This window comes from Gouania willdenowi, chromosome 6, assembly GCF_900634775.1.
Source record: "Gouania willdenowi chromosome 6, fGouWil2.1, whole genome shotgun sequence".
NCBI lineage: Eukaryota > Metazoa > Chordata > Actinopteri > Blenniiformes > Gobiesocidae > Gouania > Gouania willdenowi.
Window position 1 is genome coordinate 12,446,249 of NC_041049.1, and position 109,825 is coordinate 12,556,073.

General features: G+C 36.5%; 4 protein-coding genes across 6 annotated transcripts in view; 3 read left to right on the top strand and 1 right to left on the bottom strand.

Moving 5' to 3' along the window:
- Positions 1–9,029, top strand: part of wnt5b (wingless-type MMTV integration site family, member 5b) — a 122,478-nt gene extending 113,449 nt beyond the window's left edge. For both annotated transcript variants that reach the window (XM_028448393.1, XM_028448394.1), the window contains 2 exons: positions 5,972–6,130; positions 8,555–9,029. In XM_028448393.1, coding sequence (XP_028304194.1) covers positions 5,972–6,130; positions 8,555–8,854 — 459 coding nt within the window. In that variant the 3' untranslated portion in view covers positions 8,855–9,029. The remainder of the gene's footprint in view (positions 1–5,971; positions 6,131–8,554) is intronic.
- Positions 9,030–35,173: 26,144 nt separating this feature from the next.
- LOC114465498 (adiponectin receptor protein 2-like) lies at positions 35,174–53,826 on the top strand. Its single transcript, XM_028450539.1, is given in 15 exon segments — positions 35,174–35,183; positions 35,748–35,805; positions 35,971–36,181; positions 45,897–46,064; positions 47,672–47,843; positions 48,887–48,894; positions 48,896–48,950; positions 48,953–49,056; positions 49,058–49,074; positions 50,447–50,459; positions 50,461–50,490; positions 50,492–50,560; positions 50,562–50,630; positions 50,788–50,982; positions 52,236–53,826. Coding segments are annotated over 15 exon segments (1,308 nt in total). The 3' UTR covers positions 52,365–53,826.
- Positions 53,827–56,890: 3,064 nt separating this feature from the next.
- LOC114465885 (putative homeodomain transcription factor 2) lies at positions 56,891–102,288 on the bottom strand. The gene is given in 26 exon segments (XM_028451193.1): positions 56,891–58,156; positions 58,225–58,350; positions 59,168–59,263; positions 59,390–59,545; positions 59,603–59,689; positions 59,767–59,879; positions 59,882–59,897; positions 60,551–60,743; positions 60,917–60,951; positions 60,953–61,003; positions 61,075–61,185; positions 61,187–61,204; positions 62,404–62,471; positions 62,556–62,600; positions 62,603–62,711; positions 62,808–62,954; positions 63,878–64,106; positions 65,217–65,378; positions 67,192–67,363; positions 68,758–68,916; positions 69,178–69,247; positions 72,659–72,670; positions 72,890–72,946; positions 83,902–83,982; positions 94,867–94,927; positions 102,035–102,288. Coding segments are annotated over 24 exon segments (2,298 nt in total). The 5' UTR covers positions 83,947–83,982; positions 94,867–94,927; positions 102,035–102,288; the 3' UTR covers positions 56,891–58,135.
- A 1,212-nt stretch (positions 102,289–103,500) lies between these two features.
- LOC114464838 (transmembrane protein 60-like) lies at positions 103,501–109,567 on the top strand. Of its 2 annotated transcripts, none has more exons than XM_028449437.1 (3): positions 103,501–103,656; positions 103,834–103,967; positions 107,121–109,567. In XM_028449437.1, exons 2-3 carry the CDS (start codon positions 103,884–103,886, stop codon positions 107,436–107,438), a joined length of 402 nt encoding a protein of 133 aa, XP_028305238.1. In that variant the 5' UTR covers positions 103,501–103,656; positions 103,834–103,883; the 3' UTR covers positions 107,439–109,567. The 2 variants fall into 2 exon arrangements, with proteins under 2 accessions (XP_028305238.1, XP_028305237.1); XM_028449436.1 differs by having other exon boundaries at positions 103,873–103,967.
- Positions 109,568–109,825: the final 258 nt, after the last annotated feature.

Consider the following 109,825-nt stretch of genomic DNA (forward strand, 5'->3'; position numbering starts at 1 on the left):
ACGCAGAAATCATCTCTGGCTTCAGCTCCTGTTTCTTTATTACTTTTGTTCTGAGCCTCTCATAAACCTCACAGCCGGGGGTCTTGTTGAGCACGAAGGCTCGTAAAGCAGCGAGGAGCCGTGAAACCCAATGATTCCCTCCTGTTTGCACATGACTCCAATTTAGACGAGTCTTTTAGCTGCACAAGAACCCTTAAAGAGCAAAAAAATGCTAAATAAATGTCTTATTCAATGTATCCAGTTGGTTTGATTGGATACAATTCTTGAAAATCTCTTTAAAAAGATGTTTTTCCTGCTCTACAGAAAGCCACTGTCCCCTGTTCTCCCTCTGAGGGGTTACAGGGGTCGTATCCCTGGATTGGAGGGTGCCGATTGCTATGCCTGCTGGGTAGTAAAGTAGAGGAGGAGGTGGAAGGTGGGGGTCAGGAGGCAGGGGTGAGAAGGTAACTGAGAGCAGGCGCTTGAGGAGACAGAGTGATGGCTTTCATTTGTGTCGAGGAGAGTCGGGGGAAATCAGGAATCAGAAGGAATTGATTGAGCGAGGATTGTCGGCGGATGTGTGGGAATGTGTTTCAGGCTTGGTGGTGCACGAAAACACGACACAGTGCATGAGCAGTGACAGGGCACGCTGGGATTTATGTGTGAATGTGCATGTGTGTGTAGGAGAGGGACTGTTGTGTGTGGAAGAGGTCCAACAGCAGAGTGAAGGGCTCCCTCTAAGGGTTACTATCAGAACTTCAACCTTTTCCATAACTTGTCATAGTTAAATTAAGGTAAAGTTGGGGTATGTAGGTTTTTTTAGTCAAAAATCCATATTAATCTTATTACATTGTATTGCATATTGTAATCCAAAGTGTTCTGAAGTGTGACGCTGGACTTCAATCAGAGATCTTTCTACCAACAGGGTGATTACATGAGCTGTTTTACTAATGGCGGCTCGAGCTGCTCGTCAAAAGTCGATCTGGCCCGTTCTGGATCTGAGAGTAGGGACAGTCCCATGGCAATATATGACAGGTGAAGTCTCTAATGGGGCTTTTGGCACAGCGGTTACACGGCAAAGCAAGAGGAAAAAGGAAGACAGAGGTGGAGAAGCAACAGAATAAAGGCACAAACGTAGGGCTGGGCGGTACACCGGTTCATACCAAATACCGGTATATATTTTCGTTATGATATGAATTTTTTATATACCGGTGTATTTGATTACACAACAATCTGAATGCTACGCTACGCTGCGTTTCAGTCAGGACCCTTTTCATGGTTGCACTTCTAAATAAGAATGTAAACAGTAGCGCTCTGATGTTAGTTACGGTGTAAATGGTTAAGAAATGCATGTCCCTGCATGCGCATGCCTCTGCTACAGGAATACAACACTCACGGACATAGATATTATATACGTATATAATGTCTATGCTCACGGGGGCACGGTTAGCTTAGCATGTCGCCAGTAATACACAAAAGAGAGAGCAAAGGATTGAAATTTGTAATTCCTGTAACGCGGAAATAAGTCCTGGTGGAGCTGCAAACAAAACGCTACCATATTTACCATAAGAAACCACCACACCACTGGGTATGCAGCATTTAAAGCTAGAAATGAAGCTAATGCTAAAGCTAAGCTAGCGGGGCAAAGAGCCAGTGGGTCTTACATGTGTGGATGTCTTAATAACAGACAGAGTCGGGCTGTGTCTTGTTGTAGCTTGTATTATTACTAGTGTGGAATTATTCTACAATATTCACTCATCATGACAGTAAAATAGACCATCCTAAGTCAATCTACAGCAGTAATTCCCCTCTCAACCAGTAGAAAATGCTGTGAACACCTGATTATGCATGAAAAAAAATACCGTCATATATCGTGAAACCGTTAGAATTTAGAAAAATACCGTGATATATGTTTTTGGTCAGGAGGAACGGCGAGCGATCCGCTTATTAAAAATGATCTAAGGTGGAAAGAACACACCCAATTCTGCAGTGTGGACAGAGTGTGTCTACTCTGATCAGCTGCTTGTGTTAGAGGTGCAGCTCTGACTCTAACTGTCCTCACAGCAGTGAGTGATTCGTGCTTTCATATTTCTAAAACATCAGAAAAGTCTCCAATAGCACAAGATAAAGTTCCTACATTTGTTACTAGTCTCTAAGGAGAAAACAGTCGCAAAGAGTTCCACAGTGTGCGCGTGCACGCAAGTGTTTCGTTCAGGAGGAGAGTGGGGAGCGTGGAGCGCCTCATGATTCTACATACCCCAGCTTTAAATAATGGGTTGCAGAAAATATTTTTTGGAAAGAGAAGGGGAATATAATTTAACAGGAAAACTACATTTCAAGATGCATTATGCCAGAACAACACTGAAAAAAGATGAGTATATCAATAGCAGGGGTTAAATTATAGAACTGTCTAAAGGATGAAATAAAACAAATCATCAACATGAACCAGTTTAAAAAGCTTTTTAAGTCATATATCATTAGTAAGTACAAGAACGAAGGGCAGCAATTTTACCTTGGACAGCAATAATGTATAATATGTATATAATGGTAGAAAATATTGTAATACTTAGTAAACATAATAGTCAGAATCAGAAGTACTTTATTTATCCCAGGGGGATAAATAACTTGCATTACAGACACTCAAGAAATTTTACAAATAAAAAGAAAAAACACTAAACAAAGAAAGAAAGCGAGAAATAAAAATGTACATAATTAAGTAAAAGACAGTTAATTAAATAGGGATTAAATACAAGTGCACACATTACAGTTGTAAAAAATAAAATAAGTAAGTTTCATGAAATGTGAAATTAGTTAGATATGTTGAAAAGGTGAAGCCACATATTTGTTTGCTTTGTTGTTGTAATCTGTGCTTTAAAATGTATATTTTATATTTATTTAAAGTTTAAATAAATCTGAAATTGTTTATTATGAAACAGATTGATTTATTGCTTGTGTTCATTGAAAAATACATGACAAGAGGCCCTTGAAAAAATAATTGCATATTAAATCGCAATCGTAATATTGAGGAAAAAAATGGCAATTAGATACTCTTTCAAAATTGTTCAGCCCTAATAATAATACAAATATACAATTATACCACAGATTTATACAACAATCAAAGCTGTCAGGTTACAGCGATGATTTATAAAGGCAGGAAAAAGGTATATTTGGTGATAGAGAATATTATTGATTTAAATATTGTCACACTATATTTTGTATTTTCAATTTAACTGATGAAATTTATGTAGTAAATATGAAATAATATATTATTATTATGTACATACATGTGTACATATATGTATATATGTTTGATGTGTATTTATAAACTGTATGTATATATATATTGTGTAGACTATATATTGAATGTGTATTGTAAAAATAGTAATATTAGTTTCCTAATTATTTTTTGGTGATGTTTTCTAAAGAGCCTTGTTTTGTTTTTGTGATGGCGTAGGTGTGTATAAGCTTTTACTTCATTCTACACCCTTTCAGCTAGGGATGTAACGATTCACTCAACTCCCGATACGATTCGATTCACGATACTTGGTTCGCGATACGATTCTCTCACGATTCATTTTACAAAATGGGACTGTACTTAAATGACTGAAAAATATTCCTTTATTTTTTGGGGGGAAAAAAAACTAGAAAATACTGTATTATGTTCCTTTTATTTTTCATTGTCAAAAGAATCCCTTGACGAACTATTCAAACAATGCAATTTAACTAAAAATAAATCTTGAATGAAATAAATAAAGAAATAATACAAATGAAGAAGCCTATTCATTTAAATTCTGGTTCCATAGTAAACAATACAAAACTGCATAATAGTTATTTTTCTTTTTAAAAGTGCAACTGAAAATGTACTTTGTGACTTAACAATTGGACCTTAAAAAAAAAAAAAAACAGTCTGCACTGTATTTGCGGCAGATATTTGTTTGAACCAGCAGAGGGCGATGGTAACCCAGTGGTCGGTTGGCATGCAGCTAAGTGCAGTGAAGAAGAGATGCTATGCTAGCAGACAGAGTTAATAGAAAAACGTGACTTACAGATATTCACTTAATATTACAGATATTCTTTTGGTGCTAAAGGGGTAAGGAATCATTTATGAATATGTTTAAGAGTAGAAGGCGGCCAGAAAGAAAGTATTAGCAGATTTCGCCCGCCGCCATGACTTCTGGGTAGCGCCCTCTGCTGGTTAAAAAAAGTACTGCGATTCAATTTTCACAGCATCGATGTGAACCTTGATACCTATGAATCGATTTTTAACTGCCTTACGATTAATCGTTACATCTCTACTTTCAGCTGATTAGTTAGATAATTGTGTGTTGTTTGTTCTGTTTTTTGTTTTTCTGAAGACTGACGAAATATGAATTATCAGCGACCCCAGAGACATTTTTATTCCAGAATTAGTGATTTTGACCATGTTTATTAAAGTGTGTTACAAACACAGAGTAGCCAGGATTAGTGCACAAAGTGACAAGTACACCACCTCAGATGTTTTTATACTGCATTTTATTCAAACACGATTTATATTTGAGAGAGTTTAAGTGTAGGATACAGTTATTTGATATTTATTGTGTGTAATGTGTATTTGAAAAATAATAATTCAAAATATTTTGAATGTTTTTACCAGTTTTTTTGTTTTTTTTTATCAATTACAAGACATTTCAGGAGACCCCATTTTAATTCCAGGTGTTGAAAAACACTGGGTTATACCATTAAAAAACATATTAATGAAAAAAAAAAACATTATTCATTATTATTATTATTATTATTATTATTTATTCATAACAAAAATACAAAACAATCATGAAAAAAATGCTTAATACATAAAACATGTTTTATACGTAAGTTGCTACACTTTCTTTGATAAAATTAAAGTAAATAAACAACATGCTACCAACACTTATACAGATTTTCTGCAACATTAAAATGCAGATAAAATGATAAAAGCTGTAATAAATTGGGATTCATGTAGTTAATGTTGTGCCTTTAAAATAAAGCTGTTATGAGCTCAGTGTGAGCGTGTATTGTAAAAACTATGTATGTAAAACGATGTAATAATGTATATTAGCCACTAGGTGGCAGCAGAGGACAAAATCTGAAGCAAAAGATTTTTTTAATAATTATTATACGAGCGTAACAATAACAAAATGTAACAACAAAAAAGCCTAAAAATAAAACTTCCTCTCTACATTTACATTTAAAGAAATTGTTTTATTATTGACATATTATCAGCACTATTTGGATTTTTTTTAATAATTGTTTTATTTGCTTCTTTTGAACCTATTATTGTATGTGATTGTGTTAAATGTCTATTTAGGTGTTTACACACACACACATTTCATTGTACGTTTTTTCTGAGTTATCTATACTTTTGCATTTAATACTTTAGTTACTTTACAGTTTTCCATTCAACCTTCCTAATTCTTCTGCATCTTTTGATTGATGTCTTCATTTTGAACATGTGAAATAATAACAGAACAATAAGTTTAAAAAAACAAAAAATGAAAAATTATGAATTACAACAGCAGAAATACATCATTGATTTCATCCACAAACACTTAAACTTCTCACTTTACATGTGTGTAAAGGAGTAGGAAGACGTGTAAATGTATTTAATCCAAACTTTATTTACTACTGAATTTGTTTGTTTTTTTTAAATACAATTAAAAATCAATTATTTACCCATATATCATCATACAAACATTCTGCATATTCACAAATAGTGCATAGCTCATCAGTATTACTTAAAACAGAAAAAAAAATAAAACAAAACAAAAAACTGGTTTATTTTCATGAAAAGAAAGTAAAGTTTGGTTCAAATGAGGATGTTTCAGTACAGTTCACATTATGATAGATGTGATTTTGAGTTTTTCATACTGGCCATAGTTTGTATCCACCGTGATAGAAGTTCAGTAGTTATTTTTCCTGCTGTTTAGATGCAGGTAAATGAGGTAACTTTGTGTTTCTGTGTCTTTTCTTTAACCAGGCTGTGTATAATCTTGCCAACGTGGCCTGTAAGTGTCATGGCGTCTCTGGTTCCTGCAGTCTGAAGACCTGTTGGCTCCAGCTGGCCGACTTCCGACGCGTTGGAGAGTTTTTGAAGGAGAAATACTCCAGTGCTGCCGCCATGCGGATAGGACGCAAGGTACCGTATCATTCATTCTGCCTCTATCTATCAATCAATAGATCAAACTTTATTTCTATACTGTAGAACCTACAGTATATTGTAGATCAAAGTGCTTCACATAAATTTGAAGATTAAATTCCCGCCCACTGCTCCACAGTCGGGGGCGTCGGTTTATACCACAGTCTTGTGATATTAATATTTTAATTAGATACTGTATTGTATTATATCACCTGTTAAGTGTCACAAATACAGTACCTTGCATTATTTGTGTATCTGATATCCTATTATTTTATTTAGCGTCTGTCATATTTTATCCCGGTAAGGTTTTATTTTCGGGCATGTCCATATTATATGTGTGTGGTCCACATCCATGTGTCCACATGATCTCCAGCATGGTTCCTGGATTAAGACCATTCCCCTCCTGAATGAATGATCACATTTTTCCAGTTGAACTCCCTCCAGGTCCTGGAGCTAGTGGACGTGCACTGTGTCTCACACAGGATCAACCATTCCTCTTCGGAAATGTGTTCCCCAAGCTCCTTTTGCCATTTCTCTTTGATATAAAGAGAGGAACTATTTCTAGCTGACATCAAACCTTTGTAATAAATAGGTTTTTAGCTTGCGTTATAAAGATGGTGATATTCTCAGCTCCTCTCAGATCCCCCGGCAGGCTTTTCTACTGTCTTAGAGCATAAAAACTGAAGGAGGAGCCTCTAAACTTTTTGGTTTTTGTCTTTGGAACAGTTAAAAGAGTAGTACCAGAGGCCCTGGGGGTCCGGCTGGGCTCATAAACTAAAACCATCTCTGGCTGTGATGCCATTACCTATGGAAATGTGCAAAATCTAATAAAAACTGGTAATGGAAACGCCTGAATTTTGAAAAAACACTCAAATATCGCTTAAAGGTTTTGACACTTTCATGAGGAGGAATTTCAGACGTTTTGATATTGAAATGTGTCGCAAAAGCGCTAGGGTGACACTTTTTACAGAAATACAAGTCACAGAACATGACGTACATGGTCACATGAACACTTCTTTCTGAGAAAACATGACGTGGTACGTGTGGACAGAAGAGGAAAACCCAGACATTTCTTACTATTATACTTAAAAATTATGACTACCACATTAGACGTGAAACAACAAAGTGTTATGAGGAGATTTGGAGCGTCCTGCCGTGAAGATTTCACGGTAGTTGCGAGGTTCCTGCCAAAAACAACATTCAATGGAAACACGTTCAAAGCGAAATTATACTTTGTCCACATTTAGAAATATCGCTTTTTTTTTTTTATGTGAAAATTAGGGATGTAACGATTAATCGTAAGGCAGTTAAAAATCGATTCATAGGTATCAGGGTTGATATCGATTTTCTGAAAATTGAATCGCAGTACTATTTTTAACCAGCAGAGGGCGCTATCCACAAGTGTAGGCGGCGGGCGGAGTCTGCTAATACTTTCTTTCTGGCTGCCTTTTACTCTTAAATCTGTTAATAAATGATTCATTACCCCTTTAGCACCGAAAGAATATCTGTAATATTACTTGAATATCTGTAAAAGTCACATTTTTCTATTAGCTCTGTCTGCTAGCGTAGCTTCTCTTCTTCACTGCAAGATATCTGCATGCCAACCGACCACTGTATTACCAGCGCCCTCTGCTGGTCCAAACAAATATGACGTAATTTTTTTTTTTAAAAGTCCAATTGTTAAGGCACAAAATACATTTTCAGTTGCACTTTTAAAAAGAAAAAGAACTATTATGCAGTTTTGCATTGTTTATTATAGAACCAGAATTTAAATTAATAGGCTTCATTTTCATGTGTATTATTCCTTTATTTATTTCATTCAAGATTTATTTTTAGTTAAATTGCATTGTTTTGAATAGTTTATCAAGGAATTCTTTTGACAATGAAAAATAAAAGGAAAATAGTGCCGTATTTTCTAGTTTTTTTCCCAAAAAAAAAAATTGTCTACAGTCCCATTTTGTAAAATAAATCGTGAGAGAATCGTATCGTGAACCCAGTATCGTGAATCGAATTGTATCGGGAGTTGAGTGAATCGTTACATCCCTAGTGAAAATCTATAATGGAATCTCAGTTTCTGATAGGTAGTCTGGGGCGAGGCCGTGTAGTGCTTTATAAACTAATAAAACCATTTTAAAATCAATGCCAAAACTAACAGGCAACCAGTGCAAAGACTTTAAAAATAGGAGTAGTGTGTGCTCTTCTTCTGCTCTTGGTCAGTACGCTTGCTGCAGAATATTGAAAAAGCTGGAGTTGATTGATTGTATTTTTTAGTAGAATAGAAAGGAGAGCATTACAGTAGTCAAGCCTGTTAGTGATAAAAGCGTGCATTAGTCTCTCAGAGAGAGAAATTGTCTTAATTCTGTGCTTTCCTAAATGTAGAAATCCTCTAACGCGCTCCTACTAATCCTCTGCTTGTCTCCTCAGGGGAAGCTGGAGCTGGAAGACAAGCGCTTTAACACCCCGACCCCAGAGGACCTGGTCTACATCGACCCCAGTCCGGACTACTGTCTGCGTAACGAGACGACGGGCTCCATGGGCACGCAGGGCCGCTACTGCAACAAAACCTCAGAGGGCATGGACGGCTGTGAGCTGATGTGCTGCGGTAGGGGATACGACCAGTTTAAGACCTACAAGCATGAGCGCTGCCACTGCAAGTTCCACTGGTGCTGCTACGTCAAGTGCAAACGCTGCACGTCACTCGTGGACCAGTTTGTGTGTAAATAGCAGGAGGACAGAGACCATGGGAGAGTGACGGAGGACAAAGGAGATGAGTCAAGGTTTCTGTCAAGATGACGACAAAGTAGATTTGCTGCATTTTGTCTTTTTACGAAGCATTTTACAACAAACAAAAAAGAGCAACAAAAAAAAAAACCCACCTCAGTTTTTAAATTTCAATCCTTAATCATCGCCTTCTGCCTCATCCTAATCACAAAGAAGAACGACGGAGAAACTGGACACGTGCAAACAGTGTGAGAATCTATAAATAAATAACTCAGTAAACATACCGCTCCTAGTGTTTATTAAAGAGACCGCAACCAACAGGTTGGACACGTTCATACTGTATGTTTGGAAGTCTGAGAAGTCTCTAGGGTTCCTGGAAGTTTGGAGTTATTTCAGTGCTCACTGGTGTCATGTAGCATCTTTAACTCCAGAACAAGAAGAACTTGTACTTCCATGAGGTGTGTTGAGTTACACACTGTACATTAGAAACGTCAAAAAAGAAGAAATCCAAGCAATAAATACTTATATTTAGACGTCTGTCGAGGTTGTTTCACTCAGTTTTCTCCTGGAGTCCATTTCTGTTTTTTAAACACTGCAGGACTCATGATGCTAATGCTAAATCTGTCTCTCATTGGATCTTTGGATCATTCCTGCACCGATTTGTCTCCGGCACGTGTGACATGCGCACTGTGGCCTGGCACCGTAATGAGGCTCTCTGCTTGTTTCCACTCTGACACAGAGGCTGTTTAAACACCAGCTCACACAACCAGTCCAGCTCCGTGACCTTCATCCCGACAGTGGAGTGAAGAGAAAACTCCATTAGTGGGATGAATGTAGCGAATCAGCCCTAATGAAGCGGCGCCGATTTAGACGGCTTCATTTCGTGTCGTTACGCAACTTGTAAATGCTGGGCGGTAAACTTGGCCTTCAGATGACCTTCTGTCTCTACGTGCTGGGGTTTCTACAACGTGTATCTGCTGAGTTGGCTGGAATTCAAATTTGAAGACTTTTGACACGTGAGCAGCACAAAGTGAACAGAAACAGGACTGAACACGACTGAAGGACAGTTTTTTTTTTTTTTTTACTGCTATGTAAAAATAATAATAATGTATACTTTATAATTGTGTTTACTCTCTTGTTTTTATGTATTTTTTGTGTATCATTTTGATAAACTGCTCTTTGACTGAAAGTATTGCTTTGTTCCTCATTCACAAAACAATTTAGCATGGATTATAAATGATTTAACAAACTAACAATTTGCCATTTAATCTGACATGAAATACAGGTGGAAAGTGTATATGGTGCAACAACAAACACACAGAGCCAGGCGTAGGATTAGGGGTGTGGAAAAAAATCAATTTCACGATATATCGCGATTTTTTTTGGGTGACAATTTTAAATTCATCCTAATATTTAATTAATATTTTTCTTATTGTATTTTTCACATTTTTGTGGACGTGTGTTTTCTACTGCTGGAGACATTTTCACATACTGTGCATGTTGACCAGCTCCTGTTCCTACATAAAAACCTTGAAAACTGCCACTTCCACACCTCCACTCGGAGATATAATAATAATAATAATAATAATAATAATAAATAGGATTTTTTTAAGCAAATAGTTTTTTGACTTAATTTGAATCTGAATGATCAATATCTTCTGATGAACATTTACAGCAACTTGATTTTTCATCTCTACATTTAATTTTGATATTAACTGGGTAGAATATCGCAAGATATGGTGATAATTTTGTATCGTGACCTAAGTATCGTGATACGTATCGTATTGCTACATCCTTGCTAATACTCACCCCTGCGTGGGATGCTCACTTACTTTTCTTGTTCATTCCCCTTTCATATAATTATTGCATAATGTTATTATTCTTCCATGTCTGATAATTCATTCCCCACATTTAATCAGATTTTCTTTCCCAGTCATATTTTTTTTTATTAATTTTAAGGGTATTTGCAGAAAAGGATCATGTTCTGAAAATGTCATAGTCCACCACCCTCCCACCCCTTTTCCCCCACAAATCGACAGGAAGGGTACAATTAATAAAACAAACAAATAACTAGATATATACATACATTTAGTCTGATTTTACAGACCTCAGGACACCCCAGTTTACAGAATATTAAGACTATCTGCTTTGTTTTGGTGTTTTTGTAAGTTTACCAGTTATTGGCTAATTGTTTTTGAAATATTTACCATTATACTAACTCATAAGGACAATACTGATGGTTTTACTGACTCTGAGGGCTTATAATTTGTTATATTGATTCTGAGGGCTAATACTGAGAGCTATACTGACAACGAGGAGTTGAGTTTATTCACCCTTCATCATTTTCTTTGAGAAATACAGTTAATATAGTTTGCTGTTGTATTGCACTGCTCAGCAACTAGAAGACGAATTGAGACTGCACAGCAGACTCATCAGTGTACGTTGGCCTTATTATTCCTAGGGCTGCTACTGCTACTATACAAGTGAATGAAAAGTATTTTGATTTGTATAACTGATGGTCTAACTGTACACACTTTAACAACAAGAGCCTATGATATAGGCTCTACATTCATAATCAATGGATTTTTGTTACTTTAGGTAATTAGTGTACTAAAAAAATCAAGTAAATTATTTTAGAAAAAATACTGTTATTTTGTTTCTGCCACTATACAAAAGCATTTCTAGGAATAAGATAGTAGTTGGTAAAGTGCTGTCAACCTATTTCACATAGAAAAATACCAAGTAGAGGCAGACATACAGTATTAAATAATTATTTGGTTTAAAAACAATAGAATAAAATGAGTTTGTCAGTGTTCAGATGTCAGAAATTAGTACAAGTTGGTGAAAACACATTGAAACATTTATCAAACATCAAAACAAAAACATTTAGGATGCTTAAAGGTCATTAGATATTAAAACAACACAGCATGCACATGCTAATAAATGGAGTGAGAGGACACATTTATGTTCATATTCATGTATATAAGGAAGTAATTGAGGTGTGGGAAAGAAACACTTCCTGGATGTTTTTCAGTGTTAAAACTGACGCCCTGATGACACAACATGGCGCTAAAGCAGGGGTTCTCAACCTTGGGGTCGCGAGACACTGGGAGGCAGTTGCCAGATGCCTTCAAGAAACTGAGAATATTTTTTGAACAATTTGAGCCCATTTTATTTATTTTATTTTTATCCTTTTTCTGCAACTACGCCAAACTTGCCATATTTTAACCTATTTTTATCACTTTTTCTTGCCATATTTTTTCTCCTTTTAATGCACTTTTGCGACATTACTTCCATTTTGTGCCCCTTCGTCAATGCCTTTTCCACACTTTTTTGGCACTTATAAACCCTTGTCACCACTTTTCACACCTAATGTCACATATATTGACCCATTATTGTCACTTTTAACCTCTTTTCACCATATTTCATGCTTATTTTGCCAATTTAACCACATTCACGATTTGTTGTACCCATTATTTGCCAGTTTAAACTAATTGTTTTTCCTTTTTAAATGACATCACCCTAACCCACCCTCCCCTTTTTCTAATATTGACACTTTGAACCCTTTTTACCACTTTTTCTGTCACTTTAATTTGCACTCTAATTTGCAACTTTTAACCAATCCCTGTGTTTTTTTAAAATCCCATTACACCAACCTTTTCCACCATTTTTGGTCTCTTTTAACACACCTTTATTTTGGGGGTCACGAGCTGAAAAGGTTTAAAACTACTGCTATAAAGAACTAATAATATGGGCTCTATTCTATGGTATTACTAGTACAGCACACAGAATGCTGGTCAGACTGAAACCATATAATCACAATACGATATCAATGAGGAAACAGGAACAATCAGTACAAAATCACAGTTTTTGAATGTGGGTTGATCTACTTCAGGAAATCCTGGTTATGTCTTTATCACTTGTGGGAATAAATGATCAGATATGAGGGATTGTTCTCACAAAGCAAAGGTTGAACAGTTGGTTTAATGGCGGACCTACATGATGGTTTGGTGTTCTTTTCCTTGTTGCTGTTGGTTTCATTTCCTCACTCCTTTTTTAGACCAGTAAGCCTCCCTCAGTCCACGTCTGACCACATCTTTCATGTCCGTATCATAAAGGGTGGACCTCTCTGTGTCTGCTTTATGGTCCATACAGTTCATTTCATCTGTGTCTATAAAATGCTCCAGCAGCAGCTGTCAGAGATATAAGCTGGTCTGTCTGTATGGTGCCCTAACAAACTGTCCCATTACTTTTAGCTGCTCATGAGTGATTGGATTAGACCTGTGTGTGTGTGTGTGTGTGTGTGTGTGTGTGTGTGTGTGTGTGTGTGTGTGTGTGTGTGTGTGTGTGTGTGTGTGTGTGTGTAATCTCTCTAACCTACAAGAGCAATCCTCATGTATAGTTTTGAGCTCTGCACTTATGGGGCCCCTAAGTTGCGCATACTAAAATAAACAGCAACATTTAGCAACAAACTATACGTTTAAAAAACGTATGTGAAATTTTTTTATGTTACTTTTGACCAGATTTACATCAGTACTTGTGAAATTTGTGGGAAAAAAAATGGCCTTGTAAGAATTTAATGTCAATGTTAAATCTAAATCTTAATTTAAATGTTCCATATTAAATCTAAATATTAAATCCTAATGTAAAAGTTAGATCTAAATCTAAATGTTAAATATAAATGCTCAATGTTAAATATAAATGCTCAATGTTAAATATAAATGCTCAATGTTAAATATAAATCTTAAATATAAATGTAAAGATTAGATCTGAATCTAAATGTTAAATGTTAAATATAAATGCTAAATCTAAATCTTAAATTTAAATCTAAATCTTTAATCTAAATCTTAAATGTTAGATCTAAATCAAAATGTTAAATCTAAATTTTCAATATTAAATATAAATCTTAAATGTTAAATCTAAATCCAAATGTTAAATCTAAATCCAATTATTAAATCTAAATCTAAATGTTAAATCTAAAAAATATCACAATTTTGTTGTAAATCTGGTTAAAAGTAACATAAAAAGTAACATAAAAATTGTAAAAAAAAAAAAAAAAAAATCACATTCATCTTTTAAATGTTATTTGTTGCTAAATGTTTCACAAAGTTGCTTTTTATTCTAGCATGCACAACTTTACAATCGGCTCCCCATATGCACTCACTGAAAGTGTAATTCTGCATTTTGTTATAAATATCTACTAATTAATTTTTATGTTTTTCCCCGTTTTGACTTGAACATCTGTGTGTGTTTGAATATTGCGTGTGTGAACCTAGAGAAGATTAGATAGTGAAAGTGTGTCAAGATGAGCTTTATAATCCTTTTAACCAGGAAGCCATCGAGTGTTAAACATCTCAGAACGATATACACACCTGGGACAGGTAATTAGAGCATCCATCCATCCATCCATCCAACCATCCATCCATCCATCTACCCATCCATCCATCCATTAATTCATTCATCCATCCATCCAACCATCCATTCATTCATCCATCTATCCATCCATCCATCCTTCCATCCATCCATCCATCCATCCATCCGAGGTCCCACCTCTAGATGTTTGAAAGGTTACTGAACATTTCCATGAAAGATAAGCAAATAAAGAATAAATAAGAACGACACAATAACATTCCAGCTTCAAAATTCTGTCTGATGTATGTAGTGAGAATAAATAGAAAAAAGTCAGTTTCAAAGTGTTTTCCTCATTAGTTTTATACTAAAAACCTATTTCACTACATAATTAGAAGAATTCTGTGTTTATTTTAAACGCTAAAACCTCACATTAACCCAAAGTATAAAGCCTTGTACAGTAATAATAGCCCAATTATAAATGGAAAGTATGTTGTAATTAGGATATGAACGTTTAAACCTTCTCATTTTTCAGTAATGTTTTACTAGATATCCAAAGTTATTCTTCTCATTCCTCTGGTTTATCCTTGATTTATTTTCATTAGATATTTTTGGTTAAACCTTTTTTAACCAGATTAAACCTTTTGAGATTGAAATGTCTTCAAGCTTTCCAGGAGTTTATCAGCATGTGTCATTGTTTGTGGGTTTAAAAGGTTTCAAAGACACATTATGAAGAGTAGATTAAGGCAGTACTGCAGCCATTCCTAGATGTAGTTTTTTTTTAGGTTAGGTTGCACTAACAATAAAAGGACTAGCTCTATTTTAAATCTTGACATCTTGTCACTGTCAGTGGCTGTTTTAACATTTGTCTCATAGTGAGATGTTTTCCAAGCTGTCCTCTGCTCACTAATTCTACATGTAAGCCTCATGCTATGAATTACATTTTAATGTCTGATTACAGGTGGTTAAGATGCAGTGGAGCACGCTTTATTCCAGCCTTCTCCCATCTTGCAGTTTATTATCTCCTATCATTTATCCTCCACCGTCTCCTTTCTCTTTGTACTTGTTTCTTCTCACAGAGCTGCTCTGACACTGAGGAATGGCACCATTTCCTCCACAGCCTGTTTTCTGGACATGTTGTAGAACTGGAGAGAGAATTAGTCTCTGTTTTCCTGCAGCAAAAGGAAAGTGCAAAGGTTTAAAACCAGTGTTTACATATTATTATAACAACACAGAAATGTTTGGTTATACCAAACATGCTTTCCTTCTTTATTAGGTTTTATTGCACTGTTTGGATAATAGAGATAACTTTGACAGCATATTACAATTCAGCTTTTATTTTAGTTTTCTGATGAGAATGTATATGTAAATGTATGAATAATGTTTTAGATTAAATCCTGCCTCAGAGGTAATGACAAAAATAACTTCTATATATACAGTTTGAGTGTTGTTGTTTTAACTTACTACACAAGTTTAAGTTTTAAAGTTGAAGTTCTAAAGTTAAAGTTCTAAAGATAAAGTTCTAAAGAAGAAGTTCTAAAGTCTTAAAGAAAGTTCAAGTTCTAAAGTTTTATAGTTCTAAAGTTTTATAGTTCTAAAGTTTTATAGTTCTAAAGGTTTATAGTTCTAAAGTTTTATAGTTCTAAAATTTTATAGTTCTAAAGTTTTATTGTTCTAAAGTTTTATAGTTCTAAAGTTTTATAGTTCTAAAGTTTTACAGTTTTATAGTTGTAAAGTTTTACAGTTCTAAAGTTTTATAGTTCTAAAGGTTTATAGTTTTATAGTTGTAAAGTTTTACAGTTCTAAAGGTTTATAGTTCTAAAGTTTTATTGTTCTAAAGTTTTATAGTTCTAAAGTTTTATAGTTTTATAGTTGTAAAGTTTTACAGTTCTAAAGTTTTATAGTTCTAAAGGTTTCAAATTCTAAAATTTTATAGTTGTAAAGTTTTATTGTTCTAAAGTTTTATAGTTCTAAAGTTTTATAAAGTTCAAGTTCTAGAGTTTTATAGTTCTAAAGTTTTATAGTTGTAAAGTTTTATAGTTGTAAAGTTTTATAGTTGTAAAGTTTTATAGTTGTAAAGTTTTACAGTTCTAAAGTTTTATAGTTGTAAAGTTTTACAGTTCTAAAGTTTTATAGTTCTAAAGTGTTATAATTCTAAAATTTTAGAAAGTTATATTTCTAAAGTTAAAGTTTAGAATTTCTTAAGTTTTAAAGTTCTAAAGTTCTTGAAAAAAGGTGGTACAATGAATTTCCAGCAAGAATAAAAATTTAAAAACTTGCTGTACTTTAGTTTCTCTATTACAAAAATAAATTAAAACTGTTCTTGCCCTAATTGGTTCTAAAGTTCTTAAGTTTAAGTTTTAAAGTTCTACAGTTTTTTTTTTTGTTCTTGTTTTATGTTTGTTTGTTTGTTTTAACTTAAAAAAGTTCTAAAGTTAATGTTCACAGTGTATAGTTCTGAACTTCGAAAAGCTCTCATTTTAAAGTTCTAAAGTTAAAGTATGAAGTTTTAAAGTTACAATTCTAAAAGTTAAAGTTATAAAGTTCTACACAAAGATGACTTCTGATTGGCTCATTTTACATTATGTCCCTCCTCCTCTCAATCAGCAACTTATTGAAGAAAATTCATTCTAGCTAATTTTGGTGTTTGAGAGCATTTCATCGTGTTTTCCGCATGGCAGTGTCATCCTTTGCATGAATATTAGAATTTCAAGCCCTGGGTGCCCCGCGTGTCGCCCCTGCCTAGCATCCGTTGAGCAATCTTTTTTGATTTAAAACATATTTGCGAAATCTTTAACTTGAAACCACCACAAACACGTTACTTTTATTTCTACAAGTACTTTTTGTGTCTGTTTCCTGATGCAAACTGAGCTCAAAGATCCCCCTCTAAACCACTTCCTCCTAATGGTTTCTACCAGCTTTGGCTTCACTAATGCGGTCAACAATGGCCGACTGCCTAAAAACACATCCATGATTGTAAGTTTCTCTCCTCTGTTCGGCTCAAAATTCTTATGAAACCAGACTGTGTCGTTCTGATCAAGAGGTCAATGTTAGGTAATGTAAAAACCTGATTAAAAAAAGGAAGATAAGTGAGTGTGATGACCTTGGTTCACATTATCTAATCTTTCAGTGACGGTGCTGCTGACGTGGTGAGTGCGGCGAAAGTTCAATCCTAACATCCAACATGTTTTCATCCCGTCCCACTGCGGGTCTTGTGATCATGACTTCTGTATCAACTTTTACTATTTTTAGCTTCAAATTTGACAGTTTTTATATCAAAAGACAGCAATCCTAAGTTCCTCCTATACTACTTTATAGAGGAACATCTCAGAGGCGTCACTTCATAGTCACAGTTCACATCTAATCCAAGTCCACCTCTAGTGTTAACGCGTCCAACTTCAAATCCACTTTATTATCTCGGTCCCAGTTTCTTGAATCACAGATGAAGCTACAGACAGAAGGGGGTGTAATGTGCTTCCTGTCAAACATCAGCTTTATCTGCTGACGTCTGTCAGATATGCACAAATATGCATAGATGTGACTAAGACTTTCCTGAGTGACGTGTGAAACCTTTCAGTGTCTTTTCTTCACTCACAGAAAAAGCAAAACGGGTGAGGTGTTTACCTGGAATGTCAAAGTGAAACCTCTAATCCTCTTTTTAAGAAAAGTCTAATTTACATGTAAAACGAATAAAATGTGAAAGGTTGAGGATGGCATTTTTCTGGTAAATGTCCTGAGATAAGTTTTTTCCACACTTAAGTCAATGAACATTTTCCCATTTGTGTTTACTGAACTAATGCTGTACTATTTAGAACAACGACCAACCTGTCCTGGCTTATGAATAAAAGAACAAGGTGTGGGGGTGGATTTACAGTTACACACACACACCCTCATCTACGTTTTGGTTTGTTTGTTGTGTATGAACACGCCTGTTGGTGTTGCCACGGTCATCCGCCGATCCTGTCTTTGCATCATACAGTAAGTGGGTTTTCGCTGTGGCAACACCTTTGTGGTGAAGACGTGATCCAACTTCATTTGATTTTGTGAATGTTAAAGATTTAAAAACACACGCACGTCCAATTAAATCATGTATGTGACGCATTTAAAAAAGGAACATTATTCTTTCCTCCGTCCAATTATCCCAGACACACCCAGTGCAACACAAAAACACATATTTTTCATCATGATATTATGAAATTAAAAAAGGCTGGGTTTAGTGCTACTTTGTGATTCCCAGGTGTGATACCTGTGACTTTTCCGTTTGGAGGTTGCATGTTTAGTGGGTTTTCCTGTCCACCTTCCTCACATGGTCCAAAGCACCTGTAGGTCATCCTGTGTAGGATTATCTGAGGTATTGGTGGTAACAGAAGTTGGCTTTTAACTGGAGGGTTGCAGGTTCAAATCCTCTATGGACCCTTGAGGAAGTCCCCTACACCTAATTGCTTCCAGGACTCTCTTGAAAAAGAGATTATTAATTTCAATGAGACTTTCCTGGTTTATATATATATATATATATATATATATATATATATATATATATATATATATATATATATATATATATATATATATATATATATATATATACAATATAAATTAGAAAATAGGATTCATGGAAAACTGCAGTAAGCTCACTGGACTCCTTGCTGTCGTTATTTGTACACTTTTACCTTGTTGTAAACACCCAGTCCATCATCTACATGGTAGGGGTGTCAAACTGTTTTTAGTTCAGGGGCCAAAGATGGAGCAGTTTGATCTCAAGTGGGTTGCAGGTGATAGTCTGGAAAACGAGTCATTTCAAAATGATTGTGCCTTAGTTTGTACTTCCATGTGTTAAAGATATATACAGTATGTAAGGCATAGAAAATATCCAAGCAGTAGATTATCCGTTTTTTTCATTCCGTCACAGAATTTTGGCGCGTTTCAACAACTTTTGACAATTAAGATATCAAAATGTGTCAAAAATGACTTGTGCTTTTGTGATTTGTAACATTTTGCCAATTTTTCTTTATCATTTTTTTTTCATTTCGAATAGGGAAGTTCAGCCATTTCAAACATTCAGCTGTCTGTTGTCTTTCAACTGTTATCTTCAACTTTTTATTTTATCTTCCACAGTTTTTGACTGACAGCCCTTCAACTGCAGTGACTTTTCAGCTCCGATCCCATTTTTTAGAGTGGAATAGATGGATGGATCTTCTGAATTCCCTCATCCAGCTGATGCATCCTCAAATGCATTTTCTTCAAGAAATGCAAAAATTGTAGTTTACTTAATGTTTTGTCATAAAAATTGTGGAGAATTGCAGGATTTTGAGCAAATGTTGAGTTATTTCAACAATTAGCGATTCAAATGTATTGCCATCATGTGATATAAACATAAAAAAACTCTATTTCATTTAATTTATGGAGCGGCTGAGATATCTACAACAATACTAGTTGGTAATTTACATGATGATTCATTAATTCTCTGTTATTTTCAGTTTCTCTTGTGGGCCAAATCGGATGCTCTAAGGCAGGGGTTCTCAACTGGTCTCACCCTGGGACCCACGTTTTGCCACGGTCATTAAATCACGACCCACTTTTTTTTTTTTCTTTAGAATTCAACCAACCAAATTTAGGTTTTTCAAAAATAGCTGTTGAAAACACACACACATAAACTCTTTTTTTTAAAAAACAAACATAAATCTATATATTTTCCTGCGCAAGTCCAGCATGAGAGACATTGAGTATTTATTTGTTTATTTATTTTTGAGCAGCTGTCCGTGACCCACCCAGTACAGGTCCGTCACCCACTTTTGGGTCCCGACCCACCAGTTGAGAATCACTGCTCTAAGGCAGGGTTTCCCAACCAGGGGTACGCGTACCACTAGGGGTGCGTGAGCACATTGCAGGGGGTACTTGGAAAAATAAAGAATTTATTTCCAAGATAATAAAAAATATTCTCAGTCATTTCCCACGTCCGTCAATAAAATGGTACGTGCGCGCAATGACTTGTTTTTAAAGTTTATATGCCTGTTTAAAGGGGACATATTCAAAGAAGCTCCTTTTGTGGTAAATGTAATAAAACATATATATAGCACAGGCAGGTTAATTATTTATTTATATTACTTATTATTTATATTTAATCTCATTTTTTTCTAATTTCAACTTGATTATTTTTTTTAATAACAATATAATCATAAAATATTAGTATTAATAATACAAACATTTACTATAATATTATTTCTTATATTTATCATTTTCATTGCTTTGAAGGCAACATCGTTTTATGTTTAATTTGTGTTAAATGAGAAGATTATGCCTGAATATTATTTGTTCCATTTGAGAAGATGAAATAAAATGACTTGCGTTGAATATTCAGTTGTGTTATGTTCTACTTTTGGAGAATCATGAACACGTACGTATGAGTGAGGGGGTACTCATGGCATGACAAAAAGGCTCAAGGGGTACACAAGACCAGAAAGGTTGGGAACCACTGGTCTAAAGGGCCAGATTTGGCCCGTGTGCCTTGGATTTGACATGTGATCTACAGCTTAGAGGCACTTGATCCTGCCCGAGTTAACTTGGTCTTGGTTGACGTCCAATTTATTTCAAGGTATATGATACTAACACAGAACAAACACACAAGGTTATTAAATGATCAATTTACGCACATACTTTTGAATAGTGTTGCCTCAAGGAAACTCACCAAAATATTAAAAGAGTTGGACTCAAGCCTGTAGTTCACTATCTGAAGGTCATCAGTGTTAACCTTTAAGCCTATAATGTTCTCAAAGACCTCCAAACAGCATGTTGTTTTTTAAAGTTCAAAGAAACACTTTATAGATATAAGTATTACATTGTTTTTTAGTATTTACCTCTTTATCATGATGGAAACAAGGCCTGGCTGGAGACAAACTTTTAACCTCTTGCTGTTGAAAGTCCCTATCAACACCAGACGAGGTTAAAATCCCAGTGTGCACACACACACACACACACACGCACACACACACGCACACACACACACACATACACACACACACACACTGAGACCTTGGCAGAGATCTGTCAGGAGACATCAGTTGAACTGTAAAAAGCAGAAATCGATGAGCTGCAGGAGGACTTTTTAAAAGAACGACTAAATATTAAAGATCACCACTCATGTGATCCACAACATGGTGTTTTTAATCCCTGTTCAAAGTCCAACATATTAAACAAACTTTTTTGTACTCGTGCAGATTTCAGAAAGTTGTGCAGATTTTTCAAGAACAGTGTCTGATGATAAAACTGAACAGCCTCACTCACAGATAAGATGCAAAAAAAAAAAAAAAAAAAGATAAGGTCAAAGGTCTGAGGCAACTGCACACTGCACACTGACTACATACACACTAAAGATTTTTTTTTTTTACTGTTATACATTTGATAAGAGATCTGATATTTCCTTAAATAAGTAAATGTAAAAAAAAAAAAAAAAAAGTTGTTGAAAGTTTAGGAGTGGATCAACCAGTTGAAACTATGTTAAGTCATGCTTAGAGTGTATAAAACACCCAGCTGCCAAGTTCTTGCATCACCATAAATCCATTTGCACAATCATGCACCCACAGTCAGCCTCCAGTCTACAGTCTAACAGGAAACATTGAGCTCTGAGGGCAAAGAACAGATGATGTAGTGGTGCCATAGTCTGATGTCAGAGGCTGTTTCTATCACATATACTCACAATAGCAGGTATGACAAAGATGATCATGTTGTTATGCTGTGTTACAAAGACAAAATAGCCAGGATTAGTACACAAAGTGACAAGATATTTTTATACTTCATTTTATTTGAAATAGATTGATTTTTTTTAAGTACAAGTACAGAATACAGTTGTTTGAGATTGTGTTGTGTTTTAAATTGAAAAATAATAATAATTTAAAAAATATATAAAAATATAATGTTAATTTGTTTTTTAATCAATTGCTATGCATTTCAGGCGACCCCATTTTAATCCAAGGCGACCCCATATGGGGTCACGACCAATAGGTTGAAAATCACTGCTATACAGTATATATAGAGTATTTACTCTTTTGTTTGTCATGAACAAGATTAAATAACAAAAAAAAAGGTCCATACAAGAAGCACAAGAATATATATTTTAAATAAATAAATAGGATTCTTAATAAATAATGTTATATCATTATCGTGTTTATAATGATTATAGATATGGCAAGAAAATAAAACATTCAGTTCCGTTTTGGTAAATAATGACTGCAGATTGCTAGAGCTCAGGTGATTTAACGCTGTGCAATCTTCACTGTGACTAAAAACTACAAAAAATTGTTGCTCAACTCAGAGTGCGTGTCTTTCTCTCCTTGATGGTAATTGGTTGTTTGCTTTTAATCGCGCGTAAGTGATTGGATAGCTGCTGCTCGTGCGAGAGACGTCACTCAGAGCCCACCCCCTCCAGTCACTTCGGTTCTAGTCTCGTCCAGCAGTCAGTGCCGTGAGTGAGAGGCTCCAGTGTGAACGACAGTTAAGAGACTACAACAACTCTTCTAACTCAACCAGAGCGGCTTCGTCCTCAGACAATCACTCCAGGTAAATAACATGGCTCCAACATGTCACTGTGAAAGCTTATAACGGTTGTTCTGTCTTGTTTGAGGCTGTTTGATGTCATTCAGGACTTTCCTGACACTATGTCTCGCCTGCTAGCAGCCTTGCTATCCAGCTAATACTGGCTGTCAAAACAACAGAGGCGCATTAATCTGTTAGCCTGTGTGAGAGAACACCGCTCTGCTCTCTCTTTAACACTATTTATTGTTCGTGTAAAAGCTATGTTTGCTATATCCAAGGCTAGACACGTCATTGTAGTGAGCTGTCAGTGTGAATTCCGGCAGTGTTAAAGAGTTATCTGGATTCTCGGACGTGGCAGCTTGTGTTAGCGGACTAGCCAGCTCGCTAGCATCGGTGTAAACAAACCGTCACTGTAGCTGCTGCTGGAGCTACTCTGGCCACATTCTATCACAGGTACTGACAAATGTTATCTAGAATAATTATTCTATAGCCTAACCACGCACTAGTTAAACTATTCATGGGGGTATATCTTTGCTCACAAGTTCAAACAATGTGGCAACAAATGGAAGAGAAATGTAGTTCTAGTGGCTGGAGCTTAGGCTTTCTTTGTGTGGCTTGCTCCTTGACAGTCATCCCTCCTCATTGCTCTACTTTATTTGTTTGTTTGTTTGTCTGCTGCTGACAGTTTTCTGGTATTCCTCTAGCATACTTTTTACACAGAGTAAAAAAAAAAAGTTAAACATTTTGATAGTTTAAGAGGAAATTTACTTTACTCCGCTTTCTGGATTAGCTTTGTTTTCATGTGTTTTCTCTAGTTTACCCTTAACTTTTTCTCATACCATTAGGTCAAAACCAAATGTTTTATTTAATTATTGATTTATTTTTTATCATTGTTTATATCTTTTTCTACTTTTTAAAACAGTTATTTAACATTTTATCAGAATATAATCGTTGACTGAAATAAACAAACAAACAAAAAAGTTGTAACTTATTTGATTTAAAAGATAAAATATGTAAGATCTTAACTACGATATAGGTAAAATGTCTATCCTGATTACTTACACGGGTCTATTTTCTCAAAATTTAAACGCTGGATACTTTCTGATTTTGTCTGCTTTTTAAAAAAAAAAAAAAAAAAGAAAGAAAACTTATAACTAGATCCCAACATTTTATGGAATGTAATTTAAATATAATCAGAACATAATTGTTGATTGCAACAACAAACAAAAAAAATTAAATTGTATCTTATTCGATTCAAATTTTTTTTTTTTTTTTTTTTTTGAAATATGTATGTAAAATCTTAATGATAATTGGTATAAAAAAAATGTGTACAAAGCACTTAATTATTCCGATTTCATCCTGATTAGTGATACAGCTGTTTTCTTTTCTTTTTTTAATGCTGGATACTTTGTGATTTTGTCTATATATATATTTTTTTTTATCTTAACGCCTCAATCACAACATTTCATTGCATGTAATTTTACGATTCTAGGGTTTTGTGTTATGCTTTTTTGGTTAATCCTCCACAGTATGTCATATATTGTAGTATGAGGTAGATTTTAGATAGTTGGAATTTTATTTTTTAAGTTTTGAAATGTAGCTTTATTATTATTTCGGAATACTTTTTTTTAGTTGTCAATAAAAGTTTTCTAATGTTTTCAAGTATGCGCTCTAAATTAAATATGCATTATTCTGTCTTGCAACTATGATGTGTAAAGAACTGGTGCTTGTAGCAGCATTACAGTATGATGATATATTAGAATTATAGTGAATAAACAACAAAAAATAATAAAAGGAAAGAAATTTAAGTCAGTAATAAACAAGTCGTTGTGGTGTACATTATGATTTTAGTTGCCTCATATTTCATTCTGTGTACATTACATCAGCGTTGCCCTGAATGTACCGTTTGCCACAAGCCATGATATCATCTCCTTAATTATTTACAGCCAAAAGTACAAAAATTGTACTTCACTTCATCACTAATTATGCCATAAATTCCTACTTTACTGGTCCAATAAATCCAGCTGTTATTCTTTAACAGAGTGTTTCTGTTTTAAATTTTCTATGTAGTATAATCCCTACCAGTGTATGTCACTTTATTTCCAAATCCCAATCCTTTCTTTTTTTGTACGGATAATTTCAAACACTATTCACTGCTGTCATTTCACATACGGTGCATACATAACTTTTCTATGTAGCTCATGTTGACAACAAACTTCATAGAGAAATCCACTTGCATTCACACCAAACGATATAGTAATGATTCTTGATATTCTAGTACATTTCATATCCATTCTGTCACCACCAGATGTGGTTCTGTAGCTGCACTGCATGTCTCTTTAAAGTCTCTAAGGAATATTATGTATAATGGAGTCATTCAGTGATGGTTTCAGGCAGGAGAGAAGCTAAACTTAGCTCCATAGAGAAAAGTAGAGTCTGTTTTGACTAATTAATTCATTGTGAGGTGGAGCAGCCACATTTTTCAGCTTTAAACCTCCTTTATTTCCTCCTTGTATAATTTTACGATTAGGCTATATTTTTAGGCAACCATTTGCTATTTGTTGTTTCATAGTTAAGCAAGTGCAGAAACAACATTGTGCAATGGGCTCAGCAACCACTTAAGAAGCCTGTAACAAGTTAATGACCTTGTCTCTTGGCTCACTAGGTAAACACTTCACCTAAACACTTCTCTGTGTGTGTTGGCAACATTCAAATATTCTGCGTGTGGCTGCAAGTGCTAGGAGAGTATTTGTTGAGCTTGATAGTGAAGAATTCAAGTTTAAAATGAAACTTATGTTAATGTTTGATGGGCTGTTGGTTGTGCTACATTCTTGCTGTGGCATGTCACATCTTAGTTGGTTAATACTACAACACATTCTTCAAAATCTTAAGCAGAACTTAGTTTTGTACCAAAGCCGAGCAGAAAAATATGCTGCCTTTAAAAAAAAAAATTAAAAAAAAAAATCTGTTTTTGTATTTTAACTTAATTTGACCTTCCCCTGACCTGAAAACTTCTTTGTTTCACACTTTGCTCAGATAGATGTTTGTCAATTTGTACCATTCAGAGACAGAATGGTGTCCCTTAGGTTTTTTGTCAAGTACGAGACTTCAGTTTTGTTCACGCAGAGCCTTTATTAAGTCAAATTCTTGGCATCATTTTATTGTTAATACAACTTTTTGTTGCAGTCAGATATTTGGCAAACATTTTAAACCTTTATGACCTCAGTGGGAGCTTGTTTTTTTTATTATTCACTGTTGAAATTTGCTATAAAACTATATTCTTTTGCTCATTCAGCTCAAGGGAAGTGTTAGTTTTGACAGCAAATTTTGATTTAGTTTTAGTCAGGCTTTTAACTAAAACGTAACTTTTAGTCAAAATTTAGTCATCTGGACTTTTTCAGTTATATATTCTAGTTTTAGTCAACTAAATGACATTAAGATTTTTGTCGACTAAATCTGTTAAAGATATAGTTGGCTAAAATATAAAGCATAAGAGTTTTTACCATCAGTTGACGTCCTATTGGATCACTTACCGACTTGTCCCGCCTTCTACGCAACAAAACACCAAGGTTTTTTTTTTTTTATTTGATACTTTCCAAAAAAAGTAATGATTGTATTTTTGTCCTATTTGACCATTATGGTTTAGTTTTTATTATTGGACAAAAATATCTATATATTTTGACATAGTTTTCGTTCAATTAAAAAAAATAAAAAATATTAGTCGTAGTCCTGTTATTGTCACCTTAAAAATACCGTATGTAGTCGCCGAAAATGTTTAGACAGCAAAATAAACACTGGTCATGATGCAATTAATTTTAAGGCCACCTTGTTAAATGCATAAAAAATACATAACAATTATTTTAGACTAAATTGAGTTTTGCCATTGACCACTGCCTGCCAAGCATTACATGATGTGCGCTTTGTAGCAACTTTGCTGTATGCTTACAATGAGAATGAGAACAATAGAGTAAATTTGTGTGTGTGGTTCACTTCACACTAGTATCTTTGTTAGGCTCTCCATCATATGACTGCTGACCGCAGCATCAGACACACAGTATTACACCATCTGTTATAGGTAGTCAGCAAATGATTAGGAACTAATAAGCAATGTTGTGTTCAGCACTGTTGTGATTTTGAAAATACAAATGCAAACTAAGCCAAAATGAAGCTTCAATCATGTTCTGAAAATAGGGGAGAGAATATTTGATAAGGGCTGTAGTAGTGTTAAAAAAAAGAGAGAGAGAGAGAGAATTGGAGTTGATTGTTTGGTGTTATCGTTGAGGGTGTTTTCTCAGTGTTTTGCACATGTAAGTGCTGCTTTCAGACGGTGAACAGTAAAAGCTCTCATGTGGCATGTAACAGCAGGTCTAAATCAATGAAAAAGCTTCCCTGGGTACAAAGGGGGGCCTATTCAGCTCTCCCTTTACCACACACACACGCACACACACACACACACACACACACACACACACACACACAAAAAATAAAGCACAATGAGGAGGTACACTTAGTCTGACAAGCCTCCATCGAAATTTACTCTAAGGAAGAAAATCCCCAAAATCTTATCAGTGTAACACTTTCTGTCGTCTTTTTCACAATATTCTCATTTTATCATCACAAAAACACTTAAAATTTTCAGGATTAAAACATTGATTTAGAATTTAGAGTTGTCTGCATGCAGAAGTTAGAGAGTATAAACAATAAGACAATTCCTAAAATATATTCTTATGTTTTTTGAGTTATCACCTGTGTGTAAACAGATGGCACTTTGATTTCCCTTTGACTTGTAACTTATGATAAATTCTGTTTTTAATAAACTAATAGGAAACCAATAGTTCAGAAAGTTCACTAACAGAAGCTTCTGAAGACACCAGTATTACTGTGTGTGATATATGTGGTCAGTAGCTCAGGATGTTGACAGTTTAATGAGATTAGAATCTTCCCAACATTGAGGAATTCCTGCAGTAATTGAAATACTCCCACACACACATTTTGTAACACATTGCTGTTTTTTTTATAGCAGAGACTAGGGCTGCTCAATTAATCAAAATTTTATTTTGAATATTACACCCAACGATTACAAAAATAACAATACTTGATTTTAGTATTTGAAGGATTTTATTTGTTTAAAGAATATATTTCAGGTTTTTTTGTACAAAAAATAAATAACTTTTTGATTGACAAATAATCGTTTGAATAATCGTGATTTCAGTTATGACTAAAACATTCGTGATTATAATTTTTTCATAATCGAGCAGACTTAGCAGAAATGGGAAGGGGTTAATAACAATTTAAGAAAACATGGCAGCAAGTCAACAGCCAGGTTCACCACAGTTGTTTAACTCATGCTGCACACAGGGAAGCTATTTGTTCAACTTTTAAGTTTTAAAAAGTAATTTGCTCAAATGTTTCTAATCACTATCACAGTTGGTAATTCATTTGTAATTTCTTGAGATTTAGAAGTATGAATGATCTTTAGAAATGTTTGATTGACATTGATAGATTTGCCTTTAAAAAAACAAACAAAAAAAAAACAACTACATCAGTACACTCACTCTATTATGGTGTCTGTATTTATACAGGTAAAAACTGTGTCTGTTCACTACCCCTAAATCCAAAATATCTAAATATAAAATTGACCATTTCTGTATACTGTATATATAGAGAGAGCTTTGTTGTCACATTTGTTAAAGTTTGTAATTGGAATTTGGAACATTATTATGTTTATTTACCTAAGGAGATTAGATAAAGATCTGAGTAAACTTACTGATGCTGGTTATGATCAGATAAGCTTGTGTTTCTAGTTTGTCCACACACAGTCTAACTGTTGACTAAATGTGTCCAACCTGAAAAACCAGGAGGAGTGTAGCGTCACCACATTGCTGAAAACTCTTGTTGAATACTTGGCAAGGATGGTTTTATAATGGTTGATCAAATAACGTGACTGGATTCATAAATGTACAGGGAAGGAAAATGCTGAATTAATTTATCTTTTGGTTAAAATTCACTTTTAGTATTTTCATAAGTAAATGACAAAGGTCCTGCCACATATCCAGCTCAATGCCTTTCTGTGTGTATTGTGTATGTGCTTGACTAGCACACTGGCTTCCAACCACAGATCAGATGAGAACATAATAAGGTAATTAGTGACTACTGGTCACTCTGTGATTTATTTAGGGAGTTTCCCACTGTTTTAATGTAGCCCGGTGTTCGGCTAAAGCACAGCAAATAGCCTACCAGGCCTCTTCTATTCGAGTTGTAGGTTCATGTTCATGTTGGTGTAACAGCAGCACAAAATGTTTTTTTTTTTTTCCTTTTCTAACCAATCAAAGTAAAATGTTAAAGGTCTCGCTCACATGACAGAAAGGTCTGTGTATGTTTTTTTTTATTAGAAAATATGCTGAGGTTTCTGCAGATGACGCACCTTGTATTGTCATGTCATACTAGCATCAGAATAAGGTTCCAAAGACATTTTAGCCTGGGCTAGGGATATTTTGCTATGTACAAATCATATTTTGGCACACTTGACAGAAACAGAGCACCTTCCTCGTAGGCACTCTTACTTTGAAAACGGCAACTTCCGGTCTCACCATGTGGAAAAACTGATGTTTTTTTTTTTTTGTTTTTTTGTTGTTGTTCGTTTTAGTTTTTTGAAACAGAAATTGAAAATCGACTGGTTTTTGAATTTTTTTTTTTTTAATCTCTTCTTGACCCTTCAATCTTATTTTTTTAATTTAAAAATGAAAAATCAAATAACCACTTATTTTTTGTTTCCGTTATCCTGTTCTGAACTGAAAATCTAATGACCAAAACATACAACTGACCGAGAAAGATGGGGAATTTGATTTCTTCATTCATGTATCAGTTAAACATTTAAATTCAATTTTTAAAATGGCTGTTTTTTCATCTTCCTAATTTATGTTTATGAAGATAGCATTATTTCTGCAGTGAAGGATGCTGTGCAGTACTTTGTCCCACATTTCTCCTCCATTCAATGAAAGTAGAGAAAACTATTTACCTTGAAATAGTTGTACAACTCAGTGTGTCCTCACAAATGACGCAGAGAGTGACTCCCTTTTTCACCCGGGCGTAGTTAGATGTCTGACAAGCCGAGCAAGTTTTGTGAGTCATGCTTTCTGCCCTTTTATTATTTATTATCTTAGTTTTGCATTTCAGTCAATTTGTAGAAGTGAAGCTTTCCCCTATTTCTTTGAACTTCCATGTTCAGGAAACTTCCTCATAAAGTCAATTTCCTCTTCTCTGGAAAAGACTTAACTTGTTTCAAAACATTGTCAAAGTTTAAGTTGCCTTTTTAAAATATTTAAAGTAGACTGTCACAACCAATGGACCTCCTGAATTACAAACATTGCAGAAAAAAGTACAAGATTCCTCTTCCTTTTTATCCCCTTCTACTTTTCTTACTTGTCACATGTTCATTTCACTCCTTTTCACTCATCATTCTTCACTTCATGTTATTTTCCATTCATACTCGCCTTTTTTAATTCCAAAATTTCATTTAAAAGCTCTCTACTGCTGCAGCTCTTTAATTAGGTAGTTACGCCAAAAAAACAGACAGACCTTGGTTTTCTCAGATTTCTTCCTTTGGGTACTGTGTACAAATACAGGCTGGCACCATAACTGTGACTGCCTGAAACTTTTACTGCAACTGGAGATCAATAAAGTCTATCAAATGTCGAATAAAGTCCACATACTGTATCTTATGTGTTACTCAATAAGAAGATGTTACAGGAAAATGTGTTTGTTAGTTTTTGTCCCAAGGCACACGGTCACCTGAAGATCAGTGCCGAAGTCCAGTACAGTAATGTAGTGAAAGACCTTAGCAGGAATTAAAAAAACAAGTAACATTTGTAGTCCAAAACAATCGCTTTTAGTAAAAATAGTGAAAAAATTCAGCCGATATCATCTGAAATTTGGCATTTATAATTATCGAAATCAGCCATTTTTCCACCGATAGCCGATAAGTAATCTTATTTTAAAACGTGCTCTTTTGGCTTTTATACAGCCATCTCTCTCTGCCTGAATTTCCAACTCTTGGCTGTGTAACAATGTCCCGTTTACAGCCTCCATTAATTGGCTACAGAGAAAGTGACAGCCAATCAACATTGAAGCTTATTTCATTACTGTACGCCAATACAGAACTTTATGAGAGCTCTGCTCTTTTTGTTTTTTATAATAAAGAAATTGCTTAAACCTTCTCAGCCAAGATTTGTGTCATTTTGAGATTTTGAGTTCATTGTACAACAGTTTAAAAAAATAATATTAGATCAGTGTACGAAAACAATCAAACAGTCTACTGTATAGGGCTGGATATCGCCAGGTGCCTCACGATACGATATGTCGTGGTATTTATTTATTTATTTGTTTTCCCATGATAACGATATTACCATGATACAGAAGCCCTGCGATAATCAATACATCGTGGGAAATTTCATCCACGATACATTATGATGTCTGTGTCACTTACGAAATTCAGAATTTATTGACTGCACTGAATCCATTTCACAAGAATTATAAAACATTGTCAATCAATTCCACATGAATGACAGCCAAGTAAAACAAAGTGTATACTGCACAGTGGCTCTTTTAACCCACACTGACCACAACTTGTCCAATGTCCTTGTGTTGTGTTTAAGCCTTTAGCTCATTCAGTGCCAGCCATATTCAGAATTTCTACCCCCCCTCAGTTGTTTTTGAGCATTTAGACTGATTTTTAAAGACCCACACAATATTTTGTACCATGACAATCTGAATCCTGATGACCCCCCCCCCTGTCAATCACACAGACATAACTTCCTTTTCCTCCCAACATGCAGAGATGACCCGTTTGGCCCGGTTAGTTGATGGTTTTATCTCACGATTGCAAAATTATCAATAATCCACTCAGATCCAAACATTTTCTGTGTTAGTATGTGGTGCTGTGAGTTGCTGGATACTTCACAATATCACTCCGGTAGCACCAAAATATCCCTTGTCCCTGCTTCTCCCTCCTTAGCTAATTTTAGCATCAGTGGCTAATCTCTCATCCAAAGGTGCGCTGCTGCAACCTTCAGGGCACCAGTTGGTCACTACATCACACTACAGCTTAGATATTGATGAGGGACCTCGTCCAGGGTGTCCTTTAGTAATCTCCGTGAAAAAAACTAATTGACGTAATATAAGTCATTGGCACTGAGCGTTTGGATTTGAAATGACGTAATATTACATCAATGGCACTGAATGAGTTACGGGAAGACTGATACAAATGATTCACCAATATATTGGTAATGATGTTTTTGCAAATTAACTTTAAATCATCAAGAACAAAATGAATGCAGAAATTACTCATTTCAGTGCTAGTATTATCAACTTCTCTTTAAACATGGACACATATCAGTGCTGCTTAAAAAGCAGAATTAACTTGTTTTATGAAAACTGGAAAATATATCTGCATGTGAAAAATTTCAGTCAGTGCATTGTAATATAAACAACTGAGTGGTCTATGAAAACCTGGGCACACACTTTAACTTATATTTACCACCATGTGTAAAGTTCAACTTAAATCTACACTGCAGACTGCAGTGCACATACATTTTAGTGCTAATACTAGGGACGTAACGGTTTATCGTAAGGCAGTTAAAAATCGATTCATAGGTATCACAGTTCACATTGATACTGTGATAATTGAACTGCAGTACTTTTTTAAACAGCAGAGGGTGCTATCCAAAAGTGTAGTCAGCGGGCGGAGTCTGCTACTACTTTCTTTCTGGCCGCCTTCTACTCTTAAACATGTTCATAAATGATTCGTTACCCCTTTAGCAGTGAAAGAATATCTGTAATATTACGTGAATATCTGTAAAAGTCACATTTTTCTATTAGCTCTGTCTGCTAGCATAGCATCTCTTCTTCACTGCAAGATATCTGCATGCCAACCGACCACTGGGTTACCAGCGCCCTCTGCTGGTCCAAACAGGTATCTGACGCAAATACAGTGCAATGACTGTTTTTTTTTTTTTATAAGTCCAATTGTTAAGGCACAAAATACATTTTCAGTTGCACTTTTAAAAAGAAAACTAACTATTGTGCAGTTTTGCATTGTTTACTATAGAACCAGAATTCAAATTAATAGGCTTCTTCTTCATTTGTATTATTCCTTTATTTATTTCATTCAAGATTTATTTCAAAATTTTAAGCAAATGAATATCAGTTCTTAATATCGGTTATCGGGTTCCCTGATTACTATTATCGGTGTCGGCCCTAAATACCCGCATATCAGTCGACCCTTAGTAAAAAAATACCCTATGTCCCTATATAAGTTGGACTAAACTGTTGCTGATTCATCTTTAGAGACATTATGTGAAAAGGCTTTAAAGTCAGTAGTTTTATTTGCAAAAAAGAAAGTGTCATTGAGAAGCAAACTAGTGCAGAGTTATCTCAGCCTGACTTTTTCCTCAGCACGTCTTCAACCCGCTTTCCTCAGGCTGCTGCTGTTTTTATCCCATGTGTCCATCCCTGTCGTTCCCTGAGGTTCAAACAGTCATCTAGGGTCAGGTTTCTGAAAGCCTCCAATATGCCAAAAAATACGGAGCAGATGGCGAACACTCATGAGTCTCTTTGTGTGTGTGTGAGTGCGTGTGTGGTTCATGGGGTTGCTGCTGGGCAAACTATAGTTTCATGCTGTGACTTTAATTAGAAACATGACGGCATACACAGCCTGAATGAGCATTGAATATTGTGACCATCATGCAATGACAAAAGTTTCTAAGACTGACACGTTGACTACATGTAATCAGTTTGATCTCCTGTTGGGTTGATCAAAGCCTTTCTGATTGATAACACTTCAGTTAGTTCACATAAACTGTACAGATTGTGTCTCACGGCTTGTTATATAAAGTCACAGTGTGACACACTGTGGAACAATGGCTGTTAGATTTCTTGCATCTGATTTGAAAGTAAAAAGTTTGTTTCTTGGACACATAGATGTCTTGGTTGGTTCTAAATTAACTAATCTTCATGAAAATTGACTCAATTTTGTCAGGTTGGTTTCTCAATTACCCCATTGACTTCGATCAGATCTGGATTGCACATTTCCTCACGATTTTTCAATACAATTTTTGCCACCCATACAGCTGGACCTATGGCATGGTTATTAATTGGGATAGAAATTTCTTCCAAGCCTTTAAAGTGAGAATGACCATGGTACCTTGATCAGGATCACTGATCCAGATAACTGTCAATATCTGGCAAAGATTATATATTCAGGAGACAATTAAGTTTATAACAAAACAAATAGTTGGTATTTAATACCAATTGATATTGTTTCAAAGCAGGGTCCTTTAATGAAAAGTAAATTGTGTTAAAGTTTTAATGGTCATCAGGTGACCTGCCCAACTTCTTTGCCTTCTTCTTCTTTAAATCTGTAGGATAGTTTGAGAACCTCATATGATAAATATTAGGAGATGTGACAGTTTTCACTAACTCAACTCATGTCTCCTTTGTATGCAGAGCTCCACAGTGACAGTTTCCACTCCCGGTCCTTCAAGTTTAGAGTTGTGTTCAATTTTTTCCAGTGGAGTTCTTTTTCCAGAACACTTCTCACTTTCTAATCACCTCACCTTGTTAATCATCATGACAGCTGTTTTTCTCTGCGTGTACCTGGAATAAGCTGGGAAACACATTGTAGTTGTCAAGACATAGAGTAAAGCTACTTGATGCCTTGCTTCTAAAATGACAGAGTAAATAAATATATTATCCCAGAATGTGACTTCTGTTGTTTCGGTAGATAAGAGATCAGCTTTCACCAAACAAAAAGAGTTGAGTACCGGTAAAAATCTTTGTAATTGTGGTCGATTTTGATATAAAAAAAAAAAAAGAAAAGAGAGGAGTAAGTCAGTAGACTGATGATAAAACTCTGTTATTCCAATGCGACAATTCAGTGCATTTCATCCTCCTTGTTGTGTAATCAGCCTCTTACTCACATCCTAATTTAAATGTGTGTATTTTGGAAATATATCCTCAGGTTTGCTGCTGTGTTTTCCATATTCCTTTTAGTTTATATTAAACTGATGTATGTTTAGTGTGTTTAATGATATGGGGATCCAGTGCTTAGGGATATGTTTGCATTGAACCTGTTTGTTAAGAGGAGTCTTTGTGTTTCTCCAGAATGAGTTGCACTGAAACAACAAAAAAAATAAACCGCAGTTGAACTTCTAGAAACATCAACACTAGCCTGATAGTGAGTGTTACTAGTAAAAACATGTTTGTAAGTTTATATAATTTCATTTATAGTGTATAATGATAATAATATAAAACAATGATTTACTAGATTTCAAGTTAGGATGCATAAGCATTCTAACTGTCTCGTTAATCTCTTCAGGGAACACTTGTACTTCCTGTGTGTGAATCCTGTTCCTGTACCCGTCACGTCTTGTTGCTAAGCAACTCGCCATGACAGCCAGTTGGCAGCTGTTAATTGGCTGCAAGTGTTTGTAGATTGAGTATGTCAAGGTCTTCAGTAGAATTTTGAAAGTAGCAGAAACAAAGCGATGGAAAATAAATGTCATTTTTGTGATGTGAGAAATGCAGACAGCAGCAGCTGATGTTTGTGTGTCACATTTTGAGCTAAATAATTACATTTTATGATTAGCCAGTGATAACTAAGCTGAATATGAAAGTTCATATGTTTGCGTATTTATAAAGTAGCTGTGGCTTGTGTTTTAAAAAAGACTTTCAATCAAGAGGTTTTTGTTGTTGTTTGATTCTTGTGTTTTTGCTTCCCATGTGTTGAAGCTTGAACCCTGAACATGGCAATGAAGGGGATAGTTCTTCAGTGTAAATGAGTTTAGTAATGTAAAGCTGTTTATGACTTCTGCTACAGGGATATTTAACTCTGAAACTAAGAATCCAAGAAGGAATTATCAGATTTGAGATACTAGACTAGAATGTTCACATAGATGTTTTTTTTTTTTACATTTTAAAATAAATATTATGTTTCACTCATTCAACCTTATTCTCTCTGCAGAGCCTACATATCAAACCAAGTCCAGCTCCAAGACTTCAGCCTCCTCAGTGGAGTCCAGGTTGGTTGTTCCGTCTTTACTTTACATTGTTTCAATCCTTTCACTTGAGGATTCATTAATTTTGATTTTCTTTTTTTTTTTAGGTTCAATCACAGCAGGATTTTTTCTGCATTTATAAGTTTGACCACCTGGGTCCCGCTAAGTTTCTTTTAGCTGTGGGTGAAGGATAGTCCAGCGTTTCAAGCTGGACGGGGGAGAGACGAACACAGCCGAAGGCTCGGCCTTCGTGCTGCGACACAGGACTTCAAATTTAAAAGAAAAACCAGCAGAGTGCACGCCTTCAGATCCAATCAGCGCTCAGGAGCAGGAAGACCTGCTCACCTCAGGTTCCTCAACCAGCCACCTCAGCACCACAGACTGCCTCTCACACAACAGGGTGAGTATCTGACACACACTGCGTGGCCCATTATGGCTCTATGGGTCACACAGTAAAAAGTTGTTAGCTTGAATATCCTGTGACTGATTCTTATCAGATGGGGTTATAAAGTTCCCATCATGTAAATTTTTTTTTTAAAGGACAAACTTTTTACTCAGTTTTAAGTTTTAATGTTTCAATCACTTGTCCGTGCTTGTTCTTTCTTCTTTTAAAACCCCATTATCTTTTCAAATATCTGTTATGTGGTGCTTTTTAACTTTCAAAGTAAAGGGCTTGATTTTTTTTTTTAAAGATTTGGGATTGTATAAACCTCATATGGTAATGTCTAATCAGTTTATTTTAAATAGGACTGAACACCTTGTTCAAAGTAAGACACAATCATGTTTGCATTGCTTGTGAACTCGTTAATGCAATTTCAGTTGTTTACCCGCCTGGACTAAAACAAAGAAGTCCTCAAAGCTTTTCATTGGTGTTGATGTAGCGGAACATGCTAACCCCACATATAATTAATTTAAAACCCAACTAAGAAAATTGCTTTTTAGGAATCAGATCTGCATCATCAGCCCTGATAGTCAGGAGTTCTCTTGCACTTTATTTTTTATTTATATTTAAAATATGTATTGAACAATTTAATGAAACTGACTAGGCATTTTTTAGGAGGATGAATCACAAAGTTTTATGAATGTTTTATACTGTTTTAGAATGTGACATTTTTTTATTCTACTAATGTTGATAGATTAGGTTTTAAGGGTGACTTTTAACTACTGTCCAGGGACAACAGATGAAAAATAGCCATTGGACTAACTCTGGTACATTTACTGTAATGTTGATGTATGTACATTGTCCCTGTCAAATAAAGAAAATAATAATAATAACCAGAACCAGCAGAGTTGAACCACCAGGGTTCCTGCAGGTTAATGGGGTTTCATGTTGTCTACTTCAACTGCAGGTTATTTGTTTTCTCCACGTCGATCCTAAGCTCATTTTCAGGCTCTAAATATCCTCAACGTTCTTACTTCCTGCAAGGCTTTTTCAAACCTAAAGATGAGTCACTCTCTGTCTGTCAGAGTCATTTACAAGGCTTTTGTGATGGGATCAGCTCTGCTGCTGCCTGATGTTTACTTTTATTCCATTTCCATGTCACTGAAGTGATGCACTGATTGAATGTTTGCAAGAATCCCAAAAATAGCTGAGATGGGTCTATTTAGAGGCTTTTCCTAAAGGAAAGTAGATGCTTTCCAGTACCAAAGTAGAGCAGTATAAGGAAAGTAACAAAACAAGGAGTAATGGGTGTGTGACCACCTGTCGAATGACATTATCATTTCTTCATTGTGTGTGTTCAGTTAAAGGGAGCTAATCTTTTAACACAGGAATATGTTGTGTAGACTTTCCACAATCAGGATTTTTGGGCTGAGTTAAAAAAAAAAAAAAAGAAAAAAGATCACTGATCCGATCATATGAATTCAGGTTGGTCATTGATCGGATCGGCAATTTAAGACATTACAGCCGATCATATTAATTACATAAAATGCAAAATATCTGTTGATCCGATATAGCCGATCAGATCGGGGTAAAGCCTAATGTTGTGTATACATTTTTTTTTTTTACCCGCTGTAACAGAGCACGGTCACCTGAGACAGTGTTAACTACACACACCTCCTTAAAGGTGGCTGTGTTTACAGCCCAAAGGCCAACTTTTAAAATATTTAGGAGCCAAGGTCAGATTATACTAACAATGTATTTTCCTCTGAAGAAGAATAATCTTTTTTACATTATTCAACAACCTTTTTTGTTTTTGAGTTTTCCGGTTTTTCCAGTATTTCCACTAATTTTGTGGAATTTGGCTGTTTTCCTTGTCATATCCTTTACTGAGAAGTTATGTCACAGTCTGTTACCTTTGGAGAAAGTCTTTAGAATGCCAATTTGATTTTTATACCTGGGGAAAAAAACAACTGATTATATAGACAAGGAGGGTGTTTCTTTAAAGGTAAAACATTGAAACTCTGTTTTTTCAAATGAAAGTCTTCTATAGTTGCTAAACTTCTCTCATGACCTATTTAAGAGGCTGATCCATAGAAAAAGATAAATTAGAAATTCATTGGTAAATCATTTCTTCTTCACATACATAAACAAAAATAAAATACATTTTATTGGGTGATTTTATCACTTGTACACTACTACACACATTAGGTAAAAACACAGACATTAGGTCTGGGCGATAAATTGGGTTTTGCACTGTATCAAAATTTCTATTTTAGGCAATATAGAAAAGAACAAGATTACATATGACAATATTATTTAATTTTAAACCTTATTTTGCATTGTAATAATAGTCTTAGAAGTTGCTGTTTTTGCTACTTCTTCCCTGTCTGTCTCACACTAATTTATTCCCCTTTTGTATCTTAGTGTCATTTTCTTAAAGGGGCCATGTACTGATAAGCACAACAGCTGTTTTTTGACTGCAACCCCTGAACGTGCCCTAAAAGACTCCACACTAGACTCTGAACTATACATACTATCCCTGATGAGAAAAAAAGGCCAAATTAGCACATGTTGATATTGTTTAGCTAGCTGTTAATAAAAGGGCCTGTGCTGTTGCTCTCGTGATTTGAACCCAGCATCATCTTTCTGGTAGGACTTTATTGAAAAAAATGTCAAGTTTTGAAAAAACATTGAGATATGAATTATGTCCATATCATCCAGCCCTAATAGATATAGACATTGTAAAAGTAATAGACAAAGTGACTTGATGATATTCCTAAAGGTTAATAATGTCTGTAGTGTGTATTTTTAAACAACACTCAATACTAGGAGTGGGCATTGCCATGAATGTGACGATACGACACACATTTTGCATGTCATGCTGATCATAATAATGGATTGGATTTTTTGTAGACACTCAAAGCACTTTACAGAATTAATTCATTACTGTATTCTTTCACTCCACACTTAGTGGTGGTAAGCTGCTATTGTAGCCACAGCTGCCCTGGGGCATACTGACGGAAGCGAGGCTGCCATAGTGCGCCATTGGCCCCTCCGACCACCACCAACACTCACACTACATTCATACTAGGCAATGTGGGTGAAGTGTCTTGCTCAAGGACACAATGACAGATACCACTGGGGCGACTGTCGCCCACTGTGGCTCCTGGAATTCTCAGTGGTTTCCCATCCATCTACTAACCAGGCCCAGACCTGCTTAGCTTCCGAGATCGGGCAATGACAGGCAGGTATGGTCACATGTGACTCTTTTTACGATACGATATATCCCTACTAAACGCAATATCAATAACTAGAAATTTCACCTGTAGAACAAATAACAAAATGTTTTTTTTTTCTTTTTGAACTTGTGTGAACAATTAAATGGTAACTAACTGCAATTCAAGTACCAATATCAAAAAGAAGTGGTATATTAATCGAACTGTTAATTTATATTTTTCACAAAATTTGCCCAAATAAATGTTTGCTTTTTTTTTTTTTCGTTTTAAAAAACATCATTCAGAAAAATTGATTTGGACATTTTTTTTAATTGATCTGATAATCGCGCTGTGAAATATCGTGATTAATTGCTGAATAGACTTTTTCTTACACCCTTTCTCAATATTGATTGAACTAAACAGCAATGAAACATTTGTTTTAAATAAAAAAGTAATCTTGTGTGCCATTGAGTTACCTAGCTACTATTGAAAGTGCTAGAATCCTAAGACGAGCTACATTATTCCCATTTTAAGAGCAGCAAATGGACAGACATCTGTTATAAAGCATGACAACACATCAAGTATTACGCAACTCTTTTTTTTTTTCCTTGTTCCAGTTGATTTTTAACAGTCTCTGAAAGGAATCTGTGTGACTTTGTTTTGGTGCTTCTGCACGTTTCCTGCTGATCTCTGGACCATGAGGAACAGTGAGAGCATAGCAGTGGTTTGTTATGTGACAGACAAACAGACCCTGTGTGTGTCTTCAGGACATGCTGTCACTCTTAGAGAGAGAGACACTATCCAAAATGTTACAGTTGCTTTTACCAGCGTTGTCCATTTGAGAGTCACATGTTGAGTCTCTGCCTATTGGCCAGAGGTCATGCTGTTCAAGGGTGAACTCATCCCTCTGTGGACGGTTTTATACTCCCACTCTTACTTCATTGGTTGACAGAGTTTCAGCTGGGCCTCCATTGGCTGGTGATTGGTTCAGAGATCCCACCCCTCAAAGTAGGAACACATGTGACTCTGTTTACGTCTTCCCTGAAGTTCTCTGTTTCTCTGAACGTTTTGGGTTTTCCTAAAACATGGCCCACTTTGTAACTGTCTCGCTCTCATTTATCACTGACAGTAAAGCTCTGCAGATTTGACATGAGGTGGATTGCATACACGTGTTTACAGCTCATTGAGGAAATCTGGAACCAATTGGATCCACTGTGTATATGTTTTTAGAAAAGATTTCTCTTCATTATTGGAATAAATAAAATTAAATTCCATGTTTAGCGCAGAAATAACTTGATTACTTTGTCATTTCTGTTGGTCATCCTTGTCTAGTTTCACAGTAGAGGGTTGTGTCTAGGGTGTGTGTGTGATCTCAGAAAGCATCGGATCAGAAGTATCACATTTATTTAAATTCGATTACTGAATTATAATTAGACTGAGCTGGTGAAGATGGTGCCTGCTTAGAATTGATAAATCTTCTTACTTCCTTTATCTCTCTCTCATTACAAACTGTACACACGTACTGCCTCAGACTTGCATGTGTGCACTCACTCAACCAACATATGTTCTCCTCATATCTAGCATACAACATGCATGCAGGACAGGTAAAGATTCATTTTCAATTAAACTTTTTAAACTCTAATTTTCAAGTCATCAGATTTGGTAATTTATTAGTGATGTCATTTTGTTTTAAAGGAATCCACCACTGTTTTTACAAATGTGGCCTAAAACCTTTGAAATGTACTTCTATGCCAAACAAAATGCATTAAACACCATATTCATTTTATTGCCTTTTAAAAATGGGACAAAGGTGCTATACAGGTTTAGAGCCTGTGTTCTGCCATTTTGAAATCACGTGATTGATGATGTCACATGGCCCCATTTGCCTGTAAACATTCCATTGTTTCCTATTAGAGTGAAACATTTAGCCTACTTTTTAGATCATTTAGCAGCTTTTTAGGTCAAAATGACAATTTGTGCTGCTTTTTGTTGCTCTAAATCAGTGGTGCTCAAACTTTTTTGGCCCAAGTACCCCCTTTGTCTGACTAAAACATTTTGCTCAGAATACAGTATTATGAAAAAAAAAAAAAAACTAGAGCATAATTATGAAATGAATAAGTGAAAACAAACATTTAAAAGAATCCCATTGTAAATAAGTAAAATGAAACAGTATTTAGTGCCTCCTGAATAGATTTATTTCTACAGTTTTGATCAGTTTTGGTAATCTGCCTGGTGTGGGACCTTGTATTTTCATTTCATGTTTTAATTAAGATCATTTCATCATTATTATTATGATCATCATTTTGAACTAAAAATAAACATTATAAAACCCCATATGTTTCATGTTTTTTTTGTTAATTTTCACCTTTTCTCTCTCTCAAGTACCCCCTGTAGTGCCATTGCGTACCCCCATTTGAGAAACACTGCTCTAATGATCAGGAAAAGTAAAGATGCTAATGTAAACCTCTTTTGTTTACCTAAAGAGGATAAAAAACAGTTTGCCACCCCAAAAAAGTAGTCTGCGGAGACATGGGCGACAGTTCCAACTCTGTGGTTCGTAGTAGACAATGAAGCAGAGAAGAAGAGTCTCCAAAATCACATGATTTTATGATGGCAGAACACATGCTCAAAAACGGTAAAGTAGTCTCATTTTAATGAAACAAACATGGTTTAAAATAATGCGAGGAATGTTAGGAATAAATCTTCTAATAAGTACATTGCAAAGGTTTTAGGCCACATTTGTAATAACAGTGGAGGGTCCCTTTAATAATGATGTTTATATAATCCACAAATGTTCTGCTGTAGCTTTTTTCAAATTATTCAAATAATACTGTCTCTGATATTTTGGAAAAAAGTTATTGTGGTGTTTTCAAGGAAATCATGTTCCTAGAAAAACGGGAACGTTTCTAGGGTGGTGTATGACATAATGTGTTTAACCACGTTAGGCCTCCAGACCCTTTTAGTCAATCATGATGAACTGTTATTTAGTTAACACACACACACAGAAACTTGGCTCTGCTGTAATGACTTGCTGATGACAGGCAGCTGACCCTTCATCACGCGTTTGGGTCGTACTGCTCTATCAAAGCCTGACTGAATCTCCTACTCATGTTATGTCTGTTTACAGCAACTTCAGCAGAGAAACTGGCAACTGGTCCATTTCTATCACCTGCTGCCGAACGTTTCCCCATCTGGATTAAGTTTAACGCAGCTGAAAAAAAACCTTGCACGGGAACGGCTTCTCTTCCTTCCTCATTTAGCACGTGTTACTTTTATTTTAGCATTTGCTAATTCAAGACTAGATTTATATAAAATCTCACTTTCACTTCCTTCAGTTGTGCAATGTGTTATAATTTCCAAACCAGAGTTCCCTGTTTTTGTTTTTCTGCAATCAAGAAAAACAACAAACAGCCACTAAATCACAGTCTAGTGAAAACCTGAGGCAGGTTTCGCTAATGTTCAGCTGTGACACACTACTAGACGACTATTGTTGTCATTTGTGCTTTATAAATAAAGTTGAATTGAATTGAATCAAGCAACCAGATGCAATCCACTTGGTCAGGCTGCAGAAATTTCAGTTGATGGGTTTATGGCAAAAATGTATTTTTAGGTCAAAGAAAGTTGTAGTTTTTAAGTAAACCATAATATTTTGGAAAACGTCATGCTCCCGACTTTGTGCTCGGCAAGGCAATGCAAATTTATTTGTACAGTGCATTTCAAGCAAGGCGATTCAATGTGCTTTACATAATTAAAACGTGCAACAGAAAAAGTTTAAAAATCAATAAAACATTCAAATCAGCTGTAAAAACATTTAAAATCATTTATTTTTAAATATAAGAGCAGTGCAAGTTCAGCCAATAAGTGTTGCTCTGCTCTCACCTCAGTGATGCAGTATTATTGCTGTTTGCTCCCTGTTTAGTAGAAAATGCCTTCACTTGTGTGTGTGAAATGTGTTTATTTATGTTTATGCTTTGAATTAATGTATGCTCCTGTTGTTTGTAGTCCTATCATTTGAAGCTTCTTAAATATGCTTCAAGGACACACACGCAGAGACACACACACACGTGCACATACGGTTTACCCTTCAGGAATGACCTCTTTGTGCACTGCAAGCCTGGCAGCATCTGGATTTAAAACCAACTTCTACATTTCACGCATACATGCACGCACGTGTTACTGACACACGTGCGTGCACACACGCACGATCACCTACAAAGACTGCAGCACTCACATGCCTATTGGCAGTCACCCAGATACCCTGTGCTCACATAGTGTACTCCATCACTGTGGCACACACACACACACACACACACACACCCCCCCATGGAATCGATGTCAGGTGTCTCCTTTATTATATTATAGGATTTATTACAATGTGTTTTTTACACTCACTTGAATCGAGGGTTGATGTGTGTGCGTGCACGTGTCAATTGTCGGACGGAGACGGAGATAAATCCAAGTGTGCTACAGCATACCTTCATTTTTACAGAAGATTTAAACACTTCTGGTGGACACGCACTGAAACTCAGGCCCAAATGGAAACCGATGCCACCAAAGCATGCAGTGTGGGTTTCTGATGCTCGTAAGGCACATGTATCATGTATCACATGTTTGGAGCATCCAATTCGGCCAGCAAAAGAAAGAAAACATGAATCGTGTGTAAATGAAACTCAACAAATCCTTCACTTTCCTCAAATGATGGCATATTATCCTTAATTTTGCCGGTAAATAGAAATTGGTCACAAAATGTAGGGCATTTAAGGTGAAGATCCTGTTAGGACTAATCTGTCATTTATTGCGTGGATATAGTTGATTTCTTACATATTTTCTAATTTATGTATACGTAGAAGTGCAAACTATGTTGAAATTACTTGTTTTCTTGCAGAAAATCTGTGGCCCACTTGAGATCGAACTGCTCTGTATTTGGCCCCTGAACTAAAATGAGTTTAACACCCCCCTGTCAAAAGGAATACGTCTGTTCAGCATGATTTCAGTATCTCTAGGTCCTTTTCTCTTATTTTGTTTGATTGTTAATTACTCACTACAGTGTTTACCTTTGCTTCATGCTTCTCTCTGATGCTCTAAAGCACAACGTTTTACAAGCTTTGTTGTTATTGTTTCCTTTGATGTTTTTGTGTGTGTGGAGACGTTTGTCTTCAACGTTTAGATATAAAAGCTTTGCATTTAACCTTAACATGTGCACATGCAGCCTCTAAACTCCATTTGAGTTCACTCGCTGCAAGCCACAGTGTCACTGCGTGTGCGTGTGCGTGTGCGTGTGCGTGTGTGTGTGTGTGTGTGTGTGTTATGATGAAGGACTGTATTTATCACAAAGCGCCAGCTTTAATAACGTGCTCTCCAGCTGTGGCAGCCATTGTCACTTATTATTCCCTTCCACCAACGCACACAAGCAGTGCTTTCTTAGAACGAAAATTAGTTTTTAATTTATTGAGTTTTCTTTTATTTGAATCGATACCTTTTTTGATGTGTTTCCATTTTAGTTAATTTCATTTATGGTCTCACCTGAAGAAGCTGGGATCTACTAAAGGGGAGATTTTCAGTCGGTTTATTTCAACCTTTTAGTCCTTCTGTCACTTTTTCGTTTTCTTTGAGTGTCGGCTGCAATTTCATTTGATGGTAAATAGATTTACAATAACAATATGGACATTTGCATCCCTTTTAAGGTGAAGAATTGTTATTCTTACCCGATGGGTTAATGTGAACGTCTTTGTTGTCATCTCACTGCACAAAGAAGCACTACTGACTCTTTATCAATGATATTTAAGTAACAGTGTAAGAAAAAATCAATTCAGTGATATATTGCGATATTTCACAGCAAGATTATAGAATCAATCCAAAAAATGTCAAATTCGATTTTTTTGTAATCACGTTTTTTAATGAAGAAATCCATTTAATTGCGCTAACATATGCATAGCACATAAACGCCCGGTCACTAGGTGTCAGTGAACCACATCAGACCTTGTTAAACTTCCTTATTCCTCAGTGCATTTTAGCTTGTAAGTTGAGTGCATTTTATTTTTATAAAACATACTGGTAACTTTTATAGATGTATGTGGTTATTATTATTATTATTATTATTATTATTATATTATTATTATTATTATTACTTGTTCTGATATTTGTACTTGAAATACAGTTGGTTTCCATTTACTTGTTCTCAAAAAGTTAACTTTTTTTTTTTAAATATAAATTGTATTTCATACCATATTTTACTTTTAATGGTGAAATTTGTAATTATTGATTTCACAATATATCACGATGTATATCGTATTGTTTAGTATTGGAACATATCCTATTGTGACATGTAAAACGCGAATCGTATCATCAAATTCATGGCAATGCACACCATTAGTTTTAAGACCAATTGTAGTGATGTTCTTCACAATAACTTCAATAATAAATTCTATAGTTTGTCATTGGTAATTACTAAGTTTAGTCTAGTTTTATAGTAATTAGCGCCAGTCTCACTGATAACTGTCACTTTCTCTTCTTCCCAGAGTGTCCCAGAGTCAGACAAGGACAGATGGATCAACGAAGAAGACGAGAGAGGAGGAGAAGGAGCGGAGAAGGAGGGTGAGAGGAGCAGTGATGAAGGCTTCATGGGGATGACTCCACTGCTGCAAGCTCACCACGCCATGGAGAAGATGGAGGAGTTCGTACACAAGGTATTGAGCTTAAAAACAAACACACACTCCCACTCTGTGTGTAGGTTTAGGACGAGTGTGTTTAAGTCCCTCTAAATTACTCACTCCTCCTCTCAGAGCGCTGTTGTTCTAACACACACAGGCCGTTTTATAACAACACCAACTCCATAAAGCTCACAGACAAGCACGTAGTAAAAGAGGGGGAAAGACTGACATAAAGTTTTATGTTTCACGACAACATCATACAACTTTATTGCTGGAAAAATAGCCTGTATGCAAAGTCTGAGCCGGAGACAAACAGTAAAACATCCCAGTTAGTAGAAAGCAGTGGAGTGAAAGAATTCATGTTAATAAAACCACAAAGGACTGGGTTTCACTCCATCTGTCCTGAACTGGTTTTACATGTGAGGAAAGCAAATAAATAAATAAATCTGTCTGAATTATAATAATACATATAATTTTTTGTGTAGTTAAAGTAAAACCTCTGCTGATATAATTATTTCTAATTTAATTACAAGGTATTTGAAAGTAGAAGTGGTTAGAAGTGAAAAGGAAGTCATTTCTTTTTAATTGAAATTATATTCTAGATACTATAGTAGTAGTAATACAATTGAATTATTTTATTTTATTTGGAATTATCTGACACATTTCCACAGGAACTTAAGCTCAAGTATTTTGGCAATATTAAAAAATAGAAACTTTTCACGAGAAGTATTTACTGAAATTAAGCATAAATTGGGAGTAATTTTTAAATCTCTGTATTATCCAAACATGAATATTGGCATCCAAGCAAAATAACATATAACATTTCAACCGTCTTATTATTAGTAATTCATAATTTATTGAATTTTTGTGTTGTTAATGTAAAACATCTGCTGATATAATTCTCTCTAATTTAATTATAAGGTATTTGAAAGTAGAAGTGGTTAGAAGTCATTTGTTTCTCATTTAATTAAATAAAATAGAAATTATATTCTAGATACTGTATTAGTTTTAATTATTTTCTTTTACTTTAATTTTGAATAACTTTCTTTTATTTTTGCAGAGGGAAAACTAAACATTTTCACTGTATAAATTGTTTATAAAGTAGTCGTCATGTACGTAAAGGTTTAAAACAATTATCTGCAAACTGTTTCCCAACTGAGGTTTGTGTTTTATTTTGTCAGAAATTTTGAAAAAACAAAACGACTAACATGTTATAAAAACAAAGAAAAAATCTCTTTAGTTAGATCCTGTATTTATTTATTTTGTGTAGTAACAGACCAGTGCTGCCAGTTTGATCATTGTGTTCTAAGCCAAACCATTTACTCACAATACTGTACCAGTGCTTCTGTTTGCTGTATCAGGCTTCACTTTATTTATTTACATCTCCTGACCTACAAACAGATAGATCGTCTGACTGTTCACCACACACACACACGCACACACACACGCACGCACACACGCACACACACACACACACACACACACACACACACAACTTTGTTTTATTTTACTGACCTTCAGTAAACAACAGCTGTTTCCCATTAAGAGCAGATTAACGGTCAAACATGTCTCAGTGTTTTCATTCTAACAGTAGCATACAAACTCAGCAGCTCACTCGGATGTTTTTGATATGAACCAATCAGGTGTGGGAAGGCCGGTGGCGTGTCATACCTCACGACGTGCTCCCTGATTGGCTGAAGGACAACGACTTCCTGCTTCATGGCCACAGGCCGCCCATGCCTTCGTTTCGTGCCTGCTTTAAAAGCATTTTCAGAATCCACACGGAGACGGCAAACATCTGGACACACCTACTCGGTATGAACACACACACACACACACACACTCCAATATATTGATAATATATTCACTGCTCCTGTTTAGTTTGAGGCAGAACTCCACTGTGGTTGTAAAAGCTGAGCTGCAGATTATTGTCGATACAATAAATCCTAAATATCTAATCTGGAGATAAAAGGAATCATTTAAAGCTTGTGTCAAACTCGAGGCCCAGGGCTCAAATCTGGCCATTTAAAACATCCTAATTTGCCTTTCGTTAATTTGATTTTATGTAATTGGTGTGACATTTTAAAATAAATGGTAATTTTTTTTTTTTTTTTTTAATGTATAAACAACTTGAAATGTGAAATTTATGATTATTATTAAAGTTATTTAAAATTTCTAAATTTAATGAAAATTGCCCGTCACACAAAGATTTTTTTGTAGTTGCTTTTCTTAATGGGTTTTATTTATTGTATTTTTGTTGTTTAATAGATTTCTGGATATTTTTGTAGTTATCCTGTTTTTTTTTTACGTTATTTTGATTATTTTATTGTTTTTCTTTTCTTTTTTTTGTATTTTACTATCATTTTGTGTATTTTTGGGTGTTTACTTTGGGGGGCGGCAGTTGCACGTCTGCACTAGACACTAGAATTTATGTGGTGTTTTTTTCCCCAGTTGTGTTTACTCTAAAGTTGGTCTTGAATTTGATTTCAAATGGCAATAAAAAGTCTTGAATTTAATTTGACTAAAGCTGTAGGAACCCTGCATACGACATATTTTATATCATTTATTCATGGAATGTAAAGTAACACTAATGTGGAAATTGTGGCCCACTTGAGATCAAACGTATCTGTATTTGGCCCCTGAAATAAAATGAGTTTGTCACCCCTGGTTTAAAGCTATGAATAAGCTTGTTTCACTACTGCCCCCTCGTGTTTCACTGTGGTATTGCATAGTCTTATGTCATTAACATTTGTGCTTTTGACTTGATTTTCCTATTTTTCATTCAGCAAAGGCTAAGCTACAGAAATAATGATTTTTAGAGTTTTCCAAACTCATCTAAAAGTGTTTTCTCTCCACAGGTTGTTTGTTTTTTCCTCTGCCTGGGCCTCATGTACATGTTCAGACCCAACATGTCTTTCGTGGCTCAGTGCAGGAGAAGGTGGTGATAGGGATGTTCTTCCTGGGAGCTGTGCTCTGCCTCTCCTTCTCCTGGCTCTTCCACACCGTTTACTGCCACTCAGAGGGAGTTTTCTAGAGTCTTCTCCAAGTAAGAAACACACACCAGCACGACAGGGTAGGGGTCAATTACTTTGTTCAATTACAATTCAATATTCAATATCAATGTGTAATTACAACTCGATTACACTGACCGACATTTTTTCCAATTACCTTTAAAATTGAAATGATTGTTTTTCCCTGTAAGTTGATTACAATAAGTTCTCAATGACTAAAGTTCAGTTACAATTAATCCAAATTACTGAGCCTTTAATAAATAACCCCAAAAAACGTATAGCCTTGCTCTTGTGTTAGCTTTCTGTTAGCATCTCTTATAACGGGTCACTTTTGACTGTCTTAAATCAGCTGTAAAATATACTAAAAACATATTATTTAACATTCTAATTTGTTTTTCATGTCTTGGTTTCATTGTAGGCTTCCTAATCAATGAAAATATTGGTATTAATATTTATGGTAATAGTAAGAAGAGTCTAACATTAGCCTGACGTTAGCATTAACCTAAGCTTTAGCTTAGCATTAATCTAATATTAGCCTAGCATTAGCAATAGCCTACTAGCCTTAGCCTAACCTTAGTAATAGGCATAGCATTGGTATTATCCTAGCATAGCCAAGTATTAACCTAGCAATAGCATTAGACGAGCAATTAGCAATAGACTAGCCATTGGTATTACGCTAGCATTAGCACTAACCTAGCATTAGCTAAGCATTAACCTCGCAATAACATTAACCTAACATTAATAATAGCCTAGCATTAGCACGAACCTAGCATTAGCTAAGCATTAACCTAGCAATAGCATTAACCTAACATTAATAATGGCCTAGCATTAGCACTAACTAGCATTAGCTAAGCATTTAACCTAGCAATAACATTAACCTAACATTAATAATAGCCTAGCATTAGCACTAACCTAGCATTAGCTCAGCATTAACCTAGCCAATAGCATTAACCTAACATTAATCATAGCCTAGTATTAGCACTAACCCTAGCATTAGCTCAGTATTAACCTAGCAATAGCATTAACCTAACATTAATAATAGCCTAGCATTAGCACTAAACCTAGCATTAGCTCAGCATTAACCTAGCAATAGCATTAACCCTAACATTAATATAGCCTAGCATTAGCACTAACCTAGCATTAGCTAAGCATTAACCTAGCAATAACATTAACCTAACATTAATAAAGCCTAGCATTAGCACTAACCTAGCATTAGCTCAGCATTTAACCTAGCAATAACATGAAAAGATTAAAAGTAAGGATGCACTCCAGCATGTGATTACTTCATAATTACAATTAATTATCAGTTAACACGATTACAATTATAATTAACCACAACCCTGCTGCATGCGTCTGTGGTTTACCATGGAGACGTGGTCAGTCCTGTTTTTGTCTTTTATTTTGAAGGTGGGACTACAGTTGGTATTGCCTTCCTGATCATGGGCTCGTTCGCTCCCGTGGCTCTACTACTCGTTCTACTGCTCTCCTCAGCCCTGCTTCATCTACCTGATGGTGTGTGTGTGCTGGACTGGCTGCCATCGTCGTCTCCCAGTGCGACTTCTTCTCCACTCCACAGTACAGAGGGGTCAGAGCAGGAAAGGACAAACACCCACAATGCATTGCACCTGGTAACCTCAATACCATTAATCTGCTCCACCACAAGCATGCAACATCGAGGATGAAACAATGAACTACAAAATAAAAGTTTAGTTAGTGTAACCTCACCTGTGTGTTGTTGTGTGCTCCAGGTGTGTTTGTGGGTCTTGGGGCTGAGTGGTGTGGTTCCCACTCTGCACTTTGTGATCAGTGAAGGTTTGATCAAAGCCACTGCCATAGGACAGATAGGATGGCTGCTGCTCATGGCCATCCTCTACATCACTGGAGCCTGTTTATACGCTGCACGCATCCCAGAGAGGTTCTTCCCTGGAAAGTGTGACATCTGGGTGAGTGAACACATTATTTAGAGCAGGGGTTCTCAACCTTAGGGTCAGGATCCTATTTGTGGTCACTTGAAGACTAGGAGGGGGTCTCCAGATGCTTTCAAGAAACTAATATATTTTTATATATTAATTTTATGCCCATTTTTGATTTTTTAAAAAAATTCTTTTTCTGCAACTACACCAAACTTGCCATATTTTAACCTATTTTTATTACTTTTTCTTGCCATAATTTTGCTCCTTTTAATGCATTTTTGCTTCATTACTCTTATTCTGCCAGTTCTCTATCAAATTTTAATGCATTTTTCTGCACATTTTTTCTACTTTCAAGACATATTTGGCTCCTATAAACCATTTTCACCACTTTTCCCACTTAATTGTCTCATGTTGACCATTATTGTCAACCTCTTTTCACCATATTTTTATGCTTATTTTTGCCAATTTAACCACCTTCACAAATTCATGTCCATTATTTGCTAGTTTAAATTAATTGTCCCAATATTGATTTTTTGAACATTTTTTTTTTTTACCTCTCCTCTTTCTGTTTTTGACCCACTTTAATTTCCAATTTCTGTGGTTTTTAAAATCCCATTCACACACTTTTTGTCACTTTTAACCAATTTTATGTCTGATGACTATATACTAAGGCACAAATAATAATAAACATCCTGGATACCAGTGGATATTATTCAGATAAATGTATGAATGACTTTTCAATCAAACACAAACCTGGGGAATCATGTAACAGTTCTATGACTTACACATACTGTACGTAGTTAACAATAATTAAAATATGTTTCATATTTAGTTCAGTAGAGCATTATTTTACATTTAAAAATAATTTACATTGAAGGAAATAGTGACAGAAAAAAAGGCTCAGACACATAAAAAATATTCAAACCAATATTTCATGGCGTTTCATGAAAAACTAATTGGATGATTGAATATTTTTTAGTGTATTTTACATTTATCATAAGAGATGCTAACAGAAAGCTAACACAAGAAGAAGGTTATGTTTTATTGGCTTATTTAGTAAAGGCCCTGTAATTGTAAATTGTAATTGAGAGCATAATTTTAATTGACTGTGGATAATAGAAGACGTAATTGTAATTAAAAAAATGTATTGACCCCAAGCCTGGAGGCTTTCAGGAGAGGCTGGAGGGAATCATTTTGTTTGTTTTGGCAAATAGAAAATAAAATGTTGTAAGGAAAGAATGTAGTAGATGAATAATGAATGGATGTTTGTTTTTCTCCTACAGTTCCACTCTCATCAGCTCTTCCACATCCTGGTCGTTGCCGGAGCTTTCGTTCACTTTCATGGCGTCTGTAACCTGCAGGAGTTCCGTTATACAGTGGGAGCTGGATGTGCTGATGATGGAGCCCCCTAACACACCACACACACACACACACACACCACCAACCAGCCTAGCGTAATAACCACCGGACCCCCTCCCAGGGGGCGCTGTTATAAACCAACACAGAGACTGTGACGCTGCTCTGCTTGGTTTTATGAAGCAGGTTTTTGGCCTCCAACAGGTTTCTGACTCAGCGTTTTCTTCCCTCATTATTGGTTTGATTTAAAGGAAGAAGAAGAAGAAGAAGAAGAAGAAGAAGAAGAGTAGTGGTGGCTTTAAAACAAGATGAAGGGTTTATTTTTCTTTCTTCGCTAAACGCTGTTTTCTACGTCACTTTTTGACACTGTGAGAACGTTAGTACTGCCTCTGAGAGTGTGAGTAATGGACAGCAGAGAGGGAGGAAATGCAGGTAAATGTCACTGAGGTTTCCATGTATATAAGAGTTCTACATTTTGGGTTACAGATTTGTATGAAATATATATAAAAACCATTAAAAAAGTTATTAAATGAGGGTTGGTATGTGTGAGGACTGAGTTGAATGTGAGGAGACGAACAAACATCTGTTGCTCTGAGGAAGAGGAAGAGGAAGAGGAGGAAATTTAAAGTAATGATCTAAAAACGTCTGAATTTATTTGTTCTGATTTCAGCTTCAGTTTAAACATTTTTTCTTTTTTTTAAAGGGTCGTTGTGTTTAAATCTGGACGATTTGACATAAATTCTTAATTAAATCTGCTCAAATTTCATCTTTTTTTTTAGACTTTTTGAAATTTCATATCAACCTTTTGTCGACATGAAGCTTTTGTTCTTAAAATAAAATGAAAATATGGAGGCATTATTACACACATTTAAACTAAGTTGTCAGTATTATTTCTGAATTTTTCAAACTAAAATCTGTGTTTTGCTTAGTTTTTTTTTTTTTTGTGGCTTTAAAACAAACTAAACTCACTCCATTCAGAACTTTAAGGATTTATTTAGTTTTTCTAATGTCTGTGATGTGATTCACGTCACAATATGTTTTTATGAAAGAAAAGCTGACTTGGTTTTGAGTTTGTTGCCAGTAAAAACCCTCTTCCTCTTCCTCTTCCTCGTCCTAGCTTTGATAAAACTCCTCTTCCTGTTCTGATTGAGTTGTAATTTAATTTTTCCTTTCCTGTCATTCATTTCTAAGCTTTAATTCCCTCTTGTTTTGTGAGTGACAAACGTCTCCTGTAAGGGCTCATAAACAGTCTCTGACTGAAAAACACACGACAAACTTTGTGTTTGTGACCAAAACCAAAATCTCACAGAAATCATTGCTCAGCTCGTTTCGATGCGATCACTGATTGTTTGGTTCTTGTTTGTTTGGTCATGATTTGATTCGGTTTTGATTTAGTTTCTATTAATTTATTTCCTTTGAAGTGTTTGTTGAAGCACATGTTCTGATGGGAGTGTTTGGTTGCAATAAACCTTTATATCTGCTGTATTGTTCTAATAAAAAGCCTTTTTGAACCTTTTACTTTGTCTCATCATGGACTTTATTTTTCAAATCAATGATTTTTAATTCTTCAAATGGGAGGGAATTTTGATCAACAAGATTAAGCATAATAAATAGAAAACCTTTGAATTTTTTCTGAGATCAGGCAAAAAATTGAAAAATGTTCGATTATTTTTCTGATATTTTTACATAAGACATAATGGAAACATTTTAAAAACTTTTATTCTGAGATAAGGCATAAAAATGGAAAATAATGGAATTTTTATGTAAGACAAAAATGGAAAAAAAAAATTGTAATAAGGCAAAAACATGGAAACATTTTGAAATTGTTTTCTGAAAAATTTTTACCAAAATGGAAAAAATTGGGCAATTTTTTTTCTGGATAAGCATGAAATAGATTTATTTTATTTTTTTTAATCTAAAATAAGGCTATAATAAGGCATAAAAATAGAAAAAAATAGATTTTTTCTGAAATAAGCACAAAAATTGAAAAAAATTTGATTTTTTTTCCTGAGATAAGGCATAAGAATAAAAAAAAAAAGATTTTTTTTCTGAAATAGGGCCATAAAAATGGAACATTTTGAAAATGTGTTTCTGAGATAAGGCATAAAAACGGAAAAAAAGATTATTTTTTTCTAAAGTAAGGCTATATTAAGGCATAAAAATGTAAACAATTTGGAAAAAATGAAACTTTTTCATTTTTATTTTGTATTCTGAGATAAGGCAAAAAATGAAACATTTTCAAAAATTAGATTAGATGAGACAAAAATCTAAAAATGTTGGGTTAAAATTAAATGGAAACATTTTAGATTTTTTTATTCTGAGATATGGCATAAGAATTGAAACATTTTGGAATTTTTTCTCTGAGATAAGGCATAAAAATAAGAAAAAAAATGATTTCCCCCCTAAAATAAGGCTATAGAAAGGCCTAAAATAGAATATGTTTTTGAGCTAAGGCAAAATATTTAACATTTTCAAAAATGTTTTTACTGAGATAAAACATAAACATCAAAAAAAAAAATGATTTTTTTTTCTTGTTTTTTCTAAAGTAAGGTTATATTAAGGCATTAAATGGAAACATTTTAGATTTTTTATTCTGAGATAGGGCATAAGAAATTGAAGCATTTTGGAATTTTTTTTCTGAGATAAGGCATAAAAATAGGGGGGAAAAAAAAATGATTTCCCCCCTAAAATAAGGCTATAATAAGGCATACATTTGAAAAAAAATGATATATGTTTTTAGAGCTAAGGCAAAAAATTTAACATTTTCAAAAATGTTTTTACTGAGATAAGACATAAAAATCGAAAAAATTTAGATTTTTTTTTTTCTTCTTTTTTCTAAAGTAAGGTTATATTAAGGCATTAAAATGGAAACATTTTAGATTTTTTTATTCTGAGATAGGGCATAAGAATTGAAACATTTTGGAATTTTTTTTCTGAGATAGGGCATAAAAATGTTTTGAACATTGTTAAAAATATTTTGAAAAAAATTCTGAGATAAAGCACAAAAATAAAAATAAAAAAATACATTTTTCCTTTAAATAAGGCTATAAGGCATAAAAATAGAAAAAAAAATTGATAATTTTTTTGAAATGGCATAAAAATGGAAACATTTTGAAAATTTTTCTGAGATAAGGCATAAAAACGGAAATAAATAAATAAATCTAAAGTAAGGCATAAAAAATGTAAACAATTTGGAAAAAAATGAAACATTTTTTTATTTTTTTTTAAAAAATTCTGAGATCAGGCAAAAAATGGAACATTTTCAAAAATTACATTAGACTTTTTGTCTTTTTCTAAAGTAAGGTTATATTAAGGCATTAAAATGGAAACATTTTAGATTTTTTCATTCTGAGATAGGGCATAAGAATTGAAATATTGTGAAATTTTTTCTGAGCTAAGGCATAAAAACGGGAAAAAAAATATGTTTTTCTAAAGTAAGGCTATACTGAAGCATAACAATGGAAACAATTTGGAAAAATTGAAACATTTAAAAAAATATATATTCTGAGATCAGGCATAAAAATGGAACATTTTCAATTTTTTTTTTGTATTGAGATAAGACAACATCGAAAAAATGTTAGAGTTAGGGTAAGGGTTTCTTCTTTTTTCTAAAGTAAGGTATTAAAATTTTAAGGCATTAAAATGAAAAGATTTTAGATTTTTTTATTCTGAGATAAGGCATGAAAATAGAAAAAAAATTCATTTTTTTTCTGAATAAGGCATAAAATGGAAAACAATTTGAAAAAAACTAGGAAAAAAGGTTTTTTTTCTAAGATAGGGGCAAAAAATGGAAATTTAGATTTTTTTTATTCTGCGATAAGGCATAAAAAACAGAAAAAAAATAGATTCTTTTCTGAAAAATATTGGTTTATTTTTGTGATGTTTTTATACAAGATTAGGCATAAAAATAGAAAAAATATTTAAAAAAAAAAAAAATTAAGGCATGAAAAGTGAATTTTTTTTTATTTTTTTCTGAAATAAGGCATGCTAATGAAAAAAAAATGTTGGATTATTTTTCTGATATTTTTATGTAAAAAAAAAAAATGGAAACATTTTTAGCTTTTTTTCTGAGATAAGGCAACAATTGAAAACTTTAGAATTGAATTTTTTTTTCTATGATATGGCTATAGCCTTATCTCATTAAATCTTTTAGGCAAAAAAATGAAAAAAAATGTGGATTATTTTTCTGATATTTTTATGTAAGACAAAAAAATTGAAACATCTTAGTTTTTTTTCTGAGATTAGGCATAAAAATTGGAAAAAAAATGGGTTATTTTCTGAGATGAGGCTGGAGTAAGGCATATAAATTGAAAATTTTTTGAATTTTTTTTGAGAAGGCATAAAAATAGAAAAAAATTCGATTTTTTAAAAAAATAAAGCATAAAAATGGAAAACTTCTATAAACATTCCTTCCTGTAGTTAGAAAAACCCAGAGTCAAAGCATTCAACATTATTTTTTTTTATTTTTCTTATAAAACATAGAGCTCGTGGACAGCGTTCACAAAAAGCAAAAAAAATCTTTGAATATTTGTCTCTGAAAAAAAAAAAACACCAGCACAACAACGAGTCCTTCACTGTCGTCCTTCGTTCAGCTCAAACTTTTTTGTTCTTTAAAACAGAAAAAAACAAACTAAAAAACGCTAGAACACAGAGATTTCAAAGTGTGGTGCTACAAATACATTCGTTTTCCCAGCAGATGCTGACACAAATAAACATAAATAAGCACTTTGGTCTTCCTCCTCAGACGCACTGATGATGATGATGATTGATGATTATACGAGCACTTGAACCAGGATATCGTCCCGTACAACGTACTTTAAAATAAAATATGCAAACACAGTCAAGATGTAACTTCTTCCATTCAAAGACGGAGGTTTTTTTTTTTTAAAGTGCTCGTGAGCGAAAAAAAAAAAAACAACAGACTTAATCCACAGCTCGATTAGCTTTACGTTAAAAAGCCAATTTTGCTTTTTGATTTGGCAACACAACCTGTTCTGTTGCTGCTGTTTGTTTCTAGAACCAAAAAGTTTATTTCTTTTTTGTATTTAGTTTAAAACGCTTAAACGATTCGCTGTCTGTTAATAACAAAATATTTATTCTTCAAAATGCGGAAAAAAAAAAAAAAAAAAAAAAGACATTTTAAATGTTTCCACATAAAAGAGAATATATTAAAAAAGTAAGTTAAACGAGTGATGACGTGTTGAGGAGAATACTGCTGAAGCTGTCAGGAAAATAAAACACCATTAGCAAATACTTGACGTGACTTCTAAGGATGAAGTTTACGTTGCCTGGACGATTGTAATCCTGCTTTAGCTTTTTGAATGTGTAACAATGACTTATTCTCACACCTGTTTTCTACAAAACGCTGTGATTATCGAGAGACTTTAACACTTTTTTTACATTCTTATCTGTGAAAAACAGAAAGGATGAACTTAAGTCTGAAAAAACAAGTGAGCGACTGTGGTTTGAAGCTTTAGCTCGACTGTGTTCAACCTCCTCCATGAAATGCAGGGTTTTAATGACGTCAAAGCGCTGTGCACAGCCTTTAGATGAAATCTGTATAACATAAGGTACAATAAAAATAGAAAAAACAATAAAATGACTCATGCTTTCTAAGAGAACTGAATCCTCACAGTGAACAACGTTGAACACTTTGTGTCGTATCGTGAACAGAAACGAGGAGAAGGTGAAATAAAAACACTGAGCAGGTAAATAAATAGTGTTGGATTGCACGGAGTCGGAGGTCGAGCACGATGTCGTGTCCTTCAGTGACGACCAGGGAGTCACACGCGTCTGTTCAGTGACGCGGAGCGGCGACGCAGGGATGTCATGATTTGATCTTCCACAGCTGTGGAGAGGAAAGGAACAGTGAGTGAGTTAATTACAAACACATAAACACATGAGACGATGGTTTACCTTCAAGTTGAATCCCAGCAGGTCGGATATGACGCCCGACACCGCCGACAGAATCACCACCTGTGTGATGTTGTAGAGAAGAGGATCATCGTCAGGACCGTAGAGACGGAACGGAGAGTCCAGCTCCTGCAGGGACACACAAGCACAGTTTATACACACACACACACACACTACACACACACACACACACCACACACACACACCCACTACACACACACACCCACACCCCACACCCCACACACAAACACACAGAAGAAGAGCTTGACAGGAACCAAAGAAGACCTATAGAGGGACCAAAAAGGAACTATAGAGGGACCAAAGAGGAACTATAGAGGAACCAAAGAGGAAATAAAGAGGAACTATAGAGGGACGAAGGAGGAACTATAGAGGAACCAATGAGGAACTATAGAGAAACCAAAGAGGAAATAAAGAGGAACCATAGAACAACTATAGAGGAACCAAAAAGGAAATAAAGAGGAACTATAGAGGAACCAATGAGGAACTATAGAGGAACCAAAGAGGAAATAAAGAGGAACCATAGAACAACTATAGAGGAACCAAAAAGGAAATAAAGAGGAACTATAGAGGAACCAATGAGGAACTATAGAGGAACCAAAGAGGAAATAAAGAGGAACCATAGAACAACTATAGAGGAACCAAAAAGGAAATAAAGAGGAACTATAGAGGAACCAATGAGGAACTATAGAGGAACCATAGAGGAACCAATGAGGAACTATAGAGAAACCAAAAAGGAAATAAAGAGGAACTATAGAGGAACCAATGAGGAACTATAGAGGGACCAAGGAGGAACTATAGAGGAACCAATGAGGAACTATAGAAAAACCAAAGAGGAAATAAAGAGGAACCATAGAACAACTATAGAGGAACCAAAAAGGAAATAAAGAGGAACTATAGAGGAAATAAAGAGGAACTATAATGGCACCTTCAGCAGTTTGGTTGCCAGCTTAAGCACGTTGTTGACCAGCGTGAGTTCCTCCTTCTTGTTGGGTTTCTTCTCCATCTTCAGATACAGGTTGATCTGGAAACCCAGAGGACGTCAGATTGTGTGTGTGTGTGTGTGTGTGTGTGTGTGTGTGTGTGTGGGTGAGTGTGAGTGTGAGTGTGAGGTGTGTGTGTGTGTGTGTGTGTGTGTGTGTGCATGTACCTGCTCGGTGAGGAGGATGGAGGTGTTGCTGTACTTCTTGCTGGTCTCTGATCCCAGTGTGACAAAACGCAGCAGGAACAGAGACAGACTGGAGCACCAGATCATCAGCTCCCAGTTATAGTGACACTCCAGGAAGGTCTCGTGCACGTGGAGCAGCTGCAGAGATAAGATCGTTATAGCAGAGCTCTGATTGGTCAGGCTGGAGGAGGTTACCTGTGCGCAGCAGATGAAGACAACAGAGAGCGTGAGGAGGAAGGCTGAGGAGACGATGACGTCCACTGAGCGCTGAGGGCCACGTCTCTGCAGGAGAACATAGAGATTGTTTCACATGCTGTAGACAGGAAGTAGATCCTAGTGGACGGAGCGTGGGGTCATACTTTGAGGTAGGAGCGTAGCGACAGCCACATCTTGATGTTCTGAACTTTCTTCAGTCTAAAATGTGGAACTTCTGACTTCCTGGCTCTGAGTGCTGAGGTCAGGTGACCAAACGTTTGGCGAACAGCAGCCTCTGAAATACAGACAGGAAACCGATTCATCTCTGCAGAGGTTTGGGTGTCCTCACTCAGGGGTGTCAAAACTCATTTTAGTTCAGGGGCCAAATATGGACAGTTTGACCTTAAGTGGGCCGCAGGTTTTAGGTTGGGTGAAAAGAACACCTTTAACATTATTTGCGCCCTAGTTTTCAATATCAGTTCAATTCACCTAAAAAAATCTTGATTTTGTTACTAATTTTGTGGAGATTTTGTGGTAATTTCATGAGAAATTGCAAGATTTGTGGAAAATTTGAGAGTTCTTTCAACAATTTGCAATTAAAATAATAATAATAATAATAATAATAATAATAATGCATTGGATTTTATATAGAGCTTTTTCATAGACCTCAATGACTTGGGCTAGAGCGGGATTCGAATCCCCAACCCTTCAGTTATTAGACGACCCACTCTACCACTGATCCATGGTCGCCCCCCCAAAATAATGACATGCATGTAATATTAACAAAGAAAAATGCAGGACCAAAATTTACACAATAATTCATGTTTTCTGTCATTTTTAGTTTTACTTCCTGCGGGCCGAATTGGATGCCTCTAAAGGGCCAGATTTGACCCCCGGGCCTTGAGTTTGACACATGTGGTCTAACTGAACTCTGCGTTGCTCTCTGACCTGTTTGTATGTCCGCTCTGCCACACTGAGCAGGAAGAAAAAGAGCCATATAAGGCACACGCGCACCACGAAGCTCAGCGTTACCATGGTGATTACCATGACACCTGAGACAGACTCTCCCCCCACAGCCACAGACAGCAGCTCATTGGCTGAGAGGGTGGTCAGCTGGTCCAAGTCCCGGTACTGAGACAACCTGAAGGAGACGAAGAAAAGTGATGAACACACGTTTGAACTTCAACGAATTCAAGAATTTATAGCAATTCAAACATATACATTTAAAGCAATTTAAACATAAATAAATACATGTATAATGGAATATATATATATAATTATATATAATTATATATATGTGAATGTTGTTCATACCGGTAAGCGAAAGGTGTGAGGCCCAGAGTGAGGGAGGACCATGTTTCCAAACATCTGGTAACCGATCCCTGGCGTGTAGAGATTCACCTGCAAACAAACAGTCGTTACTGAAGTTCATTCATCAGCATTCGGTCACCGTTTCCTTTTTAGTTGCTCACTTTATTCATGATCATCCCACTGATCTCCAGGACGGACATGTCAGCTTTCTTACACTCGTTTCCCTCCCACACGATGGCGCTCACACGCTCCAGGCCAGGGTTGGAGCTGTGGCAGCCAGGGAACGTGACCCTAAGAGGAAACATGGATGATGAGATGATACATCCAAGGCCTTCGATTTCAATGATTGCAGAAAAAGGATGGAAAAAACACAATTCCCGTTCTGAAACGGAAAAATCTATGTGACACGGAAAGGCAAACAGACCCTTTGTTTCCCCCCCGTCTCTCTTTATTTCAAATCAAGCCCCAACATGACATGGAAATTCCTTACATCCATTTTTTTGGGACAATATCACACATTTTACTATCTTACACCAGAAAACAGGCGATTGAATGTCTAGAAAATGAGACAAACAAATACTTCTGCCAATATCACGTTAAAATCTAGTTTATGATATGACTGAAACGTAATCTCGTGAGATTTCAGTGTGACATAATAATAATAAAAATAATAATAATCTATAGCATATAAAATGTAACATGAGTAACAGTGGTTGACTCTATTAACCTTATTTAGCATGTTAATGGTATGTGTTACGACGGAGGTCATATATGTGAAGGTTTTTGTTATTGGTCAATGCTGTGTGTTGTCCAGTCAGGTGTGTGCGTGCGTTGTGGGCGTGTCTTTATTGACAGCTTGCCCATCCAATCATCCTGGATTGCAACCTTGTTGTATTGTAAGGACACAGGTCCTTCAGGATTGGTTGAGCCTCTGCGTAGTGACCAGTAAAAAGGAGGAGAGATGACATCGCCTGAGGCGTGGCAGAGCAGAGAGAGGCGTGTACTGGTGCCATCCTTCACTGTCTCTCAACCAGCTCAGCAGAAAGAGGAAATTGTGGGACAATCCATTAGAGAGAAAAAATTCTGAGCGGCCATATTTTTATTTATTTATTGCCTACAGCTGCCTTTTTCAGTTTTTATCCTTATTCTGATGTGTATAGTTGTAAATAAATTATTGCAATTATAGGTTTATGTCCATGTGTCTGCTAGAGACCAGGGAAGTGGCACACCTTCATCTTAAGCTCCAGTAATCCTAGGCAGGGGTGTGTAACATTAGGATTCTGGGAAGTTTAATAACTAGTGAAATCATCTAAGTAGGGAAAGATGATAAAATGGAAACTAAACAAAAAAAGTTAATAGTGATGCAGACGTGACGTGGTAATGAGTAAACCCTGAAACGGAATTTGTGAAAATTTTGAAACGGAAAAACGGAGGCCCTACAGATCTGATCAACAACAAGTCCTTAAACTCCACACGATGCATTCACAGACCTGATGGAAGGGGTCGTCTCTGTACTCCTTCTTAGCAGGAGGACACACAGATGTGGCTCCGCCTCTCCCTCTGTGAGCAAAGCATAACAGTGTGTTTACAAACTCAGCACACGTGTACATTATCGCCATATTAGAGGCTCCGCCCCTCTGACCTGTCTCTGAGGTGCAGGACGACCTGCATTCTGCACAGTGCAGGAGTCCTCCCACATCAGGTCTTCAGTCTCTGACTCGTGTCGAGTGCTCTCAGAGTCCTGAGTCCTCAGACTGGAACATCTGGAGCTGCAGCTGGTGCCAGACTTTGGAACGTCCTGAAAAGACAGAAAAGGGCTCGGTGAAGGAAAGTCCTCTGACAGAAACTGGAGTCCAGAGAGTGTGAGAGAGAGAGTGTGTGTGTGTGTGTGTACCTCAATGACGTAGTGCTTCTTGTAGTGATGTGCACTTTTGCGGTTCCGTAGCGCACACTCACTGCTCATCCGCTCCACTCCCCTTCGTAGGGCGCTGTAGGAAGCCTCTGGGTCCTCCTCACTGGAGGCCTCGTCTGACGCCGGCTCCTTCAACGCACACACACACACGTCAGCTAAACCCAGGTGAGATCAGATCATCAAGGCCCAGTTTTGCAAATGGTTTAATCTGGATAAAACTGATCTGGATTTAGTAATCCTTTCTTTTGCTATCCATGATCATGTAATCCATTTTACTTGTGAGTCGGTTTTTCAAAGCAACATTGGATTAGATCAATCTGATCTGGATAGAAACTTTTCAGGATCACCCAATCTGAATAACCAGTGCTCATCTTTGTTTGATGGAGGACGCTTCAAGCCTTTGGAGACCCTGACCATTGACCAACCTTCTGCATTCTGACAGAACCAGAACCAGAACTAGCAAACAGGACGTGATGCCATTGGCTTTACTATCCTGTTTTATCATTGCATGCATCACAAAAAACATCTACCAGTAAAAACAAAACAACTATTATTTTTCATTGAAATTAATATACATCAATAAGTGACAGAATGAAATATATTATTAGAGGCCAAACTCTTTCTACATTGCTTTAGGCCTATAACCTACCTAATCACTATAGCCTGACGGATGAACAAATCAAATTAAAACCTTATGAATTCATTGAATATCTTGTACACTCTACTGCAAGATCCAATCATAGTATTATTTGATACAATTTTAAAGTTTCATTATATTTTGGGTGTGAAATCCATGCTGAATCCACCCTTCTGATGGGATCAGTTTAATACAGATGTTTTGGATCAAAGTGATCCCAATTGTACTAAAAAGTTCTTCTGACAAACCTAAATTAAAGGTTTGATCCGGATCAAAAGCAAGATTGGATTACGTGATTTAATCCGATTACGTAATTATTTTTTTGAAAAACCAATTTTCAAGCGTTGATCCAATCCAAGAGTCCGAGCTGATTACTTTTGAAAAAACCTGGCCCAGGAACCTGCAGGAGCTTCACCTTGGTCCCCGTGGGCAGCATCCGTCCTGAGCTGCGTGCTGAGTGAGCGCTCACAGGCTGAACGCTAGAGATCCAGCACGCCTCGCTCGCTCTGTTCAACAAATCACAGCACTGCTCGTGGAGCTGAAGACCCTCCTCGCTGCTGCGATTGGTCACACGGCCGTCCAGCGACACGTAGCCGTTGTCAGTCTCTGTGGATTTGTCGATGGACAGCTTGGACTTCTTTGATCTTTACAGCAAAAAGGATTAGAAAATAAAGAAAAACAGAAGCAAGAGAAGAAGAAAATTGATCAAATGAGATATTTACACACAAATAAGATGATTGATTTACAAATGAGAGCACATGCAGGATGCAACAACAACACTGTGGAACAATCATGCTACAGTGACAGGGATGTATTTGCTGTTAGGATAAGTTGTGGTTCTGATGAAAGAATGCAAACACTGCGATGGTGTGACAGATAGAGCTGGGCGATATATCTAGGAAATTACAATATCACCTAAATTGATATATTGTACATATTCTTTATAGCTTATTATGTTTTAAAATACTTGCTTTAGGAGTCACTGCTTTCATTACGTCTCAGAACAGCCTGAAAAAACACAGTTTGATGGGTTGCTGAGTGCGTTCTAACCCAGACCTTTCCTTAAACACGCCACACTACAGAACTCACTCACATGTGCTGTCCCTTCAAGGAAAAAAAGACTTAAATGGCACATTTTGTGCAGCTGTTTGTTAATAAATATGCCTTTGTGGAATTTTACATCAGCAAATATAACCCAGAATTGTCTTTCTGGTCAGACTCTTTGAAATAAAATATCAAGATTTATATCGTATATCGCCATTTTGAGAAAAAAATATTGAGATATGAATTTTGGTTCATATCGCCCAGCTCTAGTGACAGATGAGGGATGAAAACTTGTGTGTTTCATCTGAAATGTTCCACACTGCTGAGGTGCTGAAAGCTAGTAAATTAGAAACATGAGGGCAACGCTGAAGCTTCAGACATTTAGAACTTCATAGAAAATCTCAGAGTGAAAAAAATCATTTATTATTCATGCCCCCATGATTCTTTTAAACGTAGCTTGATAAGCCATAAATTAGCTGCAAAATCCTTCCCATTTTCAATACTTTAGGCTTCGTAATGCGTCAGGAGAGGAAATGATGTTGCAGCTGAAGAAGCTTGGTTTAGATCTGAGTTAAAGGCTGGCCTTCAGTTATACAATGGGAACCATATTATTCACTGTTTTGCTCTATATCGACAAATCAGATTATGTTTTCAAACTGAAGGCCAACTCTCTGCACATCATAGTGTTGTAAGAAGATGGAAATACACACCCAGCTTTACAGATATCATGCCAGAAATCTTGGAAGAGAGTGCCCAGGCTGTATGTAGTGCTGGCTGAGTGGGAATGTGTCGCCCCCTCCTGTGTGTTATCGGTAGTGCTAGACCCGTCGCCTTCCCTATGCACCTCCATCTGAGAGGCCTTCCTCAACTTCCTTCAGTGTGGAAAAGAAGGTGGAGAGAGACTTGAGTGGACGGAGGACATCAGGAATGCAGCTTTGGTGTGTCCACAGAGTGCCTGTCTGTATTACTCCCTCCACACTTAGAGCTACTAGTGCTGTCATTTTTTATTAGATAACATCATAGTGTAGGCCTCATAGAATCAATGAATCATACAACATTTACTCAAAAAAAAAAAGAAAAAAAAAACGTAGAAATTTCTTTTATATTTTTCATGAAATTTTTCAAGCATTTCGTTGTGGGGTATTGAGTCGCACCATTCTGATATCACGGGAAATACAGAAAAAAAAGCTAGACACGTGTCATACTCCAGTCTCAAGGGGCCGATTCTGGCCCTTTTAAACTCCAAATTCGTTCCGCAGGAGAAAGTAAAAATGACCTCATTGTGTAAATCATCAACTGATTTACTTCACGATTTGATCAGTAGTACCTCCAAATACACAATTTCAATGAAACATTTTTCCCCAGAGCTGACCGTTTTCTCTTAGGCATATATCACATTTAGGGCAGTCATATTTAATCTCAAATTCTTTTTAAGTGTTTCATATTTTCCAAAATTCTACATGTTTCCTCAAATTATTCCCCAAAATGTTCCCAAATTAAATGAAAACTTGTCATAAAATGAAGGACATGTAGGAGTCCTGCAGGAACTGATCTGTCACTTATTGATTTGAATACTTGTAAACGTAAACTTGTTTTCCCGTCTTTAAGAATAAACTGGTCTGTATTTGGCTCGTGAACTAAAATGAATTTGACACCTTGAGCCTCAAACAAAAACACTGTCTAGCAAATTCCTTCTCCTCCTTGCCTGAAAAAAAACGTAAGAATGAAGTAAAAAACACTTTCTGTGCAACAGGACTTCACATCCCACAATGCAATGCCTGAAAATTTCAACAAAAACAGTGTTTAGGGGGAGATTGAAAACGAACTTTCAAACAGCAGCTTTCCTTTCTTTTTGCAGATGATCTATGAGGCCTACACTATGACTGAATCTAATAAAACATCATCAGTGGTAGCAGCTTTCCATTTGCTTCGTGGGTTACAAAGAAATTGAACAGGCACCCGGTGTTAACCACGTATAAACACAGACTGGTAAACTTCAAAGGTGAATACAAACAGCGTTTGTATACTTTATCTGGAAGTATAAAGATCTACAGAAACCCAATAAAACAGTTAAGGGATCAAAGGGCTTTGACCCACTTTTAAAACACACTCCTACAATGATTTCCTTCCTTCAATGTTGCAGTAAAGTAGAAAGAGACTAATTCAGTTTGTCCTAAAGATAAAAAAACATTTATTTTCCAAATCTGTAATGTTTGTAAAGACATCAGCCAAACAATGAGCAGCTTCAAAGAACTCACAAACTGCAAAGCGTCTAGTCTACAGTCACACAATGCTGATCCTATGAGACTGCGTCAGGGAGAGATTTCCAAAAAACAGGCTGAACCTGCGTGAACTAGAACTTTTAAATCAGCACAGAGCTACAAAACACATGTTCAACATTACAACCAGGTTAGGTAAAAAAGGTTGACTTTTGAGTCTTGGGAAACTCTCCGTGATCAGAGCTGTTATGGATTCAGCTGATTGAGAGCAGGACAGACAGCAAACAGGCCAAACAAATGCACCCATCCAACAACTTCCTTCCTCTTCTCGTTTTAGGTCACCAAGATTATCTCACATGACTCTCTGTTCATTTCTCCTCCAAGAGGAACATTAACTCTGTTGTTTTGCTCATCCTCATTTAATTTTACATGTTTTTCTATCAACTTTCTTTCCTTTCCGCCTCACCTGCGTCTTTTCCCTTTCCCGCCGCTGCTGGAGGCAGGTTTGGGGGTCCTGGTGGAGACGATCTGGCAGTGGACGGTTCCCAGCAGCAACATGAGCCAGATGGCTCCGAACACCTCAGTGGCTGGAATTCCATGAGGCTGAGGGACCGTCACATACAGGAGGGCTGCTGCCACTGGGGACAAAATACACAGAGATCACAACATGTCAGTTTAAAATGGTGTTGTGTCCTCGATTTAGACAAATCAGCCTGTCTGGATTGATCCAATAACTGAATCAGGTCGTACTTTAGAAAAATGTAATCTCTCCTTGAGATCAGATTTAACCAGACTATGAAAATAGTGATCGGGTCTCTGTGATTGGTTTGGTAGATAGACTTGTGGCCTGTCGGGCCAGAAAGATTAACTGGTGTAACATTTAAAGAGGTTTTTTTTTTCTGTCATCTACTGGTTAGAAATAGATTAACGTAAACTTCAATGTCAATGAAAGTGTGTGTGTGTGTGTGTGTGTGGTGTGTGGCTTCAAGCACACACACACAACGCACTTGGCACGATGGGAGTTTACACATAGACAATTCAAAAGATCTTAAAACCGCTTCAATTGTGAGCCAACAATATTAGTGTGTGCGTGTGTGTGTGTGTATTTGTGTGTGAACAGGAAGGGTGGAGGCAGAAATGAAAAATACCAATGTGCCAAACGAGAGCAGCTTGTGTAGCTGGTGGAAAAACACTGGTCATTAAAAAGTATCTGTTCTAGTCACGGAAATACCATAAAATGTGTTCAATGCATACCAGTAAACTAAATATGGAACACATTATTTTATTTAAAACCAAATTTAAAGTATTTTTTTACACATTTCTAGGTGACGTAATAATCAGACGGCCGCGAAGGTTAGTGACCTCTGCCGTGGTAAAAAAACAAAAAAAAAATACGAAAATGAACTAAAAGCACATTTATAACACTTTCCAATGAAATAATCTGAAAAATCACACGGTTTAAATGTAAATCAAAGGAAAAGAGGCTACCACGAGGAACAAAAGTGACACTAAAAGAACGTCACATTGAGAATGGTTGCTCACACTTACTATACTTTCACTCAGAAATGAAGTATTTATTTATTTTTGACCAGCTGTCCGAGACCTACCCAGTACAGGTCCACGGCCAACTTTTGGGTCTCGACCCACCGGTTGAGAATCGCTGGTTTATATCACACGAATGCAGTCATTTTTACTGCAAATTGTGGAAAGAACTCTCAATTTCACACAAAAATTGGTGACAAAATGAAGAATTTGTATTGGTGAACTGGTATTGAAAACTAAGGCACAATGGTGTTCAAATTGTTCTTTTTTCCCCAACCTAAAACCTGCAGCCCACTTGAGTTTAAACTGGTCCATATTTGGCCCCTGAACTAAAAGCAGTTTGACATCCCTTACTTATACCCTTTAAAAAGTGTTTGTATATGTTGGCCTTCAGCAGGTTAAAGTAACCTAAGCAGAGACAGAAATATCTAGGTGATCTGCATTGATTGTACATTGTGGTCATGTGACACAGAGACATGCTTTCACTAACCTTGCAGCAGGTAGAGGACTAACAGTAGGAGGAAAATGGCTCTGGAGGTGACCTGGATCCACCAGCGATAGAAGAAGGGGAAGAAGACCACTCTGACGATGCCTTTCCTGGTCAGTGACGTCCATGGACTCTCTGGTTTGGCCTTTGCAAAAGCAGAGCCTGAAGAACAGAAAAATAACACATGCTTCTTTTCTTTCTCGTGCCTCCATTATAGTCCTAACAGTCAGAAATGAAAGGAATGTCTACAGATCTAAAATTAAAGATGGGATGACTGCCAAACAGACGAGGAAACCTGGGAACTAATAAACTAAATACGATCACCTGATGTTCACGTGTGTCTACTAATCGTGTCTGTACAGACACTCAGTTGATCAAAAAAATTAGATCAGACTTCAAACTAAGTTTCCATTATTTTCTCACCTCTAACCAAGTCCACGTCTATGAGATCTGGCTTCACATGTCCTGTCTTCTTCGGCTTGTTCCTTAAGCCCTGCGGGTGGGGGGGACAGAGCAATGCATGAGCCGTTTCCTTTCTAAAACACACACATGCTTTCAGTGTGTGAGGAGGCACATCGTGCACACACATACACACACACACAACTACCAGCTCTACATAACGGGACATGCATCTGTTTACATCAAGCAGGATGATTATCTTTATTTCTAAAACTGTAGTTTTTACTGCTCTAAGCATCATGTAAGTGCCCCTCCCTTTTTTCTTGTCAAATATGGTGAATTTTTGCTGCCCTTTTGTGTGTTTTTTGTGTCAAAATGTGGTTTTTGTTATATATATATATATATAAATATATTATTATTTTTTGTTGTTGTTAGATTTCTATGTTAGTGTTGTAATTTTGTGTTTTTTTTTCTGTCATTTTGCAAATATTTCTGTGTGCAATTTGTTTGGCATTTTGTGTGTGTTTGAAGAACTTTTGTATATGTTTTTGAAGTCATTTTGTGTGTTTAAGTGGTAGTTTAGTGTGTCTTTGTTATCATTTTGTGTACTTTTGTAGGCATTTTGTTGTTGTTTTCTGTGTTTCTGAAGTTTTGTGTGTTATGTTTGGCTTCATATAACTTCCAACTTCATGAATTACAATTTTGTTTTGGGAGCCATACAAAATTAGACAGAGGGCCGCATGTGGCCCCCGGGCCACCAGTTGCCTAGTATTGTATTGTTTATTTTATCTCCTTCATTGCACTATTTTTTTGGTGTCTTTTGGGTATTCTATGTGTTGCCTTCTGTTGTCTTTTTTTTTGCACTTTATCTGAGCTGTCATGACAGTAAATTTCCCCACTGCGGGATAAACAAAGCTACTCTACTCTATTTTTTCTATTATTAAAGATGAAAAATTAAATGGGGGCTTTCGCCTTTAATATGGTCACATATGTTTTTACACATGAAATTTGTGCTCTGCATTTGACCCATCCCTGAGAAGCAGTGGGCAGTTAGGGGTTAGGGGACTCGCTAAACATCACACAGCGATGGTCCACGTGAGATTCAAATTATGTTTTAAAGTAAATCCCGTGTTTTTATCAAAATGTGTTTATACCTTTTATGGGTAAATCTATTAGTAGTATTTCTTTCTGTGAGTTATATGCACACTGCTGTGTTATTAAGTTGTCATTGGGTGTATCCTCATCAACTCTGCTTTAAACATGCCCCTCCTTTGGTATCAGTAGCTAAACATGCAGAAGGCCCACTGTCTATATCATATATCTGAAGGCAGTACGCTGAAAGCGAGGGGTTGATATTTATACACCATCAATCAGGTCCCCTGTTATCAGTCACATATGTGACATGAAGGCCCTTATCTTCAAATAACAGAAGGCAATAGACGGCACATCTTATGTGTACACTGTAGTGTGGATTTTCAATGTGTGGGTGTGTGTGAGAAAGAAGCTCAATAACTTCCTGATGGCAGTAGACTGAATACAGCACTTTTGTCTCGCCTGGCCACTGCTCATTTATCTCTGATCTATTAATAGCTGCAACCTTGTTCTTCTACAGGCTGCATTTTACCTGCACGACTAGTCACGACAACACAAATTCCAGCTAATGCAAGGAAACACTTAAAATAAATACTGCATTTTATTAGAAATACTGCTGTAGTGTTTATTTACGTTCGTATAAACAATAATACACTACAGTGCATGTTTAAATCAGCAGATGGTAGATGTTTTCCATACTGCAGTGTTGCTAAATATCTCACTCATTATTGGCTTGGAGATCAAATGTGAGAAGTATTATCTCATTTGTGATCTTTTTTTCTAATCCATCTTTTCAGGAATTTTCAGATGTTTATATGATAATAAAAATGATATGCAACATAGTTACACGAAGAAAAATACTCACTTTTTATGTCCTACATGTTAGTCTTCAGTACATCTTAATCCATACAAAGTGCAGGATAGCTGCATGTCAATTTTCTCTAAACCAGTAAACATACTAATTCCTTTATTGTGACTCTTAGGAGCCTTTTTAAAGTTTTAATAAGCATTAAAATGTTGTGTACTACAAATTTAAACTCTAAGGGAATATTTGCTCAACAGAATCGAGTCAAGGTCAGGAGCAACGCCGCCCGTGTGTTTTTATGGACTTCGGGCTCATTAAAGAGAGTCTCTTAGCGCTCTGTTTACAGGATACGAGGCAGCGTACGAGGAAATGACTACAGGCGTGAGAAGAACAGACGGCTTTCACAGCAGAAAAACCACTAAAGACAAGTCGGGAAATGAGTCACAGAAAGCCTTGGGATGAGTAAAAAAATTGCCCCTCAAAGCTGAGAAAGGATATGAACAAAGATGTGTGTTATTCCTCTTACTGATGACTTGTGTTAGTCCAGAAGTGCTCACACAACAGGAACAATCAGAAAATAACTTTCCCCTCACAGCGCTGCGTCACAGTAAACATAAAGTGTTTTTTAAACCAGTGATTCTCAATTGGTGGATCGGGACCCAAAAGAGGGTCAAGGACATGTAATGGGTGGGTCGCGGACAGCAGGTCAAAAATAAAAAATTCTTAATATCACTCATGTTGGACTAGTCTTTTATTTTGATGAGGCATACAGTGAAATGCATGTTGCACAGGAAAATATATAAATGTATGACTTATAAAATGTAATGACTGTGGCTAAATGTGGGTCCCAGGGTGAGACCAGTTGAGAATCCCTGTTTACACAAAAAACAAAAAGGGTGAAATGTAACAAATTAATCACAATCAGGTGGTTTACTGCAGTGTTTTTCAACCTTTTTTGAGCCAAGGTACATTTCTTAATTGAAAAAAAATCCCAAGGCACACCACTAACCAAAAATGTAAAAAAAAATAAATAAACTCTGTAGCCTATATTAACAATAATCATTCTAATCAAAGTGTCATGAATAGGAATTAAATAAACACAAATAAAGTTTTTGTGATATTTCATATTTCTTCTTTCTAATAAAAAGTGCAATTAATGATTTGCAGTTATTCTTAGTATTGTTTTTAAATAGGAATCAAATGAACAACAAAAAAATTGTTTGATCACCTTTTATATTTTGCATACTTGATACACGTCATGGGAGAGATAAATGTAACAAAATAAACTACAATTTAAATTTATTCTGTTAAATATTGTTTTGTTTCATATGATGTATTTTTCATACTATATAATTTAAAATTATATTTGTATAATATATAAAAACATTATTATTATTATTATTATTATTATTATTATAACGGTGTCGTTGCAGACAATATTTTATTTTCAAAAATGTTTTCTAGAATAAGTAGAATCATTTCCCACGGCACCACTGACGATCTCTCACGGCACAAGTGATGTCGTGACACAGTGGTTGAAAAACCCTGGTCAACTGTTTAGGAGAGCAGACGTGCACGATGCGATCTCCTCTCGAAAAGTGTACTCACCAAAGAGATAAACTGAAGAGGAGGAAAAGATGGATGGAGAAAAACGAAGGAGGACGGAGGTGAAGAGGAGAGAGAGAAGGCGGATGACGCCCAAACCGGATGGATAAAGAGGAAAAACATTAACGAAAAAATAACATGTACAACACAAGATGATGGAGGTGGAACAAAAAGATGGAGAGACAGAAGAAAAGTCTGCAAACAAGCAAGCAAACGATGAACCAAGCAACAGACCTTTATTTCCCTCTGCTCCACGGATTTCTCCCATATCTGCTGGTCATAGGCGCCGATCTACAACAATCACAGAGACAGTACACGTTAGCACTCAAACACTTTGTATATTGTTGTATCATTTTGTATACATCCTATTCATGTTACTGGTGTTTTTCTATTGTATTCTGTTATACACTTTTCTTTTACTCTATTCTTTTTAAGGCTAAACGGGGAACTTGGGGATGTTATTTCATTATGTACATGTTATGCACATAATGACAATTAAAAATCCTTGAATCCTTAATCACAGTCCATCAGGCTCAGGAGAACATCTCCACTTGTAGTTGGAAGGAACTCAGTGAACCTTCACAGGGGTGTCGTGTTCAAACTTGAACATGTTCAAAAATGTTAAGTGTGATTTTCATCACATTCCATCTAGAATTCCAGCGTGAACGCCCTGAAAAATGAGAAAAAGATTCCCACACGGCACATATTTCCAGAGGCCTGCAGAGACACTTTGTCATTGGAGTTTTTTTCACATTTAAAGGTCGAGCTTTAAAAAATAATGTTGGACATGATAAATGCGTTGAGACACGTCGTGAATTAAAAAAAGTCAAAAAGCTTCAGATCTTCAACATTCCTAGCAGGTGAGATGGTAAAAGTTCAGAAACTGATGAGTGTGAACCACGTGCAATTGTTTGAGGAGACAATCAAAAGATGGAATATGCATGTTCTCCCTGTTCATTATGGCCCTCATTTATCAACCGTCTTTACGTTCTGATCTGAGCGCACGGCGTGTGTTCGGCTATTTTTACACAAGCTTCGATATGTATAAATTTTTAAGTTTTGATCGTAAATTTCTTCTAATGTGGTATTTATTTCCTCGGCGTGCGGCCGTGCTCACAGCGCACACGGGGGGGCAGACGTCACCTGTTCAGTAGCTGATCAGTCATAAAACACATCTCTGTTTTGCTTTACCTCAAATGTGAGGATGTCGATTTTCATCTTGAAAAAGCTTATTTTCTTGTCTGACCTCAGTGGGCTCGGCCTCCAAAACAGAAGGGCAATAATGACGATCTGATTCAGCCGCCGCTTTTATCAACACCCAATTTTTGGTATGCTGGGGTCGGTCAAATATGAATGTTTAATAAATCACACGATGGTCCTGTCGTAGGACCAAATGTGCACTCAAATTTGCACCCGTTTTCACGTAAGGTTGATAAATGAGGGCCATGGAGTGTTTATTCCCAAAGCCAAGCACTCTGTTGCAGACATGGCCTCCTGAAAGAATTCCCTCCTGTGTATGAGTACAGTCAGGTTGATGGTTAAATAAATACAGTACATGTTTACTTGTCAATAAATAATTTACATCTAGGTGGTCAGTGGAGAGGTGTGGAAAAACACGGACTCTCAGCTAAAAGGTCACGGTTTCATGTTCCACTGACGTCTTTCTGTTGGTTCAAACAAATCTCACCTCAACAAGTGTCTTAATGGTATTTTCGATTCTGTCAGACTTCTCAGGGCTTGAGCATTTTCTCTATTGTTTCTAGAGCACAGCTAAAACCTGAAGTGCAGGAACTAGAAACAGACAGGGGGACCCAGCCCTGGAGCCAGTATTTATCAGCGTTGCACACACGCACACATGTCACTGTTCACAGTGATCATTGAAGCGACTGAAGGTGTGAAGGTGAGTGTTAGGTCAGCTGAGTGGATAATACACGCTTATAGAGATCACAGAGCGTGGATGAGCTTAGCACGACGGACAACAGTGAAAGTGAGCAACAACTGACTTCTGACCAGAACAAACAGAAGAATAAACAACATCAACTAGGGCTGCAACAATCCTTCAACTGATCCTTGAATAGCTCCATTACAAAAAATGATAGACACATTTTCTTTGCCTTCTTTTTTTTTCAACCATGCTTGCATTTTTCATCTTAGGTTAAAACCACATATAGTGGAATCTTTTTGTAACAATTATGCATGTTTTTCTTAATCTGCTTTGCACAATACATACACATGTAATAAATAAATTACTTTTTCTTCCTACAAAAGGAAACAAATTGATTGGCATTATCAAAGATTAACTAAAAGCCTCAAGGTTTTGGCTCCAGTGCCTTGATTATGGGCGGGGCTACTGTAGTAATTAAGACACGCCCAGTCTGCACTATAAAATCAACAAAAAACAATCTATGCTACACTAACTAGCTACTCAACACCCACTATTCCTTCTCTATACACTGTTCTCTCAATCCAACCTACTCACCACAGATTGTAGTCGACAGGTGGCAATTTTTATAGGAAGGGGAGGGGCCAACAGTGATGGTTTGTGATGTAAGAAGCCACCAAATAGTCACAAACTACCATTCTAAGCAAATAGCAAAATGAAATTGTAATAGCGGGGTTTAAACTCATAGAGGGCAGTCACTCTTACATTTTTACATCAAAATAAGACAAATGGAATTACTTTGATTCTTGTTCAACTCCTGACTTCATACCCAAATAAGAAAAAAAGTGGTTTAGGGTTTAGTAGCTCTTTAGTCAAAGTCAAAGTCAAAGTGTTTATTGTCATCTGTACAGTTAGAAACACGTTTCCCTGTACAATGAAATTCTTGCTTTGCCGACCGCCAGTGAATGCCTACGTAATAAAGGAATAAATAATAAAGGAATAAATTGAGATAAAAGAACTATAATAAATACAGTGGCATGCAACACTGTTATTCAACAAAAACCTGAACATTAAATACAAAACACCTGTACAATTAAAAATACAAATATATTAGCTATACAGAGGAGAGGTGATATATACAATGGTATGTGCATAAAAGCTGTTTCATAATAGAGAGACATGGTGTTAGCTGTGCATGGGCGCATCTAAAGTGCGAATGCAGGTGGTGTGCAAAGTACAGTGGAGAAGGGGTGGGGGGGGGGGGGGGGGGGGTGAATGAATGGTTCATTAGACTCCGATCACTCATTTAGGAGTCTAATGGCCGAGGGGAAGAAGGAGTTTTTGAGTCTGCTGGTCCTGCATTTCACACTTCTGTACCTCCGGCCTGAGGGTAGAAGTGTGAACAGTCCGTGTTGGGGGTGAGTGGAGTCCTTGATGATGGCGGCAGCTCTCCTGTGGACTCTGCGCTTGTAGATGCTCTGCAGAGAGGGCAGCGGAGACCTGGTGATCTTCGTAGCAGTCTTCACTACTCTCTGCAAGCGTTTGCGGTCCATGACAGTGGTGTTGCCGTACCACATGGTGATGCAGCTGGTCAGGATGGGCTCAACAATGCAGCTGTAGAAGTTGCTGAGGATCTTTGAGGACATCCCAAATTTCCTCAGCCTCCTCAGGAAGTACAGCCGCTGTTGAGCTTTCTTCACCAGCTGTGTGGTGTTGAGGGTCTTATTTTTCTGTTGTATATTTAATACTGAACTTTAACTAAGCAAAAGCATAAATATCTAAACCAGTGGTCCCCAACCGTATTTGGATAGTGACCCCATTTTGATTTCACATTTTTCTGATGACCACAATTACATTTTTTTACAAATACAGAATTAGTGACAAACTGTGCCATTTTTAGACTGCATTTCATTTGAACTAGATTTATATTTGAGAAAGTGAAAGTATGGAATACAGTTGTTGAGATTGTGTTTTCATTCTAAAAATAATTTAATAATAATTGGAATTTAATAATAAAAAATATTTTTAATCAGTAATTTTTTATTTTTTTTTTTTTAAATCAATTACTAGACATTTCAGCCGACCCCATTTTAATTTCAGGTGACCCCAAGGTTGGAAAATACTGATCTAAACCAAACAAATTTGTTCTGCCACAATCCCTGCTTTTATCCTTAAGTGTGTCAAACACGTCGAAGGAATCAGCTGAGTATCTGAGCGCGGCCGATCGTGTGAGCAAGTTTCGAGTCTAGGTCACCCCTCGAGCTCGCCAATGGAAACTCTGCATGTTTAATGAGCATTCATTAAACATGGATCAACGAAACCAGAACGGAGGTAACAAACAACAAAGGAGGGACGCGAACAAAAACAGAAAAAGTGCTCAGAGAAGGACTGAGGACAAGGAATTTTATAAGGAATCGATCACGTCATTGAATTGAAACGTTTCTGTAAACGATCTGCACGTTATGTTTGGTTATTTCCTCTGAATTATGACGCCTTAACAGTTCAGAGGAACAAGATAAAAGGTGTTCATTATCTGCGTGTTGTACACTAACTTGATAACTGGTCATATCAAAATGTCAAAGACCAGATAGCAGCAGAAGAGAAAGTGGGTCAGCCGTGTGTTACATTAGGTCAGTGGTTCCCAACCTGGTTCATGACCCCATTTTGACGTCAAGAATTTCTGGTGAGCCTAAAGACTTTTTTTCTCTGGTTTCTAGTCTCTCTTAGTTTTTGATCATGTTTCTTATACTGTATTGCAAATAGAGTTGTAAGGATTAGTGACCAGTTGTGCCACCCCATATATATATATATATAATTTTTTTTTAAATAAATTAATTACTATGCATTTCAGGTGACCCCATTTAAACTCCAGGCAACCTCACGTGAGGTCCCGACCATAGACTGTAAAAAAGATGTACGGGACATCCTCCCGAGGAAGTGAAGCTTTTTTTTAAGAGCTCCCCCTGCTGACTGGCTGCAGTATAGGTCATAAGCCCCGCCTCCTCAATGACGACAGATGGGATGTGGGTCAAACTGTAAAATTAAAATACTCGTCACATAATTTTTTCCAAACCTAAACTCTGCTGTGATCATTAGTTATTGTCACCCTGCATTGTGTTCAAGTGCTCATTTTTCTGTGAAGTTTGTTTTAAATAAGTTATTTGACGTTGAAAAACGGGATTTGATATCATATATGACAATGATTGACAGCCGCGGATCTTGCATAACTCTCTTTGTGAATAGCATAAGCAGTTACGTCGCGAAGGAAAGCCAAGATGTCATTAAACTTTTCCATTCAGTTTTTTCGTCTTTTTTGAGTTACTAGTACTAGTTGACAAGACGTTGGTAGAATATCTAGTGGGAAAGATACTTGGCGTAGCTGGGCCGCGTAGCTCATCAGGGCAGTACGCTAAATGGACCCTACTGACTCTCTTAATGACGTCAAATTTGCAAGATGGAAGCCCCCCTAAGCGCCGTATTTTGGTTTCAAGAACTTTGAGTGGGAACAGCTACAGCCGATGTTGTCACACTTTGAGAAAACAACCAGAGCTTTCTGAAATCCTCGCCAAATATAAATCATGACGCACAAACTTGTGCTTTTCATTTGTCCCAAACAAACAGAGGACAGTGAGGTCGTTCATAAGGCTGGCTGCTTTTCATGTCACACAACAGAGACTTTATTATCTACAAACTGGGATCACTGAAAAACTGAAGTTTCATTCCAAAAGCTTTATTGCGCTTATCACGAGGCACAAATAAATGTCTCAAGTAAACAAAAATAATCCTGTAAACACAAACAAATAAACTATGGGCAATAGTTACAATTGGAATCCTATCTTGATAATGTATATATTCTACACCTGTTTACAATGCAATAATTCTAACAGTCATTGCATGTCACTAGTGACTCATCAGTTAACCACAAACATCAAAGTAAAACTACAACCTGGAACCTCTGACTCAAAAACTGAAGCATAAAGCAGGAATACTGGTTTGTCCTTTTCCCATTGGCAGCATTTTGTTAAAACAATCAAAAAATGTGAGAAAGATCATTTAACAATCAGGTTAATTATGGGGAGTCGTTGGTGTGACTCAGGTTATGAATTGTGGTTACAGAGTGTGAAGCAACTGAATCATAGGCGGCAAAAAGATCATCTCTGCTTTCTCCTCGATTCAAAGCTGGTTGTTTCAAAGAACTATGGAAATACCATGATGGCTTGGATAAACGAATAAACCACAAAACAAGTAGGACAAGTTTAAAAACAAGTGCAATTTCATTTTCAGTTCAGTGTCTTTCTTCCGTACAGATAATTCTAACAGAATCCTAGCTTGTTAAGAGCTTCTGACAAAAATGCACTGTAGAGGTGAAGAAAACCTTCAATAGATGCTAAAAAATGTTCCACATGCGACAAAGTGACAGCGCAGTGACTCAATGACTGCAAACTGATGAGGATCTATAGCAGCAGTCTCATCCGAACCCTGAACAGCCTCAAATCAGACGTCTGACTGATTCACTCTGCCGCTCATCTCATGCACTAAAATACACACACAGACACACACACACACACACAGAGGACAGCTGTAGGGCGAACATCATCAGACTACTAAAAAAACAGAAAAGAAGAGAGTGCGCACTCAGGACAGAAGGTATAGAGACAGGATACACTACATTATGGAGATAAGAGGCAAACGTCTGACTAAGTAGAATTAAAACATTTAATCCTCTTATCTGCATGAGCACACGCACACGATGGAGACTTTATAAATTTGACAAGCAAATCAAGAGCAGTGAGCGAAGCAGGTGGGAAGACGATGAGGCTCATGGCGCCGCTGCAGCAACCGTAGCATCCCCATGACAACGGATGAAGGGACGACGGAGCGGAGGAGGGGAGAAAGTTACACAACACACGCCTGTGCACTGATGAGGATGTTAAACACAAACACGCGCACAGGTTTACAAAGCACATGCACAAAGGTTTTAACCGTTACTGTTATTGATCCAATTTCATTGCACTTCAGCAAAACCAAGCTATAAAACAGAAAACCACTGCAAAAAAAAACCTCACTTTATCACAGTGACTATTACTTTAACTACGGAAGTCGTTTATAAAATCCGGTTGTTTCTTCCAGTTTGAGATCTGCTGTGAGAAAAGTCCCTCAGCTGTTTGTGACAGCCATTTCTGTGTGGGTGCGGTTATGTCTGATACGCACGCACGCACACGCACACACACGCAGATTAATTTAGTTTCAGTTCACTGTCTGGTTAAAGGCAGCACATACAAAAAAAGGAACATGTTTCTATCTCTGAGCTTGCAAGTGTTTCGGATTTCAGTCACATTTTATATCTATTTTTTTCAACTAAATTATCTTTAAGCAGCAAAACAGAGTTCTATAAGAACATACTGATGTGATGATGTGATTTTTTGCTTACAAACAATGAGTCAATCCTTGTGTGTGCTCGTTCATTGTAAGAAGGAAAATTACCACCAGAATGTACAACACCAGCACAAGATGAATGTGTTTTTTTCTGTCTCTCCACTTGCATTGTTCACAATAAAAAAATCCACTTACAAATCTGTTCTTATGTGCCATATTATTTAATATGTCATACAAAATGCTCAATTATCACATATTAATTTATTTTCATGTACCTATTCTGTACTGTATTATATTTGGAAACGATATGTCCAAGTACTTTGAGTTGTTATAGAGTTTAACTTAGTTTTAGGAGCAACATAAATAAATAAATCCCAGTCATGTCAATTTGATTTACATGTGCAGTACTAAAAGGAAATCCACACAGGTGCTGTAGACAGACAGGTGGTTGTGGCATTGTGATCAACTCCATCTGATGTTTAAATGAGTAACCGTGGTAACTCAAAAAGAGCAGCGTTTCAGCTCAAAAAGAGGAGTTTGTCCACATGTTGAAGAAAAGTCTTTGCTTTGTAACATTTGAAAAAACTCAAAATTGACGTTTTAGTCGGTGCTGATTTTTGATGAGTATTTGCCTCTTTTTTTCTCACTATCTGCATATAACACTATGACACACCATGCATGTTTTGTTTAGGTTGTAATACTTGTATTATTTTGCTCAATTGTGGCATAACCATACCTCCATAGGGAAGGATAACCAGACTTTATTAGGTGGAAAAAAACTTATGAAAAGAGACGGCAGTGTTAACCCGAGTTGGATTAACCCTGCCGTCACCAACTGGTGACATGTAGGTGGCAGTAGATCACCTTTGGATGAGAGATCACAAGTGATGGGCAGAGCTCAGAGGGAGAGGAAAGGAGTTTACAAGACAGAAAATGGCGCAAAAGAGAGTTGATGCTGAAGTTTACAGCAGCTCACACTCGATCAGAGCATGTTAGGTTGCACTACTGATACAACATGATGCTGCTAGGAGTGAAAACTGCTGTTTCAGTGTAGTGACCAAAGTGGAGAATGTGTCAGAAGGAGAACACCCCACTGCTCAGACATTATGAAAACATAAGTGAACAGAGGGGGAGAGTGTGTGCTCACAGGAGTGACACAGACATTTCTCAGCTATATCACAGCATATGCTAACCTGAAGTCAAAGACATGCCAGTGCATTCACAGTAGCAACTGTTTTTATGTATTTATAAACTGATGAAATGTCTAAAGCTCAAGTCTTTCAACCAAAATAGGAAGTGTGCCACATCCTAAAATAGACCAAGCTGCCACAAGTGAACTGAAAAGTAGGTTTAAAGCCACCACTGCAAACCTGTAGGAAGCTTTATAATAAAGAGAAACAATAAAGCTGATTAATCTCTAACAGAAAACTGGTAGCTCCACTTTGCCGTCGAAAAAACACTGCGTCAGACTGAGAACATGAGGCGTCTGGCACCGTGGCCGATGCACAGAGCAGAGCTGCTTTTACTGAGATACCAGCCTGGAGATGAGGGAACCGGACTGCATAGAGACAAAGCAGCACTGAGGTCACAGACAGAAATACAGAGTGACCTGGGAAATGGTTCCTTATCACAGGCCACCTCATATACCTTTGAAAGATTTACGTACCACCATAGGAAAGCCGTAGTGGATAATTTACACAACTTGAGTCAGGGCAGCTGATCACACAGCCCAGCCCTGACTCATAAAAATAAGACCGACTCAAAACCAGGAGTGTCAGGGCTGCAGATAAACACAAAGATATAAACACAAAGGATGTTGGGGACCTCATACTTAAATGATTTAGGTCAGAGGTTCCCAACTACTGGGCCGCGGACCAGTAATGCTTGATAGACCATTTGGTCCTAAGACAAAAACAAAATGCATAAAAAAATACATTTTATTTCAAATCATTATTTCTGTTTTTTCTTTTTTTTTTTTTTTTTTTGTATATTCTCTATATTCTTTGCTGCTTTTTTAATGCTGCTAAAAATTGTATTTCCCAAGGGATCAATACAGTTCTATCTAATCTAATCTGAGCTAATCCTAAAAGATCGATTTATGTTTACTTTACCAAAAGCAAGATTAGAAGTTAAACATAGATGTCTGTCTTTCCTAGGGATTAATTTGTGGAATACTGTTGATAAAGAAATAAAAATGAGTGACACACTATTTAATTTCAAAAAGAAAATGTCACAATATATTTTAGAGTTATGTCATGCAATAGAAATATGTTTGTGTTTTTGTTAAATGTTGTATATAAAAGAAGGTATATATACAGTATATATATATATATATATATATTTGCATTATTTGGCAAAAGGCAACTCAAATGTACGTGTTGAATGCTTGCATTTTTAGATTGTGATTTATGTTTGAATATTTGTTTTGTTAGACTAAAAAAACTACTCTATTCATGTATGCTATGGTAATTTTATTTTGAAAAATTTCCTCCTCACATTTCCTTTACTTGGAGCATATTTACTGTGCTGCAATCCACGCCTACACGAGACCAACACACTTTTGAATATTTGGCATGATTTCAGTGGTTTACTTTGCGTCAGTATTTATCGACAAATATTACTTGGTAAAAAAAAAAAAAAGAACACATAATTAAATAGACACAAGGAAGAAACAAAGAGCACAAAATGCTTATGCTGGCAGCTGGATGATCAACCTTATCAGTTTGAAGATCTTGAAAGGAAAAAAGCTGGGATAAAACGCTTAAGTAAAAAAAAAAAAAAAAAAGACCCAGAGGACTGAGATAGCTCACACTTGAAATAGGTTCAACAATACATGACTCAGCGGCTGTTCCTGGTGTTCTTTTGCTCAGACAAGCAGCAGCTTAGCCAGACACACACACATCATAAAAGCTAGCAGTTCTTGTCTAACAAACAATCAAACGATTCTTTTAGTTTTTTAAACCCTGTTTCAGTTTGATTTAAAAACGACCACTGAAGTCCACTTTAGCAGAAAATCACAGAGAGTGAAGGACGAAGAGAAAGAAGGAATAGGAATACCAGGCTAAGATGTAATACAGACTAATGAAGTCATTGCACCTCTCATTCAAGATGCTTCTTCAGTCTCGTCCCCGAACGGACCTCAGATAAGTATGTAAACAGAGAGCTGCAGGGGAGAGCAGCACCGCGACCCAGGAGAAGATCTGATATCTGAGACGATGGAAGAAGAGGACACTCAACACCGGCCCGGTGGCACAAGGTTCGGAGCGGATGAAGCCGCAGCAGCCAGGAGGTCATTCACCTGCTTCTATTTAAATTAGAGCTTAACTTGGTGTTTTAAGGGCTAAATCACAGAAAAAACTGACATTTATGTAAATTATTACCGGTATTATCTTAATATTATCATAAAACTACATTTTGATTTCATACAAATGCATTTCTGCAAATATCCTGCATTTTAGAGATGCTCACATTTCTGAAGTCAATCATTCCACCACCACAAAAACTTGCAGGTAAAACTTTAAATAAGTGAGTGTTGTACATAATTCATTAGGAGTTGGTTGCTATTCACATTCCCAGCAGCCTTGTTGATCTGGATTAATACAAATAATTTGACCTAATTCAAACAACAACAAAAAAAGCTGTGCTCTTTTGAGTCTTAAGGGCTGTAATCAAACAATTAGGTTTGAAAAAAGAGAAAAAAAAAACAATTTTACTGAGCATTTTTCTAAGATTGATTGTATTAATAAAAAATAAATAAAGATGTGTTTTTTAAAAATGCATCATAAACATTCAGAATGGCACAAAAGGAAAAACATGTCAGAAATGAATAACATTTTCAAAACCCATTTGACACCAATTTCTAATAAAATCCCATGAAAAAATCTTACCAGATAAATCCACTTTTATCATTCATTAGTTGCACACAGCAACCGACCCATTGTTCCTTTTGTAGCACAGAACACAGATGGACACATGCAAAGAGCCTTACCTTTTTCTGGTACCACACCACAGCATCTTTTACTTTGGAAGCCATTTACATGTCCCGTCACTCCGCCTAGGGCATCTTAGGCTGGAAACACACAACAAGAGAGGGACAGAGGCAGAGAGCAGCGTGAGTGATGGAATAATGAGGAGGAGGAGGACGGCTTAGTTTCTCTACCTGAGAGGCAGGTGTGTCATTAGGCTGACGAAGAAAACTGGGAGTGGAATACACACACACACACACACTCACTCTTTTTTTAAACGTGAAGGAAGACAAATTATAATTTACAAACATCCCAGTGGCCAAAAGAAGACTCTTTATCATCTTGAATAAATGCACACGTCGTCACATTTCCACCTCCCACGGTGTCGTCCCATTGAATCACAAACGTCAGTCTGGGAATAATGACTACCCTAAGCATGTTGGATGATCCCACTGAAAAACACACACACACACACACACACACACACACACACACACACACACACACACACACACACACACACACACACACACACACACACACACACACACACACACACAAACGAACACACAGACACACACAAACACACAAAACACACACACACACACAGGCTTTACTGTAAGTGATTCAGCAGTAGGATTACTCTTGTGTTCGTTTGCAAACACACACATAGTTGCAATTGCTGAGAGCAAGAAATACTGCGAGTAAAACCCTTCAGTCCCACCCATATGCACACACTCACAGAGCAGTGAGTGCAAAGGGCATCTGATATGTGTGTGTGTTAACTGTGTGGATGCATTTGTCAGGAATTGTGTAAAGTGCTTTATAAATATAGTTGAATCACAGTCAGCATACAAACAGCAACATTTTAAATTTATAAAAAACCTTAATCAGAGACGATTCATTAACAAAACAGAGGAAAGCTACATCTGTGGCCACAGTGGTGAAGAGCAGTAGAGGACATGAACTTGCATGTTGTGACCTCCAGAGCTGCATCATAGTCCCTTCAACTACTTTTTGGGTTAACTGCTGAAACATGGAGAATATGTGAATGCATTGTGACAAGGTTTATAATGTAGTTTACAGGGTTTTATTTTAAAACAGATTCTTGTTGGTGACAAAACAGAAGCAATTTTCCTGTTTGTCAGATATTAGTAGTTATCTGGATCAGATCAGATTTAAAGGTTTGGAAGAAATGCATATCCCCATTAGTAACTATACAGATCTAGGTTTTTGAAAAAAAACTAGTTGAAATGCACATCAGATCCGGTTGAAACTCAATGTGGTAATTAAGTCATCAACCCGACATAACTGCATCAAATTTCATAAAGATCGGTCAATTACAAATCGAGATTTATGTTTTTGAATTTTGCCAATTATGAGGATAATTTTTTGATTTTTCAAACTGATCTAAAATCAGAATATTGATCCGGATCAACTTCAAGATCTGATGGATTCTTCCAAGATGCAAGGTTTATGTTTGGTTAAAATGTTGTCAAAATCTGTGAAGTACGTTTGACGTTCTTGGCGAGAGCATTAGAAAAGATCAATCAAAATTTATATAAAATCTATTTATAGCCATGATTTAAAAGTAAGCACTTTTTGGTTTTGTTGAATAAAAAATTTAAAAATAAAATTTTTCATTTGATTTTATGTTGTTGTCTGGTTATTTTTAGGCTGTACAGATGTGAGGACAAAGATGGTAAAGGAGATACTACACTTTAGAGCCTATCGTGTAAAAGCAGAGGCTTACAGGTCACTGCACTAACTTTAATCTTATTGTATCTTCTCTCTGTGTTACATGAGTGCAGCATTAACCTGCTGAGTGAGTAGGAGTACTAGGAGTGATGGAAGGCCACACTGACTCAGAGGCTACGACAGCTTTCATTTTTCACTTCATCTATTCACGTGCAGGAAACAAACACTACACGGTCTTTTTTGTAAAACATGTGGCAGATCTTGTTCTAATAAAGTTTCTCCCTTGTCAATCTCACCAGACTTCCTTGTATCTGTATTTCTTAAGAAGCCAACCAAGCCAAGACATCATGCTTTGCATGTGAGGGCTTGTGTGGGCTGCTAGCCTGAGTCAGCAAGAACTTTGTTCCCTGATGTTTTCACCCCCTAAGAGGTCTTCTGTTTCTAATTCACCTTCTAAGTTCTTTGATTTGAAACGCAGCCAAGGAGATCCGAGAAATAGATCACATTATAGAAGTCTCAGTTTTATAACTTAACCACCAAACCACTCAGTGCGTATATGTGTGATATAGTTAGCTTGAAAGGAGTATAAGAGTCAGAGTATGTGTCAAAAGTACTTATGTTCAAAACTTGAGAGAAGCAAGTCCAAGCTGGTGAATCAAGAATGTGTGAATGAACATGATGTTCAAAAGCAAAATGAGGAGAAATATTTCTGCCTGAGATGAGTGTGAATAGTTTCTATGTCAAGTAAAAGCGATACGTTGAGCAAAACCACCAGCCAACCGATTAATGCAGATTTCCCACGAAGGCTTCACACGCTACAGAGAAATGATCATCAGGAAATGCTCTACTCGTCTCTGCGAGCGACAAACACAGGGATCACCTTACTACAAGGCGCTGTATAGATATCACTGATAAAAATGTTTAACCATTCAGTTACCAGTAAATAACATGTGTATGTGTTGTCCGTCGGAAACACTTCCGTTGCGGAAACCCGGTGGCCGGGAAGTGTCAGGTAAATGCATTTAAAGAAATGAACACAAATGCAAAAAGGTTACAACATGAATGCAAAATGGCCACAACGGAAGTGTTTCCGACGGACCGGTATTACAGACGGACACGTTTCTGGCGGATGTTTTTAACCCACCAGAACAGAGAAGAACAAGAAGAAGACATCGAAACGCGTATGAAAGTAAGTGAAAGTTGATTAGGATACTCTTATATTTTTCATATCAGGCTATCATATCATAATACCCGTCCGACTGTAATACCGGTCCGTGGGAAACACTTCCGTTGTGGCCGGTTTGCATTCATGTTGTGACCTGTTTGCATTTGTGTTCGTTTCTGTAAATGCATTCACCTGACACTTCCCAGCCACTGTACATTCCTGATATGTGTGATCTATTTGCATGAAAAAGGCAAGAAGTTATCAATAAAATAAAAAATTTAGAGCAAAAAGAAAACAGGATTAGAGGATTCACTGGCAGAAAGTTTTTGTATGCTGTGCATGCAAAAAGGAATGGATGTATTGTGAAATGTTGGACTCTTTGGCATTCACACACTTCCTGTGCCTGTTAAAGCCAACGGTTCATAATCAGCCAATCAAAACTATGGGCTTTGTTTTATGTAGATAGGCACAATAAAGTGCTGATCTGCTGGGATCTTTAACCACTAGGTTCCAGAATCCAGATTATAGAAAAAGCAACAAAATATTATTAAACAAAACTTTTAAAACCAAGGTATGCTCCCAAGACTAAACAAAACATCAAACCATGAACATCAAACAGCAGCAACATTCAGGACAGGATGTAAACTACATGCCTTACATTAATGTAATGGTACTAGTTTCTTGAGTTCACTGTACTTCAACAGACTTCACAGTCATCTAATCTTATTAAGGTCCAAATGAGTAATAAGAAGGTGTACCTAATAGAGCTGCAACTAATGATTATTTTGATAATCAAATAAACAGTATATTTATAAAGCACATTTAAACCCTGCTTAAGCTGATCAAACTGGAAAAAAACTGTCTCTCCTGCACAAACAAACACTCGCACACGCAAGTCATACACAAACACTGAATCGCGTGCACACAAACACTCGTGGTGCACACACACACAAACACTCTTGGTGCACACACACAAACACTCATGCACGCCCACACACTAACACTTGTAGTGCATGCACACACAAACACTCGTGGTTCGCGCACACACAAAAACACTTGTGGTGCGCGCACGCACACAAACACACGTGGCACGCGCGTGCACACACAAAACACTCTAGGTGTTAAAAAAAAAATCTCTGCAGGTGAATCAAACGGCTCTGTCACGCTCAGCGACATAAATCTCATGACGCAACGAATCGATAAGGAAATTTGTTGCCAACACTTTTAATAGTCGATTTTTATCAATTTTATCGATTCGTTGTTCCAGCCTAAGTACCTAAATAGTTGGCAAGTCAATGTAGGTAGACAAAGTAAACTGCAGTTGTTCAGGCTGTTTAGTGCTGATGCTGATATTGATAGTGGGGGGTTTAAAAAGGCTGATATCTGAAATACGAACATTGATACACAGGATGTAAACTATACATGAACACAAATTTTTATAATAATTAAAATATGATTGAAGACAAAAAAGCAAAACACTAGTAAATTAAAATAAGGAACTTTTATTAGTAACTCTGTCAACATAAAGACTCTAAAATAAATAAGAAAAATTAATAAGTAAGAAAAGGCAAACTTGGGTAGACTGTATTTCCAGAATACAATGTAAAAATAAATAAAAATATAAAATAAAGTTGCACAAATCAAAAAAGGCAAAATGTAACTGTAAACAATGAACTAGTGACTTCTCCCATTATTGTCATTTTGTAATCATTACTGACAATTCACAAGTTCCAGCTTATAATGCAGACAGCACAGTACAGAGCCAAAAAGTTAATATAATAGCTACATATTAGAGCTCAACCGATTAATCAGCCGGTCTATTAGCCAAATGACGATTAATCATCGGTGATAGCTAAAACTGGCCAAATTAATGGGTATTTAGTGCCATCTTTTTAATAAAAGATGATGACTTCGCTGATCTTGTTTGCCCAATTGAGTAAAACTTCTGAGTATCATTAACCATGACCACAGAATAAAAGCAGGGATTCTTCCTGACAAAAGAGGGACACCCCATCACAAACAGTCTTGTTTTCTATTCTCCACTGTGTGACCTCAAATCCTCTACATGCAGAGATGGTAATAAAGAAAACAAAAACAAACAGGCAGGTCTTCCCTTGCTTGAAGCCTTCAAATCCCATCACTCCACCTCAGTGTGGTACCACAACCAGTCGTACACATTATCAGACAAAAACACCCACTGACATGCATGTTGTTGTCTAATAGGGACACAAACACAGGATTAGGTGTAAACTACTGGGACGTTATTTAGTCTGGAAAACAAGAGGAGTTTTTTCCAGACGCAATCTTTCCTAAGCCACATTCTCGCAGTGTTCCCAAAATACTCTGTGGTTTCCTAGACGGTATTTAGGGAACAGTTTCCACACGACGCACACAGTCATTAAGCTCATAAGGTTAGGGAAAACAGATTTCATACTCACCACAGAGAAAAACTAGTGAAGCAAACGCCTGCTTCAAAAACAGAAATGTTAAAAGTGGGAAGACAACCGTCATCCACAAAGGAACTTCATTCAGGAACTCGCCCCATTACTGAGCTCTCAAAATATTCAACGAGCACACGCTCAGACAGTGTGTATGTGCAGCCAAATGTGTGTGACTGCTGTACTGTCTGAGCTGACCCATTTACATAGACTGAGCAGAGAGCTCAGACTGTGTGATGCTCGTGTGTGCAGCGCACGCTCATGATCACAAATGTCTGACATGTGTGTAATGTTGTAGATTTGGTAGTGAGGCATTAATGTTACTTTAAATGAGAAAATGTATCTTTTTTTTTCACCCATCTCCATTTATTATAAGAACCCCAACAACATAGTATTTGTGGTTTATTTTCCCAAACTCCCGTTTTCTGGAGTTTTAGCCCTCTGAAAAGTCACTTTCATAGCGCTCCTAAAAACAGGCTGTTTTTTGGGCCTTCATGCATATGCATGAGTGGGCGTCGTAAGCACACGCTGCTTTAGCGCTTCTTCGGCGTGTGTTTATCACAGCAGCAGTAAATCCATAATGTAGGTCTCATGGATTAATGAAACAAAGATCATTTATTTAAATAAAAAATAAAAAAATAAAAAATAAAAGGTTGGAAAATTGCCGCTTGAAACTTTATGTTAATTTCCATTGTAAACACTTGGTTTGTTGACATTGTCAAAAATGTTCTGTGCATTGAATTGTGGGATGTGGAGTCCCAGAGATGATGCATAGAAGTGTTTTTCCTTCATTCTTACAGTGATTAGTCCTTGAAAAACACCAGAAATGTGTTGGGAAGCACACATTTTTTTTGTTTGATTTTCTGCTTCGGTTATTGTCTTGTGACACACGGTTGCTGTTGGAGATTTTTTAAAACAACCAAACATGTGAGGGCATGGTGGCTGTACCTAAGTGTGTTTGTGAAGGGTGTGTAATTGGAAGTCAAAGTGTTGATGTGGTGAGGAAGCTTTTCTAATAATGCTTCACATACAGTAATTGTTACGCAGCCCAGCACAGCTTTGGCTGTGAAAAAAGCCTCGGAGCACATTTCTATCAAACTCACCTGAATGACTTTCTATCACTTTTAGAGTTTTTTCTTTTAACACACTCAGACTGAGAGCATTTAACGTACTCCTTCAAAACAAAATTTAGCTTATGGGCAAACGTTCACAATCCAGTGTTATTGTAGCCATTGCTTAGTTCATTATGAATCTTTAATACTCATGATAATCCTTAATTCACTAGTTGTTTTTACTCCTTTGAAATGTGTGACGAAAAACAAACACCACACATATTTAATGAAGTATTAAATATTGAAAAAATAATCTACTTATTGATTATTAGTCCTAAAGGATAATTGAAGATTATACTGTAGCTCATATAATCCAGCATTAAAAATGGAATAATCCAATATGCTGACCTCTCTGCAAATATAGATATGAGACAGATTGGAACTTTTACTTTACCGGTGCTAATAATTGTTGATTTGTAAGATATGCAATTACAGCTTTTGTGATTGCTATGGTAACAGGATGGAGCTGAGCTGGATTAGGTATTCATCCGTGGATTCATGGAGCGGATATAGTCTCGCACAAGGGGTCTATGGATATAATTCCTTTTGTGCGGGGGTCTACACAGCAAGTCACTGCCATTTGAACCACAAACTGCAGTAATTCAATATTAAAGCAGCATAGGGCAGGATTTGAGAAAAATAAATAAACAAATAATAATGTATTAGACTTTATATTAGCACTTTACATAATAAAGGCATTATTCTTTCACTCCACACTAACTAAATAAATATTTCTACCTATTGCCTTGAAAAGATTGTGCGATCAATCTTGTACTGCCGTTCTGGGCATGAATATACCGAACAACTCTGTGAACGTGACGTCAAATAACGCTGCTGCACATTCTCGGCGGCTTGGAAATAAACCGGAAATAAAGAAGAATGAGAAGAAGACGACTTGGAGACTGAAAGAAGACAAGCACGTTGGACTAAACTACTGTTTGGTTCCACAGATGCATGTAGAGGCATGTACACAGATCTTGCAGTAAACAGTCACATGAACGATGAGTAAAATAAATAACCGTGTCACAGTTGATTGGAGTGCGGATCGGGCCGCATTTTCTTGTCCGAGTCCAACCCAACAGTGAAACTCTCATTTTTTTCTTAAAGAAATTACATTTTTTTTACGTTTACGTTTGCTTTAGTGGTAAGCACCGATGTTATAACAATAACTGTTAATGTTAACATCAGATCAGCGTACGGGTAACAAGCAAAAGGGAAACACAACCAGGGGCGCAGTGCATGCTAGACACCCATCGGATCTATTTACAAAATCCATGTATCAAAGATAAGGATAATCCATGTTATTGTGCAGGAAAAGGAATGTTTCAACGGTGTATTCCTTTCAAATTGTTCTTTGCTCCATTAGCCTTGCGAAGTTGCTCCACGGATCACTGCTCTCTCTGTTATGTAGTTTAAGCAGCATTCTACAGGGCTACAGCAGCTGTAGCAGGAAAGGAAGAACGCTGTGCACAAACGACATTATATGACCGAACACAACCACCAGTTCTAAATATCTGTCCGAACCCGACCGGTCCAGTGCCGTCGGGTCCCGTCAGGGTTCGGTCGGGTATCCATCCTCTAGTACCAGCTGTAAACGGTTGATGCGCCCCCCAGCGGCAGCTTGACTAATGGCTACAGTTTCACTAACCACCGTAACGTCACTATGCAGTCTGATTTCTAGATCCTGCCTTATGCTCCTTTAACTAGAATATTTGTGATTCCTGAAGAAAATGCAAGTGAGGATCCAGCAGGTGATGTCTAACTGCATTAGCTTAGCATTAGCTAGCATCAGATTTTTGCTAGCATTGGCAAAACATTAACACAGCATTAGCATTAACATAGCATTAGCATAGTATTAACATAACATTAGCATATCATGAGCATAACGTTACCATTAACCTAGCATAAGCATTAACCTAACGTTAGCATTAGCCTAGCAATGTCATTAGTCTAGCATTAGTATTAATCGAGAACTAGCATTAACCTAGCATTAGCAGTAACCTAACAATAGCTAAGCATTAACCTAACATTAGCTACGCATTAACCTAGCATTGCTGAACATTAGCAAGGTTGAAAAGAAGTTGAAATGAGTTGAAAAAAGTGTAAATGGGTTGTAGGTAGTAGCTGAACATGTTAAAGGTTGAATGGTCAAAATCAGTTGAAGAATGGCTGGGGATGAAGGGGTTGAAACTTGAAAAATGCTGAAATTTTAAATAGAAATGAATGGGAAAGAAAAAATGTAATAAGTCTAAAAGTTTAAGAGTCACAAATTGTAAAAGTACAAGCATAAATCTCTGGAACTTTCTGAATTTTTTGATAGCTTAATTGTCAAAATCGGACAAACGGTGTAGGAGGAGTTAAGGAAGAGGAAAGAAAAAATGAATAATAACAGTGAGGATGCCTTCTGCATCCACACTAACAAGAAGCTTAAAAGACATGACGACTATTTCTAAATCTGAACAACATTTAACAAGTAAAACTCAACTTTTCATTCTATTTGACGTGTGCAAATCTCCGCCATCTTCTCCTAAGTGTGGAAACAGAAACAGTCTTACTTTTCCCCACAACCAAATTAAAAAAAGCTGGATTTCCTCCTCCCACTTTGCTTCAAACCCAAACCAGTGCTTTGCCTCTTTGGGTAATGAAAATATGAGCACAGGAGGGAGAGCGTCATGCGTCGGGTAACTCGTGATGTGTAACTTCAGCTGCTCCACTCTCTGTGGGAGTGCTTCATTTTTAATGATGGAACCTGTTACAGCTGGGCAAGGGGCACACGTGTGTGTGTGTGTGTGTGAGAGAGAGAGAGAGTGTGTGTGTCGGAAATTTGAAACTGCCCAAAGCCCATCAAGGGGTCAACGGTGTTGAGGAGATTCGGGGCAGGAGTGTGTGCAAAACAAGAAGGCGAGGATCATATTTTCCATCTTGTTGGTGATTTCCTGACAATCTCAGGTGACACTGAAACACTTGACCTATACATCGCTTGATTGATTACCAGAACACACAGCTACACCATACAGTTAATGAATTAGTTATGAAGTAAGCCCTATGGAACCAAACCACAGATTTGTCACATAAATATTTGCTTATAAAGTAGATATATATGTAAATTTCTGAAAAGAAAAAGGTTGTAGCTACATTTCCTCTGCATACTTTAATAAAGGCCATTGTTTATCTAAGATTCTACACAGATTTAGCCTTTGTATTTCCATCATGAAGCTCCTACACCCTGCTTTGGTGCAGCAAACAAACAAAAATATGTAAATGTGCCATTTAACTCTGCATGTATGGAACTGAACAACATGAATAATATGCCAATAATAAACTGACATGTTTTGTAGCATCATATTAAAAGTTCAATGTTTCAACTCTCAAAGCTTGATGTAGTTATCAGACATCGTCCTGACCTTTATCCGATTATCAATTACTCATCCAACCATTGATCCATCACCAAAACTCATTTAATCTGATTACAGTAACAATCCTGTGTAAAGCCTTTGCAAACTGACAAACAGGAGACACCCTTCAAAGGCCTCCACTCCATCACAGGAAAAACACATCTACAGCTACTCTGAGAGCAGCTCTCTGCTTTTAAGGCAATCATGAACACTTGAGAAAAATGTGAATGATTTCTGAAAAGTGTATTGACCTTTACGTGGCTTTCAAAAGTCGCCACACAAACAGATTTAAACGTTGAGCAGTGCAACTTATTATCACTCATAATAACTTCAGATGGCTTTAAAGCTGCTTCACCAAAGAAATTACCATTTTTAAACTGTACGTGAATGTCAAGCAAAAGTTGTTCTCATCCACTGCAGATGCCAGTGTAACCCCAAAAACACTGCCAAAATGACATTTCTGGTGTTTTTTCACGGATTAAAAATCAAATAAAACAATGGAGCATGTTAATATTGTGGCTTTAATGGAAAAACCCCACCCACAGTGAACAAGATAAACAAAGCAGAATAAAAACAATGTGAAGCAAAAAGAAACGTTTCTGCTTCTGCATCGTCTTTTCATTCTTCTACGGGACTCAGAGTCCCACAATGGAATGCGCAAAACCTTTCCAAAGATCAAATCACACGATTTTTTAACAACAAACAACAGACTTTCAAGCAGTAATTTCTACTTTCGACATTTGTGTGTAAAATCCTATCAAAGCATTTATGAGAACAACTTTTGGAAACCTTTGGATGTACTTTTTTTTTTTTTTTAAATGTTGTACTGTTTAAAGGAGCATAGGGCAGGGTTTGTGAGGAAAAAAACTTTCATTTTAAAGAGTAAGTACAACTTAAACCAACTTTTTTCTGCTGAATATATGTGTATTGGGGTATTAAGTAGTGCTGTTGCTTGATCCTAGTCCCACTCTTCACATTTTAGTAAAAGTATATTAATTTTGCGTATTTAGCTGTAAAATGTCCGATATACTGGCCACTAAGGGTTGAACGCAGGCTATTACAACTGAAACAGAAACTACACACACCCACAAATTGAAAACTGATCAAGGAATCAGGCGCACGCGCGCGCACACACACACACGCACACGCACACACACGCACAAGCACACACTACAATTACCTTTGGTGTGGCCTGATCACTTGTTGATGACTCGTCTTCCTCAGGCAGACTGGAGCAGGAGCTGGACATTTGACAAACAAATAGAAGTGTATCAGTGTGTGTGTGTGTGTGTGTGTGTGTGTGTGAGCAACCTGGTGTTCAAAATGAAAAGCTTCACTTTGATGCTTTGATGCTTCTCCAAACATGTGACCCCATCATCAGCTCCTGCTTTCATCCTCACAGCCTCCAACATACCATCTTTATAACTATAAACTAACCTTCAGGGATAGCTGCATCACCAAATTACACCTTACTGTTTGATGCTCACTTTATTAAGTCTTCATAATAATATTCCAACAATGCTGGTCATTCAAATCACTAATAATAACCATTTGCACTTGAAGATTTTGTAACTGATCTAATTAATCACTAATAACAACCTCCAAGACCGAAATTGATGCTTTTAAGATTACTTATTAACTCTTATGTATGAATGGAGACATTTCAGGAAGGTTTGAATTTTTCAGTACTTAGAAAAAATTTTTTTATCTGCAAACAAAAATGTATTTGCATTATAAACTATTAACATTTATATTGTACATAGGTCAATGGAGTGACACCTAAATAAATATTCTGTCCAACTGCATTACTTTTAGTTAAAAAAGGTTTAAATGCATAAAAGGATACAAGCTATGTAGTCACTTAGTATACTATACATGAGCTCACTTCGATTTTTGCTACTTAATAAATAATTCCTGCAATTTATTCTGTTATTCAAAGTATCAAAATATCATGTGGTGCGACTGTCTGGCCATGACTGCTGTTTTGAAAAAATCTTTAATATTACTCTAAATCTATTAAAATTTTGATTTAGCCCTATTTTATTTATAATATGGTACTGTATAAGATTTCAAAATATTTCTATTTCCCCCCATCATAATATTAATTCAAACCTCGCCCTATAATGCCCATTTTATGAAATCTCATGAAGTGAAATCCTTATACGTCATTGATATCGATTGTGTCTCAGTGTGTCTGTTCTTTTTAGTCATTAAGTTCAGTAAAAGGTGATCAACTCAAAAGCTTTATAAACTAGAGTTTGATTATTACCAGCCCTTCCTACGATGGCACTTGGGGTTTTTTAATGGGGGGAGGAAAGAATAAAAGATTGCTGTATTATATTTCTTTCTGTTTTTATTTATTTATTGTATTTCTTTTTTTAAATTTAAATCAGTTATCCGTAAATTATGTAATTGTCTCTGTCTTTGTGTTCTGTGTGGCAAAGAAAAAAATAAAGATTTAAAAAAATGTGATTGCTGTATTTTGTTCATTGTTCAATGTGACAGACTGTTGGAAACTGTTCATCTCGACCACGCTACTAAAGCTGCAACTAACAATTATCTTCATAATCGATTAATCGGTCAAATTAATCGATTGATCTATGTATCAGATTTTTTTTTTTTAAACACATTTAATTATAAAGCACATTTAAACCCTATTTAAGCTGATTAAAGTCAAATAAAAGTGTCTCTCATGTACAAACGCTTGCGCACGCAAGTTATACACAAAAACTGGTGTGCGCGCACGCCGCACACATACAACCACTCATGGTGCGCGCAATGCTTTTAATCGTCGATTTTTATCGAATTGTTGTTGCCTTACACACTACCATCGCTGTCTTCTCACTGTCCACAGTCACCTGAACTGTCCCAAGTTCACATTAGCTCTACTCCCATGAATTACTGTATGTGACTGCTGCTCAGTGTGCCCTGCAGCTATGGAAAAAGATAAGACGGCAGACCACAGACTAGTGATGTAACTATATTGCAGCGGGTGATGTAACTAGCGTTGCAGGCGGATAGGAGCTGCAGAGCACCAAGAGCATCGTCTGAGTGAGAGTGATGGAGGGAATGAGACGCAACGCAAACCTCAAAAAGAAAACATCAGTGTTTGGAAAATAAATACACACACAAGGCAATGTCCTCAGTAATTCATCACAACGACAAAAGCACTTCAGATTGTTAATGTGATCACTGTGGCACTGCAACAATGACACTGAATGATGGACGAATGATTGTGTGTGTGTCTGTATGTGATCAGAAATACATATTACAGGGTTCCTACAGCTTTAGTCAAATTGTATTCAAGAAATTTAAAGACTTTTTATTGCTATTTGAAATCAAATTTAAGACCAACTACACGGTTAACATAATTGGGGAAAAACAATACCACATTAATTAGATAGGGTTAGGGCAGGGGTCTGCAACTTGGAGGCTCATATGGCTCATTGACTCTTTTGCAATGGCTCCCTATAGTTTAAACATAAAAAATAAATAATTAATTGTTATTTGTTACAGAGCGCAATGATGATTAATGGCATTAACCTTAAAATTGTGATAAAACCATTTGTTAACTAAAAAATAAATCACATTGTGTAATAACTGCAACCTCATTAACTTCCCTTGCACTTGAGGCTAACCGTAAGTTTTACATCCCTGGTGAAACTACCAAAAAGACTATTCTGGAAGAAAATAGTGATTTTATTTGTGTGGGGATATATACTGTACTGTATATTTAACTGTCAACATGCCGGATTAATATGAAAGCTTGATATGTTGCAAGAAATGAGCAAGTGTTGACTGACATGATCAAAAAAAAAAAGTTGTTTACATAACATTATTCGATATAATTTTAACTGTATAGAATTTTATACACACACTGTCTTCATTGAGAATGTATTTCTTTGGCTCCGGAAGGATTTTAATCCAGGTGAGATTAGGCAAAATGGCTCCTTTGAGAGTAAAGGTTGCTGACCGCTGGGTTAGGGCAATTATTTTCTAGTGTTTAGTGCAGACGTGCAACTGGCGGCCCCCAAAGTAAACGTGCAAAAATACACAAAATGACAGTAAAATATACAGACAAAAGAAGAAGAAAAAACAGACTAAAATAATCAAAATCACTCCAAAATCTCAAAATGACTACAAAAATAGCCAGAAATCTGTAAAACAACAGAAACACAAAAATTGAAAACCATTAAGAAAAATATTTGCTGGACAGGCAATTTTTGTTAAATTAACATTTTTCCATGTTGTTTATATATTTAAAAAAACAAACAAACAAATGCTACCATTTATTTTGAAATGTGAGACTAAATTCATATTTATTATGTGTTAAAATGTAAGACTTTTGAAACATTGATTTAAGACATTTTAATGAAAATTAAGGCCTTATTTTTAGATTAATCAACCTAATGCTTTTTAAGACTTTTAAAGATCTGCAGAAACCCTGTATTAACTGAACAACCCTGTATTTATTTTTTCATACTAAGTAAACACAAAAAATTGTGCATTATCACGATGTTACATTACATTACTTCTGCAAATGTGTTCATTAATGGTGGCTCTAATTCCCAAGCCTGTTACTGTTTATAGAAAAAGGCCAGTTTTGCTCTTTTTAAAACACTGGTTTACTGATTAAAAGTGTAAAATGATAAACTCATTCTGAAATGAAAATGATGTCATTAAATATGACAGACGCATGCTGGTAACATCTGATCTGCATGTCAGAATGCAAGCAGGAAACAAACAAAACACGTTCAACTCTTGGCAACAATTCAAACACACATGCAGGTAAATGTTGTCGTCACTGCTTAGAAAGAGGATTTGGTGCTCGGGTGGAGTTCCCTCAGAAGCAGCTGTGCTGATTTACCATAGATTCATTGTGACCATGTGTGTCGATGAATAAAATAAATATACATGGGTTTGGATGGGAGTGTTGGTGATTGGTAGACGGATGATGAGAAGGTTACGGTTTGTGATGTGGTGCAAGAGAACAAAAAACAGTATTTTACTGGAATATGCATCACATGTGTAAAAAAAAAACTACTGATTTGTTAAAATAATTAAAATGCCAGTATTGTTATTTTAAGAGGGGTTTTCGTATCCACTGCATAAAAAGGAGGACTCGCAAAAAGAGTCTCTAGAATCTATAAAAATCGCCTGTTTCTGTGTTTCATCACAAAAGCACAAACACAACCTTTTAAAACCAAGGCACAACTGCTATAAAATCTGCACCTTTTTAAATATATATAATGTGTATAAATCTTTCTTAAAAACATAGTTTGTTATTAACCACATCTATAACATTTAAGAAAATGTTAATTCTTTTACTTAATTATACAAGTTTCCCTTTTTTCTTTTCTGTGTTTAGTGTTTCTTCTTTTCATTTGTAATATTTCTCGAGCCTCTGTTACAAAGTAAGTTCCCCCTGGGATAAATACAGTATTTCTGGTTCAGAGTTTTTTTGTTTTTGTTTAATATTTGAATGATTCAATAAGAGACTCACTCAGTAGTGAGTTAGTAGTTATTATCTTAAAGTGAAATGATTAACCAGTAATAGGTTTATTAAATTTTCATCAGTGTGGTAAGATGATTTGCACAGATTAAGAAAAAGTATTGCTGCACTAAAATCTGCTAATGTATCAATTTTAATAATAAATATTGATTATGGCCCAGGAGTGACTGCTGTGTGCCAAACAATTAGATCAATTGTTCCAAATGTGCAAATCACCACAGGATAACTATTAATGATCCTCCGAGCAGCACTTGACTTTATCTAGAAAAGCCTGATTAAAGTGATCAGCCCACAATGAGACAGTGAAATCTTGTTAATCAGATTGACTTTGGTTTGTAAATCTTCAAACTAATTACATTGTATAAAAGTGATTCATGAAATCTGGAACTGTTTGCGGTGATTTAATACCAAAAAATACCATGACTGACAAGCAGGTGCAAACACACGCAGAGATCATCGCTGCAGTAAATGTGGGCAGAAAACACAGCGGAGATAAAAAAAAAAAAAAAAAAAAAAAAAAAGGCTCCAGTTGTGTGTGCGTGTGTGTGAGAGAAAAAAAAAAAGCTGGACGTGCGTCCATCCCTCCTCCGCGGGTCACTGTCTCACACACAAATACGATCAGCCGCACACACGCACATCTCTCTTCCGCGGATCACTATCTCTCACACGCACATCTCTCCTCTGCGGATCACTATCTCTCACACGCTCGCGATCAGCCGCGCGCATGCACCCATCTGTCACTCACAGTCATATCCACGCACATTTCTTCACTGCGGGATTAATGAAGAACATCTATCTACTGTATCTATCTGCTGTAATTCATCCATTTTTTTTTATTTGTTTCCTCTACTAACACCTCCAATTCTGCTGCTTCACATTTTTATTTTTGCTTCCGCGCGCTCATGTTCACCCTCCATGTTCAACACAACACGTACAAAACGCTCATTTAAATAAGGGCAGTCTGCACCAGTTCTGCACGTGCGCTAATCATTGCTGCAATCTTAGTGACTTAAACTTGATTTAGGGAAGCCACTGGTTTACCACGCTTTATTCCAGATCTTAGTGAATCCACCCCACAGTGTGGTTAAAGAAATAGATAAAAGGAACCAGTAGTACGTGGTACAAAACTTGAACTGATGATAGCAGACACTATTTTTAAGGCAAGTTAATTTAGCTATAAAGAAAATGTTACCTTTAAAACATCACAATGGAAAACAACTAAATAATTTATAGTAATACTTAATAGGTTATGTACATGTTTTATATTTATTTATGGGGGTGGTTATTTAGCCAATTTTCCCAATTCAATTTCTATTATTGAAGACTTGATTCAATTACAAACCAAATATAGATTTAGCTTTAGACAAACACACTAAATGAAATTATTTTTAAAACCGTGTTTTTAATGCGTCACTCGTTATATACTTCATCAGCTACTAAATGTAATTAAACATTTCATTGAAATATCATTCACTCAGCATCCAGTAATCCATTCACGTTACAGAGGTGTGAAACTCAAGGCTTGCGGGCCAAATCCAGCCAGCTAGAGCTTTTTATTTGGCCCACGGGAGGAAGTTGTATAAAGAAAATATAAATTACAGAGAAAACATGAAGGAAAATTATTATTACTATAAAATTCAGTTCAAGACATTTCAGTTCAGCAGTTTGATCTTAAGTGGGCCACAGATTATTATCATTATTATGGTGCTTTAGTTTGTACTTTTACATATAAATGATATATTAAGTATGTAAAGCACCAACAATATCCAAGCAATATGTAACAGATGTCAGTCCTTGCAGGTTCTTTACCTAAATGTCCGTGATTTTTTAACCAATTTTTATCAAATTTGGGGGAATGTTGCGGAATATGTTGAGAGTTATTTCAACAATTTCACATTTAAAATGACTACTATCATGTGATATCAGCATGGAAAACCTGTGATTGGAGGGGCCAAGATATCTACAACTGAATTCATTGGTAATTTATTTTACGAAGTGTCTATTGATACGGAAACGTACGTTTTCCGGACCTTTTCCACATAAGCGTAATGTGCCTGTGTTTTTTCACCGTGTTTCACCAGGATGGCCGAGTGGTCCAAGGCGCCGCGCTCAAGGATTTTTTCTTCCGCTAACATGGGTTCGAATCCCACTTTTCTCATATATATTTTTTTCATTTTAACATACTTAGCATGGCAAATTCCACCTTTAAAAATACATATACAAAAAAAAAAAAAAAGACATTTTATTCAAATTCAATGAAGTCTTTCTGTGCTCATTATTTAATATTTTGAAAGTAATCACATAAAGTCTTACAAGTTGCAAACATTATAACTGTATACAAAGAAATACTATTAATTATTGTTATTATTATTAGCTCCCGAAAGGAAAACAAAGGAAATCAACCTATCAACTTCAAAATCTGAATTAAACTGAACCACCTGGTGGAGCTTTGTGGTGCCGCGGGCCACATATTTGAAACCAATATTGTCACGTTTTATGCTTAAACTTTTAGTATATTTAAATGATTTCTAATGGCTGTTAATGAGGTTTGTTTTGACTGCTGATGGCCCTACATGGTGACCTTCTATCAGCTGACCTGAGGTGACAGAGACTAACAAAGCTCAGAATGTGACGGAGTGACACATGGAGGAGGTTTACGTTCACCTCTTTGAGCCGGTTTCACTTTAACAAAGTAAAGAACCGAAGCAGTGCTGTCAGCTGTGAGCTAATCCACAGGCTAGCTACTTCTATCTACACACTGTTAGCACTGCAGCGATAATGCTACACAGTTAGCATCCCCTCCCTCACACAAAGACCCCCCCCCCCCCAGTCTTACCTCCTCAGTCTGCGGTCGCTCCGGGTCTCTCTCCCTCCCTCTACGCTGGTGTCTCTCTCTCTCTCTCTCTCTCTCTGTGTGTGTCTGTAGGTCTGTTGTGTGTGTCTGTGTGTGTGAGTAGCAAACAGACGGAGGTTACTGTCTGTAGTCTACAGAGGATGCTGAGTTTCTGCTGCTCGATGTTACAATCATTAGCTTTTTCTCTTTCTGCCGACGCTCACTGTAACAACACTGCTTTAGCCTGCGACCGTAACACACCGAGTAAAGGCGCAACTACTTTCCCAGCCCGCTGAGCAGGGCCGTAACACAGAGGAGGCCGAGGGGCCCCACGCTCAAACTAAAAGTAAGAAAGGAAAAAATAAATTAAAAATAATAATCGATTCAGCAATATATCGCGATATTTGGCTGTACGATTATTGTATTAATAAAAAAAGACCAATAATTTTTTTTAATCATGTTTTTTTTAATGAAAAAAAAATTATTGCACCAACGTATGCATAGCATGTAAATTCCTATGGAGGACCAAACCTAGCCTGGTTAATAGGTGTCAGGGAACCGTATCAGACCTTGTTAAACTACCTCACTCGTCAATGCATTTTAGCTCGGAAACATACTGGGCACTTTTATAGATATATGTGGTTACTTTTTATTTTAAATTTAGAAACATAAAAGAATCCGAATCTGTTGCAGAAGCAAACGTTTTTTGAAAAATGTAATTTGACAGTTTAAAAAATAAATAAAAAGTAACCACATATATCTATAAAAGTGCCCAGTATGTTTTATGAAAATAAGGTGCAATCAATTATATATACTGTATATATATATATATATATAAATAAATTAGAGGGCGGACGATACACTTTCACAATAATATATTGGACTTGTAATATAATGTCCATCTTTAATAATATACACTATATAGGCAAAAACTATGTGTATTTTGCCGAAACATATTTACATATGTATGTAAAGGATTGGACGATATGTCGTGCGACAAGATATGATGACATTATAATGTCACAAGATGTTTCGCGGAAGGTTCAATATATCAAATATATATGCTAAAAGTGTATGTGATTAAAACTTTTGAGCTATTTACCCATTAATATTGTGTTAATTAGGTGTTGTCTAAGGTGTTGACACATATAATTGTTTTTTTTTTTTTTTGTGTTACCCACTGGTAATCTTTTTTGTATTATTTACAAACATCACATCAATACACAATTTTACGCAATTGAATTCAATCATCTTTACTTTGATATAGGATATAGGTTTAGTATTGAGTGCCTTTGCACTGCTTTGATAAATGTAAAGATCTTTGCTCCCCTCTGACGGTTGTTGGAAACTCAGTACGGGAAAACCCTCAATTGACTTTGCGCTTTATTAGCAGCTTTACGGTAGAGTCGCTCATACTGATGTGCCCTTAGAAACCGTGACGCAGATTATTGGCAGCCAATCATGTCTCAGGAGGGGCGGGCTCAGTGCAGGTAACGGACCTACCGTCTGTCAGTGTCAGTGCATCAGCTAGCAGATGATATTAATAAAGATGATGATAATTGGACTTTTCATCATGTAATTTGGAGAATTAGCTTCGCTTTCAGGACGGGAAGCTTGAATCTGAGGTGAGCTCCATTCTATCAGATAACCCATTAGCTTCATGCTAACTGTACCATCCAAATGAATGAAAACGTGCCTTTGACTGCACACACAGGCTGTTCTATGTAGACACCATAGCCAGAGGAGACATTATTAATCTGATTGATTATCTCTATAATTCCTAACATTTCTGACTACAACAGTGTCTTCACCCACCTGTGTCTGTGTCCTGTGTGGTCCAGCTGACTGGGACATGTCTCTGGCTCAGAGGGTTCTGTTGTCCTATGTCTTCACCCTGATCTTCCTCATCATGGTGGTCCTCAAGCTGGATGGAAAGGTAACATTAATCATTATGTCCCAGATGTTTATTTTTTGAGTGGCTATGCAGTATTTAAGCCATTATTTCACTTAATATGGGGAAAATATGCTATATTAACCGTTGCCTTGGCAACAACTGCAGCCATGTGTTTGGTGAGACAATCTTTGTCTACTGTATTTCTAATAATCATCATATGCAAGGTTCAAAGTTGGAAACCTTTCCATGGGAATTAACAGGAATAAACAGGGAATTTATTCAATTGAAGGTTGGACATTAACAGGGATGTTTAATATAGTTTGAAAAAAAAAAATATATATATATATATATATATATATATATATATATATATAAATTTTTTGCATTTTGACTAAAGGGGCAGTATTATGAAAAAATCACTTCATAATGGTTTTGCTACACTCATTCAGAGTGAGTTGGATTTTTCTGAAGTTGTGACATCACAATGCTGAAACTCCTCCTCCTGACAATCCTGGCTCCTCCTACCCTATATATATATATAAGAATGTGAGCTCCTCCCGCTCAAACTACCTCATAGGTAAAACAAACACTGCAGTTTAATATAGAATATACATTTATTGTCATCTTTTTAAAACTACATACACAAAATTTGTTCTCTGTATTCAACCCCTCCCTGAGGAGCAGTGGGCAGTGCCCAGGGAGCAGTTACAATTCAATTCAACTTTATTTATGTAGCACAAATTACATCAAATTCATCTCAGTGCACTTAACAAAATATAAAGTCCTTAGTAAGAAAGAACAAACCCAACAAGATCCACATGAACAATCAGTTCCACTTTTAGTAGCTGTTATATATTACCTCGTATTGCCTTTGACATGTTTGTGACACAATGCGATGCAGCATTTAGTCAAAACAGTGGACTATCGTCTTAAATGGACTAGTTCTGAGGTCAGAATATGTGCGGATGAGTGTTTGAAACATTTGAAACAGCTGACTGACTCCACTGCTGATGTGATAAACACTCACCTTGGAGCAGCATTTGTCTGACTCACAATCACAATAGCCTCTTATATAGCCATGTGTTTTACTGTAATGTGCAGTTTTTTGGCTGAAAACAATAACAAGATTGTGTGGAGAGCAAAAGAAAGTCGCTATAGTGATCAGCTGTAGTGTGGAGTCTGCATCTACAGAAACGCCCACTCATGCATATGCATGAAGGCCCCAAAACAGCCTGTTTTTAGAAGCGTCATTAAAGTAACATTTCAGAGGGCTAATACTCCAGAAAACAGGAGAGTTTGTGAAAATAAACCTAACATACTATGTTTTTGGAGTTCTTAGAACAAATAGAGATGGGTGGAAAATAGCATAATACTGGACCTTTAAATAAACAAATTTCAGGGGTTTTATTTGTTGGTTATAAATGTAATTGTTCAAATAATTTAAGTTAAAACAGACACTGCAGTGTTTGTGCTTGAAAAGCAGGTTTTGGTATTAGTGTCGCTGTTTTTGAACCTGAGATTTTGGATAATAAAAGGTTACGTTCTGCAAGTCCTAAAAAACAAGCTGCCTACAAAACGTGAATAATTTTAAAGTTCTACGTACAAATAAATGTGTAAAAATGTTTTAAAATTGTATTATTTTGCAGTGTGTATGATAGTTATTAAAAATTATTCAGTTACCGAGTCATTCCAAGAATCAATTTCCATAAAATGTTCTGCTTTGGAATAATCTCAAAATTCCTGACCTTAAGTTCCCATGTAAATTCACCAAAAAAATTCCACCCCTTTGCAACCTTCATTACACATTAGTTTGATAGATTCCTGCCACATTCTTGAAACCGAGATAAGCTGTTTTTAATATTTGAAATTTAAAAATCACAACATAGCAGCTGTCAGCATGTAAAGGCAGATTTAAAACAGCCGTCAAAAATGTAAGTTCTCAGAAAAGTAAAATTGAAAAAACACAAATTGCACCTAGACAGCATAAAATGTTGGTAAACAATTAATTTTTGGCTCCATAAGTAAAAAACTGTAATAAAAATGCCATTTTTGCATTGACTCCAATTGTTCACATTCGAGCGAAAATAACATTTTTAATCAGTTTTTGAGATCACATTTTGATATTTGAGTCCAACAGTTTTAAAATCATGCAATCAGCAAGAATTTGCATATATGTTAACAAACCAGCTGGGATAGGCACCAGCACAACACCATGGCTCTGAAAAGGAGCCAACAAAATGTGGTAATGGTTCACGCAAGGGAAGTAGGATTTCATCAAAAGAAGAAGATGCAGGATTGGCTGGTTGTCCATAATAATGTGGAAATGTTCAAGTAGGTGAGCCTTAAAATAACAGATTAATAATAATAAAGAACAAACTCGTACAGTATAATTATTATGACATGACACCTGTCATTAGCATGAATAATAATGACTCCTGTCATTAGCATGAATAAGGCGTCATGAAGGCTGTCATTAAGTGCACCTTTGGAGCTATGTTGACATTTTTTGAGTTAGGGTTGGGGGTTAATGTAACGAAGGGTTAGGGCAGGGCTGTCCAATTTGGGGGCTGTGGGTCAAAGTTGGCCCGTAAATGATTAGTTTTGGCCCGCCTTCCATGTTTGAAATTATTTAAATTTTTTCATATTTTTTTTAAATATTAACAAAATGTAATACAGTACAGTGATTTATAAGAAAAAATGTTGAAACCTGATGTCCAATTACATTACTTTTCTTGAGTTTTAAAGGATTGTTCAAGGCAGGGAAGATGTAATGTTTTGATCGTATAGGTGGGGTATGTTGTCTGCCATTTTGTTAAAGTTATATTACGCTAAGATGTTTCATCATTTTATGCCATGAAACACAAGAAAAGTGTTCTTCAGTTTTACACAACTTTAAGTGTTTATTTTGTACAGTTATGTTATTGGAATATTTAATTTCATGCACTGCAATGTGAATGTTTAGTTTTGGCCCGCGGCACCCTGGGTTAAGGTAACGAATAACACTTAATGACACCTTCTCCATGCTAATGACAGGTGTCATGTCATAATAATGACAGCGTAATTTCAGCCTTATGTATCATACTTTAAAAAAACCCTCAAAGTATTAATGGTCCAAATTTTCTATGATCAAACTGAAGCGTCTGTTCTTCCTCTGAGCTCAGAACAAAACTCGTTTCCACTGCATCTCCCCTCCAGGTCCAATGGAACTGGTTCCTCATCTTCCTCCCAGTCTGGATCGTTGATGCCATCCTCATCCTCATGCTGGTCATCAAGATGGCGGGTCGCTGCAAACCCGGGTACGACCCTCGTAATGGTTCTCCTGACCTGCGCCTGCGCAGCTGGTACCTGACGGCCACGCTGTTGGGACTGGGATTCTGCCTCACGCTCTGCGCCAAACTGGAGAAACTGGCCGAGCTCAAGCTGAGCATCGTGTGCATCCCTCTGTGGGCCATGATGGTCGGAGCGCTGCTGGAACTGGGAATGAACATCTTCCCTGAGAGGAGGGAAGTTTGAGATGAGCTAGAGATACTGAACTTCAGAGGGAAGTAAAGTGTTAAACTACTCAGGAATAATGTGGGGAAACTGGAGCTTTATTGTGTTTAAAGTCACACAATCAGCTGGTTTTGTTAAAAATGTGTTGAATGGTGTTTGTATGCGTGTTGCTAATCCCAGCTGATCAAAAAGAGGCTGGTGCCAAATTACACACACTTTCTTTTGATTGGGTAAAAATAAGTGTTGAGTCGGCTTTGTGAAAACTGACAAATGTAGAGAAGATCAAAACTTTTATATGTGATTTTTATTATGACTTTTAAATGTGCATATTATTTAATTTATTTATTACATGCAAACAATAACAAAGTTTTGACAGTTATTTCCCATATTTTAGAGCCTGAAACCTGTTAGTACAATCACAATCATTAAACCTGTAAAACTATCATTTGTGCCAAATGATGGTAGTAACATGAGTTTATGGCATGGGAGCTGTGTAAAAGATATTTGTAAGATAAGTATTTAAGTCTGGGATGCATCATCAGTAGTGCTGCTTTGAATCAGGAGGTGTTTCAGCCTTTTAAACTCTTAACACCCTCATCAAAGGTGGTCAGCTACAGGGTGATCAAGCCAGAGCTTGCATCCTATAACGGTTTTCCACTCTCTCCTATCTGCAGCTTTTGGCCACTTCACACTCTGTCTGTACCCTTTGATCTTCTTTCTCTCCAGGAAGTGTCTGCTCTTTGATCTCTACAGCTGCGTCTGAATAGTCCCTCCTATCTCCTTTCCTATCCACTTTTCCTCAACCCTGGAAGTGTTTAAGTGGTGGCCATGATAAAAAGTGTTCAAATTTTCTTAAAGCTAAGGAAAGGAGGCTTAATGCTTCCTTTATAACCTCCTTTAACGTAGGAAACACCTTTACCAGAGGAAACCAGATAATGCTGACCCTTAATTCCTTGCGGCAACAACATTTAAAGGGACACGCTCATTCGAGCGTTCACGGAAACTCACGATGACATTAAACAGAGCATTCTGTCATTCAAGAAAATGAGATCAGAGACGTTTTTAGCCACGTCTTGCATAAATGTAAAATTTATTTTGGATTAACATGGATTTGTGAGTGGAAGATGAGTTTGAGCAACCATTCTCAACGTGATGTTCTTTTTGTTTAACTTTTGTTCCTCGTAGCCTGGTAGCCTCTTTTCCTTTTATTTACATTCAAACCTTGTGATATTTGAAATTATATCAGCAGTTAGAGGCACAGGGGAAGGTGTTATAAATGCTCTTTTAGTCGTCCATTTTCTTTCAGCACAGCAAACGCCACTAACTGTCGCAGCCGTCGGATTATTACGTCACCTATTTGAAGTGTATCTGATTGTCAAAACAACGCAATGGCCTTCCCCTAACTCCTTTAGGAAGTCTCCAAACTCCTTTCCTTAACACTGTGACGTCATCCACGAGGTTAAGGAAAAGAGATAGGAGCGACTATTCAGATGCGGCCTTCCTTTGAAGTTCTGCTCTTTGATCTTCTCTGTGGCTGGGTAGAATTCTCCACTGGTATTGTTGTACCAACCCCTTCAGCGCCATAGGTGCTGATGCACTGCGAACTGGGGTTTTTTGTACCCGTCACTGTGCTTGAATCGACCAATTTGACTGAAATTCTAAATAAATCTTTGTGCTTTAGAAATCCACGGACGACAAAGAGACACATAGAAATTAATCTGTTTTAATACATTGAACCTTTTATTAGCTAGGCTCATATTTAAAGTAGAAAGCACACTACTAAGTTTGTTCCTCTTTACAAAAACCTCTTATATACACTACAGTGCTCACAGTTAAAAATAAAAAACTAAATACAAAATACCAAAAACTCCAGATAAATAAACTCTGAAAACACTTTCCAAACCCTGAATTCTTTAGTTTCTGACCATAATCTTAGTCACATTTGAAAAACAAAACAAAAAACACAAATCAGCTGTTTCTCTTACACCTCTGATATCAAGTGCTTCATCGTCGTTGTCTGAGAGCTGCACAGTGAGGAGTGGAGTTCAGTCCAAAGCAGAGTCCTTTGAAAGCTAAGGCGACATCTGTCTTTGTCCTACGTTTTCAGGCTTACTGTGAGACTTCTTTTCAAATAAAGAAGGCTAACTTGGCCTGTCTGATGGTTCTTTACAAACCAGATTAAGGCTTTGTTCTGTTTTCCAGTGAGAATGTAGGACTGGGACTCCTTCACTCTGCGACTCTGCACCGTCTCCCTCACAGTTCAGGACAGGCACTGGGAAATATTAGGGCTACATTAGCAAATGGGCTGCACTCCAATAATTTATCAAAGTCAACACACCACGAGATACAAATCTGAACGACGAAGCTCCACTGAGGCTGAGAAAGTTGGACATTTTGGAGCAACAGTT

Coding starts and splice junctions, on each gene's coding strand:
- LOC114464838 (XM_028449437.1), top strand. CDS start 103,884: ATGTCTCTGGCTCAGAGGGTTCTGTTGTCCTATGTCTTCACCCTGATC. Junction 103,968..107,120: donor TCCTCAAGCTGGATGGAAAG/GTAACATTAATC, acceptor TCTCCCCTCCAG/GTCCAATGGAACTGGTTCCT.